This window comes from Lissotriton vulgaris, chromosome 8 (assembly GCF_964263255.1).
Source record: "Lissotriton vulgaris chromosome 8, aLisVul1.2, whole genome shotgun sequence".
Lineage (NCBI taxonomy): Eukaryota > Metazoa > Chordata > Amphibia > Caudata > Salamandridae > Lissotriton > Lissotriton vulgaris.
The window spans coordinates 1,257,477,221-1,257,621,399 of record NC_141696.1 but is presented as its reverse complement, the minus strand read 5'-3'; the positions used below and the strand labels follow the sequence as shown (position 1 = coordinate 1,257,621,399).

General features: G+C 45.0%; 1 protein-coding gene across 1 annotated transcript; it reads left to right on the top strand.

Annotated features, from left to right (window-relative positions):
• The first annotated feature begins 46,815 nt into the window (after positions 1-46,815).
• On the top strand, positions 46,816-115,922 carry GTF3A (general transcription factor IIIA). Its single transcript, XM_086935169.1, has 8 exons — positions 46,816-47,066; positions 69,173-69,273; positions 70,156-70,252; positions 88,019-88,107; positions 88,829-88,902; positions 90,994-91,077; positions 105,245-105,528; positions 115,628-115,922. The coding sequence occupies exons 1-8, from the start codon at positions 46,878-46,880 to the stop codon at positions 115,787-115,789; spliced, it is 1,080 nt and encodes a 359-aa protein (XP_086791295.1). The 5' UTR covers positions 46,816-46,877; the 3' UTR covers positions 115,790-115,922.
• The last annotated feature ends 28,257 nt before the right edge of the window (positions 115,923-144,179 follow it).

Genomic DNA, 144,179 nt, shown 5'->3' with positions numbered 1-144,179 from the left:
CTGGGTATCTAGAGTGGACATGGAGGCCAGGGCAGACGATTTAGGTGTAGAACAGGAGGATCACTAATGGAGGCATCCACCAGTGTGGCACATGCTCGCTTTCTGGCACCCACAAGGGATGTGAGGCGCGTGTGGCTAGCTCCAAATGGCTCCAAGGTAGCCCAGGTCAGGGCCTGAGACGACCCTGGGGCCCGACAGCAACTCTCGACTCCTCAGCCCTCACCTGGGTAGGCAGATGCAGAGAGTACTTTCAGCGAGCGAGGAGCAAAAAAAGTGGGTGTTCCACATTAGGCTCCTTGGGCTCCCCTGCGTCCGTGATGTGTCCCAAACAGGCACAGGCTTCAACAGCCGATGACCCTGGCTGAAACCGGACTGGGCTTGATGTGGCCCCCGGACCCTGTAATGACCCTTCCTACCCTGCCTTTTGTCCAAGCCCCAACACGAGGCTCCTATAGGGCAGGCATGGAGACCGGTGCAGGCAGTACGATCAGAGGGGAAGAGCGGGGATGCTGATGAGGGTACCCACTAGTTCAACACGCTCTCGCTCCTCCTGCACCTGTGGGGGAGGCCAGGCGTGTGTGGCATGTTCCAGCTATGCCCCAGGCAGTGCAGGCCTAGGCCCGACATGGAACCGAGTCTGATAGTTGACCTTGGTTCCACAGCCCTCACTGGGTGTTTCTAGCAGCGTGGGTGTAGCAGGGCCTCCGCGAGTTCCCTTGCGCACAAATTGTGGCCTAGGTGGGCACACGTTGCAGTGGCCGATGTCCCTGATTGCAGCAGGTCTAGGCCCGATGCAGCTCCAGGACCTTGTGGTGTCCCTCACCTCCGTGCCCCTCACCCGGACCTTTAGGTGAGGCCCCTGTGTGGCAGACGCAGAGGTCGCTCCGGGTGGATTGATTGCAGGACCCGGGAGAGATCGCTTCTCAGCACCCACGGGGGGAGGTCAAGCGCGTGCAGCACATTCCAGCTAGGCCACGAGGCAGCGCAGTCCTGGGCCCGACACGACCCCTGAACCCAACAGCCACCCCAGGCACCACTGGCCTCACCTAGATAGTCAGATGCGGGGAGTCCCAATTAGTTTGCCAGGCTACTTCAATGCAGGAGGGGGAACGTCAGCACCCCTCGCGGGCACCCGGTCCTCCGATAGTTCTGACCCGCACAATGTCTTCGCCGCAGTAGCAATTGAACTCCACCTCCGTCCAGGGCCGCTGGGGCGAGATCTTTTCCCAGACCTAAACTGCCTCCATGCAGCAACACAGCGCTGGTGCGGGCTCTGCGAGCCAGACTGCACTGGCTCGGGAAGGCATGGACCTGTGAGACACCCAGATCCCGGGAGGATCCGGTCCTCAGTCTCGTCCCGGGCAATGCGTTCAAAGGCCACCCGAGTGGAGGGCTGATGGCCCTGCTCCAGCATCCGATTGGCAGCGCAGCACAGCCTGTTCCCAGTCCCAGGTGGTCGGTACCATCCGTGGTACACAGACAAAATATCGATTTTTTAATATCGATAAGCAAAAATATCGAAGTTTTAATATCGATATACAGAAATATCGAAGGTAAGTAATATCGACAGTCTAAATATCGATATTGGTATGATATCAGTAATATCGAAGTTGTAAATATCGATGTTAATAATATCGAAATTAATAACTTTGATGTTACTAATATCTATTTTTAAATAAATTTAGTGTATATTATATTGTATTAATTATGTTTTAATATATTTTTTTAATGTTATTTTATTAAATATTGTGTTTTACTACTGTAGCGGGTTGTGGGTTTATAGGGGAATAGGGTGGGAAGTAATTTAATTATGTTAAATTAATTATTAATTATTAGGAATTATTAATTAATTAATTGAGAATTAATTTAAAATTATTTTAATTAATTTATTAATTGATAAATATGTTCTGTAGCGGGTTATGGGTTTATAGGGGAATAGGGTGGGAAGTAATTTAATAATAATTAGTTAATTGATATATGTTTGTACATATTTTAAATAATTAATTGGTAATTAATTTCTATTAATTAGTTAATTAATTATTATAATTTTTTATCATATTTATAATTATTAATTAGTTGGTAATTAATTATTATTAATTATTTAATTAAATTAATTAAAGTAATTTTTATATATATTATTTATTGTTATTAATTAATTAATTGTGCAAAATAATATTAATTATTAAATTAAATTAATTACAGCAAATGTGCTAATATATTTATTTTATTGTTATTGTTAATTAATAATTAATTGGTAATTAAATAATATTAATTAATTGTGGGTACAGGGGTATTTTTAGGGTTCAGGGTCAGTTTTCAGGTCATGGGTACAGGGGTATTTTTAGGGTTCAGGGTCAGTTTTCAGGTCATGGGTAAAGGGGTATTTTTAGGGTTCAGGGTCAGTTTTCAGGTCATGGGTACAGGGGTATTTTTAGGGTTCAGGGTCAGTTTTCAGGTCATGGGTAAAGGGGTATTTTTAGGGTTCAGGGTCAGTTTTCAGTTCATGGGTAAAGGGGTATTTTTAGGGTTCAGGGTCAGTTTTCAGGTCATGGGTACAGGGGTATTTTTAGGGTTCAGGGTCAGTTTTCAGGTCATGGGTACAGGGGTATTTTTAGGGTTCAGTGTCAGTTTTCAGGTCATGGGTAAAGGGGTATTTTTAGGGTTCAGGGTCAGTTTTCAGGTCATGGGTAAAGGGGTATTTTTAGGGTTCAGGGTCAGTTTTCAGTTCATGGGTAAAGGGGTATTTTTAGGGTTCAGGGTCAGTTTTCAGGTCATGGGTACAGGGGTATTTTTAGGGTTCAGGGTCAGTTTTCAGGTCATGGGTAAAGGGGTATTTTTAGGGTTCAGGGTCAGTTTTCAGTTCATGGGTAAAGGGGTATTTTTAGGGTTCAGGGTCAGTTTTCAGTTCATGGGTAAAGGGGTATTTTAGGGTTCAGTGTCAGTTTTCAGGTCATGGGTAAAGGGGTATTTTTAGGGTTCAGGGTCAGTTTTCAGGTCATGGGTAAAGGGGTATTTTAGGGTTCAGTGTCAGTTTTCAGTATTTGGGTTAAGGGGTATTTTTAGGGTTCTGGGTCACTTTTGGGTTTTTGGGGTACAGTCGTACAGGGTAAAAATTAAATAAATTTAAATTAAATCAATTAAATGAAATTATAAAATATAAAATTACATTAAATTATTACGTTTTTAATTTATTTTAAATGTATATGTATTAGTTTTAATTTTTTTATTATGTTTTAATATTTTTATTTAATATTTGTAAAATTATATGTATTTTATAATTATTTTAACATTATTATTAATACATTTTAAAAAACGATATTTTTAATTCCGATATTTTTGTACTACGATATTATTTTTTCGATATTTTTGTACTTACCATGTTAGGGATAGGATTCCGATATTTTTGACTTCGATATTTTTGTCCCGATATTTTTGTAGGTCGATATTTTTGATTTCGATATTTAGTCAGACATTCCCATCCGTAGTACCCGAGACCGTAGCTAGGGCTCAGGATGGTGGCATGAGCGAGCAAATGTTATCGGATTATGAGGCTGGAACGCAGAGCCTTTTCAGAACGCATCTGCCATGTTAGTCAGCTGGCCACGCCCATCTGTCCCCTTCATATGAACTCCTTGGAACTCAACATTAGATCCTGCCCCTCACTCTGAGAGTTTAAAACTTCACTGATGGGCCACCCAGGGTTGGGCTGGCAGTGCCTGATGGGCTAGTCTGGAAGGTCAGTGTGTGAGCCAATTTTGTAGCACTTTGTGGGTCTGTTTTATGGTTAGGTGGGCTAGTTATTATTGTTGATTTCCCTGATACTACCACAAATATTGCCTGTAGCAAGCAAATGAAACAAATGCATGCAGTCACCCAAACCCTGCAAAAAACCCATGCATCATGCCTTTACAAGTTAAAAAGTGGCCTGATTGCCAAACGTCGGACACTTTTGGATCACTGACATAATATTGATGCATAAAATATTGAAACACAAAAATACCAGAAAGTAAATATGGATCAAAAAATTATTGACCTAGTATGCTTAATTAGTAAAAGCCCGAACATCAAGAAAAAAAATATAATTGTTAAAAATATAGACTTTTAACTATACCTAAAAAAATATTGGATACAAAGATATTGTTAGCTTTAAATAAAAATATAATAGGGCAAAAATATCAAAACATACACTAATGATGACAATAATATCACCAAAATAACTAATCACTAATAAATATATAAAAAACACTATTAACATAAAACAATTTGTTGCGTGCATTCTTGGCTTCATAGTTGGGCCTGGGGTACCTGAGTTGGATGTGCTGTGTCTATGTTGGTTTTTCTCGTACACTACCATATTTTTTACTTTTTATTTGTTCGGATCATGAACTGAAATATATATCGTGACTGGTTTGCCAAACAAAGTAGCAATCGGCACCCATAGAAGTACTCCTTGATTGGATACAAATGTACTACATTTAGAATTCACAAACATTGGCAGTAGTAGGCTTGGTAAGTTGCACCACTCTCAGGTTTCTGGGCATATTACTTTCAATCAAACTGGTGTTGAGATGAAGGCTTGCAAACAGTCTACCCAAAAGAATTCATTGGGGCTAGCATTGCTAACCACTGTTTTTCCCCACTTTGGCACTCTAGACAGAGGGACTGATGTTGAGTTTGGCCGATGAAGTAAAAGCCGACAGGGGGGGCGAAGGACTTACCTCCATCACCTTGCCTTTACTCTTCCTGGCAAATTTAGAGATGTCTTAAAAGGCAACAAACACTGCTGGCTAATTCATCCCCTGAAGGCCTCTTCATCTTCCCCAGACACAATAACCTCCTGTTTGTTTCTCTTTTCCATCACAGCCACCACAAACAAGAAACCTGCCACTATAAAAGACCAGGAACACTGACTGCACCTCAGCTATTCCCTCTTTGGCTGAAATAAGTGTTACTCATGTGTCACAAAAGAAAGCTACAATGTTGGCATCAGGCAGTGATTGTGTCCATAATAGTGGTGACACCAAAAAATCAACCTAGGAAATTATACATGTAAAGCATATGCTTAATCCGCTGCACATATCACCGGATAGTTCTAGGACAGTTGATACAAGAAGGAACCTACGTCAGGCATGAACTCTAACAGCGCATTCCACAAAAGGGCATGAAGTCCCTACAGCAGAAACTTGCCCTTAACAATTACTCCCAAATTACATAACTTACAAACATTTCTCAATACACTCACCTCTAGCATGGGCATACTGTTAAAGTTTTTTTTAAATGATTACTAATGATTTTTTAAATTAACATAGTTACAACCGATGAATTAGTAATGTTGCACTTGAAACAATTTATTTAAAGGCTTGGAAGTGTGTTTATTAACATAGTTTAGTTATGCCACAATTTTTAGGAGGCACCATTTTATTAAAATAGATGATGTTTTGGTGCTCTGCTCATCCTTCTATTGCTCATTACCCCTCCCAAACAATGCCCCACGGCGTCTTTCTCGTTTTCGCAGAGCAAAGACACTGTGACGTCGTTTGTTATTTTCCTCAGAGAGATGTGTATTGTGAATGAAATTATCTTCTTGTTCTTAATGTAACGTTCTAAAGGACACTTACACTGGAAGTTCTGATGCAGGCTTGCTAGCAAAGTGGTGTATGAGTTGTTGTTTTAAAATGTTTTGTGTTGTATTGTACATCTCTGGACTGTGGTAGCTAATGGAAGTTTTCTTCTACATTAGCAAAGGGCTAGTGTTACAATTAGTTTTGTGACTATCTCCAATCTATTAGCCCAATATGTGTTATTACTAGTCATGCCATGTTGAATTTGCAGTTTTTGCTTATTACCTATTCATAAAATGTGAATAAAACCTCTTGGAGGTTTTGGGGGTAAGCAAGAGGCTTTTCGTTTTGCTCACAGGACTCTGTCAGATCATTTTGATGACCTCCCTGTTCCTATAGGACCCCTATCTGTTTCTCTTATGATTTCTGATGCTTATTGGGACTTCAAATAATTCTGATTTTGACTATGTTCTCTGTATTTGACCCGTATAAAGATTTAAGGAGACACCCTTATTGTCAAAAAGGGAATGGGTATAAGGTCAGTTCAAAAAAGGAAAGTTTCCCTTTTCCTGGTTGTGGAGGATAGATCAGACTGTTAAGGGCAGTCTTACTACCGTATAACCTACTTGAGGTATAGTTTAATATGACACCCCACATGGTAAAAAATTTACAAATGAGACTAGTATGTAAATAAATGATACAGGTATCACAGTATTTCCACGAGATTTCAAAAAAAAATTCTGAAGATACAGTAAGAGGTCAAATGATCATATACTAGAGTTACTGTTAATTAAAAATATCATATTTATTGTAATTATTGTAACAAAAAATTCATACATTCATTAACATTTGATAAAAACAAATCATTACATTCAATTTATTAAAACATGGGAAAGTGATACATTTGTTAAAAAGGAAGAAAAAAGCACAATAACTGTCGACGCGGCGTTTCGGTGAACTGGCTTGAACACCTTCTTCAGGACAATGCTTTTTGTATGGTTAAAAAAACAAGCTATGTAAAGAAATATAGATGAAAAGTTTATTAGCTCAACATTATAGTACAGCTTGACCTCTAAATTTATTCAACCTTCTTTACACTATGGTCTGTTGGGTTATAAAACATATTATCTTATTTGTAAAATCTGGGCACTTCCTTTATCCTAGGGAACATCTAAAGATAAGGCAATTTAAAAAAACATAATTTCAAACAGCCACTGATTCGATCCTCACATTTGTTACCCTATGTTGCCTCATATTATTGTCCACTCAGTCAAGAGAAATTTAGTGAGTGGATATCGTACATACTTTGTTATTATCAGGGCCTTTACTTTGTTCTGTAAGGCTTAGCAATGAACTTCCTCAAGGTTGATCATCCTTGGGTTGCTTCTTATTGAATTTGTACTATAATAAAAAAAAGTTTAATATAGTCTTAACAATCAAGTTCTCACTTGTTTTGATTAAGGATTTTAAAGAAACCGCCAAATAGACTTACTTGTATTTTATTGCTTTTAGGTTCTTTATCTTCAGAAATTTTTGGGGGAAATCTCGCTGAAATACTGTGATACCTGTATCATTTATTTACATCCACTAGTCTCATTTGTAAATGTGTTACCATGTGAGGTGTCTCATATTAAACTATACCTCAAGTAGGTTATACGGTAGTAGGACTGCCCCTAACAGTCTGATCTATCCTCCACAACCAAGAAAAGGAAAACTTTTCTTTTTTGTACTCTGGATTTGACACTTCATGGGATTTATTTTGCATTTCTCTGTAATGCCTATTTTTAGATTCTTGTAATAAAACGTGTTAACTTTTAATTGATGTGACTCCGTTATCAAGTGGTCCCAGCCACTATTTTATTACTCTGCTAAGTTGATTTGTGCAGCCCATTGTCGAGGAGGGTGGTGACTCTTATCGCAAAATCAAGGGTCCAGGAACAGAGCTGCTGACGTAAAATTTTGGGGTGATCGAAATATTGGTGTACAGTAAATTATTGGATTTGGAAATGGCACTTACTGCAGGGTCACCCCCAACTTTTTTCTTTCCTCCAACCCTTTTGCTGAATTTATTTTTGCTGGGTTTAGGACTCTGGACACTTTACAATTGCTAACCAGTGCTAAAGTGTACATGTACTCTGCTTAAAATATGTTATCTTTGGTTTATACCCAATTGGCATGTTTAATTTACTTGTAAGTCCGTAGTAAAGTGCACAACATGTGCTCAGGGCCTGTAAATTAAATGCTACTAGTGGGCCTGCAGCACTGATTATGCCGTCCACTTAATTAGTCCTTTAAATATGTCTTAGGCCTCCTAATGCAGAGCCTATGTGTGCAGTAGTAACCTGCCATGTCAACCTGACCTAGCAAAATAAACCTTTTGCCAGGCCCAAGCTTCCCTTTTAATACATATGTCACTAGACCACACCAAGGGCAGGGTGCAGTGTATTTAAATAGTTGGACATAGGCTTTAAAATTTTACATATTCTGGTAGTGAAAAACTCTTACATTTGTTTTCCACTACAGCAAGGCCTATCACTCCCACCGGATAACATTGGAGTTGCCTGATTACATTTCATAAGTATCACTTCTAAATGGGAAGAGATGCTCCTTTAAGTTTGGTGTCTCTGGATTCACAATTTAAAATGATAACGAATGGTGAAGACAGATTTTGAAACGCAACTCTGAAAATGCTACTTTTAAAAAGTTAGCATTTTCCTGCCTTAGCCATTTGGTATCTGCAGCCTGCCTCTGGTCACATGACTGGGTGTAGTTGGCAGTTGGGATTTGTGTATTCTTCCTAGACAGCCACACACAATGAGAGCTTAGGTGTGTCTGAATGTGCCATCACTGACTGGATGGGTGGTAGGAGTTAGGCCCAGCTTCACAAAAACCTGAATGAGCTGTGTCCTGTCTCCAAACAAAGGACGAAAATTGCAAAAAACACAGTTGATGGACAGAATGAAGAACAATGCCATACATTCACCCCAGTACAAGGATCTGGGCCTAAATCCATCGTTTTTTTGCACTCCACACCACCCTGGGTTAGACACTGGCTATAGGAAAATCAGCTCTGATCCTGCGCCTCATGGGAACAGTCCAGTCCGAACTACCAAGCCATGTCTTTCCCAGACCGGAATCAAGCATCCAAGTACCGGTTTCTGACATGGCTTGGTAGTTCGGACTAGACTGTTCTCTATAAGAGAACTAGCCAGACTCTTGGGTCTTCTCTCTTCCTTCATTCAGGCTATTTTTCTGGGCCCCTTGAATTATCGAGCCCTTCAAAGAATAAAAGCAAGGGCTCTGAGGTCAGGACTCTGGTACGGAGATCGCGATTCCTTGAACCAAGATGCCATCTCAGAACTGACCTGGTGGTTGGGCAATCTGGACTCATGGAATGGCAGAGTGATCTTTGGTTCGGCGCCAGATTTCATTTTGGAATCAGATGAGAGCCTTCATGGCTGGGGTGCTTGTCTTCAAGATCAGAGCACTGGTGGGATTTGGTATCAAGAGAAGTCTTTTCACCACATCAATTACCTAGAGTTAACCGCAGGGCTTTATGCTCTAATGAGTTTCAAGCACTATCTTCAGGGAAGGCCAGTTATTCTGAAAATGGACAACATGTCTGCTGTCGCTTAGATAAACCATTTGGGTGGTACCAAATCGGAAGACCTCTCCAATCTAGCCAAGAAACTTTGGATTTTCTGCCTGGAACACAAAATCTCTCTCAGAGCAAAATATCTCCCGGGGAAATCCAACCTTTCTGCAGATTGAAACTCGAGGTTCCTCTTGGACTACAGCGACTGGAAACTCAACATGTCTGTTTTCAACTCCCTCAACCATTTCTGGGGCCCTTTCCGATTAGATCTCTTAGCGAGCAGACCAACATTCCAATTGGAAACTTATTACAGCTGGATGCCTGGCCCAGGTGCTCTAGCAGTAAATGCTTTTCTCCAATCCTGGGAAGTGATCAACGCTTATGCCATCCCTCCATTTGCAATGATCCAGAGAGTCCTTCAGAAAGTGAGACACCAACGCTATTCCATTGGCTGATAACCCTATTTTAGCCATCCCAAGCGTGGTTCCCTATTGCTCTGGAACTAACCTACGATCTTCCCTTCCTAATTCCTTCTCTGATAGACCTTCTTACAGACGTAGACGGTCAAATTCACACTCTCGTTCAAACAGGGAATTTGAACCTTCTTGCTTGGAAATTGTCAGGAGATCCAACGATCTCGCATGACTTACGTCGACAGCTTCATCTCTCCTTGGAGAATCATGGGCCCCTGGCACACATTACCGGTACAACAACATTTGGAAAATCTGGTTATGTTGGTGCTTGGAAAGGGAACTGGATCCCGTGGAGGTACCTATTGTTGATATAGTTAATTTTCTTGGAGAACAATTCGATAGAGGTCTAAGTTACAGATCTATCAATTGTTATAGATCTGCTATTTCCGCTGGCCATCCCCTAATCAACGGTAAAACAGTAGGTAAAAATCCTATTATTTGTAGAATACTCAAGTGTATCAACCTTAGGAGACCTCCTAGACCTAGATATCAATCTCTATGGGATGTTAAACTTATTCTCGACCTTTTCTGTAGTTGGCCAGATAACTCTCTTCTGAGCAGGAAGAATCTTTCTATCAAACTAGCTACCCTTCTTTGCTTGATTTCCTGTCGTAGGGTCTCTGATGTTAAAGCTCTAGACATTTCTTATAGATCTTATGATATGTTTGGAGTTAAATTTGAACTGCAGAAGAACCAAGACTATGTCTGATTCTATTTTTCACCCACGCTTTGACACTTGCACTAAACTTTGTATTGTCCACTGTATGAAAGAATACGATCTTCGAATGAGTTCTCTTTGTCCTTTCGGTGTGAATCAATTCCTTATCTCTTTTGTTAAACCTCACGAAAGTATTTCTTCTGTCTCTATTGCAAGATGGGTTAAAATTGTCATGAACCTTGCAGGTGTTGATCTGAGTCTTTTTAAACCACATTCCATCAGAGGCGCGATGGCCAGTAAGTCATTCTGATCAGGTGGTAAGTTGGATGATATCCTCAAGGCTGCTGATTGGTCTAATTCTAGAACCTTTGCTCATCACTATTGCAAACCTGTATCTCATATGTCTGATGTTGTTTTACATGGCTACCAACATGCATAAAGGTAGCCTCCGGTCTTGTAAGGAAATTGCGATTCTCCTATTAACATGACCACAGAATCTGGATTTCATTAAAGACATGGAGGCTATCATTATCTCCCCCACCCTTTCCCTGGGTAGTTGATTTTACTTATTAATGTTTTTCTTTTTCAATATGTATTTCTGAATGTTTATCTTACGCCTTTGCAGCACTGATCTTTATTGCTTATATTTTCGGAATTATTAACACCTTTTTTCTTTTCAGATAATCTCTCATGACTTCTTGGCTCCTGACCTGCTGGTCTTATGGTCCTGGATGTTTTATTCATCTTTCATCCTTCTTCAAGTTTGGATTTTTGGTTGAAGCTTCTTGGTCCTTTCATTTGAAGTTTATTGGACTTTTCTTTTCTTCCTCTCATTGCCTAGTGATCTTACCTTTTGTTTGGTTGTTAACGTTCTATTATGGAACTATTGCTTTATGATGTATGCGGCTGCTTGGGTCTGCATTAAAAGTGATATGCATAGTCATGTTAATAGGAGAATCACAACTGTTGTATGTTAAAAACAATTGCTGTTCATACAGGTGACTTCAGGTCAAATAACTTCTGAATGTGTGAGGTTCATTATATGTCAGAGAAAAGGGAAGTTGGCAAGGCCTGTATAGCACGCAACCAGGGCCGGACTGGCTACCGGGCAGTTTAGAATGCGGCTGAGCTGGGGGCTGGTTTCGTTCTTGGAGACCTGCATGTGCTAAATGAAATTTGTTTTGCTTTAATTATGTTATGTTATGTTATATAGTCTCTTCTATAGCGCACGGCTACTCCAAGGAGTGTCCCGGCGCTCTGGCAAAGAGAACTGGAGAGAAGTACACAACACAGCAACTCACCAAGGGCCGAAAGAATATTATTGGGAGAAGAGCCAGGTCTTCAATTCCTTTCTGAAGGAGAACAGACTGTTGGCTTTTCTTAGAGAAACAGGAAGCTCATTCCAGCATCGAGGTGCCAAGTATCGAAAGGAGCGACCTCCAATACGAGCACGTCTGATAGGGGGAACGTCGGCTTTGGCCAACAAGGCCGACCGTAGAGTCCTCCTAGGAACATAAAAAGCCATACGCTTCCCAAAGTATTTTGGGCCAATCGAATGAAGGGCCTTAAAGGCAAGGGTCAAAACCTTGAAAGTAATTCTCTTAGAGACAGGAAGCCAGTGCAGTCTCTTGAGCAACTCCGAGGCTTTTGCCCTACGCTGAAGACTGAAAATGGCTCTTGCAGCAGAATTCTGCACGACCTGCAGAAGTGCCAGAAGATATTTGGGAAGGCCGAGGTAAAGGGCATTCGCGTAGTCCAGACGCGAGCCTAACAAAGCCTGAACAATGATTTTTTTATGTTGCAGAGACAACAATGGAAGAAACTTCCGCAACATTTTCAAGATGCCGAAGCATTTCCCTGACAGCCCAATGATCTGGGGGTCTGAAAGAAAGGTCGTCATCGCACAGAACACCAAGATTTTTGGCTTTTGAAGACGCAACATCAGGAGGAAACACATCCTGAGGCCACCATGTCTTCCAACCGGGATCAGGCGGACATCGGAAAAAAAGCGACTCTGATTTATCGGAGTTGCATTTCAGACTGTACCGCTGAAACCAGTCAAAACAGCGCCCAGGCATTCTTTGATCCGACTACCGTCGAAGGCCTCACCCTTATTGCACGTAAAGAGGAGCTGGGTGTCATCAGCATAGGATATGATCCGGGCACCAAAAGATTCCGCCACCGCCGCCAGAGGGGCCATATAGATATTAAAGAGGGTGGGGCTCAGGATAGACCCCTGAGGAACCTCCACCTCCAGCGGTGGCATTTCGGCGGAGAACGGAGGTGCCCAGACCACTTGTCGGTGGCCGGTCAGAAATGACTTAAACCAGTTCCACACCGTCCCACGAAAGCCGATCTCCCAGAGTCTTAAAAGGAGACCGTCGTGGGGAACGGTGTCGAAAGCCGCCGACAGATCCAACATAACCAGGATGGCCTCACCCCCAGAGTCAAGAGTCTCTCTGATGGCATCGGTGATCTCAAGAAGGGCTGTCTCCGTGCTAAAATTAGCACGGAAAACCGATTGAGAGTCATGCAAGACGTTATTGCTCTCGATAAAGCTGGAAATGGAGAGATGCACATGCTTCTCAATCACCTTTGCCAGAGCAGGGAGGAGGGATATCGTTCTATAGTTGGCATGGATAAGGGGATCCAAAGTGGGCTTCTTAAGCAGCGGCAGAATCAAGGCATGTTTCCAAGCCAGAGGTACCTCTCCCGTGATCAGGGAGGAATTGAGCAGCGGATTAAGCAAGGTGTTAACTGCAGGCGCTACTCTCCCCAGGCATTTCGCTGGACAAGGGTCAAGTGCACACGCAGGTCTCCATGAACAAAATCAGCCCCCACCACAGTGAAATCAGCCCCCAGCTTTACAGCATTCCAAACTGCCCGGTAGTCAGTCCGGCCCTGCATGCAACTATTAGAGTACTATTGTTTGAATTTTAGGTCACGCAAGATATTTTAGATAAGGGAGTGCACCTCTCATAATTTCATACTCCGACAACTGCCATAAATTCAGTGTTTGTGCGTGTCAATCTGTCATTGAAAGGTGAACATTTTGTTGCCTTCTACCAGGTCTGGGGTTGCCCCAGTAGTATATCAATCTCGTACTCATCCTATCGTACTCATCCTGTCACTTGTGAGGTTAGTAGGCACAATGGGAACCCATGGGGAGCAGGGCACGAGCCGGTCTCCCCCTGGGCTATTTCGCGCGGATAGAACGGCCACACATGGGGATTGGCTGGAATGGGGGAAAGGGGCGGGGCTTAAGGGAAGAGCGTTTCGAACGCTCCCAGAGCACCAGCATTTCTATGAGGAATTTGTTGTTGGTCGCGGAGGCTGATTGTTGCCTGAGGGTGGGTTTTTTCTTTGTTCAGCATTCGTCTTTGGCGAACAGCTGACATAATGACAGCTTCTGGAGTTGTTAGAGAGGTCATACGCGTTTTGGGTGAGGCTGGAAGGGATGATTTACTTCAGCCTGGAGTCCCTGGTGAGGCATGGGTGGGTTTGGAGCGTCCCAAACGCAAAGCAACATAGGGGGTCGAATTGGCTGTGGCAGCATGCAGGCGTTCTTCAGAACGTCCCCACAGTGACTCGGGCTGTTCTTCAAGAAAGGCTCCTGTATCGCGGGTGAGAATGAGGCGCGCTGTATCTGATCCGGTGGCTGACAGAACCAGCTGTATGTTAAGCCGGCCTTCTATTTCTGAGGAGGGTCATGGTAGTTAGGGGGAAGGCTGTTAGGCGCTTGATAACTGCAAAAGGGGTCAATGTAAAAAATAAACATTTATTGTCTATGGCTAATAGGAACAGGGGTGCGAAGTCAGGGAGAATTCTTCAACCCATTGTTCGAAGCTCTGTTTCTGTGAATGCACCTGCGTTTGCGACACTTGAGTCAAATGATGAGGCTTTGCGGTTGGGAAGTGGGTATACTGTATTTTCTGACAAAGGCAAAGAAAATGTTGTCCCTCAGTCACATATGACACAGAGTGCTATTTCATTGGTGGAGTATTCTAGTGATAGCGAGGAGGACATGTCAGATTTGTGCGATAGCAAAAACGTTTTTCAGGCACTCAATGTTGGTACAGAGCATGCTAGAGTTGTTGAGGTGGAGAGTTGGATCCCTGAAGAGAGGTTGCTATCACTGATTTTGAGAGCTCTGGAAACAAACAAAATGCTTTTAAGACACCTGGTATTTTGGAACATGAAATACTTAGTGGTGTGGATGAACGGTTATCTGAGGAACAAGAAGTATTATATCCTGTGGAACGTTGTTGCGGTTCCAGGCTTTCGCGATCGCAAACGTTATTACAACGTAGATACACAGTTTGGGGTACATAATTCTATGCCAGGTGCACCTTTTGATTCAGAAATTGGGCCTCACTCTGGTCAATGGGTATGGGTGGCTCATACTGAATTGCCTCACAATTATGCGGATTTTGCTCCTATACAGTCTGTTGGGAAGCAGAAAAGTGCGCAGCAATTTTTTCCTTCTGGCAAGTGTGGCAAGCAGGCATCTGCGGCTTCTGCAACGGAGTCTGGTGAGTTTGGTGACTCGCATGCGGAGCATGTTGCGGCTTTTTTGCCTGTTTCCAGTAATAAAAGGTCATCAAGGGAGGTTTCGCAAATTATACCGGCACAACTTAAGTGGTTGTCACCAAGAGATTGGAGGTCATATGATGGGGATTTGGGGATGGTGAGCAACCTGGTACGAGTACTACACTTTATGATTTTGCAGAGGATTATCAAGGGGAAGAGGCTGCTGGGTTCGAAGAAGGGGAAATTAGGGAAGGAAAGTTTGACGGAAATTTGAAGGTATTGCATTCCAGTTTGGGGAAGAAGGGGTAGGGGGGGCAACAAATATTCTCAGTCTTTTTCAGAAGTCCAGAGCAGACAAAGTAGCGGATAGAGTGTGTCAGAGTGGTCCTCGTCGGTCTACGGAGATTCAACAGGATGGACCTAAGGAGGTTCAGCAGCGGTCTTCTCAATTGCCATCAGGTAAGATACCATTGTGGAACACTTGGGGTCAGTCGGTCTGTAAAAAGCAAAAAACGGGTTCAATTGGTGTTAGGGAAGGGGTATTATCAGCGGAAATGTAATCAAATACTGTGGGGATGGGGCCAGGCACGTCTTCTCAGGCGATACAAGCAGTGAGTGAAGTGGGGAACAACCTCAACCAGGTAAAAAACTCTGTACAGATGGTGTCATCAGATAATGAAAAGATAGATGGTGAGAAAAATATTACCAAAAGGTTACCTTACATGGGTCTTGCGATGCCTCTGGGTTCACACCTGTCAGAGAGAACTAAAAATAAAATATGGAAACATGAGTTTGTGGATGTTTTTAGGCTTTTGTATAGAGACATTCAGGCGAAGGAGGGTTCCAAAGAAGAGGAGTTGGAGTTGGCTAGGAGACCTAAGGTACCCAGAAATAATGAGAACTGGTCATCTGCTTTTCTTATTTATGCTAGTGTGTACTGTGAGCAACACCAAGATAGGGCGGTAGCCATGTTTAAATACATGGATATCATTAGAAAGGCACAGATGCATTTTGAAGGATATGCATGGTTGAAATACGATGAGGAATTCAGGGCAAGGTTGAGCATATCCCAGGACAAGCCTTGGGGGACATTGATGCAGAACTGTGGACGCAGTGGATGTCTTCTACACATCCACCTGGCCACTACTCACACAGCTAGTGGTTTACCTATCACTTATCGGCCCTTTCAGCTGCGTCCCGCTCAAGGTGGGGCGGGGTTTGGGGGAAGAGGACAGACAGGTTTTACAGGAGCCTGCTGGAACTTTAATAGGGGCTTCTGTAATAGACAATTCTGCAGATTTAAACACGACTGTTCTCAGTGTGGCGGTAGACATCCCATCACACAATCTATTGCAGTCACTAAATTGTCAGACCATGGAAATTTCCAGGAGGGGAGAGGTGCACAATTCCAATTTACACCTAAAGGCACATACCCCAGTTAAAATAGAGGTATTACAATATTGGCTGAGTTTGTATCCAAATCGTGATGCTGCTGTGAAGCTGTTTTAGGGTTTTAAGGAAGGCTTTAAACTTGGCTACCAGGGTCCCAGAGTAGGCAGATGGGCTGACAACTTGAAATCTGCTAAGGATCTTCCGCAGATAGTACACAAAAAATTGTCTGCTGAGATAAGTGCTGGTAGAGTTGCTGGTCCTTTCTCACAAAGCCCTGTGTCCAATCTGATTATTTCACCATTGGGTGTGGTTCCAAAAAAGGCAAAGGGAGAATATCGCTTGATTCATCACTTGTCATGGCCGGAGGGCCAGTCTATAAATGATTTTATTGCCCCGGTGGACACAAGCGTGTCTTACACATCAGTGGATGATGCGCTCAAATTAGTTAGATTGGTAGGGCAGGGGGCGGAGCTAGCCAAAAGTGACATTCAGTCTGCTTTCCGTTTGTTGCCGATTCATCCTTCAGATTTTCAACTTTTGGGCATGCTTTTTGACGGAGCATTTTATGTGGACAAAGTCCTTCCGATGGGTTGTTCTGCATCTTGTGCCATTTTTCAGTCATTTAGTACATTTTTACAGTGGTGTTTTATTAATTTTTCTGGACACAAGATGGTTTGCCATTATTTAGATGATTTTTTGTTTATTGGTCAGGTTAATACAGAACAGTGTTCATTAGCTTTGAAAAAATTTCAACAATTGACTACAGAGCTGGGAGTCCCATTAGCTCCTAATAAGACAGAGGGCCCTTGCACATGCCTCACGTTTCTAGGCATTGAGATTGACACGGTGGCCATGATGGCACGCTTGCCAAAAGAAAAAGCATGGAGATTAGATCCTTTTTGCTGTTGGTGGTGGAGCAATCAAAAATGGAACTTAGACAGGTTCAGCGTCTGTTAGGTTATTTAAATTTTGCTTGCAGGGTTGTAAAAGCTGGCAGGACCTTCTGTAGGCGGCTGGGTTTGTCAATGTCAGGGGCTTCACTTCCGCATCACAAAATTAGGATCACGAGAAAAGTAAAGGATGATTTATACATTTGGTTGAAATTATTGGATGATTTTAATGGAGTGTCGTTATACTTTCTAGACGAGAATACTTTATGGCAGGTGCAGATTTATTCAGACTCTTCTGGAGCAAAAGGCTTTGGGCTATTATGGGAGGGAAGGTGGTGTTCCGAGCGTTGGCCGTCCCATTGGATTCAACAAGGGCACAGCCTTGCCTTTTTAGAGCTATTTCCCTTAATTGTGGCCCTCTTTGTCTCGGGAAAGGAAATGCATGATTGAACTGTACTATTTCACGTTGACAACATGGCTGTAGTGGAACTGATTAATAAACAAAAGGCTAAAGATCTGAGAGTTTTACAATTGTTAAGGGCTTTCATGTTAAAAAGCCTTCAATTGAACATTGTTTTCAGGGCGCTTACACATTCCTGGCACTAATAATTCTATAGCAGACGCATTGTCTCACTTTCAGTGGCAGAGGTTTCAGAGCTTGGCGCCGGACCTCATCAAGACACCAATCCCACAGGTCGTTTGGGATCTAGGGGAGTGAGAATCACCAACCTAGTTGAAAAGTCCATAGCTACCACAACGAGAAGACAATATTGCCAGGCTTGGCTTGAATTTTTAAGGTATGGCAATATTAATTTTCCTTTTGGGAAGAGGGTTAAGGATGAAATTTTAATTTTGGATTTTGTCTTGCACCTCATAGATAAAGGGCTCTCACACACCACCATATCTGGTAAGCTGAAAGGAGTATAATTTTATGGACATCTATGGTGGGGTTTTGATCCAGTCGAAGGCGTTTTGGTAAGGAAGATGCTAAAGGGTTTTAGTAGAGAGCGGCAGCCTCTGACCCATTTGAGGGACCCCATATCTTTTGAATTACTCCAGTTGATTTGGGAATCTTAACCTTTAGTGTGTTTGGATGTTTGGGAAGTCTCACATTTCAAGCTTTTAATGATTTGGCTTTTCTTTGGGGCTTTTAGAGTTTCAGAGCTTCTGGGTTTAAGGGGGTTAGTGGGTTTAGTTAGCGAGGAAGTGCTCTTGCAAGAACAAAGTATCAGGATTTGGATGAGGGCATCTAAGACTGATTAGCTGGGGAGGTGTACTTGGGTCCATTTGAATAGGAGTGGGGTAGTTAGTTGTTGTCCAGTTCAAGGATAGGCTTTTTTTCCAATGCAAGTTCTTTTATTAAAGTTCCAATTTTTTCCCACAAAGATGGGTCCAGAATTACAAGTTCCCAGTTATTGGCAATTCTTCGGAAGTCATTGGGTAGGGTGGGAAAAGATCCACTTAAATTTGGTACTCATTCCTTTCGGATTGGCGCTGCAATGGAAGCAGCCAGGCTGGGCGGGGCGTGTGGCGACATTCAGAAAATTGGACGTTGGAAGTCTGCTTGTTGTGCTCGCTATTTCAGGAAATAAAAGTGTTTTCTCTTGATGTTTAGAGCTAATTGCTGTCTCTTTATCTAGGTTTTGTTCATGTGTCCACGGGTTCAAAAAGGAGTACCTGGATAGTTGGCCATTCAATCGTCAATTAGGCAGCTCTCTTCGCGGAGAAGCAGATATATGGTCGTTCCTTGGGACTTTCCAGCGCAAAACATGAGGTTATATGGAAGGGTATGAGTGGGTTGCGTTGGGAAGGTTTGTTCCCAGTTTTGGTTGACCTTTTCTCTTGCAGAGGTACTCCGGATATGTTACTTCTTCACTTGGGGGAAAATGATTTAGTTTCCTTGTCTGGTTTGACCCTAATAAAAAGGATGAAACTCGACCTGGTTGTTATCAAGCATAATTGGCCAAACACATCTCTTGTGTGGACGGAATTTCTGTTCAGGGAGAATTGGAGGGGAGCTCGAAGTCAGGATGCGATTGAGAGAGCATGGAGAAAACTTAATCGTGCCATGTATATTTTTTGTATGGCCATGGGCATTCATGTTCTGTCACACTCCAACATATCTAAAGCGGAAGATCATTTATTCAGGGATGATGGTGTTTATCTTTCTCAGCTGGGGCAAGCTTACTATCTTATGGAACTCAGGGACATGTTGGCCACTTTATGGTGTGAAAATTTATAGTGTAACCCTTAATTTTGAGAATTGAATATGTGGCATTCTTGTGTTTTTTGTTAAGGTCATGATCAAGATCGAAGGGGTGGGGACAGTGAAATTTTACGGTTTTACTGGATGGCGCTTTGGTGGGGTGGAAAGACAAGAGTGGTATTATCCACCCTTCGGGGAGGGAGGGGGGAGAATAAAATTCGAGAAAGGTTTTGGAAATACAAATGGATATTACAAAGGACATTTTTGCAATGAATTTATAAGAAATATGTTGGGTTGAGGTTTTTAAAAGTTGGGATTTATGGAGAAATGGAATATTTGATGTTTTCAAATGGTTTGGTTTTATTTTGATAATCCTGTCTTGAATAAAGTGGCCTTTTCTGCTACATCACCAAGTGGTCTGGGAATGTTTGCGCGATGGGGACCCAGGGGGAGCAGGGCACGAGCCGGTCTCCCCCTGGGCTATTTCACGCGGATAGAACGGCCGCGCATTGGGGATTGGCTGGAAGGGGGGAAAGGGGCGGGGCTTAAGGGAAGGGCGTTTCGAACGCTCACAGAGGCACCGGCATTTCAGTGAGGAATTTGTTGGTGGTCGCAGAGGCTGATTGTTGCCCCGCCCACCTATGTATTTTTATTGGTGTTTATTTATGTATTTGTATACATGTGTATATATATATATATATATATATATATATATATATATATATATATATATATATATATATATATATATATATATAAAATATATATATCTCAGCTCCCAAATTCCTTCAGGTAATCGTCCCGATAAAGAAAAGAAAGCACTCTCAGGGGGGGGTTTCCAGTCAGATTTATTCCAAACCAGGAAACCTCGGCACTTCAGACGCGTTTCGACACTCAGCCTTTGTCAATTGTTGCACGAAAACGCCGCGGCCATTATTGTTTTTTATATCCTATTTACACGTGTTTTCAGCACATCAACATAAAAAGAGGACTTACAATCAAGTATTTTCTAATGCCGCCATCTTATAGCGTGCAAAATATAGAGTGATATAAAATCATCCAATATATTGTACATCTTATGTCAAACATCTATTTAACGAAGTTAAACATATGCCCAACTTGCATATTTCACAAATGCTCAAACTTCAATTACATGTACGTAATCTCACCCTGAATGGGCTAATTCCTCGAGGGTTGCTAGCTGAAAACAGTAAATTATCAAAAGCACAAAACGTTCATAGAAATTACAGAAAATAGAATAGCATATTACGTATTTTCATTCTTTTGGATCAGAGAAAAGAATATCATTTATAGTTCATTAAAAATTCAAAATGCTCAAAAATAGTCATTCCAAATCACCCAGACTTTCTAGCCCAAATGTATTGCTAATTCCTCACTGCTATTGAGGCCTGTAGGACTTTTACACTGTAAGTCAACAATGTAACGTGACTCTAGACGTCTACGTTTTTGTATACGATCTCCCCCTCTAGGGCTTACTGGAACACTATCTAGACAAAAGTACGGCAATAGATCCCTATTGTGTCCATGAACCTTATTGTAATGACTAGCTACCGGGTATGCCTCATCTATATTGTTAATGGCTCTCATGTGTTCTAATATACGTATTTTTACTGGGTGAATCGTGCTCCCAATATATATGAGTCCACGTGGGCATATTAAACAGTAGATGGCATAAGGGGTGGTGCAGGTTAAAAATGTGTTGATTTTCTTAGGTGCTGTCAGCCCAGGTACATCATACACTAGAGTCTGTTTACTTTTTTTTACAAGCCTTACATCGGCCGCAGGGGAAAAAAACATTCAGGGGTTTTAGAGAGGATTGGATGGGGTTTGCATCATGGTGACTATGAACCATATGGTCCTTGAGTGCCCTTGCTTTTCTAAAGGTGACAAGAGGATTAGTAGGTAGGTCTTCTCTAATAATGTTATCTGTGAGAAGGATATTCCAATTTTTACGTAATATCCTTTTTAACTGTCCCGCATTATCTGAGAAGGTGATGATCATCCTAAATGTACCACTATCAGAAGATTTCTTCTCTTTCGTGACCAATAGGTCATTCCTCTGGAGATCATTCACTCTCGATAGAGCATATGTAAGTAATGCTTCGCTGTAGCCTTTAATTCTAAAGCGTTGCATGCTCGATTTCGCGGCCTTCTGGAATTCAATGTCACTGGTGTTGTTTCTTTTAAGTCTCAATAGTTCTCCATAAGGAATACTTCCTATTACCTGCCAAAGGTCCACAAGGACATTATCAATCCCCCATGGAGGCCTATTGTTGCGTCCCAGGGGAGTTTGACTGAACATCTATCTATGTACATTGACTTTTTTTTTTCACCATGTAGTCAAATTAAAATCATATCTGAAAGACACCAAACATTTTTTGAACTGTATCAACGAGATTGATTGGAAAGAGGGATATTGCATGATGACATTAGATATCCCGAGTCTCTATACGACGTGCATAGCACACACGGATGGGTTAAATGCAGTAAAGAGTTTCCTAGGAACACGAGATGTGAGATTCTATGAACATAATAAGATGCTATTGGAATTTGTGACCTTTTGTCTATACAATAATATATTTGTATTTCAAAATCAAATGTTTAAACAACTGTTGGGCGTGGCGATGGGAACCTGCTCTGCTCCCAGCTACACAAATCTTTTCGTTGGCTGGTGGGAGGAGCAGGTGGCCTGGGCTGATTCTAATCATCTATAGAACACGAAAATCAAAGCCTGGCATCGTTATATTGACGATCTTTTCATTATTTTTGATGGTCCTATTAAGATGGCAGCCTCATATATTGACAGACTTAACGAAAATGATCTCAATCTAAGGTTTTCAGGAGATATTAGCACCTCAACTGTGAATTATCTGGATCTCACAGTATACATTGAAGAAGGATGTATACATACGAAACTCTTCTATAAATCCACAGCAGGGAATTCTACCCTGTTCGCGACTAGCAATCATTCCAAAAAACTAATAAATAGTATTCCTTATGGAGAACTATTGAGACTTAAAAGAAACAACACCAGCGACATTGAATTCCAGAAGGCCGCGAAATCGAGCATGCAATGCTTTAGAATTAGAGGCAACAGCGAGGCATTACTTACACATGCTCTATCGAGAGTGAATGATCTTCAGAGGAATGACCTATTGGTCACGAAAGAGAATAAATCTTCTGATAGTGGTACATTTAGGATGATCACCACCTTCTCAGATAATGCGGGACAGTTAAAAAGGATATTACGTAAAAATTGGAATATCCTTCTCACAGATAACATTATAAGAGAAGACCTACCTACTAATCCTCTTGTCACTTTTAGAAAAGCAAGGGCACTCAAGGACCATCTGGTTCATAGTCACCATGATGCAAACCCCATCCAATCCTCTCTAAAACCCCTGAAAGGTTTTTTCCCCTGCGGCCGATGTAAGGCTTGTAAAAAAAGTAAACGAACTCTAGTGTACAATATACCAGGGCTGACGGCACCTAAGAAAATCAACACATTTTTAACCTGCACCACCCCTTATGCCAATTACTGTTTAATATGCCCATGTGGACTCAGATATATTGGGAGCACGATTCACCCAGTAAAAATACGTATATTAGAACACATGAGAGCCATTAACAATATAGATGAGGCATGCCCGGTAGCTAGGCATTACGATAAGGTTCATGGACACAATAGGGATCTATTGTCGTACTTTTGTCTAGCTAGTGTTCCAGTAAGCCCTAGAGGGGGAGATCGTATACAAAAACGTAGACGTCTAGAGTCACGTTACATTATTGACTTACAGTGTAAAAGTCCTACAGGCCTCAATAGCAGTGAGGAATTAGCAATACATTTGGGCTAGAAAGTCTGGGTGATTCGGAATGACTATTTTTGAGCATTTTGAATTTTTAATGAACTATAAATTATATTCTTGTCTCTAATCCAAAAGAATGAAAATACGTAATATGCTATTCTATTTTCTGTAATTTCTATGAACGTTTTGTGCTTTTGATAATTTACTGTTTTCAGCTAACAACCCTCAAGGCATTAGCCCATTCAGGGTGAGATTACGTACATGTAATTGAAGTTTGAGCATTTGTGAAATATGCAAGTTGGGCATATGTTTAACTTCGTTTAATAGATGTTTGACATAAGATGTAAGATATATTGGATGATTCTATATCACTCTATATTTTGCACGCTATAAGATGGCGGCATTAGAAAATACTTGATTGTAAGTCCTCTTTTTATGTTGATGTGTTGAAAAAACGTGTAAATAGTATATAAAAAACAATAATGGCCGCGGCGTTTTCGTGCAACAATTGACAAAGGCTGAGTGTCGAAACGCGTCTGAAGTGTCGAGGTTTCGTGGTTTGGAATAAATCTGACCGGAAACCCCCCCCTGAGAGTGCTTTCTTTTCTTTATCGGGACGATTACCTGAAGGAATTTGGGAGCTGTGGTACATAGACGGGTACACCCTCATCAGGAAAGCACCAGTTCTAGGAGTGCGGACGGCTGGTGTGTTTGGAGCTTCATATATATATATAAAAAAATGTTGCCACTCTAAGACAGGTTATCATTTTTGTTTTGTTTTCTTTATAGACGCTTTTGTGGGGTGGACAGACAAGAGCGGTATTATCTACCCCTCGGGGAGGGAGCGGGGGGAAAAGAATAAAGTTGGAGAAAGGTTTTGGAAATACAAATGGATATTACAAAGGACATTTTTGCAATGAGTTTATAAGAAATATGTTGGGTTGAGGTTTATAAAAGTTGGGATTTATGGAGAAATGGAATGTTTGATGTTTTCAAATGGTTTGGTTTTATTTTGATAATCTTGTCTGTAGTGTTGCGCTCTAGTCTCCGACGCACTAGGGTGATGACGTGGTGCGCCGGAGCAAGAGCGGAACACTAGCGCATGCGCGAAGACCGCAGGGAAAGCGTGCGAAGGTGGAGAGACGCGATAAGCGACCGGAGCCGGTCACCGTTAGACGCTCGGCGCTCTTTGGATATAGCGATCTGTTGGAATTAATAAAGGCACAGTTGAATCTACTCAGGCTGCATGTCCTCTGTGGGGGAAGCAAATAACAACATTACAGTGGCGACGAGGACTGGATCACCCCACCAACCCCACCACAGCAACACAGAGAACAGAGCTGAGGCAAAGTGCCACAAGGAGACAAACAGGTCAGAAATTGTAAAAGAGGGCACTACATAGTGAGCACGCCCAGAGGAACATCGCTATTCACAAGAGAGCGTGGCAGCAGCGCACGACCTCAGCAACCCACAGGCACGTGGCCCCAAGCCTAATTAGCGCAGACCAAGGCCAGCACAAACGCGAAGGGGAATACGTAGCTGAGACCCTGACAGAAAAAAGGGACAGTGATACGGAGGACGGAAAAGAACGCCTCCCCAGCAAATTACGAGGTGGAAACACCGGCGCACCCGGCAGCCCCAAAAGTCAGGGAGACGACACAGACAGAGAAGGGGACCCCAGCACACCAGGCAGCCCAAGGAGCCGAGACGGAGAACCTGGAACAGTGCCCAGAATGAGCAACCAAATGACATCTCTCACAGCACCCATCCCCTTCCTACCCAGACCAGGTGAGCCCCTGATGAAGTGGGAGGACTGGAGGGAATATTTCAAGAACTATGTAGAGGCCTTGGAGGATGAAAATGGTGAACCATTTCCCAGTGCTAGGAAGAAACGGTTATTGCTGCATAACCTGGGCCCGGAAGGTGTGCGAGTATTTGCGAACATCGTGCCAGCAGCGAGACAAGCTGCAGACGACGACGTCTTCAAACACGCCCTAGAAGATCTAGATAATCACTATCGCCCAGCGGTATGTGTATCTATTGAACGGTACAACTTCCAACAAAGGAAGCAGGAAGACGGAGAATTGATAGATGATTATGTAGCAGCATTGAGACGACTAGCCATCACGTGTAAATATGGACAACTGCAGGACGAGTACATCAAGGACCAAATAGTCATGCACATCACGAACAAGTCAGTCCAGGACAAGTTGTGGGCGCAGGGTGAATCGTCGCTCAAAGACGTGATCGCAATGGTAAAGAAAGCTGAACTTTCAAAACGCTGCACAGAAGCAGCCAAAAATGAGAATCCCCAAAGACAAATGGTCAACAAAATAGACGAGGCTCAATCGTCTAAAAGGCAAAGGAGATCCACTGGAGAAGGGAGACGTGAACCCAGGTGGACAGGGAAACAGGCCACACCAGAGAAGCTGTCCACGGACAGCAGGTTCTCATGCTACAGGTGCGGGAGTACGGCTCACTCAGCACAGGACAAACAGTGCCCAGCTTTTCGCGCCAGATGCTCATTCTGTGGCCTGGTAGGCCATTATGAGAAAGTGTGCCGCAAGAAAGGGAAGAAGTCCATGGTGAAATGCATCGGGCAGCTCCAGTCAGAGAACCAGACTGAGGAAGACCAGGAAGAAGACGACATGGTATTATGCGTCGAAGAACAGGTGCTGGAGGTAACGGGCAAACGCTCGCACAAACCGCGCACAGACATGCTGATAGGAGGAGTGAAGGTTCACATAGCAATTGACTCGGGGTCACCATACTCCATTGTACAAAGATCTGTATGGGAAGAAGACTTCGTGCCCACCCTGGGTCCGCAGTTAAACCCACCAGACATACGACCGATTTCGTACACCAGCAACGCAATTCCTATGGTACGGTTCCGCGCCCTGAAATTCGAATTCAGAGGAAGATCAGCGATATGCAAGCTATATGTGGCGGAGCGAGGGCCCTCAGTGCTAGGCTGGAGAGACCAGGGTGACCTAGGGATAACATTGGACCCAGGAGGCAAGGAACAAATTCTTCTGACGGAAGATAGCCGCTGGCCATAGCTAGAGAAGTTGAAGCAAGCCTTCCCCAAGGTGTTTGGAGGCACGGTCGGACAATTAGACAAATTTGTGCACAAAATACTCCTCAGAGAGGATGCTCGTCCGGTATCCCACAAGGTCAGGAACATTCCCATTGCCATTAAGGATGCCGTCCAGCAGGAACTCCAAAGATTAGAGGAGCAGGGAATAATAGAACCAATTGACAGTTCGGAATGGCTGGCCCCCTTGGTCGTGGCCCAATGGCAAGGTACGCTTATGTGTGGACCTACGCGAGCTCAACAAATGCCTGATAGTGGAAAAGTTTCCCTTACCGAGAATTGAGGAAATGTTGGCAAGAACGAGGGGAGTGACCTGGTTTTCCACCATTGATCTCACCTCAGCGTATCATCAGATTGACTTGCACCTAGCGAGCAAAAAGTTAACCTCGTTCATCACACCCTTTGGGTGTTATCAGTTCCGCCGAATGCCGTTTCGGCTGGCCTCTGCAGCCGCAGTGTTCCAGAAGCTAATGCACCGCCTATTCAAGGACCAACAAGGCGTTCAGTACTTTCAGGACGACATCCTGATAATGGGAACAAACCAAGAAGACCATGACATGAAACTGACCAAGGTGCTGACGGTGCTACAGGAAAAAGGCCTCACCGCCGAGTGGAGTAAGTGTAAGCTGGGCATGTCGGCCGTCACCTATCTGGGACATGAGATTGGGAGTCAAGGAATCACTCCCAAAAGACAAAACGTAAAAGCCATTTACGATGCCAGAGCACCAGTCAACAAAGATGAAGTGAGGTCATTCCTCGGAATGGCGGAGTATTATAGCAAATTTGTAAGACACTTCGCCACAAAGACGCATAAACTCAGACAATTAATCAGAGACAAGTCAATGTTTCAGTGGGACGAGGAAGAACAGAGTGAATTTGAGGGTCTGAAGAACGACATAAGCGGGGCAATACCCCTGCATGGATATGATCCGGCGGGCAACACCATCTTAACAACCGATGCCAGTGAGAAGGGCTTGGGAGCAGTGCTGGCACAGGAAAGAAATGATGGCACAGTGGAGACACTCAGTTTCGCATCCCGAGCGTTGTCCCCCACCGAACAGAAATTTAGTGTCATTGAGAAGGAGATGCTCGCGGTCACATGATCCATGGGAAAATTCAGACAGTTCCTATGGGGCACCCGTTTCAAACTGCAGACGGACCTGTGGAAAGGCCACGGTACCTGCCTTAACGGAGAGGCATCCTCGCGCGGGGATGAGTCCGTATAACCTAGAAGATGACTTGTTCCCTCTCCATAGGACTTCTTCTCTCTCTCTCCCTCTGCAGGTACGCTGAGGTCAGAACCCGGAAGACGGACAACCGGAAGTAATCCTTCCTGAACCCGGAAGTCCCGCCCCCGACTACATCCCGGAAGATAGAAAAACCGGCGAACCACAACGAAGGGGGTTCCAACCCGCGGACTCGTGGCAGGAGGCAGCAAGGAAGGAACCGGAGCTGAGAGAGAGAAGCGAGGAGTAGGAGAGCCAAGCGGAAGAAGCGGAGGAGGACGCCGACGGCGACGTGTGGTCTGAGGACTGGTGGAGTCCTCAGGAGGTGGCTGGAGAGCGGCCGCAACTCACCAGGGAGTTGCGGCGGGCCACGTGAGTAACCGTCATCCGTCTCCGTGTGCCGCTTGTAGATAGTTGTAATTAGTGTAAATAGTATAGCGTTGCACCGATCTGAGCACGAGAGCACTGTATATATATATAGTTAGACCCCCCCCCTTCTTCACCGCGAGCACCCTGTCGACCCCTTGTCTCCCCTCCTGTTTGTCGGCCTCTTCCACCTCCCCGTTTAACCCGTCCCTCACTATCCCTTTTTCGTATCCTCACTTCCCGGTGTCGGTGGCAGCTACCAATCTTGAGAGGAGCGAAAGACTAACGGCCCTCTGTTTCTTCTCTCGCCCCAAACCTCCGAGGCTCACCAACAGAAGTCAAGGACCCTACGGCACTACAGAAAAGGAAGACTTACACCATCCTGACGACAGCAGCCCAGCGGCAGGACGTCTTCCCCTTCCCTCCCTGACCGGACGTCTTCTCTACCTCGGACTTCGCCAAAGAACCCCATCGGACCCCTTTGTTCAGAGACTTATTATCACCACCTACCTGTGTCCACAATAAATCTCGCTAAACATAGCGCACTATATCTGGCCTCCCCGCCTGTTATTCCGGCCCGCCGAAGCCCACACCCCACAAGTGGTGTCAGAAGTGGGATCTCCCGGAGGCATGGAGACCGCAGTCAAGAAGCTGGCCGAAAGCCAGGAACAGCTTGGACAGATGATGGAAAGATTCCTGAAAACCGCGGAGGATGACCGGGGCCAACTCCACGACGTCCTGAAAGGGCAAGGCACAGCCCAGGACCAGGCCCTCGGGAAACTCACAGAGGCAATGGGACAGCAGAGGCCTCTGGCACCCTTACCATCGGTCGTTTTACAAAAGTATGTCGCGGGGGAAGACCCCGACTTCTTTTTCACGAATTTTGAAAGACTGGCTCAAGCGGCGAACTGGCCTGAAAATCGCTGGGGACATTATTTGGGCCCATTGTTGACCGGGGAATTGCAGTCTGCCTATCAACAGGCCAACCTACAGGGGCAAACGCCGTATGCCGACATCAAGACCTGCATCCTCGAGCGTCTGGGGATAGACGAAGAGTCCTATAGGATCCGCCTAAGACAAGTCCGAGAGGGGCCCCAAGAAACCCCTCGGGCCCTCTCTTATCGCATCCAGGACCTAACCACCCGGTGGTTGAAACCCGCTACGGCCACTAAAGACGAGATAGTGGCTAAAATCAACCTGGAACAATTCCTCGCCTCTCTTCACCCGGGCACCCAAAAATGGGTGCGGCAACATGCACACCTGGAAGTGATTATAGTGGTCTCCCCCTTCTCCTACGAGACACTACCAATTCCCTTGAGAAGTGGTGGAAGGAAGCCCCGTTTTCCCAAAACCAAACCCTGAACCCCTCTCCCGAGAAACAAACCAAAACCAAGAGCCAAAAGAAAAAAGAACGAAGGAGGTACGTTGAAGCCTATCTGGTACAAGAGGCCCTGCATCCCTGGGAGACGGATCGCAAATTCCGGGCCTCACAGCAGGAAGATCCCGTACTACAACATGTATGGGGACAGGCCCTTGACGACGAGGACCCGCTGCATGTAGGTCCCTACTTCTTCCGGTCTAGAGGCCTGTTGTATCGGAAAGCGGACCCACAGAAAACCCCCCAATTGGTTATCCCGGGTCCATTCCGAGACAAGGTGTTGTTCCTCGCACATAGCCATCTCCTGGGCGGCCATTTCGGGGAAGAAAAGACAGGACAGGCAATACTCGAGAAATTTTACTGGCCGGGGGTGTATAGCCAAATCAAACAATATTGTAAGGAATGCGCCATCTGCCAAAAGAATAGCCGCTACCGACCCCCTAAGGCACCCCTCCGCCCTCTGCCGCTCATTGACATACCCTTCAGCCGGGTAGGAATGGACCTTATCGGGCCCCTGTTGCCCTCTAGGAGCGGTTGTAGATATGCCTTGGTGGTGGTGGACTATGCTACACGCTTCCCGGAAGCCGTCGCCCTGAAACATCCCACCACCCAGAATATAGCGAAAGCCCTCATATCTATCTTTTCACGGGTGGGATTTCCACTGGAGATTTTAACTGACCAAGGGACCCCATTTGTATCCGCATTAATGCGCCAGGTATGCTCCCAGTTAGGAATCAAGCAACTAAGAACCTCGGCATACCACCCCCAGACAGACGGGTTAGTGGAACGCTACAACACTACCTTGAAAGCCACCCTAAAAAAACTATTGGATCTGGAAAGCAAGAGGTGGGAGGAGATGCTGCCTCTGGCTCTGTTCGCCATCCGGTGCAAAACTCAAAGCAGCACCGGATATTCCCCGTATGAACTGTTGTATGGGAGACCTCCCAGAACACTCTTAGATATGGCTCGCGAAGCTTGGGAGGCGGAACCCGATCGTACCCGCCCCCTGCCCGAGTATGTTGATAACCTGAAGACACACCTAACCCAAATCCGAGACATTGTACGACAGCACATGGAAAAGGCACAAACAACCCAAAAACAGCAGTATGATAAGGGAACCAAGAAGAGGTCCTTGGCTATCGGTGATCTGGTGTTGTTACTCCTACCATCCTCTGACCACAAACTTCTAGGGCAGTGGCAGGGACCGTTCTCCGTCATCCGACAGGTAACTCCCGTCACCTACGAGATAGAGACCGAGCCTACTCGAGGAGTCCGGCAGATATATCACATCAATCTCTTGAAGAAATGGGAGGGGCCACGACCCGTCCTATCCGGCGAACCGGTGGTTACCCCTATACCCTTTGAAGGGTGCATAGATTCGGATCTACCTCCTTCAATGAAAGAGGAACTAAAACAGATGTTATCCCCGGTACAGAGTGTCTTCTCCTCCCTGCCTGGACGCACAACACTAGTCGAACACGCCACTTGCACTAACCCCTAAGGCTGCTCCTGAGCGGTCGCTTGCCTATAAACTCCTTTTAAAAACTTTTTAAACTTTTAAACTGTTCTTTGTAATTGACGTATTGAATTTCCCTCTGTGTCCGCCCCCCCCCTTCGAGCTATAATTTGCACATTTTTAGGGGCTGATATTAATGCCCAGGACTCGCTAGCACCTCATCACTTTCCCCGCTTCCCAGGTTGGGCTTGGCCGTCCTCGAGGCTTAGCTCACCGGGTCCCGGGTTGTTGTAGTTGGCGGCCATCTTAGGTTGGGCGCTATTGGACGAGCGCTCTAGTCGCTCTACATAAGGAGGGGCTTTGCTCAAAATCGGGAGATTACCTTGCACTAACCCCTAAGGCTGCTCCTGAGCGGTCGCTTGCCTATAAACTCCTTTTAAAAACTTTTTAAACTTTTAAACTGTTCTTTGTAATTGACGTATTGAATTTCCCTCTGTGTCCGCCCCCCCCCCTTCGAGCTATAATTTGCACATTTTTAGGGGCTGATATTAATGCCCAGGACTCGCTAGCACCTCATCACTTTCCCCGCTTCCCAGGTTGGGCTTGGCCGTCCTCGAGGCTTAGCTCACCGGGTCCCGGGTTGTTGTAGTTGGCGGCCATCTTAGGTTGGGCGCTATTGGACGAGCGCTCTAGTCGCTCTACATAAGGAGGGGCTTTGCTCAAAATCGGGAGATTACCTTGCACTAACCCCTAAGGCTGCTCCTGAGCGGTCGCTTGCCTATAAACTCCTTTTAAAAACTTTTTAAACTTTTAAACTGTTCTTTGTAATTGACGTATTGAATTTCCCTCTGTGTCCGCCCCCCCCCCCTTCGAGCTATAATTTGCACATTTTTAGGGGCTGATATTAATGCCCAGGACTCGCTAGCACCTCATCACTTTCCCCGCTTCCCAGGTTGGGCTTGGCCGTCCTCGAGGCTTAGCTCACCGGGTCCCGGGTTGTTGTAGTTGGCGGCCATCTTAGGTTGGGCGCTATTGGACGAGCGCTCTAGTCGCTCTACATAAGGAGGGGCTTTGCTCAAAATCGGGAGATTACCTTGCACTAACCCCTAAGGCTGCTCCTGAGCGGTCGCTTGCCTATAAACTCCTTTTAAAAACTTTTTAAACTTTTAAACTGTTCTTTGTAATTGACGTATTGAATTTCCCTCTGTGTCCGCCCCCCCCCCTTCGAGCTATAATTTGCACATTTTTAGGGGCTGATATTAATGCCCAGGACTCGCTAGCACCTCATCACTTTCCCCGCTTCCCAGGTTGGGCTTGGCCGTCCTCGAGGCTTAGCTCACCGGGTCCCGGGTTGTTGTAGTTGGCGGCCATCTTAGGTTGGGCGCTATTGGACGAGCGCTCTAGTCGCTCTACATAAGGAGGGGCTTTGCTCAAAATCGGGAGATTACCTTGCACTAACCCCTAAGGCTGCTCCTGAGCGGTCGCTTGCCTATAAACTCCTTTTAAAAACTTTTTAAACTTTTAAACTGTTCTTTGTAATTGACGTATTGAATTTCCCTCTGTGTCCGCCCCCCCCCCTTCGAGCTATAATTTGCACATTTTTAGGGGCTGATATTAATGCCCAGGACTCGCTAGCACCTCATCACTTTCCCCGCTTCCCAGGTTGGGCTTGGCCGTCCTCGAGGCTTAGCTCACCGGGTCCCGGGTTGTTGTAGTTGGCGGCCATCTTAGGTTGGGCGCTATTGGACGAGCGCTCTAGTCGCTCTACATAAGGAGGGGCTTTGCTCAAAATCGGGAGATTACCTTGCACTAACCCCTAAGGCTGCTCCTGAGCGGTCGCTTGCCTATAAACTCCTTTTAAAAACTTTTTAAACTTTTAAACTGTTCTTTGTAATTGACGTATTGAATTTCCCTCTGTGTCCGCCCCCCCCCCTTCGAGCTATAATTTGCACATTTTTAGGGGCTGATATTAATGCCCAGGACTCGCTAGCACCTCATCACTTTCCCCGCTTCCCAGGTTGGGCTTGGCCGTCCTCGAGGCTTAGCTCACCGGGTCCCGGGTTGTTGTAGTTGGCGGCCATCTTAGGTTGGGCGCTATTGGACGAGCGCTCTAGTCGCTCTACATAAACGGTCAGTCATGTTTCCGCGCAGCGGACGCGGGCAGCGGACGCGCCGGACTTGCGCCGGAGGTTCGCCAGAGGTAAGCCCGTTTGCGCCCGTTCGCGCTCGGTCGGGCTCAGGGACCAGACCCTCTGGCCAATCTCCCAGCTGCTCACAGACATACTCCCGCCTGGCTCTCCTTGCTCCGAGAAGTGTCTTGCTGTCCCCTTGCACTCACTCTATAAATCTTGCGACGGACCGTCCCCTCTGTCAATACTGCCCGTTTAGAACCACGGAAGCGGATACTAATACTACTAATTCAGAAGGCACCCTGAAAATGGCTTTGGTCAATTGCCGCTCATTACCCAAACATGCTACTGAAATCTTCTTGTTAATTCAAGATCTTGGACTTGACATTCTTTTTTTAACTGAAACGTGGTTGGGATCCACGTCCGGCCCAGACATTGTTCAGGCCCTTCCTCCTGGATATCTGATCCAACATAGGGACAGACAACTCAAAGTTGGAGGAGGGATAGCCATAGTATACAGGGAGCACTTAATCTGTCGTATGATCGACAGCTTCATCCCTGATTGTGAAAGTGCACAATTCGCCATCACTTTATCCCCAGAAGTGTCATTTTCTGGACTTCTGATTTACCGTCCCCCTGGCGCTATTGGACAATTTCCGAAAGGAATCATTGAATCAACCATAGAGTTAGCTAGCAGGGTCTCAAATTTTATAGTACTAGGAGACCTGAATCTTCATTTTAATAATCCCTCAGACACCACTGCCACAGAATTAACTAAAGATCTTGCGGCATGTGAACTAAATCTGATAGTCTCACACCCTACCCACTCTAAAGGGAACCTTCTAGACCCAATATTTTCCAATATTGTGGACTTAACATCAGTAGAGCCATACCCCACCCCTTGGACAGATCATATGGTCATCCCCTTCATATGGAATATGCCCGCACCCGGTCCAACAGAACCACCCAGTAAAATTCTGAGTAGGCGGTGGACGAAATTAAAAATGAACGAATGGGCAGAGGCACTGAATACAAGCGAACCTCAGGTCAATCAGGACATTGACAGGGCTAACCTGGACTTTAACCAATGGATTGAATCATCATTGGACAGGGTGCTTCCTAAAACAAACATCTCCAAAAAGAAAGCCTCCACTAAACAACCTTGGTACACTTCTGAGCTAAGGTCCCTAAAACAAGAATGTAAACGGTTGGAGAGACAGTGGAGGAAACACTTTGTGGAAGAGAAAAAAACTAAATACAAACTCTCTCTAAAAAAATATAAATCTGCTCTTAACGTGGCCAAATCCATCTTTTATGCAGAAAAAATAGAGATTTCAGCCAACGCCCCAAGAGAGATGTTCAAGATAGCTAAATCCCTGTTGAAAGCCCCTGACCCGCCATCTTCACCACTCTGTACGGAGGAGGCAGATGCTCAATGCACCAATCTGGCGAATTTCTTTGCTGAAAAAATTCAAAAGATCCTCCTGTCCCTCCCTCCTCTACCTCCTGAAGAACCTATCCTCCCTTTGCCAGATGATACAGATATTATTCTGCCCTGCCTCCCTTCCTTTTCCCCCCTTAGTACGGAATTGCTGCCCACGCTTTTCAACTCTGTAAAAAGCGGTTCTCCGCTAGACCCTGCCCCTATGAATATTCTAAAGTTAGCCTTGCCCAACATCAGCACACACATCATCCATCTAGTTAACACCTCATTTGAATTAGGAAGGGTACCCCAAGACTGGAAATTGGCAATGGTCAAGGCCTTGTTAAAAAAGCCCCATCTCGACCCCCAGGACTTTTCCAATTATCGTCCCATCTCCCTGCTCCCTGGCATTAGTAAACTTGCAGAGAAATGGGTAAATAAACAACTAGCATCCTTTCTGGAGACCCATAACCTGCTTCATTCAACCCAAACTGGGTTTCGGAAGGGACAGGGTACGGAGACAGCACTGCTGAGGGTGGTAGAGGATTCCAGGAGGATTCTGGACGCAGGTGGCAGCGCGGCCATTATCCTCCTGGACCTCAGTGCCGCTTTCGACACGGTGAACCACCGTGTCCTCCTGTCTCGTCTCAAAAAACTGGGCGTCAAAGACAGGGCACTCATGTGGCTGGAGTCCTTCCTGGGTGACAGATCCTTTAAGGTCTTTACAGAAAATAGCTGTTCTCCATCAACGCCATTACAGTGTGGGGTGCCACAGGGCTCCTCCCTTAGCCCCACACTGTTTAATGTTTATATGACGCCCCTGGCAGAAGTAGTTGCCCCCTTTGGGATCCAACTGGTAAGCTATGCTGACGACACCCAGCTAGTTGTTTCTCTTAATCAGTTGGAATCCTCCCCCTCCAGGCTCTGTCATTGCCTGGAGGCAGTAGCAAACTGGATGGACCTGTCCCACCTGAAATTGAATGGAGGTAAAACGGAGCTGATGCTTCTAGGAAAACGAGCCACATTTGACAACTCGATACACTGGCCCTCCTGTATGGGTCCAGGACCCACTCCAAAGACCGAGATAAAGAGTCTCGGCTTCTGGTTGGACGCAGAGTTGTCATTTAAGACCCAGGCTAGGAAAACAGTAGCCACCTGCTTCGGACTGCTGAAAACAATCCGGAAAATCCTTCCTCAGTTACCCGAGGCAGCAAAGAAAACCATTGTCCAGTCCCTTGTCCTATCCAGGTTGGATTATGGAAATGCGCTCTATCTTGGAGCCCCCGTGTCGGTTATTCGGCAACTTCAGGTTGTCCAGAATTCCGCAGCACGGCTGCTCACGGGCACGAGTCATCGTACATCAGCCAGGCCCGCACTCCGCACCTTGCATTGGCTCCCCATAAAGGAGCGAATCTATTTCAAGACCCTCTGCACGGTCCACAAAACACTCTATGGGAGTGGCCCCCCCATTCTAGAGGATATGATCAGACCCTACAACCCTACCAGGAATCTTCGCTCGAACCAACAAAACTTGCTGACAGTGCCTAGGATCAGGAGATCCCGCACTGGAGGTCGCCTGTTCTCGCACAACGCGGCTGGGCTGTGGAATGCTCTTCCTCCACCTCTTCGCCAAGAGCCTAACCTCCTTGTCTTTCGGAAAAAGTTAAAAACTCTTTTGTTTCCAAAAAACTAGTTAAAATGGTTCTCTATTTTTAATTCATCTCCGCTTGGTTAGTCTTAAGCGCTGGGATGCTCCCGAGTGGCCATGCGCTATAGAAGAGCCTTTTAATAATAATAATAATAATAATCCAGACGGATCCCGTGGTAACCGTGAGACAACGGCCATATCGTGTTCCGGAAGCTCGCAGAAACGTAATAAGGAAGGAAACAGAACAGATGTTGCAGATGGGCATTATCGAGCCGTCGGTTAGCAGCTGGAACTCTCCGATAGTCCTGGTCCCCAAACCCGACGGCTCGGTGCGTTTCTGTATTGACTTTCGAGCAGTAAATAAAGTCTCACGATTTGATACGTACCCCCTGCCACGGGTTGATGAGATGGTGGAAAGGATCGGCACAGCGAAGTACATCAGCACACTCGATTTATGCAAGGGGTACTGGCAGATACCCCTGAAAGAAGATGACAAACGGAAGACCGCCTTTTCTACCCCTGACGGCCTGTTTCAGTTCCGAGTAATGCCTTTTGGCTTACACGGAGCCCCTGCCACTTTTCAGAGGGCCATGAATAGGGTCCTACAGCCCCACTCCCACTATGCTGGGGCTTATTTAGATGATATAGTGATTCACAGCAATACCTGGGACCAACATCTGGGACATCTCAGGGCGGTGGTGTCTGCTCTGGGCAACAGTGGGTTTACCATAAACCCGGCCAAGACAACCTTAGCCGCTCAAAGTGTCAAGTACCTGGGCTATCTTTTAGGGGAAGGCCTCATCCGGCCCCAAGACAACAAGATAGAGGCCATCCGATCGATACCCTTCCCTCAGACCAAGACAGAACTTAGGGCCTTCCTGGGACTTCTGGGGTATTATAGACGGTTCATACCGAACTTTTCCCAAACAGCTGTCCCCCTGACCGACTTGCTAAAAAAAAGTACCAAAACAGAAGAGGCCCTGAGACATCCCTCGGTTCCTTTAGTGCAGGCCTTTGAGGCTTTAAAACAGGCCCTACTATCCAGACCCGTCCTTGTTAGCCCTGACTATAGCCAACCGTTCATCCTACAAACGGATGCATCCGATCAAGGGTTGGGGGCCGTCCTATCCCAGAGAGACCCCTGTGGGAACGAGAGACCCATTTTATACATAAGCAGGAAGCTCTATCCCAGGGAAATGAACTATGCCTGTGTCGAGAAGGAGGCACTAGCCATAAAATGGGCAGTGGACAGTCTCCGCTATTACCTAGAGGGAAGGGAATTTGTGCTATATACGGACCATGCCCCTCTGGCCTGGATGGCCCGCAACCGAGGCCACAACGACCGTGTCCTCAGGTGGTTCCTTTCTCTTCAACCCTATAGGTTCACCACCGAACATAGAAAAGGGGCCGAACAGGGTAATGCGGATTATCTATCTTGTTTTCCTTGTTCTCCCACCCCCACAAGAAAGACAGCTAGGGAAAGGGGATGTGGAAAGGCCACGGTACCTGCCTTAACGGAGAGGCATCCTCGCGCGGGGATGAGTCCGTATAACCTAGAAGATGACTTGTTCCCTCTCCATAGGACTTCTTCTCTCTCTCTCCCTCTGCAGGTACGCTGAGGTCAGAACCCGGAAGATGGACAACCGGAAGTAATCCTTCCTGAACCCGGAAGTCCCGCCCCCGACTACATCCCGGAAGATAGAAAAACCGGCGAAACACAACGAAGGGGGTTCCAACACGCGGACTCGTGGCAGGAGGCAGCAAGGAAGGAACCGGAGCTGAGAGAGAGAAGCGAGGAGTCGGAGAGCCAAGCGGAAGAAGCGGAGGAGGACGCCGACGGTGACGTGTGGTCTGAGGACTGGTGGAGTCCTCAGGAGGTGGCTGGAGAGCGGCCGCAACTCACCAGGGAGTTGCGGCGGGCCACGTGAGTAACCGTCATCCGTCTCCGTGTGCCGCTTGTAGATAGTTGTAATTAGTGTAAATAGTATAGCGTTGCACCGATCTGAGCACGAGAGCACTGTATATATATATATATAGTTAGACCCCCCCCCCCCCCTTCTTCACCGTGAGCACCCTGTCGACCCCTTGTCTCCCCTCCTGTTTGTCGGCCTCTTCCACCTCCCCGTTTAACCCGTCCCTCACTATCCCTTTTTCGTATCCTCACTTCCCGGTGTCGGTGGCAGCTACCAATCTTGAGAGGAGCGAAAGACTAACGGCCCTCTGTTTCTTCTCTCGCCCCAAACCTCCGAGGCTCACCAACAGAAGTCAAGGACCCTACGGCACTACAGAGAAGGAAGACTTACACCATCCTGACGACAGCAGCCCGGCGGCAGGACGTCTTCCCCTTCCCTCCCTGACCGGACGTCTTCTCTACCTCGGACTTCGCCAAAGAACCCCATCGGACCCCTTTGTTCAGAGACTTATTATCACCACCTACCTGTGTCCACAATAAATCTCGCTAAACATAGCGCACTATATCTGGCCTCCCCGCCTGTTATTCCGGCCAGCCGAAGCCCACACCCCACAGGACCATAAACCACTAGTCAAGGTGCTAACCTCCAGCGGTTACGATACAGCCATGCCACGCATCGCAAAAATGACACTCAAGTTACTAGACTACACCTATGATGTGGAGTACTTGCCAGGGACACGGAATAAAGTAGTGGATTATTTGAGCAGGGCCTCAGCCATGGAAGAAGCGCCCGCAGTCCCACCTGGCATAGATGAAATGGTAGCGGAAATGGCTGACTCGGAGAGGACAATCAGCAGACAAGAATGGGCCCAGGCCTATGAAAGTGACTGTGCCATGAAAGAAGTCAAACAATATCTGATCTCCGGGTGGCCAGAAAAAAGGCATCTCAAAGATGGTTTGAGGAAATTCTACGAAGTGCGGGAGGAGCTATCGATGAGTGACTCAGGCATCTTCATGTACAGGGGAGATAAGGTAGTCCCTCCAGCGACTTTAATCCCTCTGCTGTTAAAACAACTCCATGAAGGGCACCTCGGCATTGTGAAAACGAAGATGAGGGTGAAACAAACGTACTGGTGGCCGGGAATGGACAACCAGATAGTCAAGTCAAGTCATAAAATTTATATAGCGCACTACATACCCAGAGGGTTTCAAGGCGCTTAGGAAGGGGAGGAGGATTATTTGTCAAAAATGCACGTTTTAAGCTGTTTTCTGAACGCTAGGTGATTCTGGGTGAGGCGAAGGTAAGCGGGGAGTGAGTTCCATGTTCTGGCAGCCAGGTATGAAAAGGATCTGCCTCCCATGGTGGTCTTGTTGATGCGAGGTACAGTGGCGAGGGCTTGGCTGGAAGAGCGAAGTTGGCGGGAGGGGGTGTAGAAGGACAGTCGATAGTTGAGGCAATCTGGTCCGATGTCGTAGAGTGATTTGTGTGCGTGGGTAAGCAGACGGAAAGTAATCCTCTTATTGACGGGTAGCCAGTGGAGGTCTTTAAGGTGACCAGAGATGTGTTCGTTGCGTGGGATGTCTAATATTAGCCTGGCTGAGGCGTTTTGGATTCGTTGTAGTTTCTTCTGGAGTTTAGCGGTGGTACCTGCGTAGAGGGTGTTTCCGTAGTCCAGTCGGCTCGTGACCAGGGCATGGGTGACTGTTTTCCTTGTTTCGGTGGGGATCCAGCGAAATGTTTTTCTGAGCATGCGAAGAATGTTAAAGCAGGAAGAGGATACGGCGCTGACTTGTCTGTTCATAGAGAGTGAAGAATCCAGGATGACGCCAAGGTTCCGTGCGTGGTCTGTCGGGATGGGTGCATTTCCGAGGGCTTCCGGCCACCAGGAGTCGTCCCATGCAGAGGGAGATTTACCTAAGATGAGGACTTCTGTTTTGTCTGAGTTTAGTTTTAGACGGCTTTGTTTCATCCATTCGGCAACTTCTTTCATTCCTTCGTGTAGGTTAGTTTTGGCGGTGCTGGGGTCATTGGTGAGAGAAAGGATCAGTTGAGTGTCATCCGCGTAAGAGATGATGTTGAGGTTGTGTTGGCGGGCGATGGCCGCGAGGGGGCTCATGTATACGTTGAAGAGGGTGGGACTGAGTGAGGATCCTTGTGGTACGCCGCAGATGATTTCAGAGGCCTCGGACTTGAATGGTGGGAGGCGAACTCTCTGGGTTCTTCCGGTGAGGAACGAGGTGATCCATTCCAGTGCCTTTCCTTGGATTCCGATGTTTCTGAGGCGTTGTAAAAGGGTGCTGTGGCAGACTGTGTCGAAGGCTGCAGAGAGGTCGAGGAGGATGAGGGCGACTGTGTCTCCATTGTCCAGTAGAGTTCGAATGTCGTCTGTTGCTGCGATGAGGGCGGTCTCAGTGCTGTGTTTGGCTCGGAAGCCAGATTGTGAGGGGTCGAGTGATTTGTTGGCTTCGAGGAAGGCGGCGAGCTGGTTGTTGACAGCTTTCTCGATGACTTTGGCCGGGAATGGAAGAAGCGAGATGGGGCGGTAGTTTTTGAGTTCGGTGGGGTCTGCTGTTGGTTTTTTCAGAAGGGCGGTGAGTTCAGCGTGTTTCCAGTCTTCTGGGAAGGTAGCGGAGTTGAAGGAGCAGTTGATGACGTCTCGGAGGTGCGGAGCTATGATGGAGTCTGCTTTGTTGAAGATGTGGTGAGGGCATGGGTCTGTGGGGGATCCAGAGTGGATGGAATTCATCAGGCGGATGGTGTCCTCAGTGGAGATTGGGTTCCAGGCGTTAAGGGTGTTAACGAGGGGAAGATGGTCAGCTGATGGTAGGGTGGGTTGGCTTCCGGGTTGGTTGTCAAAGCTGTTGTGGATGTCAGCAATCTTGTTGTGGAAAAAAGAGGCTAGGGAATCGCAGAGGGTTTGAGAGGGGGTGATGTCGTTGGAGTTGGCCGAGGGGTTGGAAAATTCCTTGACGATGTTGAAAAGTTCCTTGCTGTTGTGGGCGTTGTTGTCAAGTCGATCCTTGAATGCTGTTTTCTTGGCTTTTCGGATCAGTTGGTGGTGAGTACGGATGGCGCTTTTGAAGGCGTCCTTGGTGTTGGTGGATGGGTCTTTTTTCCAGGCCTTTTCAAGGGAGCGGCACAGTTTCTTGGAATTCTTGAGGTCATCGTTGAACCATGAGGCCTTCTTGATGCCAAGTTTGTGTTGACGTTTTTTCAGTGGTGCTAAGGTGTCGGCGGTGTTGGATAGCCAGAGGGTGAGGTTGGAGGCGGCTTCGTTGGCGTTAGAAGAGAGGGCTGGGGAGGTTTGAAGGAGCGATGTGGAGATCTGCTCCGTGGTGATTTTGTTCCAGTTTCTTTGTAGAGTTGGTTGGAGGTGGATGATGGGTTTCGGCTTGTTGTAGGTGAAGTGAACGCAGCTGTGGTCAGTCCAGAGGAGATCCGTAGTGTGGCTGAAGGAGACATGGTTGCTGGAGGTGAAGATGGGGTCGAGTGTGTGACCTGCGATGTGGGTGGGGGAAGTGACCAGTTGTTTAAGTCCGAGGTTGGCGAGGTTGTCCAAGAGGGTGGCGGTGTTGCGGTCGTTGATCTTTTCAAGGTGGAAGTTGAGGTCTCCCAGAAGGATGTAGTCTTTGGAGGGGAGCGCGTGTGGGGTGATGAAGTCCGTGATGTCTTCACTGAATTTTGCGCGGGGTCCTGGTGGTCTGTAGAGGAGAGTGCCTCGGAGTGTGGTTTTGGGGTCGATGTGGATCTGGAAGTGAAGGTGTTCGGAGTTAGCGAGGTTGGCGTCAGAGCTGGTTGAGATGCGGATTGATTTCTTATGGACGATAGCGATTCCTCCTCCTGTATGGTCTGTGCGGTCCTTGCGTGTGAGCTTACAGTCATCAGGGATAGCGATGGCGATGTCAGGGGCGGAGGAAGCGTTCATCCATGTTTCCGTTAGGAAGGCGACGTCAGGAGAGATGGTGTCTAGTATGTTCCAAAGGTCAATGGCGTGCCTGTGGACCGAGCGGGTGTTGAGAAGGATGCATTCTAGGTGGTTGGGGTCGGTAATCTGTGATGTGGTCGCAGCGGAGATGTTGTCGGTGCCGCTAAATTTGCAGGAGAGGCAGGAGAACGGTCCATGGGTGCGTCCAGGAGCGGCTTGGACGCAGTTGGGGGCGCGACCGGGGTTAAAGGCTAGGAGGGTGGCGGCATCGTAGGTAACGCGGGGGGGCTGGGCAGCGCGAGGGGCAGGGGGACTGGCGCTGGGCGCGGTCCAGGCGCGGACGGGCGTAGACGGGCTTACCTTTGGCGCACCTTCGGCGCGCAAGGAGCGCGATCGCTGCGCGTTATCGCTGCGCGAGAATGCATATGTCATATATGGAGGAGGGGGAGGGGGCGAGGGAGGGTCAGCAGGGAGGCGGGGCGGGCTGTGGGGGCCAGGCTCTGAGGCACCAACAACAACAAGCGTAATATGGCGTCAGCGTAGGGAAAAACGAAACTGGAGGTAGGCTGGGGCTCAGGAAATTGACTAGGCTAGTTGCACAATCGCGCTCCTCGAATCAGGGTTCCAGATCAAAGCGCCGTGACTACAATGCCCCCAGAGCGTTGCAATGCCCAGATCTAGAAGCACCGTGTAAATAGTCCCCCAGGAGCTATTTAAATGTCTCAGTAGCGTCGCAATGGCACTCGCGCTGCAGCGCTATGTAGAGAGCTTAGGCGCTAGAAAAGGCAGAGCACAAATACAAAGCAGCTGATGAGTTAAATGTAGACGATACCTCGCAGGAGCAGGACACAGGGAGCGACCGTTTCTGAACTAGTCAGGACGGTCACAGCGCAGGCGGGGTCAGAGCAGGCAATGTACTTCGTGGGAGGGAGGGTCAGCAGGGAGGCGGGGCGGGCTGTGGGGGCCAGGCTCTGAGGCACCAACAACAACAAGCGTAATATGGCGTCAGCGTAGGGAAAAACGAAACTGGAGGTAGGCTGGGGCTCAGGAAATTGACTAGGCTAGTTGCACAATCGCGCTCCTCGAATCAGGGTTCCAGATCAAAGCGCCGTGACTACAATGCCCCCAGAGCGTTGCAATGCCCAGATCTAGAAGCACCGTGTAAATAGTCCCCCAGGAGCTATTTAAATGTCTCAGTAGCGTCGCAATGGCACTCGCGCTGCAGCGCTATGTAGAGAGCTTAGGCGCTAGAAAAGGCAGAGCACAAATACAAAGCAGCTGATGAGTTAAATGTAGACGATACCTCGCAGGAGCAGGACACAGGGAGCGACCGTTTCTGAACTAGTCAGGACGGTCACAGCGCAGGCGGGGTCAGAGCAGGCAATGTACTTCGTGGGAGGGAGGGTCAGCAGGGAGGCGGGGCGGGCTGTGGGGGCCAGGCTCTGAGGCACCAACAACAACAAGCGTAATATGGCGTCAGCGTAGGGAAAAACGAAACTGGAGGTAGGCTGGGGCTCAGGAAATTGACTAGGCTAGTTGCACAATCGCGCTCCTCGAATCAGGGTTCCAGATCAAAGCGCCGTGACTACAATGCCCCCAGAGCGTTGCAATGCCCAGATCTAGAAGCACCGTGTAAATTGTCCCCCAGGAGCTATTTAAATGTCTCAGTAGCGTCGCAATGGCACTCGCGCTGCAGCGCTATGTAGAGAGCTTAGGCGCTAGAAAAGGCAGAGCACAAATACAAAGCAGCTGATGAGTTAAATGTAGACGATACCTCGCAGGAGCAGGACACAGGGAGCGACCACCTTTGAGGCCTGCGTTAGGTGCATTTGAGCAACCCCACAATCCATGGGAAGACATAGCAGTGGACATATTAGGTCCCGTGCTCGACTACAGAGGTACAGCCAAATACCTATGCGTGGTAGTGGACAAATACTCCCAATGGCCGGAGGTAGACGTGCAAGAAGTCATGGACTCGGCACGGTGTTGAGATTTCTCACTTCAGTGTTCTTACGTGAAGGAATACCGAGGACGATATTAAGTGACAATGGGGCACAATTTACCTCGGGGAAATGGACCAAGTACATGGAAAGAAATGGGATAAAGTCCAAATACACAGCAGTGTACCATCCCGCATGCAATGGACAAGTGGAACGGTTCAACCGTGTGCTGATGGGGTCCATACAGGCCGCCATAATGCAAGGAAAAGATTGGGAAACTGAAGTTCAGAGCATGTTGTGGGCCTACAGAATCACTCCTACAGCGCTAGGATACAGCCCCTTCCAAATTCTGAGAGGCAGACTCCCCTTTACGAGAGACAATGTCGTTTGGAGAGAGAAGACAGTGACGAGCAAGTGGTCGCCTGCGGTGGTACAGCACAACCTGAAAAGGGCCAAAAAGGTGTACACCGCACATTACAACAGGAGGCACAATACTAAAGACACTGATCTGGAAAGAGGGGAATGGGTCAGAGTTAAACTTGCTACACTCCAAAGAAAAGGCGAAAGCAAGTACAGCAAACCCCTGCAGGTTAAAGAAGCGTATGGAAGAGCGGCCTTACTCAGCGATGGTAGAGTGTGGTCCCAAGACTGCATGGCGAAAGTCAACAGGATCATGCAGTGGCCTGCAGGCAAGGAGCAAGAGACAGAGGATCAGAGGCAAGCCAGCGGAGCAGAAGAGATGACTGTAGGAAGTGAGAGACAGAATGAAGGATTAGTTCAAGTGGATAATGAGGAGAACGAGGAAGTACGGCACATGAAGGAGCAGCGGAAAACACGACCCTGGCTGCGGAGAAGGAAGCAGGAATACAGAGGGGAGAGAGGAGTCTTGCTAGTGAAGGTACCAGAGAAGAGCTCACCCCGGTAAGACGAACCCGTGCCGGGAGGGCAGTCACACGGCCCTCTCGATTCAAAGACTATGAAATGAGTGACTGTTGAAAGTGGGACTATAGTTGTCATTTACATTGTTGGAAAAAGAGGAGATATGTAGTGTTGCGCTCTAGTCTCCGACGCACCAGCGTGATGACGTGGTGCGCCGGAGCAAGAGCGGAACACTAGCGCATGCGCGAAGACCGCAGGGAAAGCAGTCCTGCCAAGCGTCACGCAACAGGTGTGACACTCACGCATTTCAGTGCGGTGATCCGCATCACCGCACTGAAATGCATTCTCACGCATTTTCGACCTGTGCTGCCAGGCGCGCCAGCGGCGCTCCTGTGCCCGGGCTCTGTGTTTTGTGCTGCCAGCCGCCCGAGTGCCTAAACAGTCAACTGAGACGCTGCAGCTCTGAGACCGCGGCGCGCTACAATTTATCTTCTGCCAGCAGCTGCCTGTCAGACTGAGAGGCTCCTGTTGCCCTGGAAACATAATGCGCAAATCAGGGTGGCCGGCGGGCGCGGCTAGTCAGACTCTGTCCTAGTCTGCACGGGGGCCGGGCTGCTCTCGGAGTTGGATACTCTACTCAGCTGTCAATCACCGTCACGTGTGGCGCACAGGGGGCCGGGATTAATCCGGATGTGCCGGTCGCGATAGTGCGCGTGACGTCACGTCCAGAGGAAGTAGGGTCAAGTGCTCGGCGCGGGATTTGACTCGAGACGCTTTCTCAGGCTGGCTGCAGAGGTCACTGGTTTGCGGGTGGTAGGGGCACCGGAATCATGGTGCTCGGGCTGGCTGGCAGCACTTCAGATGATCGGATCCCGACGCCTGTTGCAGTGGGGCTAAAATATCTATGGCTGCCCGGCCCCTGCCAGTAAATAATTATTTCGGAGCCGGAGGGCCGGTCGAGGGAGAGTGCTGGAGCCTGTGTCTGACTCTGACGAGAGCGGGAGGTACAGGCAGAGTGAGGCTGCTTCTCATCGCAGCTGTACTGTTCTCTGCAGTAATGATGGGCCTTTTTTTCTGTCATGTATACAGACTGAGCCTAAATGGAGTAAAGTTGAGACAGCACCCTCGGAGAAGCAAAGAGCAGGCCTACTAATGTCAGTCATGCCCATTTGCAGCGCAACAATTAAAAGTGCGCAGTAAGTCGTGACAAGTAAAAAAAAGACCGAAGCAGGTGCCTCTGTGGAAGGAAGGTAGGCCTGGCCCAAGAGAAGCGGCTAGTACAGAGTGTTGCTGGGATTTTTGGAGCAGCAACTTAGACTGTCTGTGCAAGGTAAGGCTGAGTGAGAGCAGATGCGTAGCTGTTTGCCAAAAACGTTTTCATTTTTCATGACAGGTATGGCCTCTATCGAGAACACATGACTCCAAATTAATGTTTTCTGATCAAAACAAAAATTGCAGCCTGGTGCGAGAGGGGGAGAGGGATAATGACAGAAGGGAGGGCTAGAGAGCGAGCGCATGAGAGAGAGGAGAAGGATAAAAAGAGCCAGGAGAGAGGGATAAAAAGAGACAGAGAGGTGAGAGGGATAAAAGGATAGAGAGGAGAGGGCTAGAGAGAGCGAGAGCGTCGTGGTCACACACAGAGGAAAGCTTGCTTTGTGAGATATAGTTTCCGTAGTAGTTTATTCAAAAGTTTATTCAAAAGACTGACATGTTTCGATTGGAACGCTCTTTGTGGTGTTATTTCTGATATTTACATGTGTTGAATGTCTTCATTGCTTAATTTTGCCCGCAAAAAAGTGTCACTCATAGCCGTTGAAATGTCACTCATAATTACACTGAAATTAGGGAAATGTCACACATGGCAATCTGAAACCTTGGCAGCTATGGGAAAGCACGCGAAGGCGGAGAGACGCGAGAAGCGACCGGAGCCGGCCACCGTTAGACGCTCGGCGCTCGTTGGATATAGTGATCTGTTGGAATAAATAAAGGCACAGTTGAATCTACTCAGGCTGCATGTCCTCTGTGGGGGAGCAAATAACACCATTACACTGTCTTGAATAAAGTGGCCTTTTCTGCTACATCACCAAGTGGTCTGTGAATGTTTGCGCGAACACAACTTCTTTAGCGGTTCAATACCTTTAATTGCTCGTATCGCCCGATTTGTAAACCTTTTCTGTTCTCTTGTTTACTTGTCTTTATTAACGTTTGGAAAACACCACACTCAAAACACAAGTATCTAAAGTGAAAGAGTGCTCTTCAACGAACAGTCTGCGCCTGTGCAGGTCATCGCGCGTCACCCAGACTTCAGTGCGAAGGGGCGTAACTCTTAGGGTTACCGATTCAATAAAGCTCAGCCTTCTTTACCAACATGGCGGCCGTGGAAAGCTGGTCTCCGAACATCGAGAGCCGTGTGCTGCAGGACTGCTTCGTTAGAAGTATGGGTGAGACCGGCGTGGACGAGTTCAAGAAGCGCTACATCTGCTCTGATCCGGACTGCAGTGCGTCTTTCAATAAGGCGTGGAAGCTGAATGCGCACTTGTGCAAGCACACTGGCGAGGTAAAGAGTGGGGCTGCCAGAAGTATTCTTACTTCTCCTGACCAGTTCAGTTGTGAGTTCCCCCACATCTAAACAGGCATAGACACATGGTTTTGCTATTGCACCTTCGTTACGTGGAATCTCGATTGCAGGCATAAGCGTTCAAAGTGTTTAGGCATGTGTGCTAATAAATGTACTTTACTGGAGTGATGTCGTATAGTCTGACATTGAAAGGTGGCAGAGTGAAGGACCCACTTAAAGTAATGGGGAAAAAAATCAATTGCAAGATGGCATGAAGAGGTGTTATGGTGCTCAAGTGTCTTCATAAAGGTAATGCTATAAACGGTTGTAAAGTCGATAACAATCAAATTAAGGAGTACAAATACATGGTTTTTGTTTTAAGGTCTGCCACCCTTCACCCATATGAATTTGCAACAAATAAAATAGTTAACAAACCTAACCCGATGTCCTTAATTGGTCATAAACGGAATGGATTGGTTCTTAGGGACTTAAGTACCGTCTACTAAGGTGAAATGGGGTGTAGAGTTTTATAATTGCATGCAGCATTACATTAACATGATAAAATATTTAACATAGTTGAAATAAAGGCATTATGTTGAGAGAACAGTGCTTATGCTAACTAGCTAACCAAACCTACGTTAGCTAAATGGTTTGTGCTGTTTGGGAACACTTTTTCAAACTAACTTTTTTGTTGTCCTGGTCTCACCTTGCACGCAGACTATTCACCCACAACTCACTTTGTAAACACTGTGTTAGGAATATAATATCGCTTTCCTCGCCAAATCCTCCGAGTTCTAACTCTTCTGCTCCGCCCCATCTCTGTTATTACTCAGCGCTTGGACGCCTGTGGGCAGCAACCTCGCTTAACAAATCTATTTACAATTACAATTTCCCGGGTACAGCACGTTGTATATTTTCTTTAGACTTCTGTAGCACACCGTTTCATTGAGTGAATCTTCCTAAGGCCTCCCCTACTGGGACCGCAGAAATTTTTGATTGGATGCTGCCCTTGTATGTTTAGTGAGGCCATTTCTATTAACTGTTTGGAGGGCTGTCTGGAAGGGAACTGCATTATGGGAATCTGTGGTAGTGTTGAATATGATTTCTGAAATCGTATTCTTTCTTACACAGTTGTAATTACTGTGTGATTTAATTGTCATGTGCATTATAACAGATGCCTTTTTAAGGCTGTCTGCTCTCTCTCCCCATATATTTTTGAGGCAAAGCTGTCTGCCAGACCTCCGATTTAAGATATATTTTCGCTGAACTTTATTTAGTTCTGCCATTTTATTATTTGCCCTTTATTCTGAACTACATGCGGCCTCTTCTTTTAAAATGGATGGCTCAAACCAATTCTTTTGCTTACTGTAATGATTTATACTTTTTTTTTTTTTTTTTTGATTTCAGTAATTTTTTTTAATTTAAAATAAAGAGCATATTTACATGGTACTGGGTGAAACACATGGGGAAAAAAGAGAGAAAAAAGCGCCGGGGGGTACCGTTAATACGCGTTCATGGTTTTATCCTACTTTGTCTTACTTTCCTTTTAAAGCATAATGTGCTTTACTTTTTACATTGTATTTTCACTGACATTGATTAGGTCCAGTTGAGGAGCAAGCATCTTTAGGGGGTTAATACTGGTCCAGGTCAATCAGAAGCACTTAAAATTTGATACTAGTAGAAAATACCCTATCAATCTCTTGCGTACAAAAGGTCATGGTGCAATACTAGTATTGTAACTTGAGTGATAAGTGCACTTACTGAAGCAGTCGGAGTGCAATATTTTAAAGTCTTGAATCCTCATGAGACAGTTAAAGTTAATATGCCTGCTGCAGAGCATTGTGTGCAACATAACTCTCCCATTTGCAGCCTGTGTAAAATCATGCGGTGGGTGAATGCGTTCGTTGCGGTTCACAAGTTACTGATGGTCTTGTGTGGAATTCATATAGACTGATTTCCCGAACCTATTGTTTTGGGTCCTGGACTGCAAGTTTTCATGTTTAATTTGTCCTTTGGACAAGTAGAACCAACCCCCTCCCCACCACCTGCAGCACAAACCCTTTGGCTGACAGTTCTTGGTACCACATTATGGATCTGTGGCAGAGCATTGTCTGTAGTTATGATACTATTTGCATCCTTGTGTCCATGCTGTTTGAACTTGTATTTGCGGTTCATTAATGGAAAGCCTTTAATATTCTGGTGATCACTTCATTAAATGAGGCTGTGTATAATGGCTCTTTTATTAGATGCGAATACTTGCAGATGTTTGAAAGCAAGATTTGATTTTTTTTTTTTGCCTCAAAATAAAATGTTCACCAAAAAAATGCAGCTACAAACCTTGTTTTTTTTGTTTTTGTTTTGCTAAACTACAGTGACATTTATGGTTCCATTTCTTAAAAGCATCATTTAATAGAATGTGGTTGATAAATGCTAGTTTCCCAAACCTATTCAGAATGGGGAAAAAATGGTGTAAAGCCAGTTTTGACGGGATTATGTAGAACATAAACAAGCATTGGTGAAACCAATCTGCATGGCATTGGTGGTCATCCTTTTGGTTTTGTCAATATGTCTGGTTTTCAAAATGTTTTTTAAAACTTAATTGTTGTTGGAGACTCTGGCCCCTCACCATTATAACAAAAATATTGGCTAAAAGCAAAAAAATGTTGGGTCTCAAAGAGCACACATTGCCATAGTAGTCATTGGCAGTGAAAGAAACTACTTTATGTACCATATGCTCCTTGCGAACGGGTAGAATGCTGTCACTCACTGTGCAGTAGATATTTAATAAAAACACCAGACCTAATTGGGCCCAACTAATTAATAAAGCCACAAAAGTGCACCCATGGAATATGTACTTGCAACAGTGCAGATTTACGACTTGCATGAATTTACTGAAGTGGGCCTGGTAATCGCAATCCTAGAAAATGTTTGTGAATTGCATTTTTAGCACAAGTGAGGAAGTGCCTCCTTTGCATGGTTATCCCCTCACTTTTTGCCTGGTTTTTGATGTGGCTTCAAATGTAGTGCACAGGATCCCTGCCAACCAGGTCTGCTGTTCTAGTGCTCCTTCCCTAAACACAAATCCCCAATTGGCACTTCTGCCCTCTGAAAGTCCCTAGTAAATGGTACTCTGTGTACCTCCTGGGACCTGAAGAGGGTGGTCCCCTGGTACCCCCCCCACCCCCTACACTGGGACCATGACACTGCCTTTGCGGCTTGCATGCTCCTGTGAGGGAGAAACAAAGTCGACATGGTGCCCTATTTGGGTGCCATGCCAACTAGCACTGCCTGAGGGAATTGATGTCGCCCCTCTAGCAGGCCTCGCATCCCTAAGGAAGGGTGCGCTATACCACGGATGAGGGCATATCTGCATGAGCAGATATTATCCCTACAATATTGGGGTCCAGTTCCTAATGTAAGTGCCAGTGAAGCCATAGAGTTCATCGGCTGGAAATTCGGCAACTAGAGTTGCACAACACCATGATGGCCTTTCTGAACACAGGAGTGTTTGGTACCAAACTACTCATTTCAATAAATCCACAGTGATGCCAGTGTGGATTTATTGTACCATGTACTCAGAGGGCACCTCGGATGTGCTCCCTGAAAACCTGCCAACCCTGCTGTGGTCTCTAACCGGCTGTAGGCAGCCACCCAACACCGGACAGGTTTCTGGATCCCTGGGTAGAGAACCCTTGCTCTGATACCAGAAATAATGCACATCCTGGGCAAAGGTTGGGGCCAGTGCTCGAAGAGAGGAGCTTCAAGGGCCTGCCACTTTTGCAGTGAGACTGTCCCTGCCTCCCTATCCCCAGCCTCTTGTACTAGAAGACTCTGGATCTAGGTAGAGATAAGCCTCCTGCCCACTCGACACCGGACTCCCACGGCTGGAGTCTGAGTGGCTCACCTGTGCAGTGAAGGCTCCCCAGCGATTCTGACCTCGTGTCCAGCGTTGGCTGACCTCTCCTGATCTCAACTACTGTTCCTGCAGTGTGAATCCAAAGGCACCCTCTGACCGTGACCGTCTCTGGTAAGGAGACTCCGGCGTTCAAAGGCACCGATGGTGCCCCTCTGTCAGTTTCTCTTCCCCACCCCAACTTACCTCTGCTGTCAGTCTTGTCTTGCAACCTCTGGTGCCACACTTGTAGCCTCTTTGCCGGAAGTAGAATCCTCATAGAAAAGCATTGGGCACCTGACATCGCAATTGCGCTTGGCCTCTGCAACCGATCCAATTACCTGCAAGCAGTGTGGCTCATGGCACCCCCTGTCTCAATTGGAATGCATTGGGCCAAACTTAGATTTTGACCTCTGCACCCATCCTCCCTTGTGCCTCTGGGGGGTGCAGTTTTGGTACTCACCTGACCCTTGCGGACTCTTGGCTCCGAAGACTGGGATTGTAAGTGCAGTACTTACCTATTTTGTTTTTCTCATTGGATAACATTGGACTGTATTGACAAGTTTCTAAGTGTCGATTTTTTTCAAAGTGAAAAGTACTTTTAATTAAAACTGTACTTAACTTAGTACTAGAAGTCTGTTTTCATTTTGCTCTATAGAAATAGTGATGGTTAGCATAACTACACACAAGGTGCTGTTCCTTCAAAACATGTCATTATGCCGTATATCGTAAATAGCTTGAGAAAACCAAAGCCCTTTTTAGATTGCCACTTTGCAAGTTGGAACATCAACCACCCATGGGTTTTAGCGAGGATAAATGAATCGTTTTTCCTACTTTGTATTCATGCTACATTGTACAGCAGACCTACAAAGTACGGAAAGTGTTAAATTATATTTTTTGTACTCGAAGGGTCCTTTTCAGTAAAAAAGCTATTCATTCTAGAATGTGTGCATTGGTGCATAGCAACAAAATGTGCCAGCTCCAGGAGTGAAGAAAACGACGTCATGTCTACTATGATGGGGCACTGTTCTGCGCCCCTCCCATTCATGAATTGAAGCGCAGTAACCAGAATTGCTGCGTTGCAATACGAATCTGGGGCCCGGTAGCTAGCTTGCATGCAAGGAGATGGTGAGTTTGTTAAATGAGTTGTCACATGATATTATGGTGAATACAAACCTTTCAAAACAAAATGTAAGGGTCTTCCATTCACTCCAATCCTCTGGAGTTTATTTACTTGTTGGTTGGGAAAGGGTAGTCTGTATATCCCCTGGACAGTTATTGGGCCTCTAAAATGCTAGAACTCCGAGGTCCTGTTCTGATGGGTTGTGGGTGCTACCAACGTGTCCAGTGGTTATTCTTCTGGTGCATGTCTTGTTTTGGTGTGTATTAGTGTGGAGCTCATTGCCCTGTGGGTGTACGGTTCCTACATGTATATATGTAATAGATAATGAATTCTATGTTTGAAGAGGAAATATGTTGTAGCTTTCATTTACCTGAAATGTACAAAATATTTTGACTGTGCATACCTATGTCACGGAGTTCCATACTTGTTAAGGGAACTCTAGTTCATTTGAGCTTTGCCTGGTCACAAGGGTGGTACAGAGTTGCTGTGAATAAACTATATGAAATCCCAGAAGACTTCGGCCTCCAATATTATAGTACAGCATAGAGTAGTCGCCATGTCGCAGCACGCCCCTTTTCGTAGAGAACTGGGATGGCCCCAATGATGAAGCATGTCACCGTGGGGCAACCCCGGTGAGTGAGGGGACTCTAGAAAGAAATTTTTCTTTCTTATATAATTTGGTACACACTGACTTAGTAAGCAGTAACCACAAAACACCAACCAGGTCTCTGAACCCTTCATATTGGGTTCCTGTATTGCACATGTAGTTAATGACATACAAAGTAGTCTAGCCATACTGGAGGTCTTAGAATTGAATCACTGGTGGAAAGACAATGACAGAAGCGCTCTATTAGCTGAAGAAATACTGGCAGTAGCATCACCATCATTACCATTAGACTGGATCCTACTGACTGGAGGCCGACCTGGTTTGGTCTAACCTCCTTCTCCCTCCATTTTTTGTTTTTGCATTAACTACATGTGCTCAGCATTTTGTTTGCACTTATTAACGTGGATTCAACATGGTCTTTATTTGTCTTGTGGTGCATGTCTTGTGTTGTGTTGGTGTTTGTCGATTAGTATGGAGCTCAATACCCTGTGGTTGAATGTTTGGTGTATGTATTATTCATTTTGTTTGAAGAAAGGAGATATATTTTATCTTTAATTTACACTATGTTTTAGCATTCCTAGGTCATTGAGTTCCATACATGTTGTTGGAACTGTAGTTCATTTGAGCTTTGCTGCCTTGTCATGAGGGTGCTACAGGGTTGTTGTGAATAAACTAAATTAAAACCCAGAAGACTTCTGCTTCCCATATTATAGTACAGCAGTCTTGTCCGATTAAAGCCTTTTATGTGTTTAGTTTTGTTGGGGGAAGGGGGAGAGGTTAGTTGGATTACATCTGCAAAAAGCTGGTATTCCACTAGTAAAATTATTTACTCGGTCTGTTTTCAAGTGAGTGAAGCTACATTGTCAGTCCGCATTACAGGATCTGCAATGCCACTTGTTTATCCACACCCACAAACTTCAACTTTTATGGCTATTCATAAATGTCACTCCTGAGAAGGTAGATGTCCCACCTTTTCCAGGAGGGAAGAGAACTACCATGAAAAGGATAGAGCAATGGAAGGGGGTTCTCTACAGCAAAGTTTTCCACGTAGGAATATTTTGCACTTGGTAGATTTTCACATGAGCAAATTTGACTAACCGGATATCAGACATACCTCCAGAAACCTTTTTAAATGCCTGAAAGTCTTACATCTGAAGCCATGTGAGGTAATCTATCTTTGGGTGCCTTCTCACGTCCCCGCTGCACAGTGAAAGATTGTATGACCCGTTACTAAAAGCGAGGCTAGGAAGTTAAGGGCAGAGTGGTAGTGGTTGGGCAAGGGCTGGAGGTGCAGTTTCAGGGCACATCTGGCTTTTGGTATAACTCCTGGTGCCGAGGTATTTACTGTACTCTGCATGTGCTCTCCATCTTTTCCCTTCCATACTGCTTCTTCCCCCTCATACAAACGTGCTTCCTGTCACCAATATCTGCCCTTCTTGGTCCAGGCAGAGACAATCTGCCTTTGTCCCCTGTGGAGTGTCCTCCTCCCTACAGTAGTAGCGGGGCCAGAGGCATGTTTGACATTTTATTCTCATAGTTACTAAGTCAGAGCCATTAACATCCTTCCTAACCTGCTTTAACAGAGATATACTTGTATAGAGTATACTTGGTATTGGCACACCTGTTCTAACTAAACTGGGAAGCAACAGATCTTTGAATCCAAATTTAGAAGTAGGGCTTATTACTAGAAAGGTCTGGAGGCAAGACTTTCAATGGAAGGGGTGGGGGGTGTCATTTTGGAACATGCTAGAGTCTGGTGGCAGGACAGTACTTGGCAAACCTTGATAACCCCCATACGTTTTCACAGGTTAGAGATCGCATTCCTGTAGAGAATTAAGATCTTCAAATGATTAGAGAATAGACATAAGCTCACCCCCCGGCACAGGCCAGTAGCTGGGTCTAGACCGGTCCTATTGGTGCTGATCAGCTGGGCATTTGCAGGTAATTATTCTGGAAAGGTGTGTCCCTGCAAGGGGGCGGGGTTGTGTGTGTGTGTGTGTGTGTACACAGCCCTCAGGCTACCATGTGAAGACCAGGAAAGGTTGAGTGCAGAACCCCCTCCCCCTCCCCCAGACCATAATGCACAGGAGAGGAGTACTGTTTTTTAGTAATAGTACATTAATAATATTTTCTAGATTTCTTGTTTGTGGATCATAGCTTTGCTAATGAGAAGTGCAAACAAATATTTTACTCTCCTACTATATCTTCCACAATATCAACCTTACTCGAACTTCCTAATCTTAGTCTATTTTCCCTAACCTACTAGATCTAGCCTTCCCATACCTTCATTACTTGCCTAACCCATCATACCTTACCTATCCTATTTTTCCGACTTAATCTGTTTTACCTGACAAGTCTACCATAATTAATCTGTCATGCCTATCTTCTTACCATTTTACCTTTTAACAGTACCTTACTATTGTAACATACTATACTTCACTTCACCTCTGTAGTGTGAATACCTTACAACTTTAGGCAGCCGTGTTTAATCTAAAATGGCCGCAGCAACAAGTAAATCCTGCACTTTCAGGCCTCAATGATAGGCACGCAAACAGTCTGAAGATTAATATCATCCATGAGGGGAACAGCCAACAGGGAACCACAGCTCCCAGCTGCCAGAGTGCTGACACCGCCAGTGACTCTGTATCCCGCTGCCTTATCCATTCCAGACATGTTAAAAAGATCTTTATCAAAAGGGTCCTCGGTAGTGCCACACCAAGGCACTTCGATTGTGGATCCAAGTCGTCATGTCCTAATGCAACTGATTATGTAATTGAATGTTCTAGTAGATTCCTCCCGTTAGCGGAATTGAATGAGGGTCCACGTGCCTCTAAGGATACTGGCAAATCGGGAGGTATTGTCAAGTGTTCGGTCTACCGGTCTGTGTAAGAGTGTGTACTGAACAGTCCGTTGGTGAATTAGTGGGGTTGAAAGCTCAAATTAGAACTCTCTCAGATGAAGTGAGTAAGCTCAAGGGTATGATTAATGTGCTCTCTACCTCTCTGAAGTTCTATACTAACCACATTCACTCACTCCACGGACTCTCATTCCAATCCCAGCAATCAGACTAAGGTTGGTACGGGCTCAACAAGTCGTAACAGTGATGCTACAGGGCAACATACTCATCTAGAGAACACATTTTGGCCCGATAATTGAAGTCTTCCGCTACTAATACTCCAGATGCACATAGAGCCCATTATTTGAAAAATATAGGACCTAGAAAGGAATATCACACCACTGATCGACCTGGCCAATCTCTTGGAACTTTTGTAACCAATAGATTTGCAAGCTACGAGAGACCCCTGACTAGTTTAGCTAAACGGAAAATCTTTTTGATCAATGTCCCCAAAATCACTTCCACTGCAATCGGAGAAGACTAACCAGCTCCAATTAATATATGCACACAATGGCTAAGACACGTACAAAAGTGCAGATCTATAATTGGAGAAGATCTATCTTCACCCCTGCGTCAAAACACTGACTATATTTGCCTTACAGTTTATTCTGAGGATATCGCAGGGAACCTAGTGGCGTTTGACTAGAGAACATCACATATGACCCCAACAAACATTAGGATGAAACTCAATCCCCCTGTTAGTCCTGTCACCCAAACAACTAGCAATCTAACCAAATCTTTTATTGAGGCCTCCACCTTGCACATCATAGATTGAAGCCAAAGGAATCCTTTCTACCATGGCGAATGGAGGACCTAGATTAATCTGCATGTATTGGGGTGGTAGAAAGTAGCAACCTTACCCTTCCCATTACTAGTAGTTCCAGAGGCCCCAACGTAGCTGATGGGCTCTTAAGGTCTAAATTGTTCTTACAGGCTGATCCTTCGTGCTCCCTAGAAAATCTCAAGCTTGCGCAGGCTTCCCAGGATATGTAAAGTATCATCTAGACAGACTCGAGTTGTACTACTATTAAACAGGATTTCATACATTTAGAATTAGTTTCTTGGAATATAGCGGGCTTGCCTTCTAAGATCTCATCACAGGGTTGGATAGCCTTTATAGAGACCCAGGATATACTGTCCTTCCAAGAAACCTGGGTGCTCAACCCAGTTTACCATCACGGTTACCTTAACTTTTCAAAACCGGCATCTGGTGGGCATAAAGGCAGACCCTCCGGTGGGCTTACCATCTGGGTTAGACAATGTACCTGTTTTAAAATTGAGGAGATTCGGTTTGATCATCCGGATATGCAGGGATCCTCCTAATCTCAAAGTATCCCCCCACCTAATGGTGATTTAACGTGTACGCTAGAGGCAGTGTGGGAGGTAGAATGTCCACGACCATCTCCACACTTGATAGTTTCGTGGAAAAAACAGATGTACACATCTTGGTTATAGTAGGTGACTTCAATTCCACGTTTGAGCTCCTTGACTATGAGGATGGCAATTTCCGTGCCGAAGAGGATGAACAATAGGGTATTCCCCCACTGGAGTTGCCTCCAATTAGGAAATGGACAGAGGCTGCCTTGCAGCTTAAAGCTCTGCGCTTGGAGAGGGGTATTAAGGCTGTGAATGGGAGAACATCCTTATATCACCAGGGCTCACATACCTACTGTAATGGACTGAAGTAGTCTTATTGACTATATCCTCCTCTTAAATTCTGAGAACTGGTCCTCTCTAATTGATATGGAGGTACGCTGTAGAAATAAAAGTAACCACAACCCTATCCTGGTAAAGAGGAGTTATAGGTTACGTAACTGCACAACCCCAAAAACCAGAAACGATGACTGCTGACGTTAGTATGTGCAATGAAATGAGGAGGGTAAAATGGACCAGAGTTGTGGGGAAACAAAAGTTCACTTACCAATGTAATGGATGAAGTAGAGAGCACACTAGTTATTCTCCAAAGGTTCTCTATGCATGCTGAATTGAACGCTAGTATCACTCAAAAAATCAGGCCAGGCTATTGGTAAATAGAATTCAGTTATGGATAAAATATAACCCATACAGGCAGGATTTAGGGCACACATGCACCATCGATCAGGTCTTTCGTTTTGCTATAATTTACTGGCGTGTCGTAATCTTAGCTGGCGATACTATTTATGCCGCATTTGTTGATTTTTAAAATCAGCATTTGACACAGTACCCCGTAATAACCTCTGGACAGTTCTGAAAGACTTACGCATGTCCTTGGAACTTTTATCACTTACAGCCACATTGTACGAAGCTAATTTTACACAGGTACGATGGGGGTGCCCATGGCAATACCACTCCCAGGTTTCTGATCCTAAAAGAGGTACGTCGAGGGTGTGTCCTGGCCCCCACTTTATTTTCTCTGGTCATAAATGGGGTTGTTAATTATTTTTTAATACATTCCACTGATGCTCCTTAATTAGCTGGCCCAAAGGTCCCAATACTTATGTTTGCCAACGATACCCTAATAATATCAAAAAAACAGAAGGGTTTGCAGCAAGTGCTGTGTCGCTTTGAGGACTTTTGCCGAGATCATGAGCTGAAGGTGAATGTGAATAAAACAAAGTTCTTGGTTCTGCACAAGCATAATGCTGCCGGGGCAGTGTTTCTATGAATAAGGTTCCTTTGGAACAAACAGATGTATTTACTTACTTAGGGATCACATTGGGCGGAAAGCTAGATTGGAAGCCCCAGATAGACTTATTGGTACTGAAGCACTCACAACTGACAGGAGCATTACTCAGTGAGCATAGGCATTTCGACACTAAGCCGATCGGTCCTGTCCTAAAGATTTATAAAACAAAAGTCTTGGCTTCCATCCTTTAAGGAGCAGTACTGTGGGGCTTCGAGAATGTGTTATCGCTCACCTTAGCCCAGAATACATTTGTGAGGAATCTAACTGGTCTTTCCCAGAACACACCTCTTAAACCCCTGTATTATGATTTGGGATGTAATATGCTGGCAGAGTTGGCAAGATTTAGACCTCTTGCTTTCTGGCGAAGATTATGGACAATCCCGGAGCTGATGCACTATGCAAGTGCTCTTAAAGACGTCAGATGCAGACACTTCACATAAGATCATTTGGCTGCAAAAGATAAAATGTTCCCTTTTACACATGGTCATGTCCCATTTATGGGAAAATTCGGGTGGCCACTTGTTTCCCCCCCCCTCCACACAAGGTTTTTAAAGAGGTCTATTGGACCATGGTTAAAGATAACAACATGCGATCCAATAGTAAACAGGCACTGACCAGCACTTTCTTTGAACACAAGCGTGAGCTCATGTTTGAACATTTTTGGGAATATATTATCAGGCATGGCGATAGGAAACTATTTTATCCGTTTAAAGTAGGTATTTTTCAAATCTGATCTTTTACTGCTAAATGGAAAAATATCCCAGATAGTAAATGTGTATTCTCCCAGGACCAGAATGATATACCACACATTATTTGTATTCTCTGCCTATAATGCGCCACGAAGTGTAAGTGGTTAAAACCAGTTTGTCTTATAATGGGCACTAGGACATGTGTGACTGCTCTTAGACTATTGAAGACCAGCGCCCAAGAGCCTATTGTGATAGCTTTAGCTGAGTTTTTGAGCTGGATGTGGAGAATACTGTCCAACTTCTTAAAGATGAACAGCTGCTATAGACAAGATTTAAGTTCATGTTGCTGCTATTGTTGGGTTATCTTTGAGTATTATGCACAAATGATATGAATAAAGTTAAACTATTTCTGGTGCTAGTGCAATATAACACGAACAATCGTCCTCCCTAATGAATTAAATGTGTATGTTGTATAAAAATATATATATATCACGTTATTACATGCATGTGCTGCTATTTCTTTGTATCCTGTTTTATTATCTTAGTGATCATGTTCTTACTCAAGATTTTCTTATTTTGTTTTTTTTTTAACCCCTTCAGTGCGGCGCAAATTCTTGCGCTGTGCTGAATGTTCCATTGGGTCTATGGAACCATGACGGAACGGTTCCGTCATAAGCACAGGTCAACCGACGCTCATGACGGAACGGTTCCGTCATGAGCATGGAAGGGGTTAAAGTTTTTATTGGTATTGTTACATTACAATATGTAACAAATAGCAACATTTCGCGGCTGGTCCCGCTGGGGCACTCGTCTGTCAGTATTGGTTACATGTATTTGTGGGGCAAACGATTGGGCAAATCAGCCTGCGCTTATATCCCCTTCTGACTTGTACACATATAGCACAGAACATGTAGGTATTTGCAGATGGTCTCGTCTCTAGAAGATACATGTAACATAACACAAACCATATAGGTCTGTGGCAGTTGTTATGTGGTTGACCGTCTGCCTCACGGGGAAGTTTTGAAACCACTGACTACCTCATTGCCCCGTCATGCCACTCCACCACTCTGCCTAGCCGATCCCTTGTGGGAGAATTCCTGCTGGTGTAGCCTAATTTACGTTGTTCATGGGGGTTCGTATGGGTTTAGGAATGTGTCCAGTGATGACCACATCCCTCTGTTGGGGTGCTTCCATGGTGTGCTTCTTAGTGCTGTGTTGTCGGCTCCCCGAAGGTATATCACCCAGTTCAGACACCCCTTGAACGTGGCTTTGGTTGTGTCCTTCCATTTGGCTGGCACTGTTTTGACTACTGTCATGAGGAGGAAGTCCAGGATGTTTCTGTCCTGTTGTGTGGCTGTCCGCCATAATGTGTGATGTGGCGATTGTGGCAAATTCTTATTTTAGAGTGCAGCCTAGGGCCTTATTCATGAATTCGAACACCTTTTTCCAGAATTTTCTAACCTTACTACATTGGAAGATAAGGTGCACTAGGTCTCCCTTTTCCGAGCCACAGTTCCAACAGCAGTAGTTTTCTGTCCGTCCTATCGACGCGAAGCCTGCTTGTGTCCAGTATGCTTGGTGTAGTAGCCAGAATTTTGTCTGCGCGAACACTGGGGAGATCCTATTTTTCGATGGGGCCGCCCAAAGGGTGTGTGTGTCTCTTGCTCGGTAAGTGTGGTGTCTAGCTGTTTTTCCCAGTTACTGCTATTTTTAGCATTTAGGTTGGAGGAACCAGGGCGGAGAAGCTTGTATAGATGGGACACCTGGTGGCCCACTTTGTTTAGATTATGCATACACTGAAAGATCGAGGGTTTATGCTTGGCTATTTTTGATTTTGTTGGGGCTGTTTTGATTATGAGGAAGTTGTATAGTTTTATGTCCGGGAGGTTATGTTGCGTTTTTAGGTTGTTGAAGGTGTATTGCTGGCCCTCGTCTTTTAACTGTGCTGGGTATGAGATCCCTAGTCTTTTCCTTGACTCTATGCCCAGGGGTTTCGTTCTGTATTTAATCTTTGGGTTTGCCCAGAGGGCTTCCCAGTATGAGTTTTTGATGCTGTTAGAGTTTCTGGTCTAGCTTAAGAAGCGCTTGTCTTGTGATTTTAAATATCTGGTTATTCTTTTGTGCCTGCTTGTTAGCTGTGAGGAGAGCAATAGGGTCGATGTTTAGAACGGCATTCTCGATAAAGAGCCAGGTTGGGGTGTATTTCTGGTTTGGTAGTATTCAGTATATTCCTTGTCTAGCTATGAAGGCCGTCTGGAATGTCCTGAAGTCCGCCACGTTTAGTCCTCCTAGTCTCTTCTCTAGTTTTAGTTTTGGGAGGCTTATTCTAGTTTTTTTGTCTCTCCATATGAACTAGTTTGTCACTTGGTCTACCTTGCGGTGGACCAGTCTGAGATTGAGGGGAAGCATACTTGCTAGATAGTTTACTACTGGAGTGATAATCATCTTTATGGTGTCTATTCTCCCCCAAGTGATTAACTTGGGCGACCAGGTTTCCATGAGCCCTTTGATCTTTTCTAGGGTTCATTTCTCATTCTGCTCGAGTGGTCTTCAGATTCTTCCCTAGGTATTTGACAAACCCTGGTTGCCAGGCTAACCCTGAGTCGCCTATTACCTCTCTGGTTGTGTGTGCCAGGCTAACCCTGAGTCGCCTATTACCTCTCTGGTTGTGTGTATGTTATGTGACATGCATTCAGATTTGTGGCTAGGGTACACCTACATGGTGCGCATGAGGGCTATTATAGAATGTTCTGGGTCCTCTGTTATTATGAGTATTTAGTCAGCGTAGGCTGCTAGTTTGGCTGTGTTCTTGTTGATGGTTACTCCCAACCAGTTTCTGTTTGCCAGGATGTCTTTAATCAGGGGATCGAGTGCTAGTAGGAACAGTGCTGGGGATAGGGGGCAGCCTTGCCTCATACCCCCCACTGGAGGTTAAATTGGTATGATTGACCCGTTTATAGCGATCTGTGCATTGGGGCTTTTATATAGTGCTATTACTTTCTTCATGTAGCTTCCTCCCAGGTTGTACGCTTGCATGCTCTGTTCAAGGAATTGCCAGGACACTCTGTCAAAGGCCTCCTCTGCGTCTAGCGTGAATGCTACCGCCGGTTTGTCCGCTTTAGAGGAGTGCTCTATAACATGCCAAAGGAGTCTTGTGTTATCATGAGATATACGTGTTCAGAAAGCCTACCTGTGTTTCCAATCAGCTGTGGGAGCACGCTGTTTAGTCTTGTGGCGAGGATTTTGGCATATATCTTGCAGTCTATGTTGAGAAGTGAAATGGGGTGGTAGTTTTTGGGCTGCTGTGTCCTTGCCCTCCTTGGGGATGACAATTATGTTTGCTTGTGACATAGATTCTGTTACCACCCCCTCATTTTCACAGTGGTTAAAGACTTTTTTTATGACTGGGAGTAGCTGACTTTTTGGAAGGTTTTGTAGAAGGGGGCCGTGTAGCCATCTGGCCCTGGAGCTTTGTTGTCCTTCAGGGACTTGATAGCTATTGTAATCTCCTTAGCTTTTATGTCTTGGCCTAGCAACCTGGCTTCCTCGTTTTGATATCTTGGGCAGGTTAAGTCTGTCTAGGTAGGCCCTGCAGCCCTCCTGGTCAAGAGTCTTGTCTCTTTTGTAGAGTTCTTGGTAGAATTCCATGAACGTGCGTAGGATGTCCTCATGTTGGGTGTGCGCGATGTTTGCGTCTGAGATAGATGAAATGCAGTGTTGTCTTTGTTTGTGCTTAAGGTATGACGCTAGGATTTTCCCTGCCGTGTTTGCCGCACAGAGGATAATTTGTTTGTGTTTTTTTTTTTCCATAGGCCTGCACGTTCATTAAGAATTCTATTGAATTCATACTTTTTTTCCAAGTGAGCTCTACAAGTGTTCGTGTTCGAAGTGTCCCCGATATGTTTAGTTTCTAGTGGTTTGATGTCTCTTTCCAGTTGGTCCAGCGTGCTTTTGCTTCCCTATCTCATCTGGCTTTGATTTCTATAAGTGCTCCTCTAATCGTCGCCTTAAGCGCGTCCCACAGGCTTTTGGGGTCTATGTCTGGTGTGTCGTTGTCTTTGATGTAGTCCATGATGGCTTGCTCAATTCTGGTTTTGTCCTCCTGCCTCGCTGTGACTGTATTAAACCGCCATCTTCGGTTGGGGTGTTCATTGTGCCGACCTGCTAGTTGTAGGCTGATGCATGAATGGTCGGAAATTGTTCTTGCCGCGATTTCCGTGTATTCTACTAAGTGTGTGTGTGTGATATCCTGAAATGAGGATGTAGTCTATTCTACTGTAGGAGTTGTGTGGGTTGGAGTAGAAAGTGTAGTCCCTAGTGTCGGGGTGTTGCAAACGCCATGGACCTTTCAGATTTAATCTGTTGCATATGTTCTTTAGAATGTTGTACGACGCGGGGGGCCGGACCTGGGACAACGATTCTGTCTAGGGTGTAATCTAGTGCCAGGTTAAAATCTCCTGCCAGTACAGTCATGTCATTCAAATAGTTTGCCTCCAACCTCTTAGATACCCCCTCCCAGTATGATGTGTCATCTGTATTCGGTGCATATATGTTTGCTACTAGTATGGATTTGGTGCCTCTCTTCAGCTGTGTTAATATTCTCCCCTCCTCGTCATGCTGTACGTTTTTAATGGTTATCATAGATTTTCTATTTATCAGTGTGATGAACCCTCGTTTCTTGCTCACCGCTGGAGAGCAGGCTACTTGTCCTATCCATCTAGCCCGAAGTTTAGTCTCTTCCTCCATGGAGAGTTTGGTTTCTTGTAAGAGGATGACCTCTTCTTTAGTCTTTGCTAGGTAGTCAAGTACCTTCTTTCTCTTAACCCGGTGATTTAGACCCTTCACGTTGAGGGAGACTATCTTCAGGTCTGCGTGCAGCGCGGAGTTGTTCTGTGTCATGGCTTAGTGTGTGGGCTTCGCTTCCCTTTTTTTTTTTTTTTTTTCCCCCGTTTCCTTTGTTTTCCCCCTTTTTGGGCTCTGCACTGGTGTGAGATCTACTGCGTTTGGACTCCTTCGGCATAGCTGCGTGTGACAAGGTAGCTGGTTGTAGTGGTCAAATCGTACAGGCCGGTCTACCAGAAAGTTTGGTGTGGGCATAGATGTAGACTATCAAAACAGAAGTACAGGGCAGACAAGACGACTATCCCGTCGCCCCCTCCCTACCGTCCGTCCCTGAGCAAAAACCTCATACTGTAGACTCGCAACTGCAAGATCCCCGCCCCTTCCCTGGGATATACTGGTTCACTGATTGTTCTACTTTACTTAGTCCATGCTTCCGACATCTAGGGACAAGTTTATCTAAATAGCTGCCCTCTTCAGTGTAAATATAAAGGATATAGCAAGTCTTATAGCCGATCAAGCCAGACTTTTCTCCATTGTACAAGTGCTTGGGTACTCCTCCTGTATGGAACGCACATCTGACCTCCGTACACATGTCTTAGTCTTTGAAGTGCCAGTTCAAGACCGTTTTCTACAATGAACTTTACATGAAGCAGTCTGTTACAGGCGTATCAGCCTTGATGTTTCCATGAGGTAGTTATTATATAATGTCTTGAGGCATTTGTGGTGTTACTTAAGTTTTGCTTCCTTCAGATCACATGTTCACTGCCGTGGGTCTGTAGGCTAGTCCTGTGTTACTGTTGCCTTTCACCTTGTGGGTCCTGCCCAGTCCGTCGTTTGGTCCAGAGAGGCGTTCCTCTTGCTCGTCGTTGTCTCCATTTCCTGATGGGTTGGTCCCAGCAGAGATCTCGAAAGTTCTGTTGGATCTTCAAAGGTTTGCGACCTCCCTTTGTTGTTTATCCTGAATTTAGTGGGTCCAGCGAAGGTGAACGTGATGTTTTCTTTCCTTAGTTTATCTCTCTGGGCTAGAAATCCTTTTCTTATATCCACTGTAGTCTTCGAGTAATCCTGTGAGGATTATTTTGTGTCCATTCCATTGTAGGTTTGCGTTTTTCCTTGCTACCCCAACAATGGTGTCCGTGTGGTGTGAGCATAGTGGTTTGCAGATTATCAGTCTCTGGCCCGATTGTAATTTTGTGTCTTTTTGATCAGAACGGTTGAGATAAAGCCTCAATTGAATTGAAATTGAATTCCTTACACCTGTTTTGAGGTTTTGGAACAAATGGGAAAGCCTAGTAAGAGCTTATGGTATTCCTTACACCTGTTTTGAGGATTTGGAACGAATGGTAAAGCCTAGTACGGAAAGTGCTTGAGTCTAAGTCAAAGGACCTCTGTTACCGTTTAAGAAACAGCAACATGCACTACTTGTTGAAGGCTATAAACGTGAATATCATGTCTTCTTTAAAAACAAGACCTGGTGACTTTAACAATGCTTGTTCTAATTCGGTTTCATTGGTACCTGAATTCATAATGTGTGCTTAATGGCTTCAAGTTGGAGTAAGCAAAACACACAAGATGATGGACGGAATGTTGCACAATGGCAAAACATTCACCCCCAGTCACAGATCTGGGTTTACTCCATCGTTATTTTGCTCACCGAGCCACCCCAGTTCAGACATGGCCATATGCAAATGTCTTGATCCTGTGCTTCATGGGAACAGTCCAGCCCGAACTGCCAAGCCAAGTCCTTCCTGGACCGGAATCAAGCATCCTAGGGCCGGTTTCTGGCTATCGGCCGTCTTCAACCAGGATAGCTTGACTCCAGTGGCCTAGTGAGCATGGGGACCCACGTCTGGTCATACCCTGCCCACATAGGGTGAACAGCAAAACACGTTGGAATAAGCCATGTTTTTGTGATGAGCAAACACTTTAAGTATTCTTTATCATCCCGGTTATGATCGTTTTCATCCTGAGTAGTGATGGGATGTAAAACTGATGTGGTTATAATTCTTTGTTTACAGAATGGGCTCTGTAATCAGAGATGCCTCATTTTTAGGTCTCGCCTATGGAGCGCACATAGCAGACCGTTAGCCTTCGCACTGCTCTTTTTAAAGCACCTACTCGTGCTTGTTGCAGCATCCACCTTGCGGGAGCGAGCAGGGGTGCGCCACAAGCAAGAGAATGTGCTTCTAAAAAGAGCAGGCTGCGCACGCACGACTCGCGTGCCTGTTAATGATAGATCTGACTGGTTTCACTTTGGCTTTTTGCCCATACCTTTCCCTGTTAACATCTCTCCCTTCCCATACCTCGAACTACCTCTACCTTTCTCTGCACACACTTCTACCTGCCCCCACCTATGCCAGCCTCCACCTCTTTCTGTTTGCATACCTCTAGCCTACTGTCAACTAGCGCCTCTCAGCCTACACCTGAGTCCATTGCTCTCCTTGCCTGCTCCTGCCATCCGCCAGCTTTCCCCCCCCCCCTCCCCCCCCCCTCCCCCGGCTGCCTTCCCGTACCTTTCCCTGCTCTACCTCTTGTTGCCTAAATCTTACAGCGTGCACCTCATCCTGCCAGCAGCTCCCAGCCCGCAGTTATCTGTCCGCCCTTCTCCCAGCGCACACCTCTCTGAGCCCCCACTGTTCCTGGCTGCACAATTCTTTTACCTGTTTCTGCCCACACCCCTCCATGCCTGTACCTCTCCCAGGCTGCCCCGCTTCATGACCTTTGCAGCCCATTGCTCTTCCTGCCCACACATCGCCATACATTTTCCCAGCCGGACTTAGATCAAATCATCCGAAAGATCTGTTATCGCATAGCAGTTTGACTCAGGACTGCTGAATCTCCTCCCTGCACTGACCTGCTCTCAACGTGGCAGCCTCCCAGGCTTACCGTGGTGGGTGAAGGTCTCTTGTGTAGTCCGATCAGCCTGGCTCATCCTATAGTAGTCGTCTTTTTCACACGCCACTTAATAAACCTGTACGAAGCCTCAGATGGTTATAAGCAGTTACTGCATAAGTTATGATACCGTCCTTGATAAAAGTGCCATTAGAGTGGTCTTGCAGTATTTTCGAGTTGGTTTGTAAAGGTGTTGCTGGTACTGTGTTCTGGTACAACTCGTCTGTGCTAGAGTGTGTGTTAGATATTCTGGGCTCTGGTAGGTAAGTAGGGGCCTTTTACCAACAGCCTACACATCTCAGTTGATAGACCTGCCCAGCACATGGAGGTCGTCTGAGCATGTTGCAGGGCGTGAGATTTCTGTCTTTTTTTATAAAAGTTGTTGGGACGTTTCTCCAAGAATGTTTGCTATTACATCACCCTGCATACACCAAACCTGATCCATGCATTTGGAATCCTGCTTTATTCACATTAGCTGGGATTAAGTGGAAGCCGGTTTGCTAACTACCTCTTGAGGGCATTCGAAAACCTTCCGTGGGAATGCATTCCAACCGTTGCCCACCATTGGCTTTGTAGTTTGTAACTCCCTTTTGCTTGCTTTGTTTGAAACTGGTCAGCCTAAAAGAAATAAAGTCAGGAGTTTGTCCCTTCCCTTGTCCAAACTCTAATTACTATATTCTAACAGTTATGAATTTCTATAAACTGGGCTTTAAATCTTCTTATCCTGTCCGTTTACTGTTTATTTAAAGACAGTGGTCAAATGTCAAGCACTGTCTTCCAGGGAGTTTGGGCTTTACTTTTTATTTTCTCTGACTTCTAAGTGAGAGGATTTGTGTTACAATCATGTTGGCTACTTTTGGGACCCTTATAAGTATTTAGTTATGCAGCACAATATCCTTGGTGCAACAACTTGCATGGCTAAACAAATATAAGGTCCCAAAGGCGAGACTTATTGGCCATGCCAATGCTTATTTTGTTAGTCTGAGTTGACAGCGGAGTTGTCTGCAAGACTGGCTTTCAATATACAAGGAACAGCTTTCAGCGTGCCCCCTTCAACTATTGGCTTATTTAAGTCACACTTTTCCAAAAATTGTCTTGAGGCATTGTCAATCACATATTTCATCCTAGGAGTATTTCTCTTTCATGGTCATGTGTTTGGTTGTGGGTGCATCATTCTGCCTCAGATATATTGCGTTTGTATTGCAGTGCATGATTCACTACATTCTATCCAAAAAGTACACTGTCACTATTTTTCCTTTCACTTTAAATTCGTTATCTACGCATGGTATACAGAAAACAATTGTGTTTTTGTCCAGTAGGACGCTTTTAGAATGCCTTTAAGGAACTCTGGACATAAAGGGGGGCATTCATTATAGTCCCCTTTTTTTTATTTCTTCGTGAAATCACACCTGTTTTGCAGCTCACTAAAAGAAACTAACCATATTTCCCTTTTGAAATAACCAGGGACTTATGCTGCATGCCATTATCTGTCTGTCCTGATTAAGATTAACATTGCACCCAAGCAGAGTTTGGGAGTCCACTCTGCAGTGAAGCGCCTTATCCAGACACGCTTCTAAAATCTAGCACCACTTCTGCCAATTCTACTTTTACGGTCTCAATTAATTCTCTGAATACCCCCACCTTCCCCAAAATGCCTGCCAAGCATTGGTACAATCAGAAGTTCTGACATTAATGTGATACTTATTAAAGGCAACACTTTTGGCTTTACCAGTGTTTATTTACGAAGGGCCACATGTATCCAGGGATTTACTGAATTGCGTATTTCTGTGAATCACAATTATCTAATCATTATTCCTAATGTATGACATTCAAAGAGTTTAATTTGTCGATTTCCTAGGGGGTCGCAAATCGACCTACCTCTCACATTAATGAGGTAGGTTGCAATTTCGACCCAGGAATCGCAAAAATCCCGGGGGTGGTGGCCTGCTAGGGTCAGCAGACCTCCATGTCCGTGACTGCTATTAATAAAGCATTTTTTTTCTTAAGAGTTGGCTGTACAATTGGGACCACTGCCTGCTCTTAAATGGTTTTTTTGCCAACATTTCCAAAGGGGGTAGAATGCGCATTTTTTTGCGACTCCATTCTCGGTCTCATAACATTCATACATACTACTTCTATTCGGTATCTGGAAAGGGTGCCCTAAACACGCCCCTTCCATGTACCAAATCGCAAATAGGGTATGATGCATAGGAAAAGCCTTTCTGTGTTCTCAACCTGGCCGACTCTACAAATCTGCTTCTTTGCTAACGCAAAATAGGTTCATGCATGTGGCCCAAAAATGTTGGTAGTGGGAGCGGTATTGGTGAAGGTGATGCTGGCTGCTTCCTGGACTGTCCAGAGGTGCATATATAGATATGTATGTATGCATCTGAAACCAAATATAAGATGTGTTGTATAATTTAGGTGCTAGTTTGATAATATTGAAAATTTGTTTACTGGCTAATAAGTAATTCTCAACAATGAAACTTATGTATTTCAGAGACCCTATGCTTGTGAGTATGAAGGATGTGGAAAAGGCTTCACAAGAAATTTCCACCTTGCTAGACACATGTTGACACATACTGGAGAGAAGCCATTTGTGTAAGTATTAATGGGCAACTCAACAGCCCATTTTCAGTGCACCCAGGATCTGGAACTAAATCCTTGCGTTGGGACGGATTCCAAACCCTGATCCAGTTTAAGAAAGAGCTGTAGATCCTGCTCTCTAAAAAAAAATAAAATAAAAATAACAGCCACACCTATCTTGATGCTATAATTTTTCACTTTTGCTCATAGGTAACAGCCACACTTGCAGTCACTTGAATAGGTGTTTATTTTGGATTCAGTTCAGCGCTGTCCTTCTGCTAGTTTCGAGCTCTATAAATACCACATGTAGACTTAGTTATCCACATTACGAAGTAGTAGTTTTCCTCATTCTGCTCCTCCTTGCTTTCCTTGCATGTCATTTTGCTCGACCACAGAGCTGGGATGGTGGGGTTTACTTGGTACTTCTTATGGTAACAAGGTGGAGGAGCCATACAAACGGCCGAGGGGTGTTTACTTTGTGTTTATGGGAAGTTAAGCTAGGACAAGAGAAACCTCTATTAGGACTGACTCGGACGACTGCGACTCGGAAATAACTAACACTAAAAGTAGTTGGAGCATTCATGCGTGCCATTTTTAGATTATTACCTAGGAAAATTTGCTCACGTAACATTATCCATTTCTGTAAGCTAAAGTCCAGAGTGTAGAATTTTAAGTCTGTGCCATATCTCTGGTCTTGTGCAAATCTGGAGCGCTGCAACTCTAATACAAATATTTCCTTTTCTTGTAGTTTTCATTTGTTTTGTATAAATTAAAGGATTCTTTTTAATATATATAAAAAAAAAGTAATTTTTTTTTTTAATGAAAGGTTATATAACACGGGGCTCGGACTCCGAGTAACCTTCCAACTGAATTTTCTCTTCTGTGTGTTTTTGATAGGTGTTCTGCTGGTGACTGCCGTGAAGCCTTCACTACAAATGCTAACTTAAGAAAGCACATAGATCGAAAGCATCAAAATAAAGAAAAGCCATACATGGTAACACTTTATATCACTTTGTCATGTTTGGGAATCTAAAGTGTGGCCCAGATAGAATGGGAGCTTTTAGCACTAAATAATTCCTCAAGTCTTAGATTCCACACCTTTTTTGTGTGAAAAAATCACAACTGGACTGCCTGCAAGCATTTACTAGTCCAGTTTACCATTATAACACACACATGCTTACAGGAGAAGTGATTTTAACCACCTACTCACTCTACCTTATTCTGTCCCCTTTGGTTAGATTGTGTTCCCCTTCTGCACTGTCTGACTTCGGCTCTGTTCATCTATTTTTTTTAAATTTAATATAAACTATTGATTCTCAAATACATTTCTTTAATATTTGTGGGGGTATCTCTTATTTGTTTTGGCAGTAAACCATTGTATTAACGTTTTAAATATATATTTGTTTTATATGCTATTGAGTCTTACCTACTTTTTACCTCTATCTACCCCTGAACCCAAAAATGCATCTTGGTACTATATGTGAGAAGTTGGCCTGATATATGATGCTCACTAGTTCTAGTGATCACCTTGTATCAGTCCAAACAACCCTTATGGTGATTGGTTGTAAAGTCAACCTTATAGACCAGCTATCCTAGTAGCGTGGACAAGAGCAGTCTTTAGGCTGAACTCTGAATGGCATGTGAAGCCAGCTGTTTTACCACATATAACCCTTTGAATACCAAATGAAAGGACACCACACAGGTTGTTATGAAAATAAACAGTTATTTATTAACATACACCTCTGAACTCTTTATGAGGTCAGAGGGCTAAGCACATGACAATACTAAAAAGGAAATACGAGTTCGCACAATATTTACAAGTGCGCCTTAGGGGCACGACAAACCATATACTCAAAACAATGGAATGCGAGGAAAGAAAGTACTGTAAGGAGATCCAGAGGCTGGAGGATCGCTGGGACTACGCTACTAACTAGGTAAGTAAGGAGCAGGAGGCCCACGGGACTCACGTGCAGAGTGAAAACTCTCACGTGGGATGCGTACCAACGTCTATGGATGCTACAGTCTATAAAGTTACGGATTCCGGACGAACCCGGCTGGATGGAGGGAAAACAGTGGACCTGAACACTAGGATAGTGAACACTGACTTCAGCACCTAGAAGCTTTAGTTACCTAACCCACAGGCTGCGGGTGCATAGGGCTGAAGTGGTGTCGGGTTTGCTGCGTTGATCCCGGTGATGCCTGAAACAAGGAGTTGCAGGCAGCCAGATGGAGGAGTCCAGTGGTTCCAAGGATGGAACTAGGAAGAAGTCCTGGAAGGTAAGGGGACAGAGTCTCGGTCACTAGCCAGTGACTGTGCTGGATCCAGGAGGGAACCAGATGCTGTCGCCGCAGTCAGGTGAAGGAAGGGTCGCTTCTCTCTGTAGCTGCGCGGACCAGGAGCTGCTCTTCACGACCAGGCTGGAGGCACGAGCTGTCCCACGTAGTCTGCTGCTGTTGGCGGTGTTGGATCGTCGATCTGGTCAACAAGCCTTGGCTAATGCAAGCCACGCGGTGGAACAAAGATGGCGTGTGGTGCGGACCACGAGGGTCCGGGGTGCTCCTCTTTTACAAGGAAGCAAGGGCCAGTCTGGGGTACCAGACCAGCAGTGGTGAAATCGTCGGATCGTCGTCGTCTCGGAGGTCACTGGCCAGCCGGCAAGTGACCAGACAACAGGAGATGCAGCAACCAGGCAAAAGGGCCCCACGCAGATCTCGTGGATGCTGGGGGGCTGGTCTTTGGTGCAGGAGCTGCGTCGGTGTGGGGATTCTCAGACCCCAATGCACTCACTCGAGGATCCCTCGGCGGTCGTGCTGGAAGCGCTGTGCAGGTTTCTCAAGATGGCCGTCTCCACGTTGCTCGTCGCACCCACGGGTCCCAGCTGTGATGTGGATAGAGGTCAGAGGAGTCTGGAGGTCCCGGTCTTGTTGAGCTGAGTCGTCGGGTTCCGGGAAGGAAGGACTTGCAGCAAACCGCACAGGAGCTTGATGGTGCCTGCGAAGCAGGATGGTCCCTCCCTGACCATTGGGGAGATTCTTCAGTCTTCTGATGTTCAGGCGGTCGAAGGTCAAGAGTTCTTCGTGGAAGTTGTCAAGATTAATCTGATTTGGAATGGGACCAGCTCCTACCTTTATTCAGCTAAAGGGGGCTGCACTACGACTAGGTCCCTCCCCTGGGTGGGACCAGGAAGGGGGGTGGTTACACCCCCTATCCTTTGTCCGGTCTTGCGCCAGCTCTGGGACGCCCCAGGAACTGGTTTAGACCGGACTATGCACTGGGACACCTTGTGTGCCCCAGGCATGTCTCATTCCTTTCAGCCCTGTCCTACCTAATACAGAGTCCTGTCTGGGGTGGTGCTAGCACCTCCCAAGGCAGGAAACCCTTTGTCCAAGCCTCCCTCGCTGGAAGGACCTCCCAGCAGCAGGAGGTCAGACTTGTGTCTGTGGTGGCAGCATCCATTTTGTGATGCTGAGGCTCGAGTTAACTTTAACTGGGGTTCACAGTTACATACATGTCGTGTCCCTCTAGAAGGGTGGAATGCTACCCCCGTCGCCAGAATTGGGGGAGGGGGGGGGGAATTGGGATCATTTTTTCAAACAAAATGTTGCAGTGTACTCTTGAACCAATTTCATTGAGTAATTGCGAGGCTGCCCTTTTTAAACTGGTTCTGCTCCTAAATTTTACACTTACTGGGCTTTTAGTTTACCGTCCGCCTGGCCCGTTACAGTCCTGGATTACACAATTCTTGGATATTATTGCATCGACTTTGGTTAACTCCAGTAATCTTTTGATTCTGGGTGACCTAAATATTCATCTTGAGGATCCTAAGAACAATATAGGCAAATACTTTCTTGATGACCTTGCGGCAAATGAATATAATGCTGTGGAAAGAGGGTCCCACCCACAGCGGTGGTCACTTATTGGACCCGATATTGTCCAATCTCCCGCATATTCATTGTTTTCCTGCTTTGCCTTTACAGTGGACGGACCATTTCTTATCAAATTTAGTTTGGCCATCCCAGATACTTTTACTCCTTCCATTAAGACTCTCAGGACTGGGAAAAGAGACTGGAAAAAGTTAGACATGAATCACCGAAATAATGCCCTGGATGGTCAACCGTTGGGCGTTTTCCTGGATTCAGATGATATGGAATCAGTGTCACTCAAGGTAAACACATGGCTTAAGGAGGCGATTGATTCTTGTCGCGCCCTATCATACAAAAAAGTTAGAGTCCATAAATCTCCTGTGTTGTGGTTCAATGAGTCACATAAAGCAGAGAAATCCAAATGTAAGAGGTTGGAATGAATTTGGAGGAGAGACTATTCCTTAGAAGCAGGGCTCACTCACAGGAATTAATTAAAGGAATATCATAAGGCCTGTGCTACAACTAGGGCGGGCTATGATGCCAGGACCATTGCTGAGGCAACTAATAAATCGAAAATACTATTTAACCTAGTTAAAGAACTTGCGGGTGCCCAAACAAGTGCGAGCCCTCTGCCGTTGAGTAGTGATCAATGTGAGGAACTTGCCCGTTTCTTCACAAAGAAGATTGACGCTATCTACTTGGATATAGCAAAGCAGCATCTGGTGTCCGAAGACAATATTATTGATCATACTAGCAATATTGATCTGGTCACCGCTTTTCAACCTTGCTTGTAGTATGAGCCCCTTACGATTTGGCCTGAGATTAATGTGCAAGGCCTGAAAGATATTTTAGGCAAATTTAAAATCTGGATCGCCAGCTCATCCACTTCCAATCTCGGTACTTAAACGTTTGGACATTCCTCAGCTTTCTGAGATTTGTAGAGCATTCAACCAATCGCTATTAAATGCAAATGTTCCAGCGTTGTGGAAACATGCTATGGTAATGCCACTGCTGAAAAAGCCATCGGCCGATCCGAAGATTCTTGCCAATTTTAGACCCATCTCCCTTTTGCCTACTTTCTCAAATTTTTGGAACGGCATGTTCATTATCATCTCGCCCAGTTCACTGAGGCAAATGCATTACTTCATCCATCCCATCAGGTTTCCGCCCAGGATTCTCCACAGAGACGACTTTGTTGGGCGTTACAGAGAATCTACGCCTTATGTTGGACAGAGGGGACACAGCTGCGCTGATACTTCTTGATCTCAGCGCAGCATTTGACACCATCTCTCACACTATACTACTCAGCGAACATTTCAAATCTTCTCACTCGGCTTCCTCTAATACTCATCTGTCGCCGTATGGGGTCCCTCAAGGTTCGGTACTCAGTCCCTTGCTTTTTAACCTATGTTTCACCTCTCGCACAGATTGCCGAACAGGAAGGTTTGACTATGTTTATGTATGCTGACTCGCAAAATACGTTTTCGCTGTCAAATTCAGAGCAAGCGTCACCTTCCCTCCTTCAATCAAGCTTAGGACAATTGCCAAGTAGATGAGTGATAATTTGCTCAAATTGAATGGCGGGAAAACGGAGGTCCTTATACTGGGTCCTAAGCAGGACCTCTGGAGTCCTAGACAATGGCCATCGGATATGGGAGCCCTTCCAATTCCTTCTGACCAGTTGCTAAACTTGGGGATGACTATTGACAAATGCCTGACTATGCAGACCCAGGCTAGGAAGTTAACTGCTTTGTTTTACCATTCTAGGCTGGCTTAAGAAAATCATTTGTCTTCTGCCAGAAGACTCACAGAAGTAAGTAGTGAATGCCCTGATCACTTCTAGGTTAGATTATTGCAACGTCCTCTATCTAGGGGCGTCACAGGTGGTCATTAGAGGCCTTCAGCTTGTTCAAAATGCTGCGGCTAGGCTGCTTTGTAAATGTCATAGAAGGGAACATATGTCAGGGCATCTCCGTTCTTTACATTGGCTAAGGGTGGAGAGTAGAGTTAAGTTTAAAACTGTTATATGCACAAAATAAAATGGGGTATAGCCCCGAGATACCTTCAATCTCTGGTGCATCTGTATACCCCGTTTCGCTGTTTGCGGTCCTAATCACTTGACTATTTTAGCTTGCCCAAGATTCGCGTTTCCAGAATGGGAGGCAGGTCCTTTTCTTTATTGGGTCCAAAACTGAGGAATTCTCTGCCATTGAATATCCGAAGGGAACCCAGCTATGCCCACTTTCGCAGAGTCTTTAAGACCTGGCTATTTGATCAATAATTTCCCTTTGATTCTATAGGATTGAAATTTTTTAGCTGTGTAGCCTACTGTCTCGTTAGTGCCGGGAAACCCTTGTTTGGGTAGCTGTCACGCTCTATAAGCCAAATAAATAAATATGGAAACATCTAGCTGTAACCTGGCGTCCTTGGAGATTGCTACTCTCACCACAGAGTATGTCCTTGTACCTCTTCACAGGAAGGTTTTGGCTCCAGTTGACTGTCTTATTACTAAGTGGATACTCCCACTTTACCATACCAGACTGTGAGAAGCTGCCTGGTATTTGATTTATGTAAGTGCGCACCTTGAACCAGTCCAGACAGCCCTTATTGTGATTTTAAGAGGTCTTAGACAACTTTAAATGCTCTCAAAGTGGTAGCTGTGGAGAACAGTCTTCAAGCTTAGTCCAGAAGGAGCGTAAAGCAGCTTGTCTTACCAGAATGCAATCCTATAGTATAGATTAAGTGAGAGAACCACACAAGGTATTCATAAAACGGTAAGAATTTATTATATAATCCACTCTAACACATACAAATATCTCCTGGATGGAGAGAAGCACAATGCACACAATACTTTGCAAAGAAACACAGTAAAAAGCACACAATACACAGTGGACCCAAGGGGGGGGGGGGGGACCAAACCATATACTAAGTGGTATTAAGAACCACAACTCTGGCCAAGACCATGTCGATAGGATGTAGAAGTGCTGGGGACCCAATGAAACGCCCAACATGAGCGACTAGGTACCCCACGGGGAGCGTGTGCAGTGTGGGAACACAACGGCGTGCTCTGTACAAGTTTATGTGTAAGTTGCGGTTGGATATTTAAAGGTTAAGGACCATTCCCAGTGGACCCTGAAGAAACCCCATTAAGACAGAAGGTTGGAGATCCACCCCACCCGTGGATACCTTAGTACCTACACCAGGGAAGCTGTGTGCATAGGTGTGAAGTGGTGTCTGAACCGCCATCGAACCCAATGGAGGACTTGGGGTAAGTGCCGCTGCTGAAGGAGGAGAAAGTGTCCGGTGGAATCCAAAGGTAGATTCTAGATGCGAGGTACCTGCAAGCAGAGGGGACCGTGTCACTTGGGAGTGACCAGGGGACTTGGAAGATAAATGACCTCCAATGTCGGGTGTTGCAGGAGAGATGACAATAACCTTGACTCTGCAGCTGTGAGGACCAGCTGTCCCTCGTCGAATGTCGAGTGCTGAGGGGCCGTGTGCGGCAGAAGCACCAACAAGCCTTGGCAAATGCAACCAACGCAGAAGTCGAAGGTGCAGTGTCTGGACCAGCAAGGTTCATGGGACTTGCCACAAGCAGGGGAGCCCAAAATAAACCCTCAAATTGACCCACAGGGCAAAGGCACTGGAGTCGCGAGAGGACCTCCAGCAGCTCACCAGAAGATGCAGGCCATGATTCAAAACGATGCGGTGTTGCCAAAGATTCTAGTCACTGGAGATGCTCTAGGTTGGGGCTACTTTGAACCCGAAGATGATCTTGGAAGTAAGCAAACAAGCCTTTGTAACTGCATGTTGACGCAATGCACAGGGGTTCAGTTATTGCAGCCCCCATGAGGGATACTGGCCTCCAACTTGGTGAGAGGGCAGGGCAGGCCTCGAGAGCTGTGGAGAACCACCACCAGCTCCGGATCAGCAGATTGATGGACTTGTTTGTGGTGCCTGCAAATGGAGGTAAGAGACTTTCACTTCAAGGGAGATTCTTTCAGGTGTAAGTGATGCCTACAGGCCTTGGAAGGTTCCTGTATGGTGCACAGGCACAGACTATGGAGCAGACTGGAAGGGAGATTAATCTAGCCCAAACTAAGTCCAGTGAAGTCCAGACTGCCCAGAAGGTAGTAGTGGTGTCTGATCACAATCTTGTCCCATGACTAATCGAGGGACCTACACCCTGTCCCAGTACTCCAATTCCTGTCTGGGAAATGCCTATTCAGCCTTCCGCTGTTCGAGCTTGGTTCAGCAGCAGGAGTGCAGAATCTTGTCTCTGGTCGACAGCAACCATTTTGTCCTGCCCGGGTCTAGAAGCTTGGCACCGGGAACACCGAGCTTAACTGAGGGGTCTTCCAGTGCTTGGTATCATACCTGCCACACCGTTTATGGTGTTTGCGGGGGGTGGTGGTATGATTCCAACATGTTTGAGACCAAACATGATGGGATTCGGTGCAGCCAGTTTCGAGATGGTCATCTCGTAATACGCGGTGCCCCTCTATATGGCACATGGCTGCTTCACTTGCAACTCAAGAGAATGGACTCCGTAGGCTGTAGGGGTGTCCTGCTCATACCCTCACACTTGGAACCACCCACCCTGCCTTCAGGACTGCAATGGGCCTGCTATAGGGGTGACATATTGGTTATAAGTGCAGTAAACCTAGATCTTTAGTAGGTGGTGCTAGCACCAACTTACTCAGGCTGCATTTGTAGGCCTGTAGTTGCATTTTGAATGGTCTCCCATGGGTGGCATAATGCATGCTTCAGCCCATGGGTGGCCTCTGGGGTACCTATTCCCTGGGTACCTAGTACCATATACTATGGACTGATAAATGTACCCAAATACTACCCAAAACAGATTAAGGGACATATCAAATAGACTGGGGTCCTGAGTTGCAGGATCCCAGTCGGACAAGTACATAGCAGCCCCGCACCAGGCAAAAGGGGGGGGGGAACCAAAAAAGCAGATCCTACACTGACTGAACTGGATGCAAGTTTAATTTCTCCTGGTCATTTCTTTGGTGTCCCATATTTTGCCTTTTTTATAGCCCGTGCAAAAAAGCCTCCGATAACCTTCATACTACGTATATATCCACTCTGATACCATACCTTTTCCTTGGGAAATTCAGCCCTGCATCAGTCTAAATATATTCTCCATAGCTTTAGCATTTGATTTGACGGCCAGGTTCTAACAATCAAAACCATCACAATAAACCTCAAGGCTTTCAACCTACACCCAGCTGTAACCAGGCCATCATGTTCTGCGGGACACCTTCCATGCCACATGTGCCCCTCCCCGCATCTCAACTGCAATGTTCCAATAATATGGAGTGACCTCTACATCACCTTTGGAAATCGGCCTATCCACTAGGAAAGCAAAGAACGGCAATAAGTAGTACACAGAATAGGAGGGGGGGGGGGGAAATCTTGTCCTGAAAATAATGGATTGCCATCTTGCGAAGCCCAATCCACTTCCTCCTACTGTCTCCCTATTGCCTGGGAAACTAGATTCCATTAAAACATTAATTGAGCATTATACACAAGTAAAGGATGACTTGGAGCAACACCAAAAACACAAATACGAAACTGATCTCTGCACTTTGCAATACCAATGGAGACGGTCAGAAGATGGGCGTTATTATCCTCATGTCAGGATAATGGGCATTACAAAGCAGCAATCCAACCTGTGAAGAACCACATCTCGTCAAACTGATGTAATTTGCCAATCGGAGGAACTTCATAATCTGTGAGGATTCTGCATTCCAAGATGATTGTATTGTTTGATACCACAATTTCCATAGAATTTATCACGTAAATGTTAAAAGATATAAATCACCTCAAGAAAAAAGTACCAATCACTGAACACACAGGGCAGCAAACAAAGACTCAACCTATGTTATGTGCATTTGTAAAGCGCACCTTCATGGAGGAGGGTGTCCTGGCTCTGTAGACCAAAGCAAGTCTGGCATGACCAAAGACTGGTGAGTGGGGTTTTTTTTTTTTTAAAGCCATGCCTTCATGATTTCTGGAATTGAAAGAGCAGCTTTGGTGCGTTATGCCTAGCCATTCCATGCTTTTGGATCGATGTAGAAAGCCCAACAGCAGACCATGGTATTGCATATGCATTAGGTGTGTGTGTGAGGAGGAGTCCTGCACAGCAGATGTGCTTAGTGGGTTTATGGAATGAGGTCTGGATGTTTAAGTAAGCTGGGGTCCAAGTTGTGTAGGCCTTTGAAGGTATATGGGAAGAGTTTGAACAAGACACGTTTGTGTGTTCAAAGCCAGTTGATCTTCCTGAGGTGTGGTTGGATGTGTAAAGTGGAGTGTCCTACTGGCATAAAGGGGTGTGTCCGTACTACAGCTCTTATGATGAGGACCTGGATGGCAATTTTGTGAGTGCGAATAGGGAACCATTTGAAGATATATTTATTCCTCCTAAGCATTGTCTGGGTGTGAAACCGGACGCGTTGACTCGGACAGTCCTGTTGCGATGGCTCTCTGATAATTCAGAGGGTATTAGCATGGGTGGTGGGGAGGAGATAGGGCAGAGTTCACCCAGGTGGTGCCCATTGGCAATGCATTGTTTCTGAAGATCCTGTTTTGTGTTCAGTTTGAGACAGTTAGGGTTCATGCAGTTGCCAAACTTGGTGTTAGGAGTTTTGCCAGAGCGGGCTCGGATTGTTTGTCGTCTGAGTAGGTTAGGATATTTATCTTATGGGTGTAGGTGATGCAGGATCATGTATGTGACGAGGAGGGTCAGACTGAACAGTTTCTTACTCCAGCCCATTCTCCAGCACATCTGTAACCTTTTCAGAGCAACCAAACCCTCAGGGTCCCAAGAAGATCTAGCCATGCCACAAATGTTTAAATGCGCACTAAGCTGGAACATCCTGAACAAATCTGCAGAGCAAGGATTGTACCATCAGATTTGAGAACCTGTATGTCAGCCCAAGTCTTACAGAGAGTTCACCCTGTCCTGCAAACGACAGGCCAATTTCCAATGGCCCATTACTTGGCAAGCTGCCTTTTCTAGCTCTTACTTCACTGAGGAAAGGAACCTTTCTCTAAGGTGATCATTCTCACCAGATTGACCCACAAAATTCTCCCAGATAACCTAAAACAACATGCAAAGCTGCATTGCAGCTATCCTGCTACTGGACTTCTCAGCAGATTTCAGCCTGGTCTACTAACTAATATTACCACTCAAACTCTTGAAAGTGCTCTGAAATGGATCTGTGCCTACCTCAAAGACGGACTGAGACTGGTAGCCATACCCCATTTACATTCAGCCCACAATGCAGCATCTCAAGGGTATCCGTTTTCTGGTCTCTTGTATTCAACCTCTACCTTTTTACCCGGTGGAATCCTTAAATCTTGCATGCTGAAACTACATGAATGATGCACAAATCAGTCTAAAACTAGGCTATCCCACGGACCTTCCACCACGACAATCTATCTTGCATGTCAATAAGATCACAAAGGATGACTGCTACGCAGTGAATGCTCAGATGCTATCTGAAGCTAAAAGTCCTTCTTACCCTTGTTTTTTAGTACTGACTACAATAGTAGTCTATACGTTGGTTTTTTTTTTTATTTTTAAAAAAAAAGTTTTATATAGCGCGAACAAGATCTTTGCAGATATCAGAGCGCTTTACGTAGAGGGATACATGATTGGGCGTACTCATACCAATAAATCACTAAAACAAAACAGTACAAATAGGTTACATAGAGGGGTACATGATGGGGGCGTAATCATACAAATCAATAAATCAAGACAGTACAAATAGGTTACATAGAGGGGTATATGAGGGGGCATAGTCAGATAGATACATCAATAAATCAAACAGTACAACTAGGTTACATACGGGGTATGTGAGGGAGACTACTCATACAAGTGGGCAAAGGGGTCAGGCAGGTAGAAGCATGTAGTAGTGTTAACAGAGTTCTAGATACTAGTTCAAGTGTATTTAGCCATGAGGATTGCTTTTACTTCTTTTTTAAAGAGTGTAGTGGATGAGATAAGCCTGGTTTCTGAAGGGAGAGAGTTCCAGGTCCTAGGTGCCATTCCAGAGAAGGAGCGCTTATGTTTTTTCCTTCCGGAATCTTCGCGGTTTCAGCAGAAGATTGTTTGTGCCTCTAGTGTTTCTGGTTCCGCCACATATTGTCAATTTCTGGGCGAGGTATCCGGGTGATTTAAGGTGAACCGCCTTGTGTGTCATGCAGGCGATTTTCAGGTGTATTCTGGCTTCAAATGGCAGCCAATTCAGGGCTCTCAGGTCGGGGGTAATGTGGGAGTGCTTTTTAGACCCAGTGATGAGTCTCGCTGCAGCGTTTAGGGAGGCTCTTAGTGGTGCGGTTGTGGTTAGGGGGAGTCCGACTAGTGCTGTGCTGCCGTATTCAATTCGGGGGATGACTATAGCTTGTACTGCGGTTTGGAAGTCTTTGGCTGGGAGGAAGGGTTTAAGTTTTCTCAGAGTATTGATCTGGAAGTTCGCTCCCTTAGTTGCCTTGCTGATGTGTTGCTGCATGTTGAGATTGGTGTCAAGTGTAATGCCTAAAGATTTTGCTGAGTCCACGATGGTGGGTTGGACATTGAGTGCAGTTAGGTGTTTAAGCCAGGTTTGAGCAGTGGAGCTCTTAGCTGGAGGTGAGATCAGAAGGAACTCTGTTTTCAGGGCATTGAGTTTGAGGTGATTATCGGCAAGCCAGGATTGGGTGCATCTGATTGTTGCGTTCAGGAGCAGGATGTCATTGGGAGATTGTAATTTGAGATAAAGTTGGGTGTCATCGGCGTACATGTGAAAGTGTACATTGGATGCTTGTAGCAAGGTGGTGAGTGGTTCCATGACTAGGTTGAACAGGGTTGGGGATAAAGAGGAGCCCTGGGGGACTCCTAGCGTTACAGGTATTGGCGAGGACATCAGGTTGTTGCTCTTGAATTTCTGCGTCCTGTTGTGAAGAAAGGAAGTGAACCACTTGAGAACAGTTCCAGATAAACCCATTCTTGTGTTTAGGAGTTCTAGCAGATTCTCATGTTTAACGGTGTTGAATGCTGAAGAGAGATCAAGAAGGATGAGGAGGCAAGTGTCGTTTTGGTCTAGCATTTGAAGTGCGTCGTCATTTATGTGCGTCATGGCCGTTTCAGTACTGTGTCCCGCTCGGAAGCCTGACTGGTGCGGGTTGAGGAGATCAAATTGCTCAATGTGCTTAGTCAATTGTAGTTGTGCGCATTTTTCTAGTAGTTTGGCGAGGGTGGGAATATTGGTGATGGGTCGGTAGTTGTTGAGGTCAGAGGGGTCGGCTGTGGGCTTTTTTAGTAGAGGTGTGACTTGACCAACTTTGAGGGAGTCAGGGATGCTTCCTTGTTGGAGAGAGCTGTTGACAATTTTAGTCCAGAGAGGGAGAAGCAAAGGGGTAAAGTCTTTTACTGCGGAAGCAGGCAAGGCGTCCGTGAGGTGATTGGATGGTTTCAGGGTGTTGAGCAGTTTACCAATTTCTTCTTCCGAGTATGTGCCAAAGGTTGACCATGTAGCATTGTTTTTTGGTTCAGCGGTTGCTGGGCACCGGGGTTTGGAATGGAGGCTTGCATCAATAAGGAGATCGCTTTTTATGTTGTCAGTTTTTTGGATAAAGAAAGCAGCGAAGTCTTCACAGGAGGGTGCTTTACTCGCAGTGTTAAGTGGTTGGGGTTGTTCCTTGGATTGTGATCTGATAAGCTCAAATAGTTTTCTCGGTCTGTTTTTTGCCTGGTCGAGCTGGAGGCTGAAGAAGTCTGATTTTATACGTTTTATTTTCCTGAAGTAGGCGTTTCTCTTTTACTTCAAGTCTTTTAGGTGCATTGCAGAGGGAGCTGCTCTCCAGATACGTTCAGCCATTCGCATGTCTCGTCTATCCTCATTGAGACTCCCGTCGTACCATGGGTTGGAGATTTTAGTAGTGACACTTTTCAGCTGCATAGGTGCAGCCTCATTAATTATTGTGGTCATAGCATTGAGATAGTGGTCAGTCAAGGTTTGAACGTCTGTATCGTCTGTCGGTGGAAGTAGGAGATTGCGCCTGTTGGGGGGGCAAAGAGCCTGGGTTGAGTTTTTTCATGTCTCTTTTCCAAACTTTCGGTTTGGGGAATTGAGTCGGGTTGACTTTAACTTTTTCATTGATGAAGAATGTGATAATATGGTGATCTGACCAGTCACAGGGTTGGATGGACTCGAGTAGGATAGAGTCCTCTTTGGAGATGATCAGGTCAAGGATAGAGCCTTTCTCGTGGGTCGGGCTGTTGCATATTTGGGTGAGGTTAAGGGCGTCGAGGAAATTTTTAAGACTATTTACTATCGCGTCATTACGATCGTTCCAGTGGAGGTTAAAGTCCCCAAGGTATATTTGGGTGAGCTGCCGCCCGGAATTGGTTGAGATCATATCCATGATTTGTTGGGAAAAGGTGAAGTTGTCCCTGGGAGGGTGGTAAATGCTGTGAAGAGAGCATATCGGTTTGCCCTCACTGATAATGTCGAGGCAGATGTATTCACAGGAAGTTGGAGATGGTAGTGAGGCGCAGTTGGCTCTCCGAACAGAGAGGTTGTTCCTGTAAATGCATGCGATTCCACCCCCCAGTTGGCCTGATCTGTCGAGCCTGATAATGTGGTAGTTGGGGGGAACTAGAATGTCCATTAAAGGTGTAGAAGATTCAGTTAGCCAGGTTTCAGTCAGTATGATTATGTCGAGGTCCCGCGATAAGAGGAGCTCTGCAATGGCATGTTTCGAGGCCGATCTACAATTGAGGAGGGTGCATTTGAGACTGGGTGTGGTGGGTGGTTCAAGAGCAAGGGGGACTCTTCTGAGGGTATTGGGGATGGAGGATCTGCTGTTTAGTGTGGGGGATCTAAGGGGATTTGCGTGTATCGAGGGAATGGTGAGGTGTGGGGTGGTTGTGTCATTTTGGGATGCTGGGTCATAGGAGCGGAGAAGGGGGAGTGTGTCGATCAGAAGTAGGGTTGTGGGTACGACGAGGACGGTTGATGCGATTGCGAGCTGGCATTGAGATCCGGTTGGGGGAGAGTTGAGTGGGAGAGTTAATTGGGAGGGCGGAGGACAAGATGGGTTGGGGGGTGAAGTTGTGTGCGGGGTTGCAGGGACGGCGAGGGGGCCGAGGGCAGAAGTTGCAACTATGAACAGGTATTGACGCCCGGTGTAGGGTGTGGGTGTCGGCCGTAGGGGAAGTGGCCAATTTGGGTGGGTGTGTGAGGGTGTCTGCTGGGGGGGGGGGGGGAGTGGCCTGTTTGGGGGGGGCGTGGGAGTGGGTAAGGGGTGTATGGGGTGTATGGAGAGTAGTTCTTTGATGTGTATGTCTTCTTTGATCTGGAAGAGAGTGGCCATGATGTTGTCCATAGTGGGGTAGGTGGAGGGGGTGTTGTCCCTCGTGAGGTAGGTGGAGGGGGATGGGGTGGGGTTGGGGGTGGTAGTCAAAGGTGAATGACTGACCAGGGAATTCGCGTGCTGATGGGAGGGTGGGCTGGTGTTCGAACGGGGTTGCGTTGTGTTAGTGTACCGGGTGATGTTAGGGGGGAGAGAAGTTTTGGGCGGGAGAGGAGTGGATGAGGTAGGTAGGAGGTTGGCGGTCTGGGTGAGGGCATTGATGGTAGGCGGGCGGATCAAGGTGTAGTCTGGGAGACTGATAGTGGTGGTGGGGGTACCGGTCGGGTAGTGGGGGCTGAGAGTAGGAGGGGAGATGAGATTGGAGGTGGCCCTGTTGTGGGGAGGGGGAGTTAGATTGAGAGAGGATGTGTGTTCTGCGTGGTTAGTTCGAGGGTAATGGGGGCTGAGTATAGGGGGGGGGATAATGACCCCTATTTATAAATAGGGGTGTTGTTCTGGTGTTGAACTAGGTTAGGTGTGTTGTGGGAGGGAGCTGTGCTGTCTGGGGTGAGTGGGGTGTTAAAGCCATCTGTAGGTGTGTGAGTAGTGTTGATGAAGAGTGTGGATGCCCGTGAGTTGGTAGAAGGGGTGGGGGTGTGGGTGGTGTATGAGGGGGAGCAATCTGTGTCAGTGTTTGAGGCGCGTGAGTCACCTGCCCGGTGCTGAACTGGGATAGAAGAGTTGCGGGTGGGAGATGGGGGGGTCCGGGGTAATAGGTGTGTCCCTAATTGAGATGTTGTTCCGCGAGTTGGAGAGGTGCTCTTTGAGAGTCGGGAACAAGTTGTCTAGTAGTTCCAGGTTCCTGTCTGTGGATTGAGATAGGACAATCCCGTTATTGTAGATAGTGATGGTGGCTCTGCCTGGAAAGAGTTGGGATGGCGTGATGGAAAGAGTTAGGCTGTGAGAGGATTTCTTGGTGGAAGAGACGGTGAGTAGGGTGTGGAACGCCTTTTGCCATTGAGCTCTGCGTGTGGTGTGGAAGATGATATCAGTGTTCAGGGATCCATTGACCGGTGAGAAGTAGGTGTCAGCAAAGGGTGTTTCATGGTGTGACCTAAGGAAGTTGTGTTTAAAGCGTTTAGCGGCTTTTTTGGTGAGTGTCGGTGGGTAGTTGATTTTATATGTGTGATTGCCGATAAGATCCATGATGAGGCGGTGGTTTAGGTGTGTGTGGGAGACTGCAATATAATGGTATACATGTACAGGAAAACAAGTACGTGAAGTACGTTACACATTAACAAAGTGGTACTAGTGATCAGTCAGCATCCCAGATAACAGAGTGTGCAGAGGCATACATACATACATAAGTTACACGGTACTGGAGTGAAAATAGTGATCAGCCAGCGTTACCAAAGTGACAGAGTATGCAGTAGAGCAAGTGCATTCAGTATATTGCAAAGTACAAGAGAGAGGTATAATACCAGTTACATGGATCAACAGTAATCCTAGGGGGCAGAAGTGACACTAGTGAGCATCCAGAACTATACGCGGTAGTAGTTGGTGTATTACAGGAGAGTAGAGAAGGGTGAGAGTGGGTGCAGGTTGTAGCACTGTGCAGAGTGTTGCATACTACAGTAGAGGTATATTGTATGTGAGGTAGCAGTCGGTGCGTAACAGGAGAGAAGAAAAGGAGCGGGTGCAGGTAGAGGAAAATGTGCAGAGTAGTGCAGAATATAGGAGAAGGTATAATACTGATGAGAGCAAGATACAAATGCAAACCACAATTTACATGAGTCAAAAATCAACATTAGTTAGCAGCCCGCGCATTACAAATGTTTAAATAGAGACAGAAGTGACATTAGTGGGAAACCAGAGATGTGAGGTAGCAGTCGGACTAATAAAATAGAATATAGGAATATGGTTCTTGGTCTTTCCTAATAAGTAAACTGCAACAGGTTCAGAACATTGTTGCACAAATACTACTTCATCTATATCCAATGGAGCACATGAAGACAGTCCTGCAAGCTCTCCACTGGCTACCAATAATGTGTTTATTTAGGACACTCATTGTGTCCTACAAAGCAACCCAAGGAAAAGATCAAGCGGCAATCCCAAAACAGGACACAATGCTCCAGATGAGCTTCAAGGATGGCCGTACTGCCTTCCAAAGAGAAATCCTTTGACAGATGTGCCTTCTCAACCTTAGCAACTAACTCGGCAGCATGCTGCCGGCCAGAATACAGAATAATCAGGAACACCTAATATTGCCTATAGTAAATGTGGCTTTAACCCAAGATATTCTTTGCATTTAGACTTTAAGAATAGTTTAGGAGTCTGTGGCACCGTGCATTTCAAAGGGGGCAGAAATGCATAGGAAACGCAATGTTCAGTGCCTGGCAAGACTGTTTGATCCTCTGTTTCCCTTATTCAGTGTTGCAAGTACGATGCTAGATTGACGTGCTTATGCTGCATCTCCAATGAAAGGAAGATTGTCTATTCATGTCATAACATTTTGTATCTCTCACTTAACTAGTGAATGTGTGGGGTGTTAGTTTTTGTGTGTAAATTTCAGTGGGTATTGCTACGGTGTACGGAATGTGCCGTGTGGTATTTCTTTAAGGTACCGTAACTTTGTTTTAGATTGCCAGTCCACCTTTCCTTCACGAGAATCACTGCTCTGGCTCTACTTGCCGGGGAGGGACCTCCATTCTTAATCTATCCTCTTGTGTGTCAAGCTTAGGTTCATCTAAAACCCTAGTCTAATGTTGTTCTTCCTACACAACTACTGTGGTAAACTCTCTACTGCTGCTGATCTGTTGTGCATTTAAAGTATAGAGATGAAGAAGTCACAATAACTGTCTTAGGTACGCTGTGACCACCAGTTAGATTCTTGCGCACACACAAGCTGGCCCATTCCATCATAACCAAGATGGACCAAAGCTTCCAAGCTGCATGTGAACTACAAGGCAAACCAACGCAATGTTGCGTGACCTGAACTGAGTTCACTAAAGCAGCTATGCACATTATACTAGACATACCCTACATGGAACCACCCCATACCAAATCTGAAAGTCCGGGGCAGGGGGGAAGGTTGAGAAATCAAAACACACTGCCCAGTCTTCCCCCTTTATCTTCATGACACAAGCACACATGGGCAAAACGACCGTGCCATCGTCTACGTACCCCTTGAACCCTCATTCATAACACCAGCGCCTCCCAGATGTGCATACCACATCTGTTGCAGCAATCATGAAACTGATGGCACTGATGCGCTAGAAGTTATTCCTCTTGCAATATTGTAGGTCACACAATTTTTCTAACCATTGTGCAGTTTGAAACTGCAAACTGACCGTTCGCCCCATTCACGGTAGCTTACAAAGGCACATTGCTCAGTAGAGGGGCACTAAACCAAACCCACCCCATCCCCCTCCCAATTCTGTTTCTAATTTTAGCCTCCATTGTACTGAATACAGTTTTGCTGTTTAGTGAATAAAAACTATTTGGGCATTTCCTTCACCACAATATTTGTTTCCCTTTTTAGTGTTATTTTGAAGGGTGTGGCAAGTCTTTCAAGAAACATCAACAGCTGACAGCACACGAGTGTCATCACACTAACGAGATGCCATACAAGTGAGTATCCTTTCCCTCTTGAAAACCATATTGCATTATATTCTTGAACACCGTTGATCTATACAAAGTAGCTGGCAATTACTCAAGGATTTTGTCAACTGATGTTGTTCTGCAAACAATTTGGGCTGCACACCACCTAATGTTCCTCTCTTCTCAGCTGTATTTCTATTATATTTTCATGTCCGCTTAAAGGAATGGCTTAATTCTCTTAAATTACTCAGTATTTCCTACATTTGCATCTGAATAGCACTTAGTTAGTTGTATAATTAAAACTATTCTTTGCTGATGTAGCAACGTTCGTGATCTGCGGAGATGAGTTCAAAGTGATCTTTATAAGTTGCCCACTTACTGCAACTACCACTATACTAGTTGAGAGAAATCAATGTATAATCTCACTCTCACAAAGGGAAACTAATCGTTGACCACATCTCATTGGCTATCGTGAACCATGTTGAGCATCAAGTTCTGTTCTAGCCAATGATCTTCACAGCTGCATATTTTTTTCTCACCCTTCCTTTGACAAGTCAAAAAAAAATGCAACAAACTACAATAAAAGAGTAGGTATCTTTGTATGATGCAGTGAGTAGCAATTGCCTCATGCTTAAGGATGAAAGTATGTTTTTTACCTTTCTGCAATGTGGTTGCAGAATTTAGGCTGTTACCCTATTTTATTGAAAACGTAATTCATTAGTCCTCACTTGTTTCTCCTTTCATTGTTTAGATGCAGTCACCAAGGCTGTGAGAAAAGCTTTCTGATGCCAAGCAAATTGAAGCGTCATGAAAAGGTCCATCAAGGTGTGTATAGTAGATTTTCTTGTTGAACAAGACTAGCATATCAGCTATCTAGAGGGTGTTGGTATCATATTCATATTTAACCCCATGGGCAGCTATTTTGTTTCCCAAACCTATAGCTGCCTGTGGGTTGGTTTATGCATATGATAACAACCATACTCCTTTCATGCCATATTATTCTGCGCTTCTTGTTTTTTCTCCAGTTAGGCAAGCAATGAGGGGCGCAAAGGCGGGCACAAGAGGGCTGTGGGCAGATTAACCTGTAGTAAGATGTGCTTCTCTGGCATTCCAACCCAGCCGCCCACCCCCCACCTTCCACACACACTCCAACCTATCATCCGAATACAAAGGCTCTCATTCAGTGCTCCCTGCAAATCTGAGCATGGAAATGGGCCATGGGACTATTGGTGAACAAAGTTCAACCAGAGTGAAGACCAAGAGTTATTCTTACAGAGGGACCCATACTGTCTGGCCCACACACACCAATCTGAGGAGGGTGTACCACTCCCAGCATGAATTAGGGGCCCGCAGGAGTGCACAATCGTTGCATAATTTTGCCAGGTGGGGACCAATGGGCAAACCCCTCCAGCAACAGGAAGGAGACCCCCGCAGAGGTAGAAGAGTATAAGGCTCTGAGAGACTGATCCTCGGCCATTACCTGACCCCACACAAAGACATGTGAAGGGGAGCAGCACATAAAGGCCCATCGGCTCTCTTAGGTGAGACAAACCAGTTCATACAACCTGGCTGTGGGTCGGGAGGGGGATGGGTAGGGAGACATATAGAGGGGGCGGGACCAAGGCTGCACTTTGGAGAAGTGCCTAATCTGGATACATTGCATAATCACCTTGTGGAGAAATTCCTTGGAGGGGAAATCGCCAAGCAAAGGTGATCCTGACCCTAACCTTGAGAATTAGGTTACAGCACACCGCATTGCATGGCATACTACTCTTGAGCTAGCGGGCCAAAAGCAAATATTGGACCTCTAATGGAGGGTAGGGGCAGCAGTGTGTAGGGTTGGCATTTGGGCTTTGATCTGTCCATTGCGGGATGAGACTAGAGGGGGAGGTCCCTTGCCAAACTGGCAACAGATGCCTTCCCTTTCGAGAGTGATGCCGTGATTGGGAGGTTGGAGTTGCCCAGGGAGATAAACCAGGAGTGGCAGAGCCCGGTTTGAAGAGAAATGTTTGAGTGGAGTGTGCTTCAGGTTGTGCATTAAACTGATGCAACGCTGACGTTTGCAGAAGGGTTTGTGTGGGTTGCGGAGGTTGAGGAGTGCTCGGAGGCAGATAATTATAATACTGGAATGTAGCTATGCATTCTTTTCTACAAAAGTAGTGCAGCCACATGACCCAGAGGAGAGATGGGGCGGGGGAGAGGGTCTTCATTGTAGTAGGGGTCGGTCAGCGGCAGCGAGATTGCCAGGCCTGGCATCAACACAGGCTGAAATGGTTGAGGAGTAACACAGTGGGTGCGAGTTCTAGTTTGCTTGGGTTTCTGCAGTGAAGTTTGCGGACCAGAAGATCTACTGTCAAGGTACATGTTGGTAGGCCTTCCAGGAAGACTGTGGAAGCTGAAGATCTCATGGGGTGGTGTTGTGTACTCCAGTTGTTTGGAAACCTTTTGAGTGAGCTGAGATTAATTTGGGAGTTTATATGAAATTATCAGAGGTGGAGTCATCACAACATTTGCCTTTGTTGGAGAAGTGGGACTAAAGGGGAAAGGTGCGGCGAGCACAACACACAGAATATGCCCTGTGGACTGTGGAGGAGGCTGTGAATTCCTTGCTGTGCCTTTGTGAGGAGGGGATATTGGGTCATGGGATCTTAGTTTTGTTGGAGTGTAGAGATTGTTGTTGAGCAACAATCTCTAATCTTTGGCTAGTCCTAGTGGCTAGTTTTTAAAATGCACAGATACATCACCTGATTTCCATTGTAAGGTATTTGGCAAGTAGAAACTGCTATGTTTTAAAATGTCTGATTTTTTTTTACTGACCATGAAAAGGGGAGGGGGTTGCATTTGAATAACCAAATGTTTGTGGGGATGCTACTTTGTATATCATGTTTATGGATTGATTTGAGACTTTCTTTGTAGGTTATGCTTGCAAGAAAGAGGATTGCCAATTTATAGCTAAAACCTGGACGAACTATCAAAAACATATGCGTGAAAGCCATGTTGGTAAGTTGTGATGTTTCTCTTCTCAAACACTGTGTAGCCTTTGAAAATGTATTCATTTGTGTGGAATTTCAGTCTACTTGTCCAGGGTACAACAAAATGCTTCCAAAACTTGCCATGTAAATTCCTAGTTCAATTTGGTGCTCTGAAGTGGGATGGCAAATACCAGCGTTTTCATGGCACTCTGACAATAACCTCTCTAATTATATCCAGATTTTGAGTCTAACCGGATGTGAATTTACCAGCGTCTTCGCAATTCTTCTATCGTGGGCTTAGAAGTAGGCAGATTGAGTTTGAATGCTCTGAGCAATGTATCGAGCGCTCTTCAAATCAAAGGGAAGTCATCCTTCTGGAAGATCATTACCAAAAGCTTCTCTCTGCAGAGGTTAGAGGCTGAACAAATCTTTTTTTATTTTCTCACTACCAGGTGAGAGGATCATAAATGCAACTCAAGAGGAACACTGTTCTGAGGAGACTGGGACATGACTTTGAAGGTGCAGTCTAGAGGTCTGGCACGCCTTAAGCGAGAAATGTTGAGAAGCACTTTATTTGAAGAGGATGGTGATATTTTGAGAGCTTATTGCTAAAGCAGACTAAAAGCTTGTCATAGAAAAATTAATGGAGATGGCATACCTCTTTAAAGGTTTTGTAGTGACGGACTTTGTGTATGGCTTCTGCCAGAAGTGCGCAAAACCAAGTGAGCTCCTTAAATCTCGATGAATTGGAAACGATGGGGAAAGAGTTCTTCATACCTAGGAAGATGGATTTACAGTAATGTGCTAGTGAGTTATTTCCAAGCTTAAATGATTACCTTGCAACTGTTGAGCAGAAGATGTCCGGGATTGTTGGAAAACGAGGCAGCATCTGTGAGGCCTGCACATATAACATGACACATTTGTCCTCCACTGGGAACCAAACACCCTAGGGCAGCGCCTGACTCTCAGAGGGTAGCGTTGCAGGGCAGTCTGAGGCTTATTTCAGGGAGGTGGTGTGGGCTAGTAATCGCCATTTGCAGGTGCGCAAAAATAACACTCAATAATTGATTGTACTTTGCTTTATAAAAAAAGACTACATTTATTAAACACACACACACACACACCACTCAATACTATACACCAATTTACAAATATACATAAGCTGATGGAATTACTTTGTGACATTGCATAATATCTCCACCCTTCAATCGGGGGGGGTGGGGGTGGGGGGAGGGTCTGGTACCACCACTCCCATGTATGCACATCATCTTGCCCCAATGCAATGAATTGGTCTTAAACCTGGAGCGAGGTCCCTGCGCACTAGCACCATCCCTGTGGCGTGCTCCCCCCCCCCCCATTAACTCAACAAGCATTAAACAGGCTACACCTGCCTTGGTGGCACATGACCCTGACTGAGCATCTCCTACTGACCATACAGGATGCACCTCTACATCTTAAGGGTTAATAGTCTGGGGTCTTCACCTAAGTGCAGCAGCAAGAATACATGTTTACGCACACTTTAATGACCGTACTCTGCACATTTTGATATCCCAAAATGCATTGCAATTACAGCCCCTAAAGGCATTACAGATCACAGGATTAAGTTATACATGCCGTCAAATACCCTAGCAAGAGTGCCTAGTCACTTAAATCCCCTTTGCTTATGACATCACCTTACACCAGTACTTTACATTGAACATCAGTCCCTCTAAAAGAAATAACCCTTAATAAATGCATTTCAGTGCAATTACACTCTTCACCTCCAGGGAATGCCCTTCTCCTGAGATCACTAACTCGGCCCTTCGCTCCTTGATGCAATTATCAAAACACCCTGAGCTGAAAAACAAAGTTCCAGCCCAGAAGGTGTTAAATGCAGATTGAGCCTTGGAGGGGTTGATTCCTTTAAATCCCCAAGACACTTGGGGTGGGACTTCATCTTCTCGCTGGGGGAGACTGCGGTGCTCCTGCAGCTCCTACCCTCCGAGGCACGCTCTCCTCCCGGAGTACCCTTGGAGAGCCTGTGGGCCCGAGTTAGCTAGACCCAGGCCCACTTCTCATGGGTCTCCCGGCAGTGCCTTGGGAGACCGTCCAGGGACCTACCTGGTCCCTGGATGGCCTGCGCCACCCCTTCTGAAAAGCAGGGTCCCTTCACTTCAGATAGGCCCCACCTGCCTTCAGGTTAGTACTACCACTCATGGCCAGGGACCTCAAAGATCCCGGCTAGGCCTGCACCACCCCTTCGCAAAACACAGGGTCACTTCACTAAAGATAGGCCCCACCAGCTGCCAAAGTAAAAGGCCACCTAGTGCCCTTTCGAAGAAGAGGCCAGCCCTGTGAACAGGTCCTTGGTTATTTGATCATTCTGAGCCAATGTCTGACCATCCCGATGTCAGTCATATAGGCTTTCAGAGCAACACTCTTCATAGAATCCTGCCGAATTATGTTTTGAATATATTTGAATATCATTGGCAAAGGTGTATAGACTAATTCCATTGGACACTAATAATGAAAGCAGTGGTTTCTCATAAATGAGGAGGATGAGCAGAGGCCTGATGAATGCAATATTGGATAGAGAAACATTCGGACCATTAGTGACAGTTTTACTTTGTCTTCCATTTGTACCCCCCCCCCCCCCCCCCTCGGAAGTGGAAAAGCATACAACAGTGTTTATGCCTGCAGATACTTATCTGTGGTTAATCTTGTGAGTAAGTGTCCAGTGCAGCCCATGTGGGGGTCTAATAGAATTAAAAGCTAACTTTGCCCATATCGGCTGCCATACAGCCATCATCTGGTGCCTTAACTGTAGCGAATTCCATAATGTCCCTGTTCAGTTCAGATTCAACGGTGCCAAAGGACAGATCTCCTAGCGCAGGTAGCCATCTTTACAATTGGTAATCAGTTTAGTCGTAGTTTCTATGAATGGGGTTTAAAAATATTTAAAACAGTGGACCCCGTTCTAGAGTCCCAAACCGATGTGGAGTAAGTATCAGGAGTAGATGTGTTTGTTATTGTAGTGTTGTATTATACAGAGGCTGGCTGGACAAATTTGTTTTGTTTATGGCCACAAACTCTCCAATTCAGCATCTGCAACCCTAAAAATGCTTTTCATTTTAGTAGTTGGAATTTATTTTTTATTTTTTTAAATCCTAAAATGTGATTGCTAACTGATTCGAATTCTGGAATGGACATGCTGTATGTATACTTCAAAATACAGAATCTGTTGGACCTGGCAGCTTTTGGAATGTCCCCGTCAAGCTTTTTGGCTTTTGCCGTCCACTTTTGATATGCGTTTGATCGCCTTCGAACTCTTTCCACTACTAAACCTTGCTAAAGTGATTGTGCTCACTCCCCTAAACATGGTAGATTTAGCTTCTACCGAATAAGCACATATAATTTACTTCATCAAAATTGGGCAGCGGGGTACATGCTGTGCACGGTCATGTGATAATGTAATTATAGCTGTAAATTCTTCAGATAGTGCTCAAAGGAAAATGAATACAACTACCCTGCGTTGTCACTCCATGTGAAAATACATCCACATTTATATCATTAAATACAAAATCCGTTTCCTGAGCCACAATCATGTAGTGCATAAGTTATTAATTCACACAGTTGTTTTCTTTAAGTGTTTATCCTTGGTCTTTATTCCATATCTTGTAATATTTGATTGCGCTTCAGTTCTTCATCAATGCTACCGACAGTTTTTGCCAACACGTGTTTAGTCTATTGGTGATTAACCACAGATTTTGTCAGGGCTACAACAAACAAATGTATATCCTGATTACTTTATATTACATCTACATTAAACCTCCACCACATTATGGGTGAGACTAACAAACCCTCAATGCACTGTTTAATGCACTGTTTAAACCATGCATGGCAACCATTCTAGTGCACTGTGTAGTATAGCATGCTATAAAGAAAAAGAAGAATAATTCGCTTCAAGAAAAAAGATAAAGGAAAAGAGCCGGAACTAAAAAGACACCTGAAATGTTAAAGTGAGCATTAAAGCAGAAAAAAGGGAGAAAGAGAAGAAACCTTTGTAAAAGCACCTTATCAACCGTGCTGATTTTAAGATGCATAGGAAAATGGAGTCCATGCACTCTTCCATTGTGCACATCACACTGTTAGACTCAACATGGACTGAGAATCTACATGTGGTATAATCCGTATCCACCACGAACAACCGTCTTCAATTTTGGATAAACTCAAATATAGTGCATGTAAAGAATATCTACATATATAGACATGTGGACTCCAATTTAAATATAATTGTTCCAAAACCCAGCCCCTAAATCATTACGAACATAAAGAACAGGCACTCGCCAGTTATGGCCCTTCCTGCATGAGGTAAGTGAGAGTTCAACTTAGATCTATCTTCACAATAGCAATAAATATCCTAAAACGACCTGTAGGAGAACACCACCGTAGTATATCTCCCCCAATCTATTCATAAGCCAATATAATCTCCTACTAACCGATAAAACATCAAGGGAATATATATCCCATGTACAATGAGCAACAAAGAGCAGAAGTGGATGTCTTAATTTAGTGGATTTCGGTGATCAGAGCGAAGACTAAAACTCTTACTAGCAGACCAGTTGTTCCTCTTCCCCCTCCCTACTCAAGTTGGATGCTGATAGCTATGCGCAGCAGACACGCTAATGCAGGTAACACACGCTGACCTTATACTAATCAGGAGCGCCTGGTAAAGGGCTCCTGATGCCATAGCATTTCAGAATTTGTTCATTTTTAACTCTTCAATTGCACTGATTTTTAAAATCCTCGCCTCACTTTACTTAAAGTTTTCCTCGCCATTTGCCCTCCCCCCGGTCCACCGCTGAGCAGTCAGTTTGCGTGGAGGGAAGCTATACACTTGCATTCACTGGTGTTGACTATACTTCCGGCATAGAAGCGGCGTAAGGTCAGCAGACCAGTTGTTCCATGCCAGTCGTCGCGCGCAGTGGACACGCCGCTGGCGTGCCAAAGGCAACCCGTCTGTGCCGGGCCTAGGGCAACTCCCTGCCCCCCCCTGCCGTACCACCAAAGCCCTCTATGCCAAACCGCTGTCCTATACTTTGGAACAGCTCATATCCATATTGGAAAACAACAAAACAAACCCCCTCGCTTTTGCCCCGCCCTCCAACTCTAGCTCCTAGACCAACCTTCTTTTTAGTGCCCCTTCTGCTCCTTTTTTTTTTAATTTTAATTTTTTCATTTCTTTTCTTTAGACCACAACTATTTACTTAACCGCCCCCTCCCCCCCCCCCCCCCCCCCCCCCCCCCACCTGTTACAAAGGCACAACTCCAAGCTCAGGGAACTACTCGGTCAGCCCTTATAAATGCCCGATCGATGCCCAGGGTTTCACGGCCTGTAGATTTGACAGAACCTCAAATTTGAGGAGCCCTGGCAAGCATTCACTGTGTAAAGTACGCAGTAAGGACCGCACTGATTCCCACAACAATCGGTGAAGCAATCTGCTTCACTATTACGATACCCCACTATCTTCCATTCAAAGGCATTCTCCTGTATCGTCCTCCCAGCTCCCGAATAGAATTCCTCTCATCCATGGGCTGTCTACTAGAGCTAGTAGGAGGAGAAAGCAACTTCTCCTTTCCTGGAGACTTCAATTATCATCTGGAAGCCCATAATGACCAAGATACCTCAGCACTCCTGGCTGAAATTGAAGCGGTAGGCCTTACTCAACTAGTCTCGTTCCCTACACGCTCTGCTGGCCACACTTTAGACAGCCTTTTTTCTAACCATCAACAAATCATCCTAGGAGATATAATTCCCTCTACTTGGACCATTGTGCAGTCCTCCTTTAAATTCAATCTAAAATCAGTTTCCCCACCCCCCCCTCCATCCCGCCCACTTCATCCAAACTCTTTAAAGCATTAGGCAACATCGCATCTCTGGAGTTTAAATCCACACTTCTCGCCACCCAGCAAGTTGCTTTCTCTGACCCTGAGTTGGTGCTAGCCACTACACAAAATGGATCTCCGATGCTATGTATACGGCGGTCCCCAATAAAAAAATCTCTAACAGGAAGACCTCGTCAGCCCCTTGGTTCTGCAAGTCTATCAGGCTCGAGAAACAAATTTGTAGACGCCAAGAGCGTTGCTGGTGCTTGGAATAAGATCTTGTTCACAAACTACACTATAAACGGGCTCTATCCAAATATCAACACCTTCTGATCATTGAAAAAAGTTTTAAAAAAAATGTAGTCCAATTGAATCGGCACATGTATCAGATAGTCACTAGACTATCTGGACAAGGCCTCTCTACCTCCACAGTTGCCTCCCAAAACCTCTAACTCCTTGGCAACTTACTTTCAAGAAAGTCAGTAAAATATACTCTACTTTCACTACCCACATTTCCAGTGATACATTCAGCAGCTTCCTATGCATACAAAAACCCCTCTCGCGAGGTTAATGCCACATCCACAGATAGAAATTCTTCTTATTCATTCCAGGAATTCAGTCCAGTTTCTCCAGACTTGATTTCACATCTACTCACCACTATCAACTCTGGATCCCCAGACGATCCTTGTCCCCAGTCTAGTCTTAAACATTTTCCTGACGTCATAGGTACTAACTTAGCCGATATCTTTAATTCGATGTTGAAAACAGGCCCCCCCTATCTCTCTATTTGGGGGAAAAAACGGTCATCAAGCCCCTTATTAAAAATAGCAATTGGGATCCATCAGACGTCACCAGTTTCAGACCCAATAGCCATTTGGATCCATCTCCTGCCTTCCACTTCCAGCCAAGATCGCTGAAATTCATGAATATCCAGCTATCAAATTTCATTGATCAAAATAACCACCTGGATGAATCCCAGTTTGGATTCAGAAAGGGACATGGCACCGAAACTGCTCTTATCAAGGCTTCGGATGAAATTAGGAGAATACTTGATGGAGGAGGGGCTGACATCCTGATATTGCTGGATCTCTCGGCGGCTTTCGACACTGTTGACCATGTGACCCTGATAGACGTGTCACTCAATCTGGATTTCTCATATGGCTAAGGCCCTCTTGGCCTCCTTTCTTTCCAACCGATCGCAATCTGTCACACTTGGTAACTCTTAACTTACTGTCATTTGCCTTACCTTGTGGTGTGTCTCCGGGATCTTTGCTGAGACCAACCTTATTTAATATCCGACTTGGCGAGAGTCTTTAAATCTCACCACATGGGTTTAACATCGTATGCAGATGACACGCAACTAGTTCTAGCGGTCCATAACAACTGTGCCAAAATTGCGCACAACTTCCAACAGGGAATGCTTGCAATCAGCACCTGGATGGCAGACAATTGCCTTAAATAAAATTCCGACAAGACGGAGGTAATAATTTTTGGCAGCCTCCTGCCTGCTTGGTCCCCCACATGGTGGTCAGCAGAATTGGGATCACCCCCGTCACCAGTCGCAAAGGTAAGAAACCTAGGGGCTATCTTCGTTAATAAACTGTCATTTATGCATCATGCAAATGCAGTAGTCTCCGCATCCTTCATCAAAATGATAAAGAAACTCTTTCCCACCAAGACCCTTATCAGTAAAGTCATGTCCAGGATTGACTAATGTAACGGTTGGTTTATTAATGCCCAGGAAAGAGTTTTAAACCAACTGCAACTGGTGCAGAACGCGACAGCAAGACTCCTGTCAAGAACCCTATATTCAAACTGATTTCTAACCTAGTTTGACAGCTTCATTGGCTGCCTGTCAGAAACTGACCCATGTTCAAAGCCCTCTGCATTGCATCACTTTCAAAGCACTTCATGCCTCTGGACCAGAGTTAAAAAAAAAAAAAAATCACTATGCGCCTATACTCCCGCAAGATGTTTACACTCTGCCACAGCAAACCTCCTGATGGTTCAGCACACAAAAAAAGCATACTGGGGTAATAGATCCTTCTTAGATGCCACCACCAAACTTTGGAACAGTCTCCCGACCCAGATCAAGACGAGCCCGTCCTTGCTTACATTCAGGAAGCAAATAAAAACCTGGTTCTTTAACCAATAGTAACATTTTCTGCCTTAGTCTACAGCGTCGAGACACCCACTGGTAGTTGTGCGCTATATATTGCATAAAAAAATAAAATACTATGCACATGTATGGTCGTTTTGGTGCTGTGGTAAGTTATCCATGAACAACAAAATGCCAATACAGATGAAAAATTTACTTCTTAGAAGTACCACATTGAAATCAAACCATGTGCCCACAAGACCTTTTGTCAAAATGTATTTATCCACATAGTCATTTGTATGGATTATTGAAAATCATTAAAATCCATCTTCACACCAAGCTCTCTGAATTTCACTTATCCACCTATATCTCACCACCATCCAAACCATTATTCTCTCCACTCACTGCTTACATTTTTTCGCAGTCAAACAATCTTCTAACACTCATTCCAGCAGCCTCCCACCCATACTCACTACAACATTCAATCACTCTACAAATGACACAATTCATTTTTGACAATAGACCAAAGGAATTAGTTAAAAAAAACACAATACAAAATTGAACAAAATTTTGCCTGCGGTGCCACGAATAACCAAACACCTCGGAAGATGAAGTGTTTTGAGTCTCGCAACCAAAAGATGCTAAGCAAGCGAGTCTTAGAAGCGGCACTCCACCACCGTCCTAGTCATGTACAGTCTGGAATCCAAATTAAAAGGAGGACGCTCTAGACAGATTGCCTCAGCAGGATACATACAATAGTGGTCCATTACCGCCATGAACATAAAATAAAAAATGTTGCCAGCAGAAACCTAGTTAGACTGATCTAGTTACGAAATTGAGCTTGTCGGTCCTGAGGAGAACCCCAGAAATTTATTTTGGGTTTTCGAAACGCGTCGACCTGTTTGTGACCAATTGAGTGTTTATATCTTGTGTAAATTGTATTCAATTTTGTATTTTGTATTTTTTTTTTTTTTTAACTAATTCACCTTTGGTCTATTGTCAAAAACGAATAATTTGTAGAGTGCTTGTGTGTTGTAGTGAGTATGGGTGTGAGGCTGCTGAAATGAGTGTTGGAAGATTGTATGACAGTGAAACATTTTTTGTGGAGCTGTGGCTGGAGAGAATAATGGTTTGGATGGTGGTGAGATATATGTTGATAGATGAAATTCAGAGAGCTTGGTGTGAAGATGGATTTTAATTTTCAATAATCCATAGAAATGACTGTATAAATAATTTTTGATTGATTCATACAGAGACAAAAGGTCTTGTGGTCACACAGTTGATTTCAATGTGGTACTTTTAAGAGGTAAATTGATCATCAGTATTGGCATTTTGTTTATTGGGTAGCTGGGGCTCAGCCGTACTGATTTTGAGTCCGAACCCTTGGTGGTACGTTACCAGCAACCCAATAACTTGGAGCAGCATGCTTGAGATAGAGATGGTAACTTCAAAGTGCTACTGAAGGCTAATTTGGAGGACCACTTCTGAGACCAAAATAAAAAAATATGTATTGACTTTACACTCAAATGTGATTCCAAAATACTGTTTCTTTTCCATTCACTGTGGTAAAGGTGCAGCATGTGGTCTGCTGTTATGTTTCTCATTAATGCTGCCAAATGGGTGAACCACTTTGGCTGTTTATTTTGCACTTCTGTGTACCTCGCTTGGCCTGGTTTTTACATACATGCACCATCATGTCTTTATAAGCAATGTGATCATATATCCAGTGCTTTGCCAGTGGTAGGCTACCAGCACTCCTGTTTAGGGACCGGCAATTATTTTTCTGCATCAGACCTTTACGAGAGCAAGAGGGGGAAAAAACGACAATTTGAAGACTAAGGAAGACAAACTGTAACAAAGGGAAAAGTAGGAACCGGTTGGAGTTGGGTAATTTGGTAGACAGTGTCACTGATTTAAAGAGGTATGAGGTGAATTCAGGACTACGATTATTTATCCACTCGGAGAAGTGTGGCTCAATGATTAGAGCGGCAGACCCTGATGCAGAGGACTAGCCCGGGACCAGGGTTCAATTCCCCACCTCTGCAGGGTCTTGGGCTCAAATTCCACGGACCTGATAATTCTCGCCTCTGTGCCTATTCCAATCATGGAGTCCCACTCTGCAACTCTAGGCAATAGCTTGCTTAATCTCCACAACGGCCCCCACAACGCTGAGGATGCCTGGCCTCCACCTTGGGGGTGCCCAGGAGCGGACGCCTCGCAGGGAAAGCCAGGATGGGTTCCACTGCGGTATTCGTACAATCGCCTTGAGACCCTTGCAGGTGAGTAGTGCGCTATACAAGTATCAATTTACAATTTTACTCTTGACTATCTTTATGTGGACTTACTGGTGGCCAGTGGACTTGATGCTTCTCATGATACAAGGTTGAACTAGCTTCTTGGATTCCCCCAGTGCTTCATTTTCTATGGCAATTAGTTGCTGGTCCAGGAACTCACCTGCTAGTCTGTCTTTAAGTCCAGACAAATGTGCTTACGGAGGTGTTCTAACCCCTGAGGCTATGTTTTGATCCAATGAAGCGGGACAACCACTCAATCCGGCTTCCGAAGCAGACACAGCCCTGTACCGCTCCTCTCGCTGCCACCAACATCCGCTCCCTCCTTGACCACAGCTAAACTGCAGCACTCCTCCTACTGGACCTCTGTCACCTTCGATACAGTCTCCAGTCTCCAACCACACCCTAATCACGAGACTACACAAATCTGGCATCCGTGACCAGGGCCTGGACTGGATCCATTCATTCCTTACTGGCCGAACACAGCAAGTCAGGCTAACTCCATTCCTTTCAGAACCTACAGAGATGAGCTGCGGAGTGCCAGAGGGCCTCATCTCTGAGCTCCACCCTCTTCCACATCTACATGGCCCCTCTCACAACCATTGCCAAACCATGGAGTCAACATCTCCTATGCTGACAACACCCAGTTGATTCTTTCCCCCACCAACTAACATAAAGCCGCCAGAACCAACTTCCACGGCGGGATGAACGTCATGGTGACATGGATGAAAGATAGCTTCCTCGAGCTCTACTCTGACGAGACCAAAGTACTCGTCCTAGGACCCGCCATCTCCACTTGGGATGAGTCTTTGTAGCACGCCACCCCAGGAACAACTCCCCCCCCTCCCCCCCCCCCCCGACCTGCCATCTCCACTTGGGATGAGTCTTTGTAGCACGCCACCCCAGGAACCCCCCATCTCCCCCTCCCCCGCCTAGACCACGTCTGCAACCTTGGCATCGTACTGGACTCACTCTTAATGAACCTCCGGATCAACGCTGTATCCTCATCCTGTTTCCGCATGCTCGATGTTTCATCTGAATGTGTTTTGGTCACCCTTGCACTCATCACCTGCAGACTAGACTATGGCAACGCCCTCTACACCAGCATCACCCAGAAGCAGTTCAGGAAACTTAAGAACATCAAAACCGCCACAGCCAGACTGGTCCTTGACATCCCCACCTCAGCCACATTTTAACACCTCCGTCCACTCCACAGGCTCCCAGTCAATAAGAGAATTGCCTTCAAGACCCTCACACATACCTACAACACTCAACGACACAGGACCAGCATATCTGAACAACTGCCTCTTTCCGTGCACCCACCAGACAGCTTTGCTCTGCCCAACATACCTTGGCCACTGTCCCACGGATCCACAAGACAAGAACTGAAGGAAGATCCTTCTCCTACCTTGCCACCAAGACCTGTAACATCCTGCCTCTCCACCTTGGCAATCGCCGTTGCTCACCCAATTCTGGAAATATCTCCAGACCTGGCTCTTCGACTGAACCTCCACGTTCAGATCAGCAGCCTGCCTGTAGACTCCTCCCTTTCTCACACGCAGCGGACTGTGGCCACTGATGTGTCACTGCTGGTTTTGGGAGGTCTTCAAGGGGGAAGATTGAGATCAGATTGGCTCCATATCCGTCTTATGGAATTCTAGGCCATTTGTTCGGTGCTGAAGTCCAAGGGGAGGCTGGCGCAGGCTCTCGCGGACGACACCATTGTCATTTGGTACTGCAATAAGCAAGGTTTGGTCCTGTGCCAAGAGGCTCTGGGCCTCTGGAGTTTGTAGTTAATCAGGACATCTCCTTGATTGTGAATCACCTGGCAGGTTCCTTGATCGGAGTGGATGGGGAATGGAGGGGGGTGTGTTAAACAGAAGCACCACTCCTGCTTTTGTTACAGGTGGCCGATATTGCAGCACTGCAGTAAAACGGGACTCTGGCCCACCAGGGAAATGCCCAGTGCCTGCTACCGCCAGCCCTGGTGCCTAGTGAATCACAAATTGCATCCAGAGGTGGCACAGGCCATCTTTCAGCTGTAGGGAGGAACCCGGTCTACAAATGTTGACCTTTCCCAAACGTTTGCACGTTGGAGTGTCTGTGAAAACTCTAGATCTATTCCGACTGGCGTGGAACACAGGGCTTCTGTGCGACTTCCCTTCCATTCCCTCCCTCTGAGTTCTAAAAAAAAAAATCAAGCACAACCAGTCCAGAGGCTCCAGAATGGCAGGAGAATGTGGTACCTACAAATTCTGGGCATTGGCATTAGTCCCTGATCAGGTTACCACTTGGGGAGGATCTTCTGTTGCAGCAGCAGGGCAGGGTTCTGCACCCGAATTTGCTATTATCACCTCCATTCATGGAGATTGAGCAGCAGCAGTTGACTGTTTGAGCTGCCATCTGAGAGTGGAAGGTCATACTTGGTGTCAGGCTACACAGCCCATTTATGCAGGGCGCTGGGATAGATTTTGTGGCCTAGTGTGGAGCCTGCAAGACCAACCCTTTACAAACCAAAATGCTGGATGTTTTATTGTTTATTTTGTCTTTACCCCTGCAAGGCCTAACAGTAGGCCCCATTCAAGTTAGTTTGGCCTTTTCTCAGCTTGCCGCACATGTATTTAAATCGCATGTGATGCGTTTTATTGTGACATTCCTTCTAAAATGTTTGTAGTGCTACAGTGGGCCCAAATTGGAGATCTGGGCACTGTTCTGACAATTGGGGAAAGAGTTGAGCATGAAGCTGAAGTGAACGTGCCAACATGACACTTACAAGACTCTTCCATGGCAGAACAAATGCTGAGCCTCACGCTGCCACTTAAGGGCACGCTGGCATACTTCTTTAACAAGTTTCTGTATCCAGTCTGGTGCCTGGGGAATATTCTAAAGGTGAGGAATCTGCTGTTAGACTAATGCCTGCCAGATATCATTTTGGATGTTGTTGCACAGACCAATAACCAGTCTCAAATTCGAAGATGAATAAAATGCAGGTAAAGTTGACCATAAGCAGAACAGACCAGCTAAGCATTGCCAAAGGCGATGGGTCTGTATTTGTACTGCAAATACCTGCAATTGGCATTGGTGCGTGCCTCCCATGTGGGCCTAGCATCTGCTTCTTGGCCGTTCACTGATGTGCTTTTCGCACTTTGTTTTTTCTTTGTTTTTGTTTTACTTTCTAAAATGGCTATCAACCATGTTGCAGTTAAAATGACTAGGTGAAAAAGGTTCTCTGGTGAATTGCAACACGTGTGTTGCAATACATGCTTTCCAACACCTGTCCGCATGTAAATATGCAGCGCCCATCATGAAATGGTTAAAAAACATTTCAGGATTGCTGCTATGTGCATATGCACCACGGTGTACCTGCACCCATTTTGGTTATTTAACTTTAGTATTCCAACAAGTCTGACATCCATTTTAGAACGCAGCAGGAAAAGGTGCCTTGGCAAAGAAAGTAGGTTGCGATTCACTTCTTTAAAGCAGTAACCTATTCTTTCCCAGTGCTTATTTCAAGTGTTTTTTTTTTTTTTTTTTTTTGCACTAGGTGCTCCATCTGATATGTCGTCTTTTGACTCCCAAAGAGTTGTCATGCCCCTCAATTCGGCAACTTTACTACTGTCCCCACATGGACAAGCTTTGGTGACAGTGGTTTAAAATGATCAGCCATACAGTTTGCAGTGAACTCTGAACCGTGTATCCCAAATTGAAGGCTTATTTAGCCTGGGCTTTCAGACTTATCTTTAAGTAGAGTTGCAGTTGAAGGTCTCATTCCAGTCTTGGGCATGACCACCTCCCATCATGGTTTGGCTGCTACTTTCAGGTGGAGCTGTGGACAGTTTTCCACACCTTTATCAATCTTTGTGCATGCATTTTTTTACAATCCTAATCTTCAGTTTTACTTTCCTTTCCTCGTTAAATAATGTTTGTTTGTTCTTTTTTAGAAGATCACATTTGTGAGGTCTGTGAGAAGAAATTCAAACGTAAGGATTTTCTGAAACAACATCAGAAGACTCATTTGAGTAAAAGGGAAGTATATAGATGTCCAATAGAAGACTGCGGAAGGAAGTACACCACTGTATTCAATCTCCAAAGCCATATTCTCTCGTTTCATGAAGAGGCACGACCCTTTGTTTGTGAACACTCTGGATGTGGAAAAACCTTTGCAATGAAGGCGAGCCTTGATAGGCATGCTGTCATGCATGATCCTGAGAAGAGGAAATTAAAGGTAGGCATGCTTCTGCTGCTCTTCATGAACTGTTAAAAGGTCCCAGTCAATTGACGTGTGACCTTGATGAGTTAGTTGAAGCTAGGTTGGCAGAGCGTGTGCTATTGAATGATTTTGCCTAAATGGAGATGCAATACTGGTCAAAGTTCTTGCAAGTATAGATTGATTTACAAACCTTACATGTAGAAACGTAACAAATGAGGTACAGTATGTTGCCTAATGGTGGAAGTGCACAATTTAGAATTAATTTTAAAGCCATTCTTTGACTTTCATTTACATGTTTTACTCAGTTTGGTATTTGTAAGGCATGGCAAACTCTTGGCATCCTCGGTGGGAAGAATACTTTTTTATGCTGTTCGGCGAGAGCGATTGCCTCCTATAATTTGGAGGCCTAAAATTTGCTGCTTTCTGTTCTTTTGGTTTAACTACTTATGATTTTATTGAACTTGCATTAAACTTGTAGATAGGAAATTGCACGATTTTGGCCCCAATCAAATAGCCGAAGTATTTGAACTTTAGTAACGTTTAATGAGTACAACTCACCTTGATGCCTTTAAAGTCCTAAGTTTATCACTTGTGACTGCATAGGTCATAACTTGTTTTGAAACCTGATAACCCTTCTCCCATGTATTATGGTTAAATATGCTGCTCCTAAATTTCATAGTATTGGATCTTCTGAGATGTGGCCTGCTGAACTTGTGTGATGAGTTGTTGGGCACAGCTAGTCCTTTAGCTAGAAATTGCTTAGTGTCTCAGCCAAAACCCAGTTTGTGTGTTGGTATGGCCGCTAATATTGGGTAGTTTCAGTAGAGCAAAGCAGAGGTGGTCATCATTTCACAAAGGAGATTTCAAAAATCTTGATTAAAGGCAAAATCTGGTAAAGAGATCAGTCTTATGCAAAGTAATTGAAGCACCATCTGGTCTATACCACACAAACTGGATTTATTCTCCATTACTTGGCTTTAGGAGCCTGTGGTAAGTGTTCAGAAATCTATGCAATAATTTTTTTGATGTAAGCGCTGCAAGTTTCACCAAGTAATAAAAAAAATGTAATAAAATGAGAATTCATATCCAAGAGAAAGCTGGGCAAAAAATGTTTAGACTGTATTTAGTAAACATTCAGTCACAAATTAAGTAAATGTTGCAAACATATTCGGTCACTCTGTCTCAAAGTACAGGTCAAACCTCTAGGTTTGGGGCTTCAACCCAAAGACCCGAACAGCTGACTCATAGGTTCTGAAATCTTATTGGGAGATGTATAACATTGGTGGCTCTGTCTTGCTGGGCCTATTATTTAGTTGGGTTGGTGCTGTTCTGTCAATGGGAGATGTTTTTCCCAGATCCTTGAGGAGGAGTGGCTCAGAAGTTCCCATGTTTGTGTGTGATTTTTTTTTTTTTTTTTGGTTTTCTTTTTGTTTCTCATTCATTCAAACCGAATTCTTATGAAACAGAAAAAAATGATAATTGCAAGAAAACTCTCCTAAAACCTCTATCTCTGGTCTGGGAGTCCATATTAATCCAGATCTTACTCTGGCAGGCCATGTAGGAGGGTCCATTCCACTTCTGGTATTTTAATGTTTTTTATTTTTATGGAAAATGATTGCCTCTCCATTAATGGAGACTAGACCGTTTGCAGTTAACATTTTGAGCTAACTCTATGACTACAGCTCTTTCTGGTGTCCGCTGCAACTTTACTACATTGCTTGCATCAGATTCAGAATTCCCCAGCCTGATTGGCTTTGGGGTTGCCTGAGCATACCTCCACTTCCCAAGCCTTAAAAAAAAAAAATCTTCATTGATTCCTGATGGCCAAATGGATTGAATTCGTAGCTTTCCATTGACCAGGGCTCCAATAACTGCAAAATCAATTTTATCACCACTTTCCTTACTGTTGCCTGATATTGGGTGGGGTGGAGGCCAATCTATGGAACTCACTACCTTTTGCATTTAAGGCTCCAAGATACTTTATCTGGGTTCCATAGGCTTGGGTGATTCCATAGGGATTGCTTTCATCTTCTAGTTAGTGCCAGGGCACCTTATTTCTATTTGTTGCACTATATAAAAGGCAATTACATCACATTCTCCTGCCTGCAAAGTGTAATCTGGCTATGTTGGCACTCCTTTTCTAGCATTGACTTGAAATATTGTCAGTGTGTTAACTAGTTAGAGAAGGGATTTATGTAAATGATGCCACTGATATTTAGCATGATCCCGTTGTGCAGGGTGAGTCAAGTGGTCACTTTGCACCTGTAAAAGAGTTGGGCTGAGTGCAATAATAGTGGGGTTGGCAGTTGAGCGCCAAACATGTCACGCTGCAGAGTGACAGTTGGCTCTATACCAGATATCTGATTTAATTAAATGGAGGCCTAGGTATTTTATTTTTGTAGTAGCGCATTGTAGTAGATATTTGGCTGAAAGGAAGGCCATTTGGTCCTTTTTCTGGGACATGAGAGTGCGTTTTTCTGCTGGTTGTACAACACTTGTCACCCTCCCTCTACTCAGATTTTCGTTACTCCTCAATGCTGGTATAGTTCTCTCTGGTTCTGTGATTGCAGACCATATCCTATTGAAAGAGTTTGTTCTTGCCTCCCAAATGTGAGTCCCTGTCACCCTTTAATGTGCCCAAACTGCAATGGCTAATTTCTACTACCCACATGAATAGATGGGAGGATTAACTAGCAGCCCTGGCATGTCTCCCTCCAAGTACAAACTTCCTATATCCAGTTCACCTACCCTTTCACCCCATCGTCTTGTAATTGTCTTGTATCAATTCTATCCTCCTCATACTCACGCCTGGTGCTGGCAGAGTGTCACTCTGGTAGACCAATCTCACCCGCTAAAATGCTTTTTCTGTGTCGAAGCATGTTGGGAATTTATTTCCTAGTTGCTTTTTCTGTGCTAGTCTCCTGATATTATTGCAGCCCTATCTTTGTCTAATGAAGCTGACTTTATCCACAGCAACCCAAAAAAGCATCATATTATTGAACCGCGTCTTTAGTATTTTTGTGAAACATTTCATGTTAATAAGGAAAGGGACCGTGGGTTTACACTACTAGCAGGCCATGGTCTTTCCCTGGCTTGAGAATTGTGGTAGAGATGCCTCCTAAATATTTTACATTACTCTTTTCCCATCAGCTAAAGTGTTAAGGCTCTTGTGCTAAGAAAATTTTATAGAAGTCTACACTAGTTTTGTGTACTCATGGATTTTTAGAACTAGTTTTATTTTGCGTGGTAATCAGACGCCCCAGGATATAGCGGCATGGATTAGCAAATTTAGCGGCACAAAAATGGAAATTTAGCAGCACAAAAATGGAAATTTAGCGGCATTTTTTGCAGCACTTTATTTTACTCATAATCATTCATTCTCATGAAATCCTGGAGGGTCTGACCCCCTGGGAGGTGTTTTAGCCCACAGCGACCTCACTCAGCTCCAATTCGTCCCCGGTTGTACTCGGTGTTGCTGCTCTCCCACCATTCTATATCCATCACTCCTCCCTTACAACGCGTCTTAGTGCAGGTGTGGAAATTGTGGCTCCTGGTTTTGTTTAAAAAGAAACCTAGCAGGAATACTGAAACAGATGGAAATTAGCAAACCGGTTTTGGCTCACTACTCTCAACAGGGTTCCCTTCTGTATGCTAAGGTTCTAAAAATACTCATTCGGAACTGTCACCTTGGGTTAAATCTGCAACATTAACTTACCACTTTTCGCATTGTGCATGCACATAAAGGTGGAAATAATTGGCTGCAAAACTATCCAAGGTACAATAAATGTTAATTCATGCACAGTCTGCATACATTGAGGGAGGGCACAGATACCTACCTCACCCACAAATAAATAGTGGTCCTGCCAAGGGGCTCACTCTAAATTAAAGTTCCTATCATCAGAAGGGAGGCTAACTAATACCATCTTTACTTGAGGATGCAGAGATTAGCTGAGTGGGGAGTTGGTCCGAGTTAGACAAACTTCTTAAGGGAATGGTGGAATTGCCTAGGTCCGAGAAGGAATTGGGGGATGATAATCCACAGCGTCATGGACAGGTAAGTAGAACATTTGCGTTGTAAGTTTCATCATTTTAATCAACACTTAGTCAATTCACCCCACCTATTCAGAACCCTTCAGAAATGGCTAGATGAAAAATATTATAGAATGCAGATAAGTATAATAGAGAGCACCCACATTTTGAAGGAAGAGGCCAACCAGAAAAAAACTGTCTCCTTCCTTTGGCCTGGGAGATAACCACCAAGAAAAGGACTGACTGATATTTGTGCTTTTGAGGCCACACAAGCATACCTTTTGGAGTCGGTGGGTGTCTCCTAAGCTCAAGAGATGTGCTCACAGTACACCCTCACCAATCAAACCTGGTCCACTAAAAAAAAAAAAAAATGCCCTTGTGAAAATCGTAGCATTTTTACAAAAGTGCCGATTTCGCAGATAATTTTTCCTTGAGCAAACCAATATGTAAAACTCCTCCTCTGGACTCCTAGAATATAAAGAGCTTTCAAAGGAGATCTTGTTCATCTTGTCTTATTTTGGTCCCTTTTTCATACGTAGCATGCCCTAGCCTAAGCCGCGTGCTATCTTTACTCTGCTGCGGGGACCGTTTTCACTTCTCTGGACCAATATTGCTAGTTTCCTGCACATCCAATGGGTTGTCTCTTGTCTAGTGCTTCTAATTACCTAATTTCTGCAGTCATTTTTTGTTTTACAAGCTCTTTGTTTGTTGCTGCCTGCTCTGCCATAGCTTGGGAGTTATCCTCTGTCTTAAGAGCACCACCTCACTGTTGGAAAGTTACTCCTCCATATTTAGTTGGAGAAATTGTTATTCTCCATGTCCTTCTTCCATACTAGGCCACTGAAGAGGGAAATGCCCATTCTCCAGTTCTACTCCGTGTCACTCTCATACCACTTCAATGTGTATCATCCAAATGGGCAATTAATGCAATCTCTACCCAATCTGACCTAATCAAACCCTGAGTTAAGATGTTGTTTAGTATGAAAGGAGTACATGTGAAGTTCCTCCTATTATGAAAGGAGTACATGTGAAGTTCCTCCTATTAGAGTAGAGAGTAAGCTAGGCATTCTCCAAGCCATAGTTCTGTCATTTTTGCTTTGACCCTTTTCGATATTTCCTCTGGTACATGACCATCACTTTTCGATCTAATTCGGGGTTCTATATCTCTCGGGTCACCTGCTAGTATAATCTTACCTTCACTGGGGCCTGCTCCAGCGTTTGTGTGAATAGGTTCTGACCTTTATTGGGTCCATGTATAATAAAAAATTTACACTAAATTATTTTCCCCTCGACCGTCCCAATTTGCATTTGTACATTTAAATATTTTCCTCTTGCATCCTTCTGCAACTCTGTGATCGTTGGCGTATAGTATCGCAACAATGTGCTGTTTTCATTTGGGCTGAGGCCCCAAATTCTTTGGTATGACGGGCCCTCATGCAAAAATGGTCACTTAGCATGTGATATTCCTATGGGAATATTAATTATAATTCTAGAACGGTCATGTAATCCCAGGATCTCCACCTCTGAATGGGTGAGTTCAGGCACTTTTGTATTCAGTGATAAGATTTGGAATGTTTGTGTTGGTCATATAATATGAACCCCCTGTTTACACTTTGTGTACACGTTGTCTATTCACTGTGGTTCTTCTGCTGTTCCTCCTCATCCTCCAAATTTACCTGGAACAAACCAAAGGAATATTCCTGTTTCCCAGGATATGAAATGTCTTCCCCACCCCCCCACCCCCCTCCCTTCAAGATCAGAAGTTATCCCCCTGAGCACACTCATCATTACCTCCTTAGCTCTCCTCTCTTTGGCAAATCACAATAGAACCGTCATAAAACAAAGAATCACACTATTGCTCCATATTACTGTATTTATAACTCCTGTCCCGTTTTCTGGTTCTCTTGCTCCTTCTTCTCTCTTCAGTTTTTCATTTAGAACGTTGTTCCTTGGGTGTTTTCCACATCTTATCCTCACCCAGATCTGTTCAGCTTCTCCAGTCACTCTTTAGTTTTCTATCTGCCTGAGTTTGTTCTCGAGTGAACACTGTGCCCTTATGTTGTGGAGATCTTGATCTTACTTGCTTTTGAATCTGAAGATCAAATGGGTGGAACCATCTATCTTACTTTGCTCTGTCTAAACTCCGAGGTGATTGAGCACATCTTCCCACATTGTTGCAATGTCATGAAACCAAGTGACTTTACTTCTTTCATGGTCAATGATTCAGTGTTGCCTAGCCTACTTGAACCTTTGATCGAGAACTTTGAGGCGGGATGTCTGGTCTATCTGTGCAGACCACGCCAACAGTCGGACTACGAAACACAAACTCAAGCCCTTCTGGCTCGGGGCCAAACCAACACCTTCAGCACCGAAACACAAGCACAAGGTGTTGCAGGTCCCTTTGATGCCAGGTCGCCCGAGACCCCTTTGATGCAAGGTCGCCCGAGACCCCTTTGACGCCAGGTCGCCCGTGCGCTCGAGACCCCTCTGACGCCGAGGTGTAGATTTCTAATGTACACCACGGCTAGGATCCGAAACACACCACGGCTAAAGGCTCCGAGCCGAAACCAGCTGAAAAGCACTTGACGCACAAAGATCCTCCGCCTAAATCTTCTGCGTCTAACCTAACCCATCCAAAGAACCATTGCCTACAGAGCCACATTTGGATCCCAAACAAAAAATGCTATTGCATCGCATTTCTCCCGTACGAAGGAGTTTCCTGGTTGTTACAGGTTTTGATCCTAACCGCACACGCATGACGAAAATCTATAAATACTGCATAAACTTACCGATAGACAATCACGAATCGATTAGTACATTGCTTGCTAAACCTTACAATGAATTAAGTAGCTGAGCAATTACGTGATGCCGGTTCTCTTTGAAGGCCGGGTAAGTCAGGCTGGCACAGGTGCAAATTACCCCGTAATTAGAGCAAGCACCTTGCAGTTGGTCGGATGTCAAGTATGCATTTCGCCAAATCCTGAAATGTAAAAAACCAATAATAACTAACGCATTTGACTAAAGAACTTATCTTTTAAGTTCCCTTATGTGTGTTTTTGTTGGTCTTTTTTCTCCCTACAGGTTTTTGGTTTATCCCTACAAATCGTAGAGGGTAACTACGGAAACTATCCAGTATTCTATATATTTTTCACATTTTGAGCCTCTCGGGAGGGTACGCCTTAGCGCGCGCACACCACCGGAGGACTTTTGTGTAGGTCCTGACGAATGCTGAGCAAATTGCAACATAAGCAGCAGAAACATGTTGACCAACTTTTGATACTTACTAGGACTCCGGTTCCTTAACTCAGACCCTTGGGTAGTCCGTCCACTTTGTTTTTATCCAATGCAGGTTGGCCATTATTAAAGATTTTTGTAAAGGCACAACTTTTGCATTTTTTTAATACACTTATACACTCACTTATAGTCTCCTCCTAATTTGGGCACGGTTACACTCACCACATCCTGCTCCGCTGTAATCAGGCGTTGTAGCATGCTGGGGGGACATTCGGTCACCCCAGCGGGGACCCAATGATGAAGCATGTCACCAACTAGTGGTGAGTGAGGGTCCTTCTAAAAGTAAGGTTTTTTTCCCCCTTCTAACACTGGGTGATCACGATACCCGTTAGGTTTCATCCTTGGAGGAAGACCTGTTGGGCATTCATAGGGAGATAGAGAGAATTCACTTTGTACATGCACGTGTGTGAGCTCCAGGCTTTAACCGTACAAGAACGATTTTTACAAATTCATCAAAATAAAGTGGTTCTTGGGACTAATCCCAAAGTAGTTTCTGCCTTTCTTCTCATCTCAACCAGTCTGAGCTACCCACATTTTTTTCCTCGACCAGACTGAGGCAAAATGGGCTCTTTACACATTGGATATAAAAAGAGCAATACTATATTACTTTGAAAGAACTAAATCTTTTTGAAAAATAAAAGAACTTGTTGCTTTTTCACCACCGCATAAAGGCAATCCCATATCAAAAGCAGGTATTGTACAGTGGATTAAGTGCATACAAATATGCTGTATCAAAGCGAAGCACACATTATAACAGTTCCCTCCCTAGAGCGCACTCTACACGCAAGCTAGGGGCTTCTATGGCATTCTTACGGAACATACCCTTAGATGACTTCTGCAAAACAGCAACATGGTCTACGCCACACACATTCACAAAACACTACTGTGTAGATGTGTTATCGAAACAACATGCTAGTGTGGGTCAGGCCGCTTTAGGAACATATTTCAAACTACTGCAACAGACACAGGTCAGCTACCGCTTGGGAGGTAACTTCTGTATAGTCTAAGCTAAAGCATATGATATACAGATCATAAGCCTCCAACGGAAAATGCTACTTAGCCAGTATGCATGTGTTCTTGGCATATACAGCTGTAGAATCATATGCGCCCACCCTCCTCCCTGGGAACCTTTCTGTTGCAGTATCATCTTAATTAGATACAATAAACATGGACATCTCTTCTATTCTTACTAACTTCGTCATCACCCTTACGGGAAAACAAACTGGAGATGGAGCTGATGCCCATGAGCACTATCACTGACTCGAGGAGTCGCCTACCTCGTGACTACAAAGACTTCGAACAAAAACAAAGTGCTAACATCTGGATCCAACACCAGATGACAATCTATGCTAAAGCATATGATTGTATAGCTGTATATGCAAAGAACAGATGCATACTGGGTATGCTACAGTTTCTTTTCCACTTATCAAGCCAGGCCTTTATTTGTTTGTAGCTGTCGGCGACAGTTATGTACAGGCGTTGGTCACCTGTACTACTCCTTTTCAGTTGGCACTTCACTTCAGATCCAAATAGTGTGTGTGGTCTTTTTTTTCCCTTTTTTTTTTATAGCAAGTTAGATTTTAGTGTGGCCAGATTATTTTTAAATGTCACAAGTCTTGAGTGCTGCCAAAGAGGGCTGTAAGACCTTTTTAGTTATCACTGGGGCTGATTTGGCTTCCATTTCTTTTATCTTTGCTGCGTTGGGTCTTCCAAATACTTATCAATTGCTCCAAACTTTTTGGGAAGTGACATGCATGTTGCTTCTTGATGTTGTTTTTTTTTTAGCAGTTCCCATGGGATGCATGTGATGTTATGGGCCTTTGCTGTTACCTAGTTAAGTTTAGGAGGCCATCTATGTGATTGGAGGAGCAATGTTGCTGCTCCGCTACAGTTCGGTGTTCAAGGTCTCTCAGACTTATTAAAGATGCAAGTCGAGTGATTGATATGATCACTGTATTATTTTTAAAAATCGTTCCTATTACCTGCACACTTCAAAGGTTGTACAGCCATGTCTCCTTGTGTCTCCGCACTCTCCACTACTGTTTGAGCCATGCAAAGGTGCTTCTTAGTTATGGTCGGTGTCTGTTATGACTAAAAGTGAATTATCAGGCTTTACTGTCCTGCATGAGGGTGGATCACCAGGAAGCAAACTCTTTTCCATTACATGTAAAAGTGGATTGCAGGGCCTGGTCCTGCAGCCAGCCTCTGAGGGTATGGTTTCAGAAGTCTGACTACTGGTGCAGTTTTATACCTATGTTCTGTAATCTGGATTACTTCTGGTTTATATTTTGAAATTGTGTATTACATAGGTTTACCAAATTAAGCCTTGTGTGTTCATTCCATGGTCCTGAGGCAAAAATATACCTAAATGAGTTGTAGAAGACTCCAGTAGACTAGAGCTAATAACTAGGCTTTTGCAAGATGTAACTTGTATTGAACCTATAAATTTATTTGGAGTGGGTTTTCCTATTGGGTAGAAACTCATTTTGCATGGATTTAATTTTTTTTATGACCATTGGCTTTTTAAAGCAGTCTACCACCACTTCATGATTAACTGCAAAATAACTGTCATTGTATTTATATGTGTTTTATATATGCAGTCATGCATGTTGGTCCTTCCAAATGTCCCGCATACTTGGACCTTTTCCTCCTTGTTCATGGCCCAGGTCTGAAGCGATAAACGTTGCATTAATGTTATAGTAAACTTGCTATGTTTGTGCATCTGGCTGCTTCTGTAACAACAATATTTGTGTGTATGTTTGTTTTGTTTAATTATCTATTTTCTTTTCAGGTAAAACGTCCTCGTCCAAAGCGAAGTCTTGCATCCCGTCTCAGTGGATATATTCCTCCTAAATCCAACACTGAAGAGGACTCCACATCAAGCAAACTAGTTGTGAAACTGATTGAGGAAAACCAGGCACCACTGTCTGTTGAAACATTGACGCTAAGTTAATGCTGGTCCTATTTATTTGGATCTAATTTTCTAAACTCCTTAGGGGAGTGTCTACTTATATATTTTTTTTGTTTTCAACGAAAACCACTTTTACTCATTTTGTTTCTTCATTAAATGTCACAGATGCTCAACACCTTTGGCTGTGTTTTTATTTTGTTTGCTAAAATGCATAAGGTGGTGTCTACAATACACATTAATTTGTGTAACTGACAATAGGTATTTTGTGCATATGTTATTGTTTTGATCAGTTTTTGTGGTTTTACTCCACTACAGTGTATTCAGGCTTTGCACTTCAATCCAAAGCTCACACTGTTAAAGGTAGTTCTTTGTACATATCCAGAAAACGTAGTGGAAGCACTTAAGCCCCAGCACTTTTTTCTCTTTTAACCTCTCCCCTGCTGATGACGGAACCGCTCCGTTATCAGCTACGGTTGGGCTGTGCTGATGACTGAGCGGTTCCGTCATGGCCCGGCCGCCGCGCCTGCGCGGCGCTGATTTCGCGCCTGCGCTGCAGTTTTATTGAGCGGGGCGGGTCATGACAGAACCGCTCCGTCACCAGCACAGCTCAACCGCGGCTGGTGACCGCGCGGTTCTGTCACCAGCATGCGGCCGCCGAGCGGCCGCCCCGCCTACTTAGCGCTGCGGCGGAATAGCCGCCGCAGCGAAAGGGTTAAAGCGCTAGTAATCCCGTTCATGAGAATACTGAACAATGTAACTTGCCACTACTGTTATTGATTAAAAATGTGATTGTCTGTATCCCCACAAGCCTTTTCAACATTTGTTCTGTGTTTTTCCCATGGCCACTGGAATCTGTTTAGTGAAGACTGGTCCTGAGGAAATCTGTTTCTGAAGAATCTAGTTTTCTATGTTTGATCCCCACCATTTTGTGTTTACTTTGTAGTCTTCGATAATAGTTGCAATCTTTGAGGCTAGTTCAAATGGTCCTAAGGAATCACAGCTCTGAACGTTCCTGGAGTAATTTGGCAAATTGAGTCAGAAAGCAATATGTTCTTTAAAGAAAAAAAAAAAGCCTCCGTGCTAGTCTTCTCTTTACTGGACCCTCAGCAGGTCTAGGCCAGGTCTGGAAATACTTCAGGAGGCCACCAAGACAATCTTTAGCCCCCCCTTCTAGAGAAAAGACCAACATCCTATCAAGGCTGTAGCAATTTATTTGAGGGACCTGCCAGCCCAAATTGTTCTTTGTCCTGCCACCCCCCCCCCCTCCCCTCCCAGCACTCTCCCTGACCCATGCAGCTGGCACAGCATGCATTTAAACTGTTGAGCTAAAATAAAGAATCCCATTTGAATGCATACAATTTAAATAGTGTAGTCAGGAGTTCTAAAATACCCCTAAAACGACTATGCTGGAGTTCAGGAGATGAATGATTAATAAAAATACCTTTAAGTTTTGTTTCTATCATGTCAACTTTGTTCTGTGCGTAAAGACAGAGGTATACGGCCAGGCTGTGTCTTCCAGCAAATTGTTGCTTATTCTCTTAACATGGAGATGTTTACTTTTTTCCTCTGACTGCAAAGCAAGAATTTTGTAAAGTGAACTATTTGGACAATCTTTCTGGGGAACAGTGCAAACACAACAAAAAATTTAAATACCTATACATTTTTGCACAAATATGAGACTTTAAACTGCAGATTCCTTACATTAGAATTACCTCCAGGTGTCAGACTGTAAATGCTTTTTCATAGCAGTTCCCCCTATGCGCTCGTAGGAGGTGATGATCCGCTCTGCATGGCATTTTCTGCTGCACCATCTGTTCTTTTCTTTCTGCGACACATCGCAGATTCAGAGAGGGATGTGTTTGAAGGGCGCTAGTGTGCCTGCCCCGAGATGGCTGCACCTTTGTGTAGCTCTACTGGCTGGTTGTATGAATCGGACCAAAAGCCTAGAAACGGGACACCATCCAAGTGAGAAAGCAGTGGAGCCCGCATTCTGACTGCCTGCCCCTTTTCATTGGAGGCTACAGCCTACGTCCTTGCTAGACCTGGTCTTTCGGTGCTCTATAGGTACTGCCATCACACATTTTTTCCAGGAGACCGAGAGATTGGTGCGGGGTGCTGGATCCCTGATTAAAAACAATGTTGCCTTCAAAGATTTTGTTTTACTACAGAATCCTGATTGGGTATTCAGAACAGAAACATGTGCTGATGATTTCTCAGGCCCTGATCTGGTAGAGGCAATCCCTGACTGATATTGCCTCACAAGATTTGTTAGAGTAGGTAGACGCGGTAGGGGATTGGGCATTCTGTGCAGGGACTCTTTTACCTGTTGCTCTGAACCACTCACTTCCCCGGCCGACCAATATCCGGCCTTATACTTCTCTATTAATACCCATCCCACCGAAGTTTTTCCGGAGTGCTTTATCGGCAACCGGGATCTAGGGCTTCTTTTCCTCCGGATCTCTGTAAGCTTTTGGAGCCTTATTTAGATAGTAGTTTCACCCTTCTTGGTGATTTTAATTTTCACTTGGAGAATTTTGCAAATCATGATACCCTATCCCTCTTGGAAAATATGAATGGTTGTGGCTTTTCTCAACTAGTCACTCTTCCTTCCCACGTGGCGGGCCACACCCTGGATGGGATTTTTTCCAACGATCGCCAAATTTGGGTAGGAGAGCCCCTTCCGTTGGCTTGGTCAGATCAATTCGCCATCCCTTTTAATCTGAAGGTTTCGGCATCGGGGCTCTTGCAACCAGATAACAAGAAAAAGCTGGAAAATCTGAAGTTGATTAGTAATGAGGATGTAGCTACCGCCTTGGTAAATTTTCATATTCTAGGTCATTTAAATGCCAATTTAGCGGCTATTGAGCTTTCCAAAAAGCTAGTAGAAGTATCGGATAGTATAGCCCCCTTTTTAAAAACCCAATGATCAGTAAGGTAAAGACCCTCCGCCCTTAGTTTTCTGATAGACTACGCAAGCTGAGACAGGAGTGTAGGAGGCTGGAAATATCATGGCGCACTAAACCTAGAACATCAGGCAGAAACCTGCACAAACATTGTCTGAAGGTATATAAGGCGGCCATTTTGGAAGAGAAGGGAAGGTTCTTTGTTAAGGTCTCGGAGTCTACTAAATCTTCTAAAGAGCTCTTTAATATGGTAAACTCCCTGATTACTCCTACAATTACCGACTCTGGTGAGGTGTCACAGGAGCCCTGTGACAGGCTCTCAGGTTTCTTTCGGACAAAGATCCAAGAGATATACACTCAGTTGGAAGGCCAAAATGTTAACCTGGATTCAGACACCCAGTATGAAAGTGGTATGGGGGAAAGCTCTAGTAACGTTGAGCTCCCCGGCCTACTCTCCTTCTCAAGTCTGTCTTTGGAGAGCACAGACCATTTGTTAGAGAGAACTGTCTGGCTCGCCAATGGACTCTTGGCCCCTGAAAGTTTTAATGAGTGCAAAAGATGCCATTTTACCGCATCTCACCACTGTCATTAATCTGGCTATTTCGGAGGGGCAATATCCTTGGCCTGGAAGGCGGCGGTAGTTAGGCCACCGTAATCATCATTTGAGTGCCTATCAGAGAGACCACCAAATTCTTGATGGGTCTCAACATGGCTTTAATTTTTTTTAATTTATTTATGCAGTTTATCATCCAGGTATGGTACATTACAGAACAGTTTTCATAAGGTACATCCCTATTTCAAACTTCCACAAACCAGATAGCAAACTTTTTCGAGTGAGCCTTATATTGCAGAACTTCTCAGTGAGTCATTAGGTCACACAGTCTGCCCGGTAGGGGTTGTTGGCTCAACAGCTGAGTCTTCACTACTCTCTGCGCTTGGTCCCTCCGTCATCCCATCAGTTGTCTATACTAGCACCCCAACTTTTTCCCTCCCCTCTCTCCACCCCAGACACCTCATATTTATTTGTCCTGTACAATCCCTCCCAAAATTTTGGCCGGCTGCATGGAGGGAGCTGTTCGCTATAATTCTCCGTCTGTGTGCAACAGTATAGCATGTCGTGCGACCATCTTTTCACTGTGGGCACTGGACCCTTCTTCCACCATAGAGGCACTACCCTTTTTGCTATTAAAAGTCCCATGTCTATGAGCCTACTTACAGCTTTTGGGATTGCCTTGGAAAGTCCCAGCAGTGCTAGCGCCGGGTCAGGAGACCGTTCCAATTCCACTATATTCCCCAGTTCCCTGAAGACTTCTTCCCAATATTTCTGGACTCCAGTGTTGTGTTCTATCTAGGACCCCGATCAATATTGTGACCTCATGCCCCTATACGGCTATAATCAATAGATATCCCTATAATGGCATAAACGATCAGAGCCATATTTCAGTAACTCGTCTCTGCAGCTCATTACAGTACATGACACAGCAGAAGCCACTTCCTTAGATTCCTAGATAACCAAGTTCTTTCGACAGCTCAAACCCCCAGCAACCTGGGAAAGCCCTGCTTGCTTTTTGACTAGTAATAGAACTCTTGCGAGCACTGTAAGAACGACCAGTTCTTAGTGACCTCTTTATTGACGTCTTATGTCCAAAAACGTACGTCAAACTCGGCACCTTTCAGGTATAAATAATACCAACGTTGCCTTAAGCAAGCACGACGGTGGTGGTGAATACTGGAGCAGAACAGCTGTCCCTTGCAGAGAGCCCAGCAGATGCGAGAAGCCCACGGATGCTGCCCCTCCTCTTTGACGCGCTGAGAAAGACGCTGTCTGTTCTCCTGCCGAGGAAAATCCAGCTCCGGCGTTTCCAGCCTACCCTTGCGGGTATCTGGAATATCGAGTCCTGAGAGGAGATACCAGACCTCCAACATTCTATTCCAGAGGTACGGCGCTGACTAAACCCTTAGAGAATTCTTGAAGCAAACCCTTGGCAAAACCAACTTAACTTCAACTGCTACTTACTCCCTCCCACGTATTAGGCTTAGGTCGGGTACACTGGGGTAGGCGTAGTTAGAAGCACCAGTTGAGGACGTTGGCCAAATCTATATATGAATGTATATATTTTATTCATTTTAACCATCTTATGGCTAAGAAACCATATCAATGCTTTTACAGTATTTCGCAATACTCCTTTTACTGTACACACGTTTTATAATAACAAGTCTTGCAATTGTGGCAATTCATTGCTCTTGCATGAGAAGGAAGGCTGTTCAATAAATAATACCTTTTATTGAAAACGCCCGTCTCTCTATTCTCTGCATAACTGGTGAAAGTAATTCTGCACAACTGACTGAGTGAAATAGCTATCTATTGTTTCACACGACTCTAGAGTGACTCTTATTCTGAGGAGCAAAGTTGTCATGTTAATGCGGTTGTTGGACAACTGAATCCCTTCTTGTCTGAGCCAGGGGAGCTGATCACTTCCTATTCAGTCAAGAAAGTTTCCAGTGACCTCTGAGCTAGCTGGTACAAACCCAATTAAGTCTAACATAGTCAGAGACCTAGAAGACTGCAGTCATACGTCTACACTGCTGTTTGTTATTCCAATGCGCAGGGCCTATAGGGAAAATAGGAACTACACTACACCAGGACAGTACCATGCTAAATGTATGAATAAATGTATGAAGTCCGCTGTCTGTGCGCTGCACCTTTCACAGGTCGCTTTGTCTCTGAGACCATATCTAAATAACCGCTCCGGTGTGTAGTATACTCTGTTGAGAAATTTAATATGAATTAGCCTATGCTTGCCGTGCAGTGATATTCATCGTGTGTTCGAGCATCAGTACTGCCACATCCTGTAGTAGCTTGTGGTTTGTAGGTCCTTCTGCCAGTCCAGTCTGGCTGCCATGCAGGCATGCACCCTGTGTGACCTTGCCAGCCTATAAATATTGGTGACTAGCTTATGAGGGGAGCTGGTTTTTACAACCTACGTAAGTTCAGGTATCTCCGAGGGTTCCTGCATGTCTTCACCAAAGTGCTCCGTCATAGCCTGGCGCACCCTATAAAACTGGAATTTCTGCAGTTGAGTTGTAGCTTCCGCCCCCTCCTGTACCGGTTACCAAGTTTTGGCTGTTCCTTCATGAAAGAGGTCACCCGCAGTATTCAAGTGCAGTGATTGTATAGATCTAACCACTCCTCTGTCCCTACACAGCGCTAGCCAGCGGGCCCATTCTATGGGCATCGCCGGGGTATATAGTAATACTCCCGCCTGCTGTGTTAACAGGAAATGCCAAGCGTGTCTGGTGGCATTTAACGAACCATCATCAAAACTTTATTTTGGTAAAATACCACAAAAAGTAGGCTAAAAACAGTACACATGTTAGAAATCGGCTAATACAAAAACCATTTCCAAATAGGCACAATTAGGCAAAATTCATACATGTCAGAGCCCTGTTAAAATTCGTTAACAAATCTAAATAGCCTGTTCTACGGTCCGGGTCCTCAAATATTGTCGCCGGAGGCGAATGTGGGGCAGCAAACCGCTTTTCCATGCGTAAGTACGGTATACCCGGCTCACCATGTATCCAAGCGTGTAAGTGGAAGCACTGTGCCACCCTGTAGTACAATTCAAAATCTGGCGCTCCTAGGCGGCCCGTATTGCATGGCAGCGTCGGACCCGCCATTTGACCCTCACCTGTTTGCCTGCCCATGCTAGCTTTAGCATCAGCTGCGTCAGTCTCTTGAAAAAGGATCGGGAGAGTACTATTGGTATATTGGCGAATAGAAACCACATCCGAGGTAAAACTACCATTATCATAATTGATATCCTCCCCATGAGGGACAGGGGGAGCTTGCACCATGCCTCCACATTGTCCTCTAGTTTATCAATGGCCCTGCCGTAGTTCCCCCCCCCCCCCCCCCCCCCCCCCCCCCCTCGCTGAATCAACTGTCTGTATGCAGGTTAATCCCTAAATACCGGACAGGGTCCGTAGTCCATAATAACGGATACTCCATCTCGAATTCCTACGTGACCGGGGTCAGAGGGAAGACCAGTGACTTTGCCCAGTTAACCTTAAGGCCTGATAGGGCCCCAAAGTGTACAACTTCGCGAAGGACTGCCGTCCAATTTTGTTCAGGCTGCCGCACATACAACAGCGTATCATCAGCGTATGTAGATATTACTATGTTGAATGTCGGAAAGCTGATGCCTTCGTGGCTGTGATATTCCCACATCGCACACGCCAGGGGCTCTGCTACAAGCGCATATGGTAGTGGAGATAGGGGTCAGCCTTGTCTTTTGCCTCTAGTGATAGGAAAGCTATCTGTAACTAGACTTCCTATGCGCACCCTCGCAGTTGGCCTGTGATACAACGTACCAACTAGTTGCAAAAAAAAAACGACCCCCAACCCCATTCTCGTCAGCACCTTGCGCATAAAGGGCCATTCGACCTTTTCCAAATCTAAAAAGAACGCCACAGCTTTCACATCTTGCCGCACATGTTGCATAGCTCCAGATATCGTGCGACTGTTGTACGTTAGGTTTCTATGTGGAATAAAACCTGCCTGTTCCGAAGCAACCCGTATGGGAGCAAGAAGTGCTAAGCGGTTAGCCAGTATCTTAGCAAAAATGTTTGTGTCCACATTTAAAAGGGACAACTGGCGATATGAGCTGCACTCTTCCGTGGTTTTCCCTGGCTTAGGGAACGATACTAGTATTGCCTCCCTCATAGAGCACGGTAGGGTGCCTTACGCACACAGGTCATCAAAGTGTAGCAAGGTGAAGCAGACGTAGGTCTTGTAAAAATTAGCAGTTAGGTCATCCACTCCCAGCGCACTATTGGATTTCATACTCGACAGGACTTCTACAATCTCGTCCTTTTCTATCGGAAGCATTAAACTCTGTGCACATCCGAGATGTAGCGCTGAGTGCTCCAAGTATTCCTGCATTTCCTCCTCCATATCATCGGATCTGGATGCATAAAGCGCAGAGTAATATTGCTGGAATCGTTCCGCAATGTCTGCCTCCTCCCTAAGTAGGTCTCCAACCTCAGACCTCACCTGTGTAAGAAGTTTCTTCCCCCATTTTGCTTTCAGGATCCGTGCTAACACAGAGCCAGGCCGTTCCCCCTCCCCATAAGTGCGAGCTGTTGCATATTTACCAAAGTGTTTTATTTCGCTGTCCGCAGCCTCGTGATTCTTCTAAGAGGACCTTAAATTCCTCCTTTTCCTGCGTCCCCCTCCTGGCCCCTTTGGTCTTCCAGTTGCTTTAGCTTCCGTTCAAGGGTCGTCAACCTCTGCTGTATGTCTTTTAAGACCCCGGAGTGTTTAGCCATCACTATGCCTCAAATATAAACCTTGAATGTCTCCCATATAGTCTGGAAACTATCCACCGAGCCCACGTTCACCTCAAAGAAGGTTTCTATGGCCTCCGCTACCTCCCCTTTAAAAACCGGGTCCAACAGTGAGTAGGGTGGAAAGCGCCAGGTAAACGGGTATCGTTTTCTTGGGGTAGTCGGAGTAAGCAGTACCGGCTAGTGATCTGAGAGCGTAGGTGGCAACACCTTACAGGTCCGTATACTATCCCACAATCCAGTGGAAGCCAACCAAGTCTATACGGGGTGTGTGTGTGTGTGTGTGTTGTGGTATGCTGAGTAGTGTGTGTAACCCTCAGGTAGCTGGTTACGCACTCGCCATACGCTATGCATGTCATCCCACTTTCTAGCGCCTTCGCAGCAGCTGATGTCTTTTGGTGTGGGCCCGCTGATCTATCTAAACATGGGTCCCTGATCATGTTAAAGTCACCGCCCCACAGAATCAGCTTACCCTGCAACCTTTGCACTGTGAAGGTTAACTGTGAAACAAAAATTCAGGACAGTTCTAGTTGGGGCCATATGTATTAACTATCATCAAGTCCAGCCCTCTGTCCCTACACCTCGAAACGACATAGCGCCCATTAGGATCCGATTCCGACAGGTCTAACGTATATGCCGATTTGGGATTTACCCAGGTCATCACCCCTCTGGCATGTGTCGTAAACCCCGTAGAGTTCATATTCCCTAGGAGCCCTTTACATCTCAGCATTGTACTCGTTTGCGGAAGGTGCGTTTCTTGTAGCAATGCCACATCGATATTATGCCTGTGTAAGTAATTGAACTATATGCAAGTGTCAAACTGATCACCTGACCCTCCCTGCACTGCAATTACTTGGTTTGCTTGTTTTTAGAAACCTTTTCTTATACTTTAACAATATACAACCAATATCTCAATAACACTTATTTATTTTCTTGTAGCTTTTTACTTCTTCTTTTTTCATGAGTACAGTGATTAATAATTGATAACTCTGCTTTAAATCAAACTATTATACAAATCATACATTACAAAGATATTTAAACATTAAATTTGTCGCGAATCACAATGCATTTCGGGATCGGAAGATCCCTTCAAGAGAACAAAAAATGAGACCAAATGTTTATCAATACTGTTTGATCTGTACAAAGTGGTTCAGAAGGTTGTCATGTTTACATTTGATGACAACAATGGTTTCTGTCATTATCACAGTGCCATGTGTCAAATAAACAGACCTTCATCAAAAGCAGTGCAGATGTGAGATTAAAGATTGAAAGATGAATGAAGACGCGCTAATCAACATGCTTACCGACAAACAAATCCGTTCGTGCCGTGTGTAATACAACACTGTAAGTCACACATTAAGAGAACACATCAAAACTGCCTGTAGATAAAATAAAAAAATTAAGCTCCTGATTTTGCCTATAACCACTGCTATACCGTAGGCCTTGTACTGTGCTGCCCACTGGGTCATCTTTGACTACCAATGGACCCTTGACCTCCCTCGCAGTCTCCATTGGAGTCCTTTACTTTGATGGAGATCTGTGGCGTTGTTCTGAGCAACCATCCAACCACTTTAGTGCCTCGCTGCTTAAGATATGGACAGCTCCATAAGCATAAACCTGGTGCTTCTTCTGGGGTGGTGTCTAGCACTGAGGTCATAAAACTACTTTGATTTGGGTTTTGGACACTTACTAGTCTCGATTACATTTGAAACACCTGCCCAATCTGCATGACAGCGCTTTCTATCAGTTTTAGCTCGTTCTAAGCTATTTCTTTGCTTTTGTATCTTCAAGCTTCGTTGCATCTGCTTTTATCGTTATCACTTAGTATACTGTATTGTATTATGTTGTGTAGCAGTGCAGTACCTTTATTTGCAGCCTTCTTATTCAGTTATCGGCCATAAACATATAGACTTCTCATCGAAGTCTACATGATCTTCAAATGCACAGGTTGTGCTGTAATTCTACATACACCATAGTCGATTCTGCACTTCACCTTTGGCACACGTGGCACACAGTAGCAGTTTGCTGGACCATGGCAAACTCCCTTTTCTCATCGAAGTCTACATGATCTTCAAATGCACAGGTTGTGCTGTAATTCCACATACACCATAGTCGATTCTGCACTTCACCTTTGGCACACGTGGCACACAGTAGCAGTTTGCTGGACCATGGCAAACTCCCTGGGAGAGCACTGTCTACTCGTAAATGACTGCGCTACACACAGAGTAATTTTACACATCTTTATTCATAAGTGTGTAAACGCGAACGCGAGCTAAACCTTCTAAACCTGTCCTCTCTTCCCAACATTTGAATGTTCATGTAATCAGTCTATGGAGCAGTGCTTAATTTGGGCAGGAGCTTTCAGGTGTTAAGCACCGGCCCTTTTTTAACAGGGCTCGGGCTATTGAATTTTTTCTCCCCAGTGAGATGAGCCCAATATTTATTGAAATGTATCTACCTGTCCTGTGAGGTCCTCCTTCCTGCAGGATGGCCACCCAGGTCCAGGCATAATGACTGCATCACGTTAGTGATGTCAGTAGTGCACGCCTGGCATTCAAGGAGCATTTTCTTTCACATTGGTTAATTATTACAGTTGAGGGCGGGCTGATGGGTGAGCTGTGGGCAAGGCAGACTGGGTCCTGGAAAGTTTCGGTCTCGGCAATAACCTTAATACGACTTTGTCGAAGTAATAAAGTGCGTAGCTGCTTTCTGTTAACTAGCATGCAATGAAATGAAAACCTAGGAGAAGCAGGCCATACAGTATTCCTTTTGACTTGTCATTTGCATTGCATGCTGATGCTCTTGGCTTAGGCCAGGGGCCCACCAAAACACATTTGCCTGAGGTCTAATGGAGCCAGTGCCACAGGGACTGCAGTTAGCAGGTAAGAGAGTAGATGATAGTACTACAACAAGTCACTATTAATTAATCTGGAATAGATTTCCTATGGTTTGTTCTCTTCACCAATTTCTTTGCAGCAAATAAATGTATAAGTTAACTGTCAACTCTGCTTTTTCAAGCTCCGCAGCTCGTGACTCAACGGCCCCTTTCCTCTGCCACACCTGACCTCCCAATTTATGGTTTACCAGGGTAAATTGCGAGTGCTTTTGTGCATATGTAAACCGGCATGTTCTGCTTTTTGCAGAATCGGCAAATGAAAAAGGGCTTACAGCACTTGTCTGCGGCTGCAGTACAAGTTTTAGGCAGAACCCTGTGACACACGTATGGACAGACGTTCCTGCAGGTTATCCAGGTTTGTGTTTCTAGCGCAAATTGGTCCACTGGAGGAGCCCTGGCTCTAGCATCTCCATTCTTGTAGTAACCTTAGATGTAAATCACGCAGTTGAATGATTATCAGACAGGCCTTGTGTGTGAACACTCTCAGATATTTGCGCATTCATCTCAAAGGCCTGGATTGTGCCACGTTTCATGTGGCAGTTTCCATCTGCACTGCTTTCCCACCAACACAAGGCAGCATCAAATGAATACTACACTCTTCAGGCAAGCTGCTTGGAGAACCTCAAGGCTCATGGCGAATGATGGTGTTAAAATTAGACTTTTTCCAAAAACAAGGGGTAGTTTCACATTGAAAAAGTGTTCTTTTGAGCTTGAAACTAATTAAAACAGAAGAATGTAAACAATGCATGATATATTATTTGTGTTTTGGGCCAATAAAAAAATACCACCATCACTCTCGCACACACATTTTTCGCACTTTGTGGCCCTTTCACGAAATTTCCACTAGCGCACCCACAGTGATCTTATGGCTGCCTGACCACTTCATCGTTCTGTTTGAAGTAATTTGTAGCTGCTTAACTTGGGAATTTCTCAGGAGGCTGGAATGGAGCGGGTTGGTCTGCTGTTGTCTTGAACATTCATCACCACTTTTTCTCAGTTTACCAGATTTGAAGTTGGGAATGGTTAGAGGAGACTGGAATGTTTTGCTTATGTCCATATGGAGTAATGCTAAACAAAACCGGACATTGCATGGGGATAAACCACTTGGGGGACCTTATTAAGCGGGAAATTAAATATGAACAGCAATTGAAAAAAGAGCTCCACTGCAACTTTTGTCTATGAAGTAATGGTGTGGCTCACCTAAAAATCATAGATTGTATAAATATTATATATAATATCACAAATCCTGTCTTGTTCTCTGTGGTAGGGCCAAGGCTGCTGCTGTATTTAGGAAGCTGCGGTTGCGAGACATTACGTTATGATCGGATATTGCTACTGTGAGCCTGCGTTCCTACTTTCTTGCAAGGGCATTGCATTGATTGCGGCTTCTGTTTTGGAGGGTCAGGTCTGGTTGCAGCTAGGAAGAAGGGATGGGGTAGTCTGGTGTGAATAAGTGACATTACAGAAAAAGCATCATCAGAAAGGAACAGCAGAGCTTTCATTTCAGAGTTTACCCAGGTCCGCTTGCTGCAGCACTGTACTCCAGACAGCTCTGTCCTTCGCATGGCTCTCTACCCACTGCCGAGCACCTACAGGGGTTCTGCAAGTCAGATCCTGACAGCCTGTGTATACAGGAGCTAATGGGGCCTTGATGGGCTTCCTGTGGGCTAGGGATGTGGAGGTGAGATGTCATGGGTGTGTGGTGCTCAGTCTTCCACCTCTCTGGGTGGATGTGTGGTGGTTTCAGACTTACAGCCCTGTGGGTGACTGGCACCGCCTCAGGATCTTGCTGTGCCACAGCTAGGCCCATATGTGCTTCGATGAGATGTGGCTAGTGACTGATACTCAGCGACAGGTGCACAGTGCAGGGTATAGACTGTCCTGTAGTGTATCCTCATGATGATGCACATGGCTCATTTCCTGACCTTTCAACCTGTAGATTTTGGTCAAACCCTTGTTATGGCATGTTCAGCAATACTAGTTCTGGGTGTGGGTGGGTGGAGCCAATAGAGGAAGTGGGTGGGGTCAGTGGAGTGAGTGGGTGGAGCCAGGTTTGTGTGGGTGTGGCCTCCTTAAAAAAATATGAGCACCTGCACTTAATATTTTACAAATTAAGCACTTCTATGGAGTCCATCCAGAGTTGAAAGGATTTCGACACTTCTAACTCACAAGACACTACAGTAGAGAGGATATCCAGGGGCGAATAAGGAAACGTATCTCTAGCACAGTGTATGGCTGATCTTCCTGTATTGCTGCACTGAACAACACAACAGGGTTGATAATGCAGTGGAGGGCAATTTTTTTTTCTGTGCTGGATTTTTTGATTTTGTTTACAGTAATCTTAGTATGTTTCATTGCAGACACTCTCATTGAATCATGTTTGTCTAGAATGCATTTTGACCTGGTTAGACTAGGACTAGAGGTGTGAAAATGAACAGGCTAGAAGGAAGCCTTCTCAAGCTATGACCCCAGGATATGGAGTAATGTCAAGCCAAGTAGCACCTTTCTTCTCTTCTTCAGAGAGAAACTTAAAACTTCCCTAACAACTAGCCAAGCCCAAAAAACCACAGCGGTCATGAAAATCCCAGAATCATTTGACACTTCGAAAATGGTAAGGTGATGTATAAATGAATGCAGTGCACCCTACAAATGGTCATAATAAAACGACGACTATACAATATCTGCTGCTACTCGGTACAACCCAAAGACCCACTCAACGCATTAGACAAATGTGACACCCTTTCTTTCACACACTGCTAAATAGACCCATGACAAACAAAGCTTCATAATCAAACTTGCACTCATGTGAAGCAGCTATTTTCCTCTAGCTCACATACACAATGTGTCTTTTGACTAAATGATATTAAACTATGTACTGTTGCTTGTAGAGCATATGGTATTTTATACTTTTTGCTTGTTTCATTAGGAGCTAGGCTTTGATGATTCCAAAACCGGTAATGTTCTGCACTGTATGTCTTTCTCTCCCCAAGGACAATCCAACTATCAATACGCTTGCAATGCGTAATATCCTACAATGCAGCACATGAGTGGGAAGCTGCTGAGTATTTCCACAATTCAAACATCGCCCAAGCCACACCACACAACATCCCAATAATTCCACAAAGGACAGACTTTAGCACTCAGACTCAACAAACCCCTGATCTGCCATGAACAACACATAACCATGCTCACATACAACACCTTTTCAATGGGGACTATAATTTGACTTTCTAAACCACCACAGCATGTAACAGAAACCATACACCAACATCAAACCATATTGTTGGCAAAGCACTGCCAAATCTATAGTACTTTTTCCCTCACAACACCATCAAAAGACTCTTGGAAACATTCAAGGTTAGCTTAAATATGCCGCACCCTCACTCTTGTGACATTGCATCTTATATTTAGCTAGTGATGCCTGTAAATCTGTACAACCCTGGCAAAGGTCAACTGACCAATCTTTGCAACAAAAACTGGCATAATCCTTTGCCTCACCCACTCATGTACTTTACATTAACCCCTAATAATAAATCTCATTACTAACTTAAAAAAAAATCTTACTCTACCATTCAAGAGGAGTCCCACAACAACTTAAAGAAAAGGTCACCTGGACCAAGAGAGTGTTCTTGAGCTTTATTAAAGATATACTGTGCTATACAAATACTGGTGCCATAGTATCTGTAGGAAATTGGGGTACTGGTTGAGGGAGATGAAACCCTACTTATGTAGCAACCACAATTTTTGCCTGGGTGAAACGCAAGCATACCCCAAATTAGCCTGTGCTTAACCCGCTGGTAGCCTAGCAAAAAAAGCAATCACACTTAACTTGGAGTCAATGTGTAAAGTATTTATCCAGCACTTCAAACAGTAATAAAGTGAACACAAGAAAAATCACACACCAGTTTAGAAAAGAAAGCGTCAAATTTAAGAACAACAAAGTTCCTATCAGTAGAACAATAGATATGTAATTTTAAAGATTTAAGTAAAAACCGTGACTAAAAGAACCAAGCACAAACTGTGGTTATCTGGTTGTGCCAGACCAGGCTGACCGTGATGGAGCATGGGCTGGATACAGAGACCGCGCAACAAAGTACCTTAAATTCTGTGTGCTGAACATTCCGAGTTTCCATGCCAAGGATGCATCATGCGGCGGTTCCAGTGAGCAGTGGGAATGTGAGGTCCGGCTTTGTGGATGTGTCACACATTGGTGGTCCTGAGGAAGCCGCTGGTGAGGCTTGAGATGCAAGGTCCTGTGTAGGGAACGTGTTGTGTAGCCACCGTTCCGAGGAGCTGCGGGCTGAAATGCATGGTCCTGCATTGGTGATGCGTTGCACAGCGGCAGCTCTGATGAGCCGTGGGCTGCGATGTGAGTTCCTGCATCAGGGATGCGTCATGAAATGACAGTACTGATGGCGTGTGTTGAGGCGATGCTTCGTGCTAAATCAGTTCTACCCAATAGATGACAACCGGGCTGGCAGAGTACACTCTGACCCACTTCCAATGATCCAGGACTGGGGTGGCACCACTTAGAGGACAAGACTTAAAGCAGACAGAATTCAGGTGCTGGGTTCAAAGTGGTTGGAGCCTTTTCTGTATCGGAGTCTCTGATGACGAGGACAATAAACTAGCCCTTGGAGTCACTCTGGTGGTCCTGAGTTCAAGATGCAGGCCCAGTCCTTTCCACTCAGGCAGCAAGGTAGCAGATCAGTAGCAGTCCTTCTTGCAGCTGACCAGCACAGCAGTTCTTCTGAGTCGTCCAGAGGTGTACTGAAGAGTTTGGTCTAATGGTTCACTGTTTATCCTTGGTGCTAGCCTTGAAGTTGGAGACATTTATAGAGGGTTCCACTCCCAGAGGTGCTTGGCATTTCCTGCCTCCCTGCCCTGATCCCAGCTTTTTTGAGAGGCACAAAAGACTAGTTTCAAACTATTTGTGAATGTGCTATGGCAGAGACTTTGTGATGTGAAAGTGTGGTATATGAAAACCCCACCCCACTCAAGTCAGAGATGACCCAACCAGCCAACAACAATTCTACCTTTGCCTCACTGTCACAATACACAAAGACCAGCTATACCTAGTCATGTGACTGAGGATACAGGTACCTAATAGCTGGGACCAGAAAATGTCAATTTTCTAAAAGTGTGTTATCAAGAGACTAGCCTAAATATGACCAATATTATTAGGACTCTGATTAGATTTGTCATGGGCACCTCGTTGGTGAGTTCATGAAGCCCTCACCCACCAACCTGGTTGGTGGCATGCTTCATCATCGGGCCCACCCAGTGACACCTAATGTGTCCCGGGTGTGCTGCGACGCCTGATTACAGCAGAGCTGGTATTTTACTGAGAGTGCAGTGTGAGGTGTAAAGTGTGAGTTAAAACGGCTTGGCGAGGGTCCCAGTACCAGAGGGTAAATTACATTTTATTAAAAAAAAACTTTCAGAATTGTGAGTTTAAATCTGGCTTTACTGTTAAAGGGGGATTTAAATTAAAATTATTTAGACATCAAATGCAACATTTCTACCTGTTCCCAATTGAAATTTATCACTTATTAAATGTAATAAGGGAAACCGCTGTTATTGTATGTGAGCGGTAGGCCTCGCAGTAGTGAAAAACTAATTTGAGTTTTTCACTACCAGGATGTGTACAAAATAAAAGAACATATCTAACATTTTAAATACATTGAAACCTAGCCTATAGGCTGTTTAGGGCCTTCCCTAGGGGTAACTACTCAATAGATATGTATTAAAAAGTGATATTTAGGTCTGGTAAATGGTTTATTTCCCATGTCAAAGTGGCAGTTCAAAACGGCACACATAGGCTGCAATGACAGGCTTAAGGCATGTTCCAAGGACTATGTATTTGGGTGTCACAATGAGTGCTGCAGGCCCACTACTAACAATTAATTTATTGGCCCTGGGCACATGTAGTACCACTTTCCTAGGGACTTAGAAGTAAATTAAATGTGCCAATTGGGGTGTAAGCAAATGAACCATGCTTTAGGGAGAGAGCACAAGCACTTTACCACTAGTTAGCAGTGGTAAGGTGCACAGAGTTTTAAGACCAGCAAAAACAAAGTTAGCAAAAACAGGAGGATGGAAGGCAAAATGTTGTGGGAAAACCACACAAAGGATGTCAGTACAACATATGCCCCGAGCTGAAAGCAGAGAGAACTACATTAGCCATTTGAGGGGTCTGAGGTCTATATGAACCCACAAGTGAGCCCCAAATTGAAATGGTCTCAGCTTCTTCAGTGCCCAGACCACTGCAAATGCTTCCCTCTCTATTGCACTCACCTTTCTTCCCTGGGAAGTAACCTCCTGCTGATGAAGGCTACCGGTTGATCTAGGTCCCCTTCATTTAGCTGTGGGAGCATGGTCCCTATGCCATGCCCTCAGTCATCTTTCTGAGCGATGAACTCTTGGGAGAAATCAGGGGCCTTGAGCACAGCGTCATGTACATGGACGTTTTCAGCGGTGGATCTAGGCCTTTTGCCGACTGGCGGTCCCTTCGGCGGTCACCCTTGTGGCGGACTTATGTAAGAGTGGGACTGCTGCAGATTCCTGCAGCATGGCCAGCCTGTGACGGCTGCAGGCAACAGCCCGGGAAGGAGACCGCTGCCCCTAAAACCCAATCGCCCGTGACGGACCCCCCCCCCCCCCCACACTTGCTACGCCACTGCTTCAGGGTGTCCTAAGCATTCTAGCATCCAGACCATCTATCTGGGATGCTTCTTAGTCAGCTCTGTAAAGCAACAACAATGGTGCCATGCCCCTTGACAAATCTCCTGTAGTACCCGGTGAGGCCCAAGAAGGCCCTCACCTCTGCCTGGGTCTTGGAGTGCTCCCTAACTAGAATGGTCTGAATTTTGACCTGAAGAGGCTATACCTTGCCTCCTCCAACTGGGTGACTCAAATAGATCACCAAAACCAACCCTATCTGGCACTTACTGGTCTTGCTAGTGAGGCCTGCTCTCTGGAGAGATAGAGATCATCGTGGTTACAGTCTCAAGCACCGGCTAATCCATCCAGCCCCCCACTCCAACATCTCTACCCAGATGTACAGTCTTTTAATTCCCTTCTCCTTCAGAACGTGTGTGGTTACTCCTTTCAGATATATTTTTACCTACATTTAACTGGAAGTCCTATCTCCTTACGGAACTGTTTGAGCTTAATCACAGTGTAGTTATCCAGGTTGGCAAGCTTAAATTCCATCCTTGCTGGAGTAGTAACAGGCACAGACAGTCGGGCAGAATGGGGTTAAATGTGGAAAAAGCAAAAGGTTGAAATAAGGAGATTTAAAAAACAAACCTTGAATTGGTATCAAATTATTTGGGAGTTTTAGTGTAACACAAAACTATATGGCATTGCACAAACAAAAGTCCTAATCTCACAGCCAAAAACCACTGTAGGATATTAGAGTACTGATAGAGGTGAAACCCTACTCAAGGAGCAACCGCAATATTTATCAGGGTGAAACTGAATCGAGCACCAAATTAGCCAATTCTTAATCCTCAGGTAGGTTGGCAAAAAGTAGTCCGGCTTAATTTAGAGGCAATGTGTAAAGTATGTATGCAGTACTTCAAACAGTAAAAAAAAAAAGTAAAAGCACAAGATAAATCCCACACCAATTTAGAAAAATAGAGTAATATTTCATACTTTATTTGTGGACAAAAATCCAATCAGTAGGCTCAGAGCTATGGCATTTGGAAGATTTAAGTGAGAACAGTGATTAAAAGCACCAATCCTCAACTGTGGTCATCTGGTCACACTGGACTGGTACAAATTCACAAGTTCGGGCCTACCACAATGGAGTGTGGGCTGGATACAGGGACCAAATTAGTCCTACTGAACATAGTACCTTGAATCCTGGTTGCAAAGCGTTAAAAGTTCCTGTGTTGAGGATGCAACGCGCAGCGGTGGTTCTGATGAGCTGTGACAACCATGCACAGGCTGGTGTTAAGGATGCATCATGCAATGGCGGTTCTCAAGGAGGCTTTCAAATGAGCCTTGTGATGCGTGGACCTGTGTCAACGAGCGACTGTTCCGAAGAGATGTGGGCTGCGATGCAACTTGCTGCATTGACAATGCATCACACAGTGGCAATTCTGATGAGCTGTGGACTGCAAAACAAGGTCCTACATCAGGGATGTGTTGAGCAGTGGTCGTTCCGATGCAGCGCTGTGAGGCGATGCATTGGTTCTGTCCAAGTGACCACAGCTGGGCTGGCAGATCACCTTCAGGCCCATTTCCAATGATCCAGGACTCTGTGGCACCATTGGGTGGCAAAACATACAGCAGGCAGAGACCAGGTGCGGGTTTCAAGGTGGTTGCAGCCTTTTCTGTCCCTGATGTTCTGATTATGAAGCCTGCCAACTAGCCCTTGGAGTCACTCGGTTGGTCCTGGGTTCAAGATGCAAGTCTTAACCTCTTCATTCAGGCAGCAGAGTAGCTGTCCTTTTTGAAGTAGAGCAGCACAGCAGTCCTTCTGAGTCTTCCACATGGTCTGATGTAGATGCTTGGTGCCAGCTTTGAAGTAGGAGATGTTTCTAGATGTTTCCATCCCCAGAGGTGCTTGGAATTTCCTGCTTCCCTGCCCTAGCCCCAGTTTGTCAGGGTGGACAAAAGACTGTGGTCAAATCCTTTGTGAGTATGCTGAGGTAGAGGCTTTGCGATGTACAAGTGTGGTAGGTGACCGCTCTGCCCCCCCTGATCAAGTGAGAGTTGGCCCATCCTACCAACACCTATTACCCTTCACGATAACCTTCACAATAACAATCTTTATTGTTTAAGTTATTTAAAACCATAACAATATCATAGTACAAATATAGAATCCATATGAACTGTATTCAAAAGTATACACCGCTATCGGTTTTTAGGTCTAAAATAATTAAGAAGTATTAATTATTTTAGACCTAAAAACCGATAGCGGTGTCCTTCTCATGAGGCACTTTAAAAATTTGTTTAAAAATTCTACAACATCATATTATTGTCAAATTATGGTTTTTGCTGCTAAATGACGTATAAAACATTTTAAATATTTTTATAAAATTGCAATAAAGTTCTGAACATCATTGTTATGTTCCGTTAGATTACTAGACATTATTGGTCTTGTAGTGTGACATTATTTTTCTCATAAAACAATAGGAATTCCATCAATTTACAAGTCAGCTGTGGGTCTGTAGTGCCAAGTCCTCTAATGATTGCAGGTCTACAACTTCGAATACCTCTATCATTAAAAGCCTTTTTTTAGTAGAGCAATGTGTTTCATTTTTAGGCAGGGGCAGATACATATTAAATGGATAATATCTTGCCTTGCTACACCACATAAGCTAAACGATTTGACGCCGGTATGCTTCCATGATGGTTGTTCAGCCAGGCTTGGTAATACCCCAAATCTAGTTGCCATTAGTTTGCGTTTCAAGTGGGGCGAGTATGTTGCGCCGAGATATTATGCCGGTCGGAGTGATGTGTAAGATTGCAGAACCATCCAGGCGTGGGATCTTTTTGCTAGGGTACCTTTATCTTCCAGTAGTGATTGTAGTTTTGCCGCCTTATTTGTTAATCTACGGAAGAGTTGGAAGGAGGGGTTTTTCGCCCATAGATCCATCGTCTCGGTGTCGTTCAATGCTATTTTCAAAAATTTGCCATAACTTGAGTTTGGGTCGTCCTGGGCTTGCCACAAGGCGTCATTTATTAAATTGGATCGATTCTGCCACCGTTTATACCAAGCTTTAATTGCAGCATATTTTCTCCCAATTTCTTGCTTGATAAGGCCGAATTCCAATTGGACTTGTGCCGGAGCTGCTGACTGCGGTAGACCAAAGACTTTTTTGTTGGCCTTAATTTGTAAAGAGTTAAGGATTTTTCCGTCTTTACCATTTAACACTATGCTAGCATAGGTTATTGCCGGTAGCAGCTTCGCCGCCATAACTGAGATTAGTGGCGCGAATGACGGACCATATAGCTTTTTTACGGTAGCACAAAAAGCATAAATAATTCCATTTCTTTTTTTTCAAGATATTGTTTCTGAAATTGAAAGTTTAGTCTTTTGTCTATGTATACCCCCCAAATACTTGTAGGTATTTACTATTCCAAGGCACGTCTCTCCCAATTTTAATTGATATTGATAACGTGTGCAGTTCGTGAGTGACATAGTTTTTGTTTTCGTAATTTTTATTTCCAATGCGTTGGTATTAGTGAACATCAAAAGTGCATTAAATGCTCTTTGGAGACCTACTCAGGTCAGGCTAAACAAATCTATATCATCTGCAGCCGAGAGGTGCGTTATGAGCAATGTTCCCAAGCGGGGTGGATGTGTATTTGCTTGATCCAGTCGGGGTGAAAGGTCTGACATAAAGAGATTAAATACATGGGGGGCTAATACACAGCCTTGTTTTAATCCAGTCTCAGTTTGTATCTTTTTGGATTATTTAGTTCCATTCCCCAATTTGACCCGGACCCACGTACCCGTATACAGTTGTATAATGGGACCTAATATTGATTTTGGGAGACCAAAATTCTGTAGTTTGGTTCAAAGTAGTCCGCGATTCACGCAGTCAAATGCGGATTTGAAATCTATGAAACACAATTGTAGCGGTCTTTGCTGGCGCTTGCACTTTTCAGCTACTATGGCGAGAGCTAAGATATTTGTTGTGGTGCCACATCCTTTACGGAATCAGGTTTGATTGGAATCAGCCCATTTGTATTTGACCATTCTACCAGGTCCTCCAGGATTAATGAGGCAAAATATTTCACTTCCACGTCCATAAGTGCAATTAACCGATAAATTGCCGGATCAGCTCTATCCCCTCCCTTGAAGATCGGATTTATGATTGATCCCTTCCAGCTTGTGGGGATGGTCATTGTTAAACGGATTTCGTTATAGAGACCTGATAACGATTTTGCCCAATAGTCTGGATCAGCCTTGAATATGGCCTGGGGGATGCCATTTGGGCCTGGGGCCCCGTCGTTGCGACCCTTTATTATTCTGGCAGTATCTTCTACTGTGTGGCATTGCCTTTCCAGGGCTATAATAGTTCCGGCATCTTGGGATCGTGGGTGGTTCTTCCCTAATAGTTCTGTAATAAGGGTTTTGTTATTAACATTGAATGCACCTTTCTTGGACGATGTGTGATCTTCAAATATTTTATTTAGATGGACTACCCATACATTCTCTGATACCGAGGCATTGTTGATCACTTTTTTTGATCTTATTGTGCCGTTTACTAGTTCCCAAAAGAGCTTATTGTTTGCTTGCTTAGCACTAAAGAGTAGCTTCGTCCAGAAAGTCTCCTGCTGCGCTTTCTGATCCTTCCAGATTTGGTTTTTATACCGCTTCTTGATGGTCTTTATATCCCGCCATATATGATTTGGGACTTTCTGTGTTGTTTTTCCTCACCATCTTTCTCAGCTCTTTTCTTAGCACATAGGCCTTCCTGGATATTTTCATATCGGGCTTGATCCTTCTAGTCTGGTCATAATTTACTTTGGGTGCATGAATCAATAGTGCGTTAGCAAATATGGGCCATCTCTCTACTAGATTTTTACCTGTTGTAATCTTAGCTTCAAATATTTCTTTTGCTAATGCTGTTAGCTCTGGTAAGGTTTCTGCTGATCATTTTATTATTTTCAAATTTATTGTGGTCGATGGGAGCTAGATGTTTTTTATGGCCTGTATCCAGTTCGAATACCTGATATGAGTGATCACTTCGGGTGGAATATTTGATCTGATACTTCGTCACGCGAGCGAGTAGAGGAAGCGTTAAAATTGTATAATCTAAGATTGACTGCGCGTGGGCACCCTGATAGGTCCAGCGCGGAGGAGTATCGTCTTCGGTTCTCCCATTTAAGACTCGCAAGCCTAGATGTTCTAGTGTCCGGACCAGCTTTTGCCCATTTAAGTCATGTTTCTTTAGTAGTGAGGAGGTTGTGGGGGAACAGACCATTGCTCGTTGTCCGCTGTGAGCTGGTCGTCATCCTCTGGTGTATAAATTAGATTTGAATTAAAGTCCCCGGTTATCTCCCACGCTGGGTTTTCAAATCTGATGGACGTGACTAATTGCATCAGTTGTTCAGATTGAACCTCTTTTTTCCTCCCGTTTGGATGAAGGTAGAGATTTATTAATATTACTGTTTGATTTTTTTTTTTTTCCCCCTGGACCATTTTAATTACTTGTAGGTCTGCTGTCGTACTCGGTAGTTTTTTCTGTTTTTAGATTTAGAGCAGTTGAAAAGTAAATTGCTAAGCCACCCTTCGGCCTTCCATATGTGTGTGTTCTAGTTGCCTTTACTTGATGAAGTGTATAGTTAGCCACATCCTTACACTCCATCATCCATGTTTCTTGGAGTGCCATGATGTCATAATGTTCCCAATATGCTGGTGTATTCTCTTCCTCTAGTTCCTTTTTTGCATCCGCGATATTCCAAGAGAGGAATTTTACGGTACTATTATTGGCGCATTTACCCTTTGTGGGAAGTCATTCCACTTTCCGAACATTTAAGGCTGTTGCCATTCAATTCCATTCATTATCATATTGTTGTTTGATGGTGCTCCTCGTAGACTCTTAGACGGGGTTTGTTTTTCCTATAGCATTTTGTAGTATTGAATATACTGGGACGTTCCATCGTTCTTCTTTAGAATTCTTTAGTACCGTTAGTAGAGGTGAAGGGTAACGTCTCATTGTTGGTCTTTTCATTGTGATACCCCAGCTTTCGAACTCTTGTCTGGCATTCATTATTATAGCTACTATTTCCTCATTTTTCCAGGTCGATAATGTTTTATCCATGCTACTATTTTCTTCTTTCTCAATGAATTCGTATGACAGCAGGTCAGATGTAGTCAAATGCTTTAAGATGGAGATTTCAGCTATAAATCTTAATATGTTACCTCTATTGAGGAGATCTTGTCGCCCCTGTGAGATATAGTGGGGAGTCAGTACGATCGGTTTGTTTAATATATTTTCTATATTGTTTCCCGTTGGTTTAACTCTAGGTGCTGAACATGGAAGTACCTCCCTTTGACTGATTCCATGTCTGTCACCTGGTCGCTTATTAATTTTGATTGTTAGTTTTTCCTTGGGTGCGTCATCTGCTGATTTTGTGAGCTCCCTCTCTGTGATGCCTTTTATTAGAGCTGGGTTGTTCCTGTCATCAGCTGATTGCTTCACTGGAGAAAATTCTGATATCTCTTTTTGAATGCTTCCATGACTGTCACCTATTTGTGTATTCATTTTAATGACCAATTTTTCTTTCAACCCCTCTTCTTTTGGGATTGGCAAATTTCTTGACCCTGTCTCTGCAATGCCCTTTCCTTCCACTACGTTTCTCCTGATGTCCAATGATCTTTCCTCTTGAATCGGGTTTAATACTTCTTTGTTTCTTTCCTGGGATGACCCCTGTTGATTTTTGCTTTTAATTGTGTGGTTTACCTTTTTTTTCACCTCATGTGGGTGGTATACTTGCTCCAGCTCTGGGCAACCTATTACCCCTTTTTCTCACTGTCTGGGAGCAATACACAAAGACCAAAGGCCAGGTACACCTATTCATGTGAGCCAGGATTCAGGTTGCAGGCACCAAATGGTTGAGACCAGAAAATGGCGACTTTCTAAAAGTGGCATGGTCAGAATTGTGTGTTAAAATCCAACTTTACTATTAAAGAGTGTTTTAAATTAGTTTTTTAGACACCAACTCAACATTTTTACCTGCTCCCCATTGAAAAGTATCACTTATTAAATGTAAGAAAGTAACCCAATGTTATCCTATGGGGAAAGTAAGCCTTGTGTAGTAAAAAACGAATCTAATTGTTTTTCACTACCATGGCATAGAAAAATTAGAAGTAAATCTCCAAATTTTTAAATAGACTGCTTCCTGCTCAATAGGCTGTTAGGGCCTACCCTAAGGGTTACTTATATGTATTAAAAAGGAAAGTTTCAGCCTGGCAAAAGGCATATTTTGCCAGGTCTAAAGGGCAGTTTACAACTGCATACACATGCTGCAATGGCAGACCTGAGGCATGTTTAAAGGCCTATTTATTTGGGTGGCACAATAAGTCTTGCAGACCCACTAGTAGCATTTAAGTTACAGGACCTGAGCACATGTTGTAGAAGCAAGAATGAACTCCCTCAAGACCTATAATCACTTTACTACTGGGAATAACCTCTATTGCAGGCATACACAAAACACATGTTCAACATATTAGTTTATTCATTTATTTTTGTATTTGACAACTTTTTATCGTTATTTAAGTCATTTTTCCTTTTTTTTTTAAATACAGGTAATTATTCACTGTGCGTTACAAAAACCTTTTTTCCTTTAAATACATATACAAAAATGTGTTCTTTTATGATACAAAAATGAGAAAAACCATGATTATTTTATAAAAGCGAGACAGCTATAGTATCCAGGTCGAGAACCACAATCATTCACCCTCATTCACACATTCTAAACATTCACAACTCAAATATAACCAAAGGAAAGAAAATCCTGTTGTTTTGCACCAGTTGTCCACTATACAACCAACAGGTTGGATCTAAAATAGGAGAATGGCCGACGCGTTTCGGTGGAAGAACAGCAATAGGGACCACCTTCCTCAGGACCAGCCAGGGGCAATTCAACAGTGGGTCTCGCAACCTGAAGTTTTAGTCTCTCTAATAAAAAGTACGATGATTGTGTAATAGTACAAGTCTTCTGCGTGGAACCACAAATACATTTTCAGCCAGAAGCTAGGGCCTTTTCAATTTGGCAGATGGGGACAGGTATTATCAACCATCCTCTAGATGCTTCCCGTCAAAGGAAGAAGACAGTCGGAAAGTTCTCAACTGATATTGTTTCTCATTTTGGGATGCTATTGGCAGGGTAAACTTGCTCGTTGGTACAGAGTGTCCTTCTTAAATATTATTTCCGTATCGCAAATGGTAGAACACAGATTCCTTCCTTTTTTTCCTTTCCCCCCTGATCTCAAAAAATGTTATCTTTTCATGTAGATCATATAATACTTTTAGTTGTGCCTCATCAAATGCGGTAACTCTGATGTGTTATGTGGCTCTGTCAGCTGATCGATACCAAGTTCGTGCAGTCAGCGTATGTCCCAGAGCTCCACGAGCCTCCCAGCCAAGATTTCCGATCGCAGCCTGAGCACATGTTGTACCACTTTACGAGGGACGTACAAGTAAATTAAATGAGCCAATGTTACCATATTTTAGGGCAAGAGAACAAGCACTTTCACCCTGGTTGGCAGTGGTAACATGCGCATAATCCAAATGCCAGCAAAAGTGAAGTCTGCAATTACAGGAAGACTGAAGGCAAAACATTAGGGGAAAAGCATGCCAGGTTAGACAGTATAATATAACATCTCATATCCACCTCTGATGAGGATCTTTCCAGTGCCTCTTATCCTTTTCATCTAATGAGCACCTTTGATCTACGTGATCATGACTTGTCCCGTCAAAGCATGTTTGTTGCTCACATAACTGCACTTCTGTCGATGTACATCTTTTGGAACTGAGTGCTCCGGAGGCAGAACTACATCCCAGACTTACTTTTCATTGGCTGCACAGCAATGCGATGATGGCCATCTTGCCTTTAATCTCTTCCTGACAATTATCCAACACATCTCGTTCTTTCACCGCTGTGACTAATCACAGCCATTTTTCACTCGCTTCATCATTTTGTAAAAACGACAAAGTGCATCAGAGCCTGGGTTGGGGCCGAGGGAGGCTTTGCTCATTTTACATTTATATTCAGCTCAAAATTTTGAAAATGGGGAGAAACTGATAAAGCTATAAATGTTTGCAAAGGGACAAAGATCTAGAGAAGGGCTCACTTCTGTTTCATTTGTAAGCCCTGCACCCTATGACATTATGTGCATTGGTAATGATGAACTTTTTATGGATTAAATTTATCAGAGTTAATGTTGTAGATGCTTTCTTAAGGAATTCATAAATTAATGGTGATCTCCTCAGAATGCATGTTTCTCATTGATTTCAATCTGATTAATGACGATGATGAAAACTCTCCTAAATGTATCTTTTCAATTAGTGCCAGCCTTGCCGCATTTCAAACAGGTCTTTCCTCCATCTCCACTACTCTTTCTATTGGACCTGAGTAGGTACACGGAGCAACACACCACTCCATTTTAGCTTCTTCATTATGTTGGCCTTCACTCTAAGTTACACGTTCATGCCCTGTTGTGTGTGATTGGACATATTTTGACACTTCACATCGTTATGGTTTACTGAGCACCCTTATTCGAATGCACCTAACAATGAATTCAGAGAAGAGGCACTGATATCTCAGGCGACATCAATGTAAACTGCAAATGTACTGCAAGCTGACCTGAATTTTCCAATGCCTTAATGATATTCTCGTGAATTATCCCTCTTCCATTCTTCACCGTGTTCTTCAATTTCACCTTCACTCTTTCTGCTTAAGTTACTCTTAAAAAGTGGTGCTGGATTACCAAATGGTAAAGTAGGCACCAAATGGTAAAGTAGGCACCGACCTATGAGCCCCACTCCTTTTAAGGGCCCTGCAACCTCTGGTCAAAATAATATTGATTTGATCTTGAAAGAAAATTACAATCAAGCTTTCTTAATTATTGTTTCCAAAAGATAGAAAAAAATGAATCAACCCAAAAAACTCCATAGAGAAAATACTGTATTAATGTAATGTACCCATTAACAACTTAAAGTACATAAACCAGAGACATCAGATTCACATAACAGTTTGCCTCTGAAAAGCTCATCTTCTGGCAGCAGGCAATTTGTAAAAAGTATGCGGCACAATGGGTATTAGGCGATAATTTGCGAGGAGGGCTCGGAAATTTCGCCTGCCCAGGGACCTCCACTGGGATTAATCCGCACTGTTAAAAAGTAGCAAATCGTGTGGCCTTGCCAAAGTCTGGGCAGCAGCAATTTGAACAACAACAGTAACAAAATACCTAAGGGCTACCCCAATGATGTTAAAGCTATGGCGCTAATGTAAAAAATGGGGGGGTCACTCCCTCCAACCTGTACATTCAGAAATACCTGTTTCTTGCTTGTATCAATATAGGCTATTTAATCTATTAGTGGGGGAAACTTGAATGCTTTTTTATCTACACAGAATATATTAGAAACTTGTTGTTGAGTCTAAAGCCAGGGTGTGATGTATACCACCATTTTATATTCGTAATTCTTAGCAAAGAAGTTAGGTTCTCGAAAGCGCAACCTTGCCTTCTGTCACTCTTTTCTGCCACAGTTCATACTTCTGCACAATTGCAAATTGTTCGCACTGTGATTGCTGCACA

Coding starts and splice junctions, on each gene's coding strand:
- GTF3A (XM_086935169.1), top strand. CDS start 46,878: ATGGCGGCCGTGGAAAGCTGGTCTCCGAACATCGAGAGCCGTGTGCTG. Junction 69,274..70,155: donor ACTGGAGAGAAGCCATTTGT/GTAAGTATTAAT, acceptor TGTTTTTGATAG/GTGTTCTGCTGGTGACTGCC. Junction 105,529..115,627: donor CTGAGAAGAGGAAATTAAAG/GTAGGCATGCTT, acceptor TTTTCTTTTCAG/GTAAAACGTCCTCGTCCAAA.